Source organism: Aquarana catesbeiana, linkage group LG01 (assembly GCF_042186555.1).
Source record: "Aquarana catesbeiana isolate 2022-GZ linkage group LG01, ASM4218655v1, whole genome shotgun sequence".
NCBI lineage: Eukaryota > Metazoa > Chordata > Amphibia > Anura > Ranidae > Aquarana > Aquarana catesbeiana.
Genome location: NC_133324.1, coordinates 895538377 through 895656212, shown reverse-complemented (window position 1 = coordinate 895656212; position 117836 = coordinate 895538377). Strand labels below are relative to the sequence as shown.

The following is a 117836-nucleotide window of genomic DNA, read 5'->3' as shown; positions in this document are numbered from 1 at the left end:
CTCTTTAAATTTTCCACATTGTGTCATGTTACAACCAAAAATGTAAATGTATTTTATTGGGATTTTATGTGATAGACCAACACAAAGTGGCTCATAATTGTGAAGTGGAAGGAAAATGATAAATGGTTTTTAAATTTTTTTACAAATAAATATGTGAAAAGTATGGCTGCATTTGTATTCAGCCCCCCTGAGTCAATACTTTGTAGAACCACCTTTCCCTGCAATTACAGCTGCAAGTCTTTTTGGGGATGTCTCTACCAGCTTTAGAGTGACATTTTTGCCCATTCTACTTTGCAAAATAGCCCAAGCTCTGTCAGATTGGATGGAGAGCGTCTGTGTACAGCAATTTTCAAGTCTTGTCACAGATTCTCAATTGGATTTAGGTCTGGACTTTGACTGGGTTTCCTCCGGGTACTCCGGTTTCCTCCCACACTCCAAAGACATGCTGGTAGGTTAACTGGACCCTGTCTAAATTGGCCTTAGTATGTCTATGTATGAATGTGAGTTAGGGACCTTAGATTGTAAGCTTCTTGAGAGCAGGGACTGATGTGAAAGTACAATAAATATGTGAAGTGCAGCGTAAATTAACAGCGCTATATAAGTACCTGTAATAAATAAATAAATACAATAAATCAATGCAAAAATACTTTGAAATTAGCTTTAAATTTAATGAATGTCACGTTTACTAGTTTGCTTATGTTTGCTGGTAAAACGGCAAAAACATCCCATTTGCCCACCAGTGAAGACAAGCCCTTAGACCAGCCTTTTCCAACTAGGGTTCCTTGACTTCAAATATTATGCTATCTGCATAATTCTAGAGCCAACGCCACTTGGCAGAGCCAGCGTCACAACACCAACAATCAAATCGAACAGCCCATTTGCCTAGGCAAGGATTGTGCAAGTGGGAGTTGGTACCAATAAAATTGGTTACTCGCTCACTCCCCCCCCCCCAAAAAAAAACCCTGTAATCCAGTTTGTATTGAAGAGTGATAAATGAACTGTTCAACCCACATCCTATGTCCTCTTTTTCTAACCAAGTACAAAAATTTTAGTCTGGGATGTGAGCCAAGGAATTGGTGGAGCAGATGGTTTGATGTTCAGTCTTCTGTAAAACGTAACCTTTCTCTGTTTGCCATCTGATGGTGCGTCATGCTGAGAAATTACATAACTTGCTTTACAACATTTTCTAGTATATGAAAGTCTGCCTTCTGACTTGACTTTCTTTTTTTGTCTTTTTTTTTTTTTCAACTGCAAGTGGAACAGTAATTTTTTCAACTTTCCATCCATTAAAGTGATTGTAAACCCTCGTTTTTTTTTGTTTTTTTTTATAAAAAACATATACTTACCTCCACTGTGCAGTTTGTTTTGCAGTGTGGCCCAAAACCTAGTCTTCTGGGGTCCCCTAGCGGCGCTCGCGGCTCCTCCTCGCATCGGTAAACCCCCATTAAAAGTCTGCAGCTATACAATACCTCACAAAAGTGAATACACCCCTCACATTTTTGTAACTATTTTATTATATCTTTTCATGTGACAACTCTGAAGAAATGACATTTTGCTACAATGTAAAGTAGTGAGTGTACAGCTTGTATAACAGTGTAAATTTGCTGTCCCCTCAAAATAACTCAACACACAGACAGCCATTAACGTCTAAACTGCTAGCAACAAAAATTAGTACACCCCTAAGTGAAAATGTCCAAATTGGGCCCAAAGTGTCAATATTTTGTGTGGCTACCATAATTTTCCAGCACTGCCTTAACCCTCTTGGGCATGGAGTTCACCAGAGCTTCACAGGTTGCCACTGGAGTCCTCTTCCACTCCTCCATGATGACATCACAGAGCTGGTGGATGTTAGAGACCTTGCGCTCCTCCACCTTCGGTTTGAAGATGCCCCACAGATGCTCAATAGGGTTTAGGTCTGGAGATATGCTTGGCCAGTCCATCACCTTTACCCTCAGCTTCTTTCGCAAGGTAGTGGCCATCTTGGAGGTGTGTTTGGGGTTGTTATCATGTTGGACTACTGCCCTGCGGCCCAGTCTCCAAAGGGAGGGGATCAGGCTCTGCTTCAGTATGCCACAGTACATGTTGGCATTCATGGTTCCCTCAATGAACTGTAGCTCGCCAGTGCCGGCAGCACTCATACAGCTCCAGACCATGACACTCCCACCACCATGCTTGACTGTAGGCAAGACACATTTGTCTTTGTACTCCTCGCCTGGTTGCCGCCACACACGCTTGACACCATCTGAACCAAATACGCTTATCTTGGTCTCATCAGACCACAGGACATGGTTCCAATAATCCATATCATTCTTCTTGTCTTCAGCAAATTGTGGGCTTTCTTGTGCATCATTTTTAGAAGAGGCTTCTTTCTGGGACAACAGCCATACAGACCAATTTGATCCATTGTGCGGCATATGGTCTGAGCACTGACAGGCTGACCTCCCACCCCTTTAATCTCTGCAACAATGCTGGCACCACTCATATGTCTGTTTCCCCCAGACAACCTCTGGATATGACGCTGAGCACGTGCACTCAACTTCTTTGGTTGACCATGGCGTCTGAGTAGAACCTGTCCTGTTGAACCGCTGTATGGTCTTGGCCACCATGCTGCAGCTCAGTTTCAGGGTCTTGGCAATCCTCTTATAGCCTAGGCCATCTTTATGTAGAGCAACAATTATTTTTTTCAGATCCTCAGAGAGTTCTATGCCATGAGTTGCCATTTTGAACTTCCAGTGACCAGTATGAGAGAGTGAGAGCAATAACACCAAATTTAACACACCTGCTCCCCATTCACACCTGAGACTTTGTAACACTAACAAGTCACATGACACCGGGGAGGGACAATGGCTAATCATGCCCAATTTGGACATTTTCACTTAGGGGTGTACTCACTTTTTTTGCCAGCGGTTTAGACATTAATGGCTGTGTTGAGTTATTTTGAGGGGACAGCAAATTTACACTGCTATACAAGCTGTACACTCACTACTTTACATTGTAGCAAAGTGTCATTTCTTCAGTGTTGTCACATGAAAAGATATAATGAAATATTTACAAAAATGTGAGGGGTGTACTTACTTTTGTGAGATACTGTAAATACTGTAGCTGTTGACTTTTCATAAACAGGTACTCACCAGTCCAGGATCCCAGCGCTGGCTTCACCCAGGCCACCATCTTGGCTGTTGGAAGTTGGCTGTGACTTCCTGCTGCTTCACAACCAGCTCCCCACTGTGTATGTGGAAAATGCGCTGTGCTTGCAGGAAGTGTGACATGTCCCTGGAAGTTGTTGGCAGGGAGGTGGAGGGGACTGAACTTCTGCCCTTCTTGCCTAGGTAATACCTAAGCAGAAGATGGAGCAGGTACTGGTCATAGAGAGATAAAATAGATTCAAAGTTTCCATTAATGGCAGGGGGGAGGATGAAGGAAACTTTCTATTTAAACTTAAACTCTGCTTTAATGGGTTGAGACAAACCATTTAAGGGTGACAACCTTCCAAATTCCCCTCCCAAGGGCGGACACACATGTTCACTTGCAAACGCAAATGTAAAGCACATTTTCAAAGCATTTGTGAGCATTAATTATGTAACATCAATGGAGACAAGCTCTAAGGAGAGAACTATTTTGTTTAGAGTCTATTAGGTGCCAGCTAGACTGTTCTGCATTGCATAATACTGTTAAAGAATGCTGTAAAGTATCAAAACGAGAAAAACTAAGGCTGCCTAAGCTGACCTCCTTCTAAAAATATTAGTGGTTAGTGGTCTTGTTTCAATAGCTATGCCCTTTTCACTCGACCATTCCAATCAGGTCCGCCTGTACGTTTTTCTGGTGGACCTGATCAGACAGTACACTCACCTCTAAGGACCAGCAAGTGTAAATGGACTTGTGTCCGTTTACACCCACCTACCTCCGATCCAATTCAGTCAGCATAAAACAAAAGGGGATCCGTTCTCCTCCATGTAGGCCAGGGGTGTCCAAACTTTTTTTCAAAGAGGGCCAGATTTGATGAAGTGAACATACGTGAGGGCCGCCCATCTTGCCTGACATTCTTTGAACCATTAAAATTTGGTCTAAGTGTGTTTGTCCGAGCACTAATACACTGCCCCACAAGAATTCTCTTGCCTTTGTGGCTGTGTGTGTGGAGAAGAGATGAGCTCGGGTGTGCTATTTGGATGGCCCCAAAAAATTTGTGGCCCCAACAAATCCCAGAGCGCCGCTCAGGACTAAGGATTAGCTCAGGTGTGTTATTTGGATATACCGTATTTATCGGTGTATAACACGCACCTTCACTTTAAGAGGGAAGTTTCAGAAAAAAACTTAAAGCAGAGTTCCACCCAAAAATGGAACTTCCGCTTTAAGTGAAGGTGACCCCCCTGACATGCCACATTTGGCATATCTTACTTTTTTTTGGGGGGGGGGGCAGATACCCTCTTTTTAGAGGCATCCAGCTCCCACTTCCTCCTGAGGCTCCGCGGCGCCAGAAGGAAGTTCACCTCTCCCCCCCCTCCCTGCAATCTTCTGGGACATGTTACAGGTCCCAGAAGATTGCCTGGCCATTCACAGCGCTCAGCGCGGCTCGCGCATCAGCAGTGCGTGCCCGGCTGTGAGGCCACAGCCGGACGCCCTCTGTAAGAATGCCGGCGCCGTGGAGAGGAGGGGAAGAGGAGCAGGGCTTCATACGCCCGCATCGCTGGACTGTAGGATAGGTGAGTGCCTGTTTAAAAGTCTTTTTGTAGCTGCTGACTTTTAATTTTTTTTTTCCGGCAGAACTCTGCTATAAATTTTAAATGAAGAACTGTGAAGCAAAATAAGGGTCAGTGCCCATCTGCAGCCTCACCATTGCCATTAATGCAGCCTTACTCTTGCCATGAATGCAGCCTCTGAATGCAGCCTCACCATTGCATTTCTCCTCCAGCGGCTGTGATTTTCTATCATCGGCGGGACCGAGACACTATGCAGATTTTAATAATAATAAAAAATATTGACAACAAAAAAAGATGTGAAAATAAGATACTATGAGCAATCCATAATAATAATGAACCACCAGTGTGTAAACTTTCATCAATAAAAAACGTGCTCAAAAAGCTTAAAATATAATCCAAACAGTAATTACAAATAAATAGTGAATAAAAAATAGTCCAAAAAAATATTATAAAGGTGCAGAGTCACACTCCAATGATCCAATCAATAGTGCCGCCCACCACCGGAAAAAATGGAGGCTTACCAGAAAGCCTGCGACCGCCCTTATTCAGGGGGGTCAAAACAGGCTCAGCAGGTCACCGTTGATATCCTGTTGGAACCGGAACCGATGTCCCTCTGATCGCCTTTGATGTTAACTTCTCAGCAGCAGCAGCAAACACTCAGAGCAAACAATTGGTTCCAGGAAAACTCAAGTGGCCAGTGTTCCAGCAAGGATAAGCCATAAAAAAGAAAAAAGGGGACTCCAATAGTGCAGAGAGCCAAAACGTTTATTAAAAATTGCAAATACACTGCACAGGATTAAGTATAAAGTGCCAGTATACCATAGCAGTGAAACTGTTGCAAGACAGCAAAAAAAGATTCCACCGCCGTTTAAATTAAAAGCGTTGACCCTGGGTCACAACGTGAACTTGCATCGCGCATGCGCGCTTTTAATTTAAACGGCGGTGGAATCTTTTTTTGCTGTCTTGCAACAGTTTCACTGCTATGGTATACTGGCAATTTATACTTAATCCTGTGCAGTGTATTTGCAATTTTTAATAAACGTTTTGGCTCTCTGCACTATTGGAGTCCCCTTTTTTCTTTTTTATGGCTTATCCTTGCTGGAACACTGGCCACTCAATATTTTTTATTATTATTATGATCACTATTTGTCATTTCACTTAGATTTATGTCCAGCGCTACACTGATTATTATCTATACTATCTTTGCCTTATATCGGGGTTATAGTGTCTAGCAGCAGGACTCCTATCACAGATTTTTTTCATTATTGATGTTTCATTTTTTCACTATTTATGCACCTAGCGCAGTTCTTTATTTATTTTTACTATGCAGATTTTGCATTTGATCAGATATAAACTTAAAGAAGAACTGCAGTCTGCTCACATAATTTGTAATAGAAACATCTTTGCCATTCTGAAGCTTCCCTCCAACTACTTTGCATATTATTTTATTTATACTGTGATTCTGTACTTGCCAAATATGCTGCAGAAATCTCCCTCCACTGAGTCTGGCTGCATCCATTTTAACTGTGGGCAGCTGAAGCTGCTGCCTGTTCACTTCCTGGATTTATATAGAGGCACACCTCCAGCTCTGCAGCTCTCATTGGCCCTCTTATGACTCATTCCCTGCTCCCTTTCTGGCAAACTCTCACAAGAGTGAGTGAGAGAGCTGTGCATGATGTCGCAAGCCTAGGCTAATGACCAGACAAGAAACAGGAAGTGGGCTGTAGAAGGTATTTACTGATAGCAAAAATTGTTTTATTATCCAAAGTTAAAACAACAAGGGCAGAAGATTTAATAGATGGGAAGCTGCTTACTGGGCACCAAAACCCTCCCCCTGCCCAGACCAATTTTCAGCTTTTAGCGCTGTTACTCTTTGAACGACAACTGCGCGGTCATACAACACTGTACCCAAATTACATTTTTATCATTTTTTTCCCCCAAATAGAGCTTTCTTTTGGTGGTATTTGATCATCTCTGGGTTTTTTATCTTTTGTTAAAAAAATGTAAAAAGTCCAATTAAAAAAAAAAAAAAATACAAAACCGTTTTATATTTTGTTAACAAATTTTGCAAACAGGTAATTTTTCTCCTTCATTGATGTACGCTGATGAGGCAGCACTGATGGGCACTAATAGGCGGAACTGGTGGGCACTGATGAAGTGGCACTGATGGGCCGCACTGAAGGGCATTGATAGATGGCACTGAAGGGCACTAATAGCTGGCACTGATGGGTGGCAGTCATGGGCACTGTTCGGCACTGCTAGGTTGCACTGATTAGGCACTGATTGGCACTACTGGTGGGCATTGATAGGTGGCACTTGTGGGCACTGATTGCTGGCTCTTACTACTGTGGGCACTGATTGGTGGAACTGTGGGCACTGATTTGTGGCACTGGCAGGCGGTACTTGTGGGCACATATAAGGCAGCTTCGCCTCTTCCTCTTCGGGACCGATGTCCTTTCAAACAGAAGCCGGCGATTGGCTTTTTTTCTTCTCACGCTGTCAGCGTGAGAAGAAAAAAGAAAAACGATTACCGATCTTCTGTTTACATCACGTGATCAGCTGTCATTGGCTGACAGCTGATCATGTGGTAAGGGGCCAGGTTCGGCCCCTTACTCGGATCTGCGATCACCCGAGTCTCATTGACTCGGGTGATCACAGCGCGTGCCTTGTGCCCCCTTCAGGGGGCGTGGCCAGCTTGCAAAGGGGAGGGCGTCTATTGGCGGCCTACCGGCAAGGCAGATCCACTTTGTAGCCATCATTCGGCTATAGCGCGGATCTGAACAAGTTAAAGCGGAAGTCCGCCCACCGCTGCAAACATTAAAAGCCAGCAGCTACTGACTTTTAATAATCGGACACTTACCTGTTCTGGAGTCCAGCGATGTCAGCACCGCAGCTGATGTTTCCAGTAACTCCATCAGCTGTCAGGTGCATGCCGCCTCCATTGCGAGTAAGGGAACCCGGCAGTGAAGCCTTACGGCTTCACGCCGGGAACCCTACTGCGCATACGCGAGGCTCCGCTCCTCTCTCCTACTGGCCCGGCAGCCGGGGAAGGAGGAGGGAGCCCGGGCAGTGACGTCAATACCCACGGCTGAGGCTCCCGGAAATGGGAACAGGATACCTGTGAAAGACAGCCCTCCTCCCCCCGAAAGGTGCCAAATGTGGCACCTGAGGGGGGAAGGAGTACAACAAGCGGAAGTTCCACTTTTGGGTAGAACTCTGCTTTAATGTGAGTTATAACCTTTTTAATAAATTGCCCACTAGATGGCGCTTCCCTTTCTATACACACACACACAGGAGCTGTGAGGGAAATCACATGCGATTCGCACAGCATTCGTGTTCAAATTGCATGTGATTCTTTGCAGTGCAATTTGCTCCCATTTATTTTGTATTGACGCAAATCGCACCACAAATTGTTGTCCAGCGATCAGGCAGTAACACTCTACTGGCTATATGTTATAAAATAAATAACAGGAATAGCCCTGCAAAAAAACAACTTTTTGCTGCAATACTTGCCTTTAATATGGAGTTGTCACCTGTAGTAATCTTTTTCAGCAACTATATTTATCCAACAAGATGTGTTAGCGGCGTGTTTTGCACTCCTGTGACCTATTTTCAGCAGTGAGTGGGCTGAAGTCCGCTCTCTGCTGACGTCACAGAAGTTGGTCCAGGGCCCGCGTCATTGCGACAATGGAAGTCGTGATCCGGCAGGTCCCTGGACCGACACAGGGCTCAGCCTCTCAGCGAGCCGGAGCTGGCCGCTCTGCCCCCTCCACAGCCCAGTGCTCCAATGAATGAGGAGGGAGTAGAGCGGAGAGCCGTTGACTGACAGTCAGCAGCTCTCTGCTCTGGGAGCTGTCAGAACAGAGTGATCGGCGGTGTTTGATTGATTGGTTCTCAATGTAGAGGCGCTGGGAGACAGATGAAGCATCGGAATGTAATTTGTAATAAAAACATCATGCACAGCTCTCTCTCGGAACAATGCTGCATCCACCTAGGGAAGTATGATCCTGGAAAAAAATGGATTCCCATACTTCTCTTTTAAACTGACTTCCTCTGACACCAGGCTGTCAAGTACTCGCCTCCTATGGCAGCATCATTACACTGAGTCTAAGCTCAGAGCATTATTGTGATGAATGGCGCTCGCACATTTTTACTTGAGTGCCATTCGGTGCAGCAGTAGGGACCAAACACAGGAGAGGAGAAACCAAAAGACTCTTGAAAAATATTGATTTTCTTTTTTTTTTTTTTTCTTTTTTAAATAGATTTCCACTTCAAACTTCAGCCCCGGAAGGATTTATCCCCTTAATGACCATGTCAATTTTTGCGATACAGCACTGCGTTATTTTAACTGACAGTCGCGTGGTCATGCGACACTGTATCCAAATAAAATGTATGTCCTTTTTTTCCCACAAATAGAGCTTTCTTTTGGTGGTATTTGATCACAATATTTTTACATTTCTGATATAAAACATATCTAATAATAAAAAAAAAAAAATCAAATTTCTTCATCAATTTAGGCCAATATGTATTCTGCTACATATTTTTGCGTAAAAAAAAAAAATCCCAATAAGCGTATATTGATTGGTTTGCTCAAAAGGTATCGCGTCTACAAACTATGGGACATTTTTACGGCATTTTAATTTTTTTTACTCGTAATGCAGTTAACAGCGATTTTTAGCGGGACTGTGACATTACAGCAGACAAATCAGACACCTGACACTTTTTTGGGAACCAATGACATTATTACAGTGATCAGTGTTAAAAAATATGCACTGTTACTGTACTAATGACGCTGGTAGGGAAGGGGTTAACATCAGGGGTGATCAAAGGGTTAAGTGTGTCCCTAGGAGGTGCTTGTTAACTGTGTGGGGAATGGACTAACTGGATGAACACAGAGATCCGTGTTTCTGCTTAGTAGGAACACAAGAGCTCTATGTTCATCCCTGACCGAATGGCGATCTGCCTTGTTTACAACACCGTTCTGCCTCTCTGGGGAGCGATCGCAGGTGGCCGTCAGACATCGTGTCTACCAGGCCCGCCGATTGGCTCCCCCCCTCTGGCACTCACGCTCCCCCCGCTGGCTATTGCATGAAATGACGTACAGGTATGGCGTTACGCGCAATAGAACTGACCTGCCGCAGTATATGTACTGCGGCCAGTTGGCAAATGGTTCAAAGTAGAACTAAAGGCAAAACATTTTTTTTAAATTTTGCACAGTAAGGGAGGGTTATATCCCGTCAGATTTTTTTTTTTTGCCATCGGTGTCCCATTGCAGAGATTTCCCTTCACTTCCTGTCCCATAGCCAAACAGGACACGAGAGGAAATCCCTGCAAATTAAGGGAATCCTTGGGGATTACTTTTCTGGAGATAACCCAAAATTTGGGATTTTCTTTTACTTTCAGTGATAACGGTAAACAGGACAAATAGACAGAGTGAATCTGCCTAATGGAAACAAAGACAGCAATAACAACTGAGAAACGTTCTAATGACTCTCCACTCGATCCAAAACCAAAAAAAAAAGATTTGCCTTTAGTAATACTTAAATTTTTCTGCTTTTGTATATATATATATATATATATATATATATATATATACACACACACACACACACACAAACACACATAACCTCACAAAAGTGAGTACACCCCTCAGATTTTTGTAAATATTTTATTATATCTTTTCATGCGACAACACTGAAGAAATGACACTTTGCTACAATGTAAAGTAGTGAGTGTACAGCTTGTATAACAGTGTAAATTTGCTGTCCCCTCAAAATAACTCAACACACAGCCATTAATGTCTAAACTGCTGGCAACAAAAGTGAGTACACCCCTAAGTGAAAATGTCCAAATTGGGCCCAAAGCGTCAATATTTTGTGTGGCCACCTTTATTTTCAAGCACTGCCTTAACCATCTTGGACATGGAATTCACCAGAGCTTTACAGGTTCACTGGAGTCCTCTTTCACTCCTCCATCACGGAGCTGGTGGATGTTAGAGACCTTGCGCTCCTCCACCTTCTGTTTGAGGATGCCCCACAGATGCTCAATAGGGTTTAGGTCTGGAGACATGCTTGGCCAGCAAGGCAGTGGTCGTCTTGGAAATGTGTTTGGGGTCGTTATCATGTTGGAATACTGCCCTGAGGCCCAGTCTCCAAAGGGAGGGGATCATGCTCTGCTTCAGTATATCACAGTACATGTTGGCATTCATGGTTCCCTCAATGAACTGTAGCTCCCCAGTGCTGGCAGCACTCATGTAGCCCCAGACCATGACACTCCCACCACCATGCTTTACTGTGGGCACACTTGTCTTTGTACTCCTCACCTGGTTGCCGCCACACACGCTTGACACCATCTGAACCAAAGAAGTTTATCTTGGTCTCATCAGACCACAGGACATGGTTCCAGTAATCCATGTCCTTAGTCTGTGTGTCTTCAGCAAACTGTTTGCAGGTTTTCTTGTGCATCATCTTTAGAAGAGGCTTCCTTTTGGGAAGACAGCTGGCAGCACTCACGCTGAGCATGTGCACTCAACTTCTTTGATCGACCATTGCGAGGCCTGTTCTGAGTGGAACCTGTCCTGTTAAACCGCTGTATGGTCTTGGCCACTGTGCTGCAGCTCAGTTTCAGGGTCTTGGCAATCTTCGTATAGCCTAAGCCATCTTTATGTAGAGTAACAATTTTTTTTTTCAGATCCTCAGTGAGTTCTTTGCCACGAGGTGCCATGTTGAACTTCCAGTGACCAGTATGAGAGAGTGAGAGCGATAACACTAAATTTAACACTCCTCCAAGTGAGGCATGCGTTCCGGTCCCAGTTCCCCGGCCCGTTGACTCTGGAGGAGACACCGATAGAAAATGTATTAAAAAACCAAGAGGGCGGAAGAACACTATCTGTCGTCTATAACCTACTTGTGACTCAAGATACATCTAAAGTCTCCCAGTTATGTGAGCGATGGAGGGTGGATGTTCCGGAGTTGACGGTTGGGGACTGGGAAGAGGGAATTCAACAGTATTTACCCTTGACAATCTCAGCAAGGGACAGATTTATGCAGCTGAAATTCATACACAGGGCCTACTATTCTCCAATACGCCTGGCAAGGATATACCCTCATAGAATAGCGAGGTGCCCTAGATGTGGGTCAGGGGAAGCCGATTTCTTCCATGTGGTCTGGTCCTGCCCTGGAGTGGTGGAATTTTGGAAGAATATACTTGATGACATCAACTCTATAGGGGGACTGCAAGTCCCATATAGCCCAATACCCCTTCTACTAGGTATCTGTGACTTTCTTGAAGTCACATGGGGGAAGAAACTATTCATCTTCTACACCACACTATACGCTAGAAAAGCAATTTTACTGCAGTGGAATCAGTCCCAACCGCCCACCAAACAACTCTGGCAATCTCTGGTAAATAAGGCGCTCCCATTATATAAAATGACATATATGGGAAGGAATTGTCCAAAAAAATTCGAGAAAATTTGGGCAGCGTGGGTGAAAGCAAAACACTTAACTATTGAATGAAATGTTGGGTTCGAGCCCTTTGGGAATGGAGTTGACCTACCCACGGGATTCTCCAAACTATATAAGTATAGACTAGAATATTCTGAGATGGAAGGTGGGACCCCTTGCACTTACGCCATGTATTGTTACCCTTAACGTGTGTATTAATATTTCCTTCTGAAATAGATAACTACTGTGATAATTGAATCTCATATATACCAGATTATGAAACGGTTTTATGCATGCCATCTGTACTTTAATCTAATACGAAGTGAATTGTTTCTGTTGTGAAAATTTAAATAAACTTCTATGTTAAAAAAAAAAAAAAAAAATTTAACACACCTGCTCCCCATTCACACCTGAGACCTTGTAACACTAACGAGTCACATGACACCGGGGAGGAAAAATGTCTAATTGGGCCCAATTTGGACATTTTCACTTAGGGGTGTACTCACTTTTGTTGCCAGCAGTTTAGACATTAATGGCTGTATGTTGAGTTATTTTGAGGGGACAGCAAATTCACACTGTTATACAAGCTGTACGCTCACTACTTTACATTGTAGCAAAGTGTCATTTCTTCAGTGTAAAATATTTACAAAAATGTAAGGGGTCACTTTTGTGAGATACATATTAGAGCTGCACGATTCTGGCTAAAATGAGAATCATGATTTTTTTGCTTAGAAGATAGATCACGATTCTCGCAGAGTAACATCATCTTTCACATTAAAACAAAAAAAATTGGGCTAACGTCACTGTTTCGTTTGTTTCTTTTATTCATTGAAGTGTTTTCCCAAAAAATTGCATTTGAAAGACCGCTGGGCAAACACAGTGTAACATAAAATATTGCAGCAATTGACATTTTATTCCCTAGGGTCTCTGCTATATATATATAATGTTAGGGGGTTCCAAGTAATTTTCTAGCAAAAAATATTGATTTTAACTTAAGAAACAAGTGTCAGAAAAAGATTTAGACTTTAAGTAGTTAAACTTCATGCATTTATACGTTGTTTAAAAACTTGGCAGACTGCCTGTTTTATTTTCCACACAGAAGTTTATCCCTTTGATCTAAGAAGGAAGAGTTAGTTACAATATTTCATGTTAAAAACTTGGCAGACTTCCCAGATGTTTTCTTTTGACAGCTGAGTGAGCAGATAAGTCTCTCCACCTGTTATATGAAAGAATCGGTAAACTCTGCAATAGAGATCTTCAGGGAGGTTGAATCGAGATCATGATTTTTTAACGATTATTTTTGCAGCTCTAATATATATATATATATATATATATATATATATATATATATATACACACACACACACACACACACACACACAGAATATGGTCATTACGCAAGAAAGGCAAACACGCAATAAAAAAAAAGTGAGACAATAAAATGTATACAAATCACTTTATTACAAATATTTGCTGATTCCGGAATGAATGAAAACAATTTAAGTAATACTTATACCATATTTAAAGTGTTACTAAACCCTGGACCCTGTATTCACTATATCTGGTCTCCCACAGTACACAGAGCATGGAAATGCAATTATTTTAGTAAATATAAACTGCTAAATACCTTTACTCATCAGCAGTATATAGCAGTCTTGTGACTTCTATCAGTGTCTGGTTAAAGCTTGTAGGAGGAGTTTTTATTCTCCCTTGATTGTACTATGAGGCTGCAGGACCCCTGACTCTCTAGAGTCTAGACAGTGTTGATTGGCCCTGCGCTAAACACATGCACTCTCCAGAGAAAAAAAAAACTCTTCAACAATACACACCAAATTGAGCATGTGCAGCTTGCCCCCCAAGGCTCTGTTCCATCAGCAGATAGATTGGGGACTGTGGAAGAAGGGGGACCAAACAGCCCTTTTACACAATGCAGAAGATTAACCCCTTAGGCTGTACCGTGAATATAAAAAGCATACTTTACTGCATATACAGACTGATTTTACTGTTGTGGGTTTAGTAACACTTTAACTGTTTGTGATTTGACTTATATTATATTTATATAAATATATATTGTTTAGGCTGAGCCTAAATACTGGAAGAAATTTTTCATATTACAGCATTGGTTAGCATATGCACAGTGTAAACTGATGTGATTAAAGTGTGCACTGTAATTGCCTTATCACAGGAGTGAATACAATTCTGTGTATCAGGAGCTCCGTAGCCTGATTTAGTAGCCAGCAGGCACTTTTAAGAAGTCAAAGGACATGTTATCAATAACAGCTCCAGTAACTGGGTACAAGCAACAATGGGGACACTAGAAACCTTGAATTTGAGCAGTCCTGACGTATCCTTATACAGAAAACTAGGTAGTCTGCATGCTCATTAAAGCCCAGTTGAATTCTCTAGGGTCTCTGCTGAAAAAAAAAAAAAAAAAAAAAAAAAAAAAAATTATATATATATATATATATATATATATATATATATATATATATATATATATAATGTTTTGGGGTTCTAAGTAATTTTCAAGCAAAAAAATACTGGATTTTTAACTTGTAAACAACAAAATGTCAGAAAAAGGCTGAGTCCTTAAATGGTTAAAGCGCAGTTCCACTCGGGTTTTGCATTTATTAACCACTGGAAGATTTGGCCGCTGAATGACCAGGCCAAATTTTTTTGCGATTCGGCACTGCATCGCTTTAACTGACAATTGTGCTGTCGTTCAACGTTGCACCCAAACAAAATTGACGTCCTTTATTTCCCACAAATAGAGCTTTCTTTTGGTGGTATTTGATCGCCTCTGTGGTTTTTATTTTTTGCGATATAAACAAAAAAAGATTTTGAAAAAAAAAAAAAAAAACACAATATCTTGTACTTTTTGCTATAATAAATATCCCCATTTTTTTTTTTTTTAAAAAAAGCAATTTTTTGGTAAAAAAAAAAAAAATCGCAATAAGTGTATATGGATTGGTTTGCGCAAAAGTTATAGCGTCTACAAAATAGAGGATAGATTTATAGCATTTTTATTATTATTTTTTTTACTAGTAATGGTGGCGATCTGTGATTTTTTTAACGGGACTGCGACATTATGGAGGACACTTTTGACACATTTTTGGGACCATTGGCATTTATACAGCGATCAGTGCTATAAAAATGCACAGATTACTGTAAAAAAAAATGTCACTGGCAGGGAAGGGCACTAGGGGGCGATCAAGGGGTTAACTGTGTTCCCTGTGTGTGTTTCTAACTGTAGGGGGAGGGGACTGACCTAGAGGAAATGACAGATCATGGTTCCTAGCTAATAGGAACTCACGATCTGTCACGCCTCACAGAACAGAACAGGGATTTGTGTGTTCGCGCACGCACACACACACACACACACACACACACACACACACGTCTCTGTTCTGCCTCTCTTGCCAGCGATCGCTCGTGGCCGGCGGCCACGAGCATCGGCAGCCCCGCTATCCCGATCCCCAAGGCCGACGTATAGCTACAACGTCTCGTGGGATCGTGCCGACCTGCTGCAGCGGCTGGTCGGCAAGCGGTTAAAACTCAGCAGCTATAAAAAGTGTAGCTGCTGACTTTTAATAAACACACACTCACCTGTCCCATGTCGCTCCTCTCCCCCTCCTCTCCGTGGTGCCGTGACAGCTTGCGGCCAGGCGCGCACTCAGTAAATCGCGCTGCGCTCTGTCAGCGGCCAGGCAATCTTCTGGGACCTGTGACGTGTCCCAGAAAATTATAGGGAGGGAGGGGCTGCCTAGGGGGAGAGGAGTCGCCGCCTAGGTGGCCAGAAGTCAAAAGGAGGAATTGGGACAGGAAGTCCCACTGAAAACCAGGTACCCCCCCCCAAAAAAATGACATGCCAATTGTGGGCATGTCAGGGGGCGAGGAGTACTTAAAGCGGAAGTTTTTACCAATCAACAATGACAGATAAAATTTCAATTACTACCTGCTGCTGTCAAAGTCAGTTAGGGGAGGGGGAGAGAGAGAGAGAGAGAGAGAGAGAGAGAGAGAGAGAGAGAGAGAGAGAGAGAGAGAGAGAGAGAGAGAGAGAGAGAGAGAGAAGAGAGAGAGAGAGAGAGAGAGAGAGAGAGAGAGAGAGAGAGAGAGAGAGAGAGAGAGAGAGAGAGAGAGAGAGAGAGAGAGAGAGAGAGAGAGAGAGAGAGAGAGAGAGAGAGAGAGAGAGAGAGAGAGAGAGAGAGAGAGATGAACCGCAGCTCCGTGTCTGAATGGACACAGGGAGCTGTGACTCGGCGCGGGTGCCCCTATAGCAAGCTGCTTGCTGTCGGGGCACTCAACAGGAGTGGCAATCTGAGAAGAGGAGGATCAGGGCTGCTCTGTGCAAAACCACCGCACAGAGCAGGTAAGTATAACATGTTTGTTATTTTTATAGAAAAAAAAAAAAAACACAAGACTTTACAATCACTTTGAGGGTCCATTCCACAGTAGGTACCTGAAAAAAAAATGTTAAAACCTCTGGCAGAAAAAAAAAAAAAAAAAGCTCATAATGGCTCGTATTGCACATGCGTTTATAGGCTTTTTTCTGCCCGAAAGCTCTTCTCAGTTATGTTTTTTGTTTTAGTCTGTAAATATGCCTGTAAGCCCCTGTTCACACTGGTGCGATTTGTCATGCGATTTGACAGTTCCAAATCGCATAAGTTGCACCCCATAGTCGGCAATGGAACCATTCAAATTCACACAACTTTGAAAAAGGTTCCCGCACTACTTTTTGATGATTTTATTGCGACTTGCATAGACTTCAGTTAAACAGTCACAAGCCCCAATGAAATCGACGGTAGAAATCATACTGATGTGCGGCTTTGAAATTGCGCTGAAGTAAAAAAAAAAAAAAAAAAAAAACACGCCTGTATAAAGCAGCATTTATGTCCAGTGTGCATGAGGCCCAAACTTTACAGAATATAGTGTAGTATGGTCTTTAAAACTCAACTTGTACTGGTCTGGTTCTTTCAAGTACATGTATACCAGTCCTGAATAAGGCCAACTGTCCCCTATGTTGAGGGTGCAGGTTGTAAGCTCAGGTGGTTGACAGGCAGCAACTGTCACCAACATCCCTGCTAATGTGTCTGGCTGTGACTAACTAAAGTAATAAGAGAGAAATATAAATCTTCCCAAGTAAACCACCACAGCAATAATAATATAGGATTGAACAGTAAGTTTCCTGTATAAATCCAATAGTTACAGGTTCACTTTAAATTTAGCTCCTTCAGTATACCCAGGCAAATCAGACAAGTTTGCAGATATAAAAATCTTTCTCCTATTCCAGGGTCCTCCGAAAAAAAGAAAAAAAAAAAAAAAGGAGGATCTTTTGCCATGGCAACTATCTTTTTATTTCCTGGCAGGTTGCTGCAGATGCTCAGCTATCCAAATAGAGAATTATTCAAAGGACAGCATCCCGGACAACCCTTTGGATCAGTAATTATACTCTATATAGACCAACTTGCAATCGGCTTGAAGAATCAGCATAGAGTGAGTGTCTAAAGAAATGTTTTCCTTCATAACAGAAAATACAGTAGCCTCCCTATTATCATCCAATTCAATATTTATTTTTTTAATTAACACACTTCCAAGCGTTATACTGAAGATATACAGTACATCTGGAAACTATTCACAGCAATTCACTTTTTCCACATTTTGTTATATTACAGCCTTAAAAAAGGAAAAATCCCATGTACATAAGTATTCACAGCCTTTGCCATGACACTCAAAATTAAGCTAAGGTGCATCCTATTTCCACTGATCATCCTTGAGATGTTTCTACAACTTGGAGTCCACCTGTGGCAAATTTAGTTGATTGGACATGATTTGAAAAAGGTACATACCTGTCTATATAAGGTCTCACAGTTAACAGTGCATGTCAGAGCACAAACCAAGCCATGGAGTCCAAGGAATGGGTCTGTAGACCCCCGAGACAGGATTGCATAGCGGCACAGATCTGGGAAAGGGCACAGAATAATTTCTGCAGCATTGAAGGTCCCGATGAGCACAGTGGCCTCCATCATCCGTAACTGGAAAAAGTTTGGAACCACCAGGACTTATCCTAGAGTGGGCTGCCCTGTCAAACTGAAGTGATCGTGGGAGAAGTGCCTTAGTTAGGGAGGTGACCAAAAACCTGATGGTCACTCTGACAGAGCTCCAGCGTTTCTCTGTGGAGAGAGGGGAACCTTTCAGAAGAACAACCATCTCTGCAGCACTCCACCATTCAGGCCTGTATAGTAGAGTGGCCAGACGGAAGCCACCCGTCAGTAAAAGGCACATGACAGCCAGCCTGGAGTTTGCCAAAAGGTCAGAGAGTGTTTCAAGTGCCATGAGAAACAAAATTCTCTGGTCTGATGAAACAAAGATCGACCTCTTTGGTCTGAATGGCAAGTGTCATATCTGGAGGAAACCAGGCACTGCTCATCACCTGGCCAATACCATCCTTACAGTGAAGCATGGTGGTGGCAGCGGGGATGTTTTTCAGGGGCAGGAACTGGGAGACTAGTCAGGATCGAAGAAAAGATGAATGCAGCAATGTACAGAGACATCCTTTATGAAAACCTGCTCCAGAGTGCTGCGGACTTCAGAATGGGGTGAAGGTCCATCTTGCAACAGGACAATGGACCCTAAGCACACAGCCAAGATAACAAAAGAGTGGCTACGGGACAACTCTGAATGTCCTTGAGTGGTCCAGCCAGAGCCCAGACTTGAACCAGATTGAACATTTCTGGAGAGATCTAAAAATGGCTGTGCACCGATGCTCCTCATCCATCCTGATGGAGCTTCACAGGTCCTGCAAAGAAGAATGGGAGAAACTACCCAAAAATAGGTGTGCCAAGCTTGTAGCATCATACTCAAAAAGACTTGAGGCTGTAATTGGTGCTTCAACAAAGTATTGAGCAAAGGCTGTGAATACTTATGTACATGGGATTTGTTTTCGTTTTTAATAAATTTGCAAAGATTTAAAATCAACTTCTTTCTCGTTGTCATTATGGGGTATTATTTCTAGAGTTTTTAAGAAAATAATGAATTTAACCACTTGCCACCCAGGCCAATTCGGACATTTCTCTCCTACATGTAAAAATCATAATTGTTTTGTAGTAAATAGATACCCAACATGTCAGGCTTCAAAATGGCACACGCTCGTGGAATGGTGCCAAACGTCGGTACTTAAAAATCCTCATAGGCGACGCTTTAAATTTTTTTTACTGGTTATATGTTTTGAGTTACAGAGGAGGTCTAGGGCTAGAATTATCACTCTCGCTCTAACGTTCGCGGCGATACCTCACATGTGTGGTTTGAACACTTAAAAAAAAAAAAAAAAAAAAAAGCCGCTATGATCGTTCTTATGGTGTAGGGAATCGCCGGCTGAAAAAGCTGATATCTGTAGCTGCAGACATCATTCAGATATAACCGCACAAAGTCAAGGACGTCATATGATGGACGGCGGACGGGAAGTGGTTAATCCATTTTGGAATAAGACTGTAACATAACAAAAATGTGGAAAAAGTGAAGCGCTGTTACGAATGCACTGTAGAGATATATTATATATAGTGCTCACCATAAATGAGTACATCCCAACAGATTTGTCAGAAAACCTTTACTTTCCTTTCAGAATCAACATTTTCTATCGGACACTATACTACAAATTAATCCCACAAATGCGGGCCATTGATTGCAACCAAGATTGTTATTTGCACACGCAAAAAAGTATTTTCCTAAAAAATTCATTCAAGACCATGTTGCAAAAAATGAATACACCCCAATGAAAGTCTTAGGAGCAAAGCTAAACTTTAGACAACTAATTCCTAATTAATACTCAATTATTGTTAACTATTCATTAAACAGGTGTCCAGCAGGCAGTTGATTAAAAAAAAGGGCATTACCTAAACAAAGAATTTCACGCTGTCAGCAATGGCACCACATGGAAGAGAAATGTCACAAGGCCTGAGAAAGAAAATAATTTTTTTACACAAGAAAGGTGAAGGCTACAAGAATATCAGTACCCCTTTACTTATCAGTCAGAATACTGTAGCAAAAGTGATACAAAAATGTAACAAAGATGGAACTGCAACCATCTCACAGAGACGTCCACGGAAGTTAACACCTCGACAGGAGCATCTTCTGATGAGAAGGGTTGAAGAAAATCGCCATGCAAGTTCACTGCAGTTAGCTAAAGTAGAAAGCCAAACTGGGGTGAATGTTTCCTGTGACACGATACGGCATATACTGCAGAGGAATGGTATGCATAGGTGTCATCCACGAAGGGAGCATCTCCTAAAGTCCATGCACAAATAATTCCACCTAGAATTTGCCAGGGCCCATGCCGAAAAAGAACACTTCTGGGACTCTGTACTCTGGAGTGATGAGACCAAGATAAATGTTTTTTTGGAACCGATGGCTTCAAAACTGTAAGGTGGGGAGTACAAAGAAAATGCATGGTGCCTACAGTGAAACATGGTGGTGGCAGTGTCCTTCTGTAGGGCTGCATGAGTGCTGCTGGTGTTGGGGAGCTGCATTTCATTGAAGGTATCATGAATTCACAGATGTACTGCTCTATATTGAAAGAGAAGATGCTATCATCACTCTGTGCCCTTGGTCGTCGTGCACTTTTCAAACATGACAATGATCCAAAACATACATCTAAGGCCACTGTTGCATTTCTGAAGAAGAACTGGGTGAAAGTGATTCAGTGGCCAAGCATGTCTTCTGATCTGAACCCAATTGGGGAACACCTATGGGGAATTCTTAAGAGACAAGTTGAGCATCACTCTCCATCCAGCATCCAGGCTCTAAAAGAGGTTGTCCTTGAAGAATGGAAAAAGATGTTGCAATATGCCGCCAACTTGTTCATTCCGTGCCTAGAAGACTTGGTGCTGTCCTTACAAATCATGGAGGTCATACAAAATACTAGATGTAGTAGTTTTTGTTGTGGGGTGTATTCATTTTTGCATTAACTAAATTGAGTAAAACTGAAGATTTTGTAATCTAAGTGATATTATTAACCTTACTTTCATGTAATGATCTAAACAAATGTTCTATAGAACTCAGTTTTGTCAAAATTTAGGAAATTGTTCATTGAGATATTGTTTAAAAACTTACTTTTCAAAAGGGGTGAACTCATTTATACTGAGCACTGTGTATATTGTAATACATACACATATCCAACTTTTTACATCACCCAGGTATCAAGGGATGAGGGTCCCTCACGAAGATTTAAAAATTACTTTAATTTATTACTGCGTATTTTCTGCGACTTGACAAAGCCACAACAGATCCCAATAAAAGATCCGTGAAAAATAATGTATGAATCTATGAACAGCTATTTATACTGCAAATGGTTAATCCAATGCAGAATAGAAATGGCCGAGCCAGTAGATCATTTCCCACGTGAAACATAAAAGTCATTAATACAAATGGAAGATTTGAATGTGTTTGATATAAGTGCACTGCTCAAGGCTCAATTAGGCTTTGGCCCCGGAGCAGGACATGGAGGCTGGCTGTAGCACAATACTGCGGTGTGTGAGCACAAACTTGCCAATCAACTCTGCCTTTCTAGAGACCTGCACTCACGTAGGAGAAACTCGTTTTTACCTTCAGGGCAGACATCTCAACAACGCAATGTAGAAATTCTAATACCACATTACATTATGCAAATGTACTGGAAGATGCCCTCTAAAAAAGGGAACGTGCACCGAAAAATGAACATGAAGGCACGACTTAAGTCTTTTCAATTATTTACTGCTTTCCTATAATTCTTATGCCGCGTACACACGGTCGGACTTTTCGTCTACAAAAGTCCGACAGCCTGTCCGACAGACTTCCGGCGGACTTGCAGCAGACTTTCTAACGAACGGACTTGCCTACACACGACCACACAAAAGTCCGACGGATTCGTACGTGATGACGTACACCGGACTAAAATAAGGAAGTTCATAGCCAGTAGCCAATAGCTGCCCTAGCATGGGTTTTTGTCCGTCGGACTAGCACACAGACGAGCGGATTTCGGGGTCCGTCGTAGTTACGACGTAAAGATTTGAAGCATGTTTCAAATCTAAAGTCCGTCGGATTTGAGGCTGAAAAAGTCTGCTGAAAGTCCGGAGAAGCCCACACACGATCGGATTACCAGCCAGCTTTAGTCCGTCGGCGTCCGTTGGACTTTTGTAGACGAAAAGTCCGACCGTGTGTACGCGGCATTAAAGTCTCCAAGTTGTGAGATCCCAATGCTGGAATTTCAATTTTTGCCCCTCAGACAGCCAGTACTATGTTATTTGGTCTGCCATGTCCTGGTTGCAGAAACAGAGAGAGGCTGGGGGTCCTGTAATGAGATCCCACCACTGGAAAGAGTGTCTGAAGCCAACATCCGAGGGCTCACCCCAGAAAAAAAAAAGATGTCAGTTAGTTATAGGTTGACTTTAAACATCACTACCACCATCTTCTTTTAACAGACATGGCACCAGGCATTGCCCAGTGACTGCTGAAAAAAAAATTGGAATATCCATAATGCTGCTTTGGCCCGGTTCCATGGCATGGAATAATACAACCTCTATGTGGCCATAGATGGAGCCCCAGGACCCACCTAAACATGGCGGGTCTACTTGAGCTCTCCCAGGTTTAGGAAACTATTAGAACACTTTAACCTATAGAAAAAGTCTTCAGTCTTAATCTAGAACGATCAGCAGATTCACCGTACGATGCACACATCCACTATACAGAATTTGGCTCGGCAAGTAGGACAAGGCACTTGGCTGGACAGCCAGGTCTCCGGATGCTGCTGGTCCTGACGACTGGCAAACCATTTGCCCATACAAGTAAGGCACCACATGGGTCGGCAGTAACACTGTTGGCATTCTCCCTCATTAGGCTCATGGCAATTTTTGACAAGCTTGATGTTGGCACTGGTCTGCATGCAGCCAATACAGGGCTCCAGCTCCTGTGAAGAATAACATAAGCATGTCATTAACACATAACTAGGCACCTTTAGCTAAAATATTTGTGGAACAGGAATTAGTAGCTATAACGATCAAGCCTAAACATTATATGACAGTCTCTTGATTCACCCAATTCCGGTCACATATTTATGAGGCATTTGCAGGCAATCCTAGCCTGGCTCATCTGGGGGAAACCACAATCAGCCAGGTAAGAAAATACAATTGTATCCCCCTGATAAGCCAGTGCTGGAGGAGTCTGCAGCACATCTTTGTGGCCATGCTCAATGGGCCTGTTTAGGTCCCTGAAATCAATCATTTGACTTCTCCATCCTGTTTCTATGGTGAGTTTAAAGTGTTTATAACCCTAAAAAACAAAAAACAAAAGAGCTCCTGTTCCCTTATAGCAGATTAAAAAACACAGGACGTATGCCTGTCTAATCTGCCCCTCTTTAAACTGTAAAAAAAAAAAAAAAAAAAAAAAAAAAAAAAACTGGCTGATCCTGCCTGTTCCTGTGTCCCCCTCTCTGTACTGACCACAATAATCATGGCTGCTGAGCCCTAACTACCGTGGTCAGTTTACGTGCCTCCATCATCCACTGCTTTGCTCTGTCCCCCTCACCCCCTCTCTCCCTGCAGGTCAGCTTCATGTCTGTGTCTGTCTCCACCCCACTCACTCCTGCTGCTTTTAGTAAAAAATAAAAAACATTACAAATTGTCACTGGCAGCCCCTCTATTATATCTAGGCACAACAGACAGGGTAAGTATTTTGCTTGTAAATAGCTTTTTACAGCTATATGCAGGTCAGTCACGTGACTCCCGGCCAGTCTCCTACTCCAATCCAGAGCTACAGCGGGGGGGTGTGTGTTTGGGGGGTGGGGGCTGAGTGGCCAGGAGGGAGATCTCGGCCCCTCCTGCTGTTGCCCTGGATCAGACAGGGTAAGTGTTTTAAAACGAAGCTTGTAAATACCTTTTTACCCACTTCAAATCAAGACTAAACTCAGTGATACAACCTATGCTTCAATGGTCCAACACCCGTGAGGTCTAAAACAGGTTGCAAAATGACCCATGTGATGCGATCCCGGGGCAGCATACAAAAATAAATAAATAAATCAAAAAAAAAAAAAAATAAAGATGATGTCTGGACCTTTTCGTGCAGTGCGGTGCCAATTGAGCCTATTCCAAAAGAAAGGGCTCATATTGCACTGCAAAGGATTGCATGTGATTTGAATAGGAAAGCGGCGAGATTTCCATCGGTGACAGACCCCCGTACTCAAGATGAGTCTGACCGCCATAAATGCTTCCTTTGTCCGGAACAGCATGATCAGAGGGCCCTTAGCCCACCCAGTCATTTTGTCAAAGCATCAGTGTAGGGTAAAACAGACTCTTTATTCAAACACATGCAGAGAGGTAACACTCAGGGGACAATCCTCCCCTCTCTTTGATTCAGGGCAGGGTAAATTGTCCAATCAGAAAGGAGAGCTGTTGGAGGAATCCCCCCCCCCCCCCCAAGGCATAATGAAACAGGGCAGGTAGACTTTGCCTCCACCAATAGAATGACACAGGTGGATTCAATATCTCATCAGTAGACTGTCTTTGGGAGGGGCTGCTGGAGAAATCCCCCTCCCCTCTCACAGCTAATCCACATAGACATACATCCCATAATACTTTGCTCCCAAGGCAGACACAAACAAAAGAACAATGGGATACAGGCACTTAACACATAACAACCCCCACCCCACCTCAAAATTATCTATCTATCTATCAATGGTCTGTGAAATACTCCCACAAGATTCTTAAAGGTGAAGGCTGAGAAAACTTGGCTTCACACTGCTGTGCTGTGGTTTGGTCTCAGCATGGGTGTACCTGCAGTTCCACAGACTTTCTATTAGATTGCGTGTTTTCTGAAAGTGCACCATAGATGCAGCTCGCAGGGAGAGCGGCTAAAACCGCACACACCCGCGTGGCCAGACCTCAGTGCAGCAATGTAAAGCTGGTCTTATTAGTGCAAATGTGCCTCAGATCAGCAGATTGCATGTGTATTTTATGTGCAAATGTGTCTGCATTAATCTTTGGGTCTGATTTGCAACCAAATCAACAGTTGCAGTTTTGCATAATTGTGCAGCCAAATAGTGACTGTCCGCCTTTGTTTTCTACTGTGCTGCACCTGTGAACACTTATCTACAAATGAAATGCATCAAATAAATGTGGTGCATTGACATTGCATTCAAATGAATGTGCTTGCCTGAGCACAATTCATGTTAACGGATCAGTCAGATGTTACTAGACCCTAAGGGATAGCTAAAAGGACAACACATATCAGTAACCCTCTACAGCCTTTCAGATAGGATGGCTGTCGCTAAAACTTCAGATAGGGGAGGATTAGTCATTCCCCTTTGTGTTTAAAATTTCAGCTTGAGCTAATGAACTCTACAAATGAGCTTTTCAAGCAAAGTAGGTAGGGATAGCATGAGAAAAGGAGCCAGATCCCAAAAAGGTCCATCTGGCTAAGAGGCTAAGGCAAAGATAACAAGATAATATTATGCAATTATAAATATTTAACCGAAGAAAAAAAAAAAAAAAAAATTGAAAATGTTATTTTGATTCCTGTTAATACTTTCTGGAGCTGCTTTTAAAATAATCGAAACCCATAGCAATATACGTGATAAACAAATATTATGGCCTACAATGGCTTTCTATCATGTGTTCTGGTAACAGGATTCCTATTACTGCCTGGGGCCATGAAGGGACAAAGCAGAGGAATGCAAGCCGACATTTACAGCGTGTCGACTCATTTCCTTTCACATTAGTACACTCTAAAGCCTAGTACACAAGGGCCAAATGTCGGGTGGCATTCAATAGAAATCGGCCGACATTCGGCCCGTGTGTACAGCAGCTGGTTTCTGTCGAAGGGTCATGACCGAAAAAGTTCTGCCAACCTATGCACTTTTAACAAGTAAAAAGGCGCAATGCTCAGATACCTCAATATTACTCATATATGGTCCATAATAGTCCAAAAGGCAGGTTATCAAGGAAGAGAGATTAGGTGAGTCTGTCAGGACTGCCACCAGAGGAGACCAGAAGCAAGTTCCAGTAAAACTAGGAGAGAGAGACAAGGAGAGGGGCGCCTCTGAGAATACATCAAAAAAACACCTTATTGTAAGAAACAATATCCACTCACAAGGAAGTAAATGACATTGGGTGCATCACTGGGATGAGCAGGAGGAACTACAAGTAGTAGACAGTCCTTTTGGCTGGCAGGGAGCAACACATCGAATCCCAGTGGGGTTGAGGGCAGTGAGTAATCAGATCCTTGCAGGGAAAACACTGCTGTAGCTTCAGCCCTCTCGTCTGGTCACCGCAAAGATGGAGGACGGCTGTGCAGTGTAGGAGCCAAAACGAGGCTTGGATCGCAAGCGGTGTGGCACAGAATGATGACGTCACTATAATGTGATGCATTTCCAAGCGTACGTGTTGCGAATGACGTGGTAGTCGCGCTCCTTTGTCAAGCATGATAAAATCAAATCATGCTTGACATAAGAGCGCGGCTACCACGTCATTCGTAGCACGTACGCTTGTTTTGGCTCCTACACTGCACGGCTGTTCTCCATCTTTGCGGTGACCAGCAAGAGGGCTGAAGCTACAGCAGTGTTTTCCCTGCAAGGATCTGATGACTCACTGCCCTTAACCCCCCTGGGATTTGATGTGCTGCTCCCTGCCAGCCAAAAGGACAGTCTACTACTTGTAGTTCCTTCTGCTCATCCCAGTGATGCACCCAACGTCATTTACTTCCATGTGAGTGGATATTGTTTCTTACAATAAAGTGTTTTTTGATATATTCTCAGAGGCGCCCCTCTCCTTGTCCCCAAACCTATGCACTTGGGGGCTAAGAATATGAATGCATCATACATACTAGGGGGAGTACAACTGGGGGAATCCATAGTGGAGAAGGATCTGGGGGTTTTGGTAGATCATAAGCTTAATAATAGCATGCAATGCCAAGCTGCAGTTTCCCAAGCGAGCAAAGTCCTTTCTTGTATTAAGAGAGGTATGGACTCCAGAGAGAGAGATATCATTTTGCCCCTGTACAAATCATTAGTAAGAACTCATCTGGAATATGCAGTTCAGTTTTAGGCACCAGATCTCAAAAAATATATCGGGAAACTGGAGAAAGTGCAGAGAAGGGCAACCAAACTGATAAGAGGCATTGAGGAACTCAGCTATGAGGAAAGATTAGAGGAACTGAATTTATTCCCTCTTGAGAAGAGGAGACTAAAGCGGAGGTTCACACAAAAATTGAACCTTTTCGGAACCTTCCCCCTCTCCGGTGTCACATTTGGTGTCGCTTTTCGGAACCCTCCCTCCCTCCGGTGTCACATTTGGCACCTTTCAGGGGGGAGGGGGTGCAGATACCTATATTTGCACCCACTTCCGGGCATAGAAAGGCCTTGATTATTTCCTAAATGTACATAATATAACTGAGTACTGACATTTATAGGTAAAGTTGATCCAGTGAAAATCCGATTGCCTCTCGGGGATCAGGAAGGAACCCCCCCCCCGCTATAGCAAATTGGAGCATGCCTTGCTGGGGTTTTTTTGCCTTCCTCTGGATCAACTGTGCGTAAAGGATTGTGTATATGGGATTGTATTTTTTTCGTTGGTTGAACTAGATGGACTTGTGTCTTTTTTCATCCTGACTAACTATGTAACTGGCTAGAACTCATACTACATCTTCTGTGAATGGAACACGATCTAAGGGGTTAATAAAGTTAGAGTGCTGCCACAGGCTTTCATCAAGAGATCCTGACTATACCCACCCTTTCTGTCCAGCTCCACCATTCATAATAGAACAGGATCTATGAACGGAGTGAGCAGAGGTTTAGAGTGCTTTTTTTGAGTGACATGACTATAGCATCATTTGTGTGAGATTAACCAACCTGATTGCTGGGCAGCTGATAGAAACTGTTTGCTTCTACGAGAGATCTGAAGGTCTCCAGGAACAAGTCGCTCAGTGTTTGATGGATCACAACATTGGCCGCATTTCGGATGGGGGCGTGGAGCTTCTCCTTCAGCTCACCATATTCTGTAGAATTTAACCTGCAAGCAAAGAAGGAAAGAATTACATTCTCTGTATCTATCTCAGTATTGTTTAACCACTTGACCTCTGGAAGATTTATCCACCTTCATGACAGGCCATTTTTTGCGATACGGCACTGCGTTATTTTAACTGACAATTGCGAGATCATGTAACGCTGTACACAAATAGAGATTTCTTTTCGTGGTAGTTGATAAACCACTGCATTCTGTAATTTTTGAGCTATAAAGAAAAAAAAAAAAAAAAAAAAAGAAAAAAAAATGCTGACAATTTTGAAAATAAAACAATATTTTATACTTTCTGCCATAAAACATATGAAAAAAAAAAAAAAAAAAAAAAAAAGGAACAGAAGAAGGATAAATAACAATCTAAAAATTGCTCAAAAAATGTAAGCTAATTGTATGTATTCTGCTACATATTTTTGGTCAAAAAAATCCCAATAAGCGCATATTGATTGGTTTGCACAAAACTTATAGAGTCTACAAACTATGGGATATATACTGGAATTTAAAACTTTTTTTATACTAGTAATTGCAGCGATCAGCGACTTATAGTGGGACTGCAATATTGCGGCGGACAATCTTATACTAATCAGTGCTAAAAAAATATGAACATAAAAAGGTGCAAACTAGGGTTGTCCCGGTATCGACACCGATACCGAGCATTTGCCCCAGTACTTGTACTGGGGCAAATGCTCCCGATGCTTCCCCCGATACCTAGAGGACAGCTGTGATCGGCGCGTGGGGGAGTTACAAGATTCTCCCCCAGCGGCTTTCACCAGCTTTAGTGACATACAGCGGTGATCGCTCACAGCTGACTGTCACTGCATCCTCCTCCATGCCCCCTCTGTTCCTCTGTGCCTCTCCACTGTCCCCTGCATTCCTCTCTCCTTATCTGTCCCCCTCCGTTCCTCTCTACTTATCTGTCCCCTCCGTTCTCCCCCTCAGTTCCTCCGTCCCCCTCCTCCTTCCTTTGTGTATGGATAGAGTCAGCTGACTCTGTCCATTCACATAACTGAAACATTGTAATCTCCTGTGATTATGATGTGTCAGTTTATGAATGGAGAGGAGCCGCTGTCTTCTCTCCATTCATTCTCAGTGCAGCTGACGCTGCAGAGAAAGGGACTGGGGAATCTCTATCCTCGGTCTCTTTCTCTGTCTCAAGGGGGAGATATCAGAGGTCTGTTAAGACCCCTGATATCTCACCAAAGCCCCCCAACAGGGCTGATTAAAAAAACAAAAAAAAAAAAACAATAAAGAATAAAAAAAATATTATTGTAAAAAAAAAAAAAAAAACACACACACACACACACACACACACACACACAACGTTCACCCCCCCCCCAAAAAATAGCAAAAAAAGAAAACTGTCACGTGACATTAAAAAATAAGTATCGGTAATCGGTATCGGCGAGTACTTGAAAAAAGTATCTGTACTTGTACTCGGTACTAAAAAAGTGGTATCGGGACAACCCTAGTGCAAACTTATAATTCCAATATATGTGTAGATAAAAAAGATATAGGTGTATCAGTCTGTATAGGGGAAAGGAAATTAACCAATTGTCCATATAAGTATTAAAGAGTATTTTTAGATAAAAAAAATCCATCCACAGAGGGCAGCCTCCAGCGTAGGAACAGAAGTAGATTCCAGCAGCAGCTGAAAGTGATACAAGGAGGAGAGGAACCTCTGAGTGACAATACCATTTTATGTAAATAAAACAGTGGCAACTCACAAAGGTATGAGGGTTTCAGGCACATCAGTATGATGATCAGAGCTTGAAGAAGGAGCGCGACTGCCAGGACATTCGCAGTACGCACGCTCAGAATCGCTTTGCATTTCAGTGACGTCATCACTCTACGCTGCTCTCCACTTGCGCCCCAAGCCTCGCTTTGGAACCGTTTCCATCCTACAGCCGACTTCCTGATAGCAGGGAAATTACACATACGGCGGGAGATGGCGGACAGTGTAACGTTCACTGAGGACAGCTCATCGGCCTGAAACCCTCATACCTTTGTGAGTTGCCACTGTTTTATTTACATTAAAAGGTATGGTCACTCCTACACTTAGGAGGCGCCTCTCCTTCTTGTATCACTTTCAGTGCTAAAAATATGCACTGTCACTGTACTAATGATACTGTCTCGGAAGGGGTTAATCATCTAGAGCGATCAAAGGTTTAAATGTGTGCCTAACCAGTGTTTTTGTGTATTATGTATGCTGATTTCACTAAGGAATGCGATGGATTATCCTTCCCTGATTTCAAATCCATCAAATCTCCGCGGTCAGGACAGAGCTCTCTCCAAATTGTTTACATATGCAGATCCAGCCTCTCTGTTCGACGGTCCTCGGGTGCCAATGGACATCTATTGGCCGGCAACTGCTGATTGGCTTTTGCTGTAACTAATTACAGCAGAAGCAGCGCACATTCATGATGCCCCCTATGTGGAAGTGCAAAATCACATATATATAGGCGATTCTGCACAGAACCGCCGCCCTGCAGCAGTAAATGAAGTGGTTAAAAAGGTCTACGTCACCTCAAGCTGATGGATGTTTGTTTGTGTTAAAAAAATAAGGCACGACCTCTCTCTGTAGTGTGAGAACCGACACTTCCATCCCTCACAATCCCTGAATCTCATAGGTCTAACACTGGTGCGGGTGGGAGCCACACAGTAACTAGATCTGACACAAACACAAGCAGGCAAAGAAATTAATAGAAACATCACCATGCAGTCTTCAATTACATTAGCACTCCCATATTTGTGATACAACAGAGGAAATGGCAAGGCATGGATTTTGTCCTGGAAAAGGTTTCCTTTTAGCGAATAGGGACAAGCTAAGTGAATGAATACATGGATATAGGGGAATTTATCGGCCATGACACTACAAACTGCAGCTGCAACATGTGCAAACAAAGAGCACAGAGATTAGAACTACACTAATAGCTGGCTACAACAACAAAAACACTTGAACATGTACAATTCCTTTAAGGTAACCATTTCCTTAAAAGAACTGGAATGAAGCCAAACCAGCACCCTGAAACACAGCAAATCACCTGATATCAAAGGGCCGAACTTTGGGGTTGATGCTTGCCACCCGTATGGTAATGAACTGGATGGGGGTGTTGGAGTCCGGTGAGAGTTCATGCTGTCTTGACTCGGTCACGGTAAGATGAATATCTTGTTGCTGAGCTATGTACACCCTGTAGGTGGTCACCTTCATCACCCAGGTGTCGGTCACAATCACCCGGGCCCCAGGCACCCCTGTGGCGAACTTATCAATCCTCCGGAATTCAGTGTTGATGGAAGAGGCCACGACTCTCCAGCCGGACTGGGGCAGGGCGTGATGGGTCAGGGTCCTGGCCAGGGGGTGATTGCTCCATCTCTTCTGTGACCAGTGAAGAGCCAGGAGGCTGGTCAGGGTGGGAAGGGCAACCGCCATCAAGGCAAACGCCTTCCAGCCTTCACTGGCCATGTAGAAGTAATAGAGTTGCTTCTCCGGGGCTGCAAAACACATCCCTATGTAATAACCTGAAAAAATAAAACTCGTATGTTAATGACTTCATTCATGTTTATTCTGGCCCTCCCAACATAGAGAAAAAAATGGAGAAGAAAAGGACGCCCTCCAGAGGAGACATAAATGTGGGGGGAAGAAAAAAGTTCAAGATGGGTTAAAGGGGGGGGGGTTGGTAGGATACAAGAATACAGCAAAGTAAGAGAACCTGTCATCAACAATCTACACTAACAATAGACATTGGTAAGACAATCCAGGGCTGTGCTACTCCACTTCACCCCCCCAGAAGGTACAAAACCCCTATTATGTCATCAGAGGGGACTTCTCCACCTTCATCTGACAGCACAGCAAAGCAGCATCACCGACTAGAATAATGGTTGTCATCACTGTGTATATTATCACAGTACGAGCTGTTCAGCATTTTTTACAGGGTTCAGCGATGACAGGTTCACTTTAATATGGATTTCTATGAAGAGGCTGATCAGGGTGACAACCCAGGGGACAATTAGAGAGGACAACAAAGAAGGTGATCAGGGTGACACCAAGGCGGTGACGGACGACGATCAGGGTGACACCAGGTGGGGGGGGACAATCAGGGTGACACCACGGGGGGGGACAATCAGGGTGACACCACGGGGGGGGGGGACAATCAGGGTGACACCACGGGGGGGGGGGGACAATCAGGGTGACACCACGGGGGGGGGGGGACAATCAGGGTGACACCACGGGGGGGGGGACAATCAGGGTGACACCACGGGGGGGGGACAATCAGGGTGACACCACGGGGGGGTTGACAATGTGGATCATCAAGGTGGAGAACACGGGTGACTATCGGAGGGGACAACAGAGTGGGGGACCAACAGGGGGCTTGGGACAAGGGGAACATGGGGGGGGCATAACAACGTGGGGTAGGGGAACCACAACCCAGGGGACCATTGGGGGGGACAACATGGGGGACCACCGGGGAGAGGGGAACAACAACGCAGGGGACCATGGGGGGACCTGAGGGGAGGGACAACGCAGGGGACCATGGGGGGGATAATGGGGAGAACGACAATGCAGGGGACCATGCGACGACAACAGGTGGGACAACAACGCAGGGGACCATGGGGGGACAATGTGGGGTACCCCGGGGGGGGATGGGAACCACAACGCAGGGGACCATGGGATGTCGACAACGGGTGGGATGACAACGTAGGAAACCCGGGGGGGGGGGGGGGGTGACGACAATGCAGGGGACCATGGGGGGACCACCAGGAGTATTCTCTATGTGAGGTCAGGCAGCAGCTCACCCAATGGTAGCAGGGAGTGGACCAGCACAGTGGCCGTGGTCCTCCTGATGTGGTAATGGATGAAGGACAGGTCCTCACTCCCCAGCCAGCCGGACAGCAGGTTCTGCACGGTGATCCCGGCCGAGTGGAACTCATTGGGGGTGAAGACGAAACACACCGCGAACACAACATAGGCTAATGTGAAGGTAACTGCTGGGCTCTCCATGACAGCCGGGCACAGATCCCTACGGACACGTACTTCCTCCCTAGACGCGGAGGATGCCGGGAGATGTAGTCCCTGGTACGTGTCCTGTAGTTCAGAGCTCCCATTGGACAAGGACTCCGAGAGGCGGGGATAGGAGTTGAGGGCGCACTCTGATTGGGCATTGTGTCATCAAGAAACACATCTGCGAATGTTAATCAGGAACATAATGCAACTATCACATAGAATTATCAGTCTGGAATAAAATAACTGTCTCTGGTCGCCATATCTGACGGAACACCAGCGAGTTAAAAAACAAAAAACAAAAAAAAACAAAGCAACAAAACTATACCCTGCAACAGACATGCGCAGAACCACCTACTACAACAAACCTGCCTCAGAACAAAGCGCGTCCGTCTGCAAGCGCGTTCACGTCGCGTTCTCCTCCCCGATTGGTTCGTTCGTACAGGCCTGATCACGTTGTCAGCGGGGTTGTGCCCTGATTGGATAGATCGTTCGAACTGTCCAAATTCAAACCGCGGACTCGGAGCAGAGCGGAGCGAGGCGTCATTCACTACAGACGGAGGATTATAAATAGCGGAGAGCCTGAGCGGGCCGGAACCGAGCAGGTAAGAGGCGGCAGTAAGTGGGTGTGGGGGAGTCGGTGTGAGGGGAGGCAAGATGGGCCGGTAATGCCTCAGGGGTTATGTACTCCTTTATATATCTGTGTGTATCTATGTCCTGTGATGAGGGAGGGGTGTACATTGATGTCAGTGACGCTTCAGTTTTATATATATATATATATATATATATATATATATATATATGTATGTATTCATGTGGTGTGTCCACCCCCCCCCCCTCTCTCCTTGCACTGGGGCAGCTTCAAGTGATATTAAACACTTCAGCCCTGGAACGATTTGCCCCCTCGATGACCGGGCCATTTTTTGCGATTCGGCACTGCGTTGCTTTAACTGACAATTGCGCGGTCGTGTGCGACGTTGTACCCAAACTAAATTGATGTTGTGTGTCCCCCCCCCCCATAAATTAGAGTTTTCTTTTGGTGGTATTTGATCACCTTGGCAGTTTTTATGTTTAAAAAAAAATGCCAAGTTTGAAAACGAAAACACAATATTTTGTAGTTTTTGCTATAATATCTAATAATAATAATAATAATAACATTTCTTCCTCAGTTAATTTTTATTTGTTTCAGGTACTTATATAGCGCCATCAATTTACGCAGCGCTTTACATATACATTGTACATTCACATTAGTCCCTACCCTCAAGGAGCTTACAATCTAAGGGTCCTTTCACACTGGGGCGGGGGCTTTGTTGGCGGTAAAGCGCCGCTTTTGTAAGCACCGCTTTACCGTCGGTATGCGGCCGCTAGCGGGGCGGTTTTAACCCCCCTGCTAGCGGCCGAGAAAGGGTTAAAACCACTGCAAAGCGCCTCTGCAGAGGTGCTTTGCCGGCGGTATAGCCGCGCCGTCCCATTGATTTCAATGGGCAGGAGCGGTATACACTCCGCTCCTTCACCGCTCCGAAGATGCTGCTGGCAGGACTTTTTTTTTTTTACCGTCCTGCCAGCGCAGCGAATTAAAGCAGCGGCACTTTCGGGTTGGTTTGCAGGCGCTATTATTAGCGCAATAGCGCCTGCAAACCGCCCCAGTGTGAAAGGACCCTAACTCACATTCATACATACTAGGGATAATTTAGACAGGATCCAATCCAGCATGTCTTTGGAGTGTGGGAGGAAACCTGAGTACCCGGAGGAAACCCACGCAGGCACAGGGAGAACATGCAAACTCCAGGCAGGTAGTGTCGTGGTTGGGATTTGAACCAGCGACCTGGGAGGGGTTAACTGTGTTCCCTAGTGTGTGTTCTAACTGTAGGGGGAGGGGACTAATCAGTGTTCATACTTAGTATGAACACGATCTGTCTCCTCTCCCCTGAGAGAACTGGGATTTGTGTGTTTACACACACAGATCCCGGTTCTTGCTCTGTCACGAGCGATCGTGGTTGCCCGATGGTCATCGGGCATGTGCTCTGCCGTCATGTCTTAAAGGAGCAACTTACAGCTACGGCGATTTTTGCAGAGCCAACCTGCCACAGTAAAACTGCGGCGGCTGGTCAGCTAGTGGTTAAAGGTCTCTCCCCTCCTCCCCTTCCAGGACAGCTACTTGAGAGATGATTGGCTCCGCCCTCTAAAGGAAACACAAATCGGATACAATTTAAAAGGCCCCTCCCTTTCCTCTGACACTCAGTTGTTTCGTGTTTCCAGACCCTCCAGGAGCACCGACATGTTTTTTGTTTTGTTATGGTCTGGTAACTGTGGTTGGTGGACCCCCCCTTCTCTGGTTTCATCCAGGACTAGTTGTGGCCAAGTCCCGGATCATAGTCTGTACCAGAAGGGTTCCCTATTTCTAAGGGTTATTTGCCTATGTGAGTGATGGCAACTCCCTTCCTTTTTTCCCCAGTGCTGCTGTGTGGAACTGTGTCCTCCTAAATGCTTCATTTCGGTGTACCAAGATGGCGTCAGGAGGACTTCCGGTTCCGGCACCATCTTGCTGCGTCACCGGAAGTCACATGACGCACTTCCGGACGCCAAATTTTTTAAAGGAGCATGGCGTGGAGACACTGAGGACATGCTGCAGGGGTATGGTGTGCTAAAAACACCATTCTAAGTGCAGTTTTTCAGTACAGCAGCAGTCTTCTCTACGGCTGTTCTCCACTTGCTTCATGGAGCTTGAGGACAGGTCTGAGGATGGAGCATCCGCTCGTATTGAACCAGCGGCAGCATCCGGGTCCCATACTGCCCCCAAGGTAAGCCGTTGTCTGTGGATAGTCTACAGCAAGGGACTTTTTTGTATGGAACCTTTTTATTTATGGTCCTTGTTTCTGCTTTTTTCTAGGCCAAACCGGTGAAGAAGAAATGTGGGAACTGTAGGGCCAGGCTTTCTGATAGTTATAAAAAGCTATTTTGTGAGGATTGTATTCCACCCAGAGCTAGTTCAGAGTCTTCCTCTTTTAAGGAGTTAATGACTTCTATGAAGGAGGTAGTGAACTCCTTTCGGTCACTTAATGACAGGGTTACTAGTCTAGGCTCTTCCTCATCTAGACCCATAGCCCAAGACCCTTCTAACTCTGCCAGGTCCCTTCCCTTCTTTGTATCTGAGACTATTAGTTCACGCGATACCTCTGATCTGGAAGACTGTGAGAATCCAGTTTCTTCATCTGATGAAAAGTCTGCATCAGAGGAGGATACAGGTAGCTCATCTAAGTATCTTTTTCCAGTCGAGGATATTGATGAACTACTAAAAGCAATATATACCTCAGAGCAGATTGAGATGCCACAACAGGCCCAATCTGTACAGGATAAAATGTATAGGGGCCTACAGGGACGGAAATCAAAAACTTTTCCGGTACACCAGTCTCTTAGGGACATGATTCTGTCTGAATGGAAAGAACCTGAAAAAAGGTTGTTCCCATCCAGGGGACACAAAAGATTTCCTTTTCAGTCTGAATTTGAGGAGGTTTTCTTTAAGTGTCCTAGATTAGATGCCCCTATGTCGCAGGTGTCCAAAAGATCAGATCTTTCTTTTGAAGATTCTGGGGTCCTTAAAGATCAAATGGATAGAAAGGCTGACTCATTGCTACATAAAGCCTGGGAGGCTTCAGCTTTTTCCTTAGGCCCGGCAGTAGCATCCACCTGTGTGGCTAGAAATTTAGACGTATGGGTTCAGCGTCTGGATGATCTTCTTGCATCTGACATCCCCAAGGAAGAGATTAGGGAATCCCTCCCACTCATTGCCAAGTCAGTCGCCTTCTTGGCTGATGCAGCAGCAGATTCAGTGAAATCCGCAGCCAGAGCTTCTGCTCTCATTAATTCAGCTAGGCAAGCTATCTGGCCTAAATCTTGGGAAGGTGACCTTACTTCCAAGAATAAGCTCTGTGGCATTCCCTTCGAAGGCAAACTCTTGTTTGGTTCTTCCTTAGAAGAGGTCTTAGCTCGTTCCTCTGAGAAAAGTAAACGATTCCCCTTTTCCCAAAGGAATAAGCCCCAGAATAAGAAGCCCTTTCGTGGCTTCCAAAACAAGACTAATTTTAAAGCCAACAGGCAACAGACTAAAAAGAAATGGTCCTTTAACAAAGACAAGCAAAAAGGAGGGTCTCCCTTTGCTCCTTCAGCCTCTTCCAAAAATACCCAGCGACGTCAGGTTTGGGGCAGGGGGAAGATTGTGCCATTTCATCAAGGAATGGGCAGAAATTTCCACCAATTCCTTTATCCTTCAAACTTTGGAAAAGGGTTACAGGCTAGAGTTCAGAAGTCTTCCTCCCCAGAAGTTTTTTTACTTACCCACCTGCCGAGAGACGGCAAGCCATGTTAAATTTGATTTCTGTGTGGGAAACCGAGGGAGTTATTTCTCCTGTCCCAGAAATTCAGAAGTTCCGGGGATTTTATTCTCACGTCTTTCTGGTCAAGAAAGCTTCCGACGGCTTTCGTATGGTCATGAATTTAAGCGTCCTGAACAAATGCATACTTTATAGATGTTTCCGAATGGAGAACATTTATTCGGTAAGGAATCTGTTGTTGCCAAAGGTCTTCATGGTGACCCTGGACCTTCAGAATGCTTATCTTCATGTACCAATCTGCCAGAGCCACCGAAGGTTCCTCAGGTTTGCAGTTCTTGTGGGAAACGAGCCATCTCACTGGCAGTTCAATGCCCTTTTTGGTCTCTCGGCAGCACCGAGGATTTTTACAAAAATCATGGCTGAAGTCATGGCCTTTTTTCGGATTCAAAGTGTATCGATCGTCCCATATCTAGACGATTTTCTGATTTTTGCTCGAGACCAGGAGTTTCTTGTTCAAGACCTACAGTTGGTTTTGTGGACTTTTCAAAAATTAGGGTGGAAGGTCAACCAGCAGAAATCTTGCTTGGTACCCTCACAGAGCATACTTTTCCTGGGTTATCTAATAGACTCTGTTGCCCTAAAAATTTTTCTTCCTGAAGAGAAGATTTTGAAAATTCTTCTCTGTGCAGGCCTTCAAGCTGCTCCCTCAGACCTCCCTTTGGCGGATTATGCAGTTGCTGGGTCTGATGACTGCGGCCATTCCAGGGGTGCCTTGGGCCCAATTGCACTCCAGACTCCTTCAGGCTTTTCTTTTACTCCATTGGGATCGCAGGAAGGATTCTCTGACTCAGCTGATAAAATTACCAGAAGGGAATTTTCTCGCTCTCACCTGGTGGGAGCAGCGAGAACATCTGCAGAGGGAAGGATTGTACACAACATTCCCCGGTCTGGCGTCTGGGGTTGGGGTGCTCACTCACAGGACTGGCAAGCACAGGGAGCCTGGTTGCCAGAGGAAGCAGGTCGCTCCTCAAATTTCAGAGAACTTCTGGCTGTAGGGAAAGCACTTGTATCTCTGGAAGAGAGGGTCTATTCAAAAGACCTATTGATATTTTCAAACATTGCTACAACAGTGGCCTACCTGAACAAGCAAGGGGGCACTCGCTCAGAAACGCTTCTGTCTTTAACACAGCAGATTCTGTCCTGGGTGGAGATCTGTCACTTCAGTAAGGGCAGTCCACATCAAGGGATCAGAAAATGTGCTGGCGGACTATTTGAGCAGGGTGAGCATCAGTTCCAGCGGTTGGGAACTACATCAAGGCACTTTCCAGGAGGTGGTGCTAAGATGGGGTCTCCCCACAGTGGATCCTTTTTGCCTCCAGTCTCAACAGGAAACTGCTGGCGTTCTTCTCTCTGGGAGAGAAACATAGTCCTTGGGGACGGATGCTTTGTCCTTCCAATGGGACTTCACTCTGGCCTATGCCTTCCCTCCTTTTCCCCTCTTGCCCCTAGTGGTTCGGAAAATCATTCAGGACAGGGCAGAAGTTGTTCTGATTGCCCCCTGGTGGCCCAGGAGGAGTTGGTTCTCCTCTCTGAAGACCCTATGTATCCCTGTGTATCCTCCCTGGCCCCTACCAGTTCGGAAGGATCTGCTCCATCAGGGACCGGTGTTGCATCCAAACCCTCAGACCTTCCATTTGACGGCCTGGGGGCTGAGCGGCGCATCCTACAGTTAAAGGGGTGTTCAGAGAGGGTTATGGGAAATTTCCTGGCAAAGGAAAACGGTTTTAGATTCTTTTTCCACTCCCTGTATATTGGACTTTTTGCAAGGGGGGGGGGGTGGAAAAGGGGCTCTCTGTCAGCAGCCTTAGGGTTCAGATTGCTGCCCTATCTTTATTTACAGAGAGAAGTCTAGCAGAAGATCCCTTAGTCAGGAGGTTCCTTTTAGCCAGATCTAGACATACTCCCAGGGTCATCAACCATATTCCTCCCTGGGATCTGTCGTTAGTATTAAATGCTCTAACTAGGGCTCCTTTCGAGCCTTTGCATGAGGCTTCCCTGAAAATTTATTTCTATGAAGTTGTCCTTCCTTTTGGCTATTACGTCAGGGCGAAGGATTTCTGATCTAGAGTCTCTTTTCTGTAAAGACCCCTTCCTGAGGATTCTTGAGGACAGGGTAGTGATTAGCCCTGATCCTCTCTATTTACCCAAAGTTTCTTCCAACTTTCATAGATCCCAGGAGATAGTCCTTCCTAGTTTCTGCACCTCTCCCAAAAATACGGAAGAGTAAAGATTTGGCCTTTTAGACGTAAAGAGGTGTCTTCTGCTTTATCTAGAAAAGACCAGTGGGTTTAGGAGTGCCTCCCAACTGTTGGTTTTGTTCAGTGGCCCCAAGAAAGGGTCCAAAGCATCTAAAGGTTCTATTGCTAGGTGGATTAGGGGAGCTATCTGTGAGGCATATAAAGCGTCAGCTCGCACCCCTCCTAGAATTGGGGCCCATTCAACAAGATCCATGGCCACATCATGGGCAGAAAGAGCGGGGGCTTCATGGGAAGAAATCTCTAAAGCTGCCGTCTGGTCCTCCTCTCATTCGTTTGTCAAGCATTCTAGAGTTCAGATGCTTTCCAGCCAGGACCTTTCCTTTGGTAGGAAAGTGCTTCAGGCTGTCGTCCATCCCTAAGGTATAAAATCTTGCTTATACTCTCGTAGCTGTCCTGGAAGGTGAGGGTGGAAATTCCCTGTTAGACTTATCGGTAACGGTATTTCCAGGAACCTTCCAGGACAGCGTCTATATCCACACCCTATTCTATTTTTTCACTGGTCGACCATGTTTACCTGGTGGTGGTGTGTTTTATGGTTTCTGTTTTTTTTTCCTCTGCCGAGTGCACCTTTGGTGGAGGTTACTTGATCTTCTAAACAACTGAGGGTCAGAGGAAAGGGCGGGGCCTTTTAAATTGTATCTGATTTGTGTTTCCTGTAGAGGGCAGAGCCAATCATCTCTCAAGTAGCTGTCCTGGAAGGTTCCTGGAAATACCGTTACCAGTAAGTCTAATGGGGTTTTTTTTTTTTTTTCTTCCGTAAAAGTAACAAGCCTGTTATAGTTCCCCTCCTCTGTGCAGTTGGATTTGCACAGGACAGCCCCGATCCTCTTCTTCTCGGGTCCATCGCAGGCGCTCCCTGCCCCCACAACAAGCAGCGCTTGCTATGGGGTCACCCGAGCCAGGCTGCAGCTCCGTGTGTCCATTCAGACACACAGCTGTGGCTCTGTCCTGCCACTTCTCTCTCTCCCCATCAACTCACTGACTTTGACAGCAGGGGGAGCCAATGGCATCCAGTGCTTTGTCTCAGCCAATCGGAAGGGAGAGTCCCAGACAGCCGAAGCTCTCATGTAACATTGCTGGATCGAGATGGGGCTCAGGTAAGTATGGGGTGGGGGGCACGGCTACGCACTATTTATTTTTTCCAAAATATTTTATTTTTCAATGAGCAAGAATAACATCGTATTACAATGCAATAAAACTGAACCTGAAGAATGACTCCGTATAGTATCTGAAAACAGTCAAAAAACCAACGCAAGAGTTAAAGTACGATCTCAAATCTGTAAAGAACATTGGCAGGCTACAAAAAGGTAAACAAGGCTGACTTTCAGATAGGCAAGTCAAGCGGTGAGGCTGCCGGAAAGGAGGGGGTCCTCCCTGCTCCTGGCACCCTTAATGGGATCAATCTGTGCCGGGGGGGGGGGGGGGGTTACCCAACAGCCTAAGGTAGGAGGAGTTACCATCTGGACAGCACGAAGGCAGTCTCCCCTGCCCTCTCCAGTCTCATATCCTCAAGGGTCATGAGGTAAAACATGGGTCATCTTGAGGCGTAAAAGTATCAGAAGTGAGGTGAGAAAGGGAAAGAATAGGTTTAAAGAGGGAACAGGAGAGGGGTATGTGCCTAACCTTGAGAAGTGAAAGAATGAAGACTTGGTGGAACACCAGGGATCAGAGAAATGCCCATGAAGACAGCCTGGGGTTCCCAAATCTTTTCAAATTTCTGGGTTGTCTGCCAGGATGCTGGCTATCTTTTCTTGGGTCATTATCAATTACATTTTCTTCCTAGCTGCAATTATGGAAGTTTTTGGCTGCTTCCATGCTTTGGTGATTGTGAGCTTTGCTTCTAATAGAATAAAGTGGATTAGCATTTGTTTAGCCTTGGATCTGTGTTATGTGTGCATTTAGTAGGGCCACCGATGGGGACCGTGTATTTGGTAACCTTGTAGATCATGTTAAAAAAAAAAAAATTCCAGAATGAGCGAATTTTAAGGCACTCCCACCAAACATGCGCCATCGGTCCCAGAAGTTGGCATCCTCTGAAACATAGTGGATCTTCTGAGGGGTAAATGGATGCAAGTCTGGCAGGGGTCAGATACCATTTGGTTAGGACCTTAAGGCTGACTTCAATTAGGGAGACGTTAAGTATTCCCTTCATGGATTTAGAACATGTTGCCTTCCAGGTCCCATCTGCATTGGAGATCAGCCTGCCATGTATGAGGATTTTTCAGTCGGGTGAGTGAGTGACGAATAGATCATGGAGATGCCTCCTATTTACTCCGTGGCCTGCCCGCACCAAATTTCGTAAGCTGTGAGTTTTGGTGGAAGCGGTTTGTCCTTCCATTCCTTGTGTAGGAAATGTGATATTTGTCCAAATCTGAACCTTTTTGGAGTCGGGGAGTTCTAAATTGATAACGTGATCGGACCCCTGGAGGTGTAGAAGTGTCCTATACAGCATAGTCCCTTGTCCAACCACCACTTGACGGCTTTAATATCTAGGCCGGTGGGAGTCTGGGTTGTGAAACGAGTGGACGTCCTGTGGAGGCGAGAGCTGGTAGGTTTCAAAGGCTGTCCCATAAAGCATAAGACTGGGATGATAAGGTAGGGGCTAGGATTGAGGGTTGGTTTTTCTGCGGCCACCAAAGGAGGTAGTCTAAGGTGAAGCGAGGAACTGCCTGTCTTTCAATTTTTTACCCAATCTGGTTTTTAAAATCTGGAGTAGATTGTGGAGAGCTGGGCTTCTCGCTGCTAAATATTAGTGCAAATTAGGAAGTCCGAGGCCTCCCTTTTGTCTGTGGAGAAATGAAGTGTTTTGTGGGATTTGGTGTCCAGAGCTTCCCCAAGTGCATTTGAGTATTTTGCTCTGAATTGTTTGGTCTTTCCTGATGGGGAGGGACTGGAAAAAGTAAAGGATTCTTAGGAGTAAGGTAATTTTTTTAATAGTTTATTCTGCCTAGCCAGGAGAGTTCGTTTTTGAGGTCTGACTCCTGTTTTTGGTACCGTGGAGAGATTAAGTGTGGGCCGTCAAAGTGATTCCTAGGTATTTAATGGAAGGAACTCCCCATTCAAATTTAAATGACTGCTGTAAAAGGGATACTGTCGCGGGGGGAGGGTAGCTACACATTGAGGGCTTTTGATTTTGAGAAGTTAACTTGAAGACCCTGGTCTCTTGGACAAATCGCCCAGGACTTGGGAAAGATTGGGTAGAGAGGTGAGGGGGAAAATAAAAATAAGAGCATGTCGTCTGCAGAATGTCCGCATTTATGGGACTGGTCACCACATGATAGCCCTTTTAATGTTTTGGGTCCTGTCGAATAGCAATTGCCAGAGTTTCAATGGCAAATATAAGTGGGGAAAGTGGACAACCTTGTCTGGTGCCTCTGGCTATGTTTATTGATTTAGAGTAGTAGCCCTTTGGTCGACTATGCCTTTTGGTTGTGAGTAGAGGGCTTGTATAAGACCCATGATGCGCTGACCAAAGCCCCAGAGATTCACAAGGGAGAAAATGTAAGGCCAGGACACTGAGTCAAAGGCCTTCTGTAGGTCCAGTGCCATAAGTAGACCCTGTTTTGTCCCTCTATCCCCGTTAGATTGCAATATTGATACCATGTCTGTTGCTCTTCTTATTTGGTCTGGGCCCTGTCTGCCTGGGATGAAGCCCAATTGGTCTTTGTGTGTATGTGTATATTTTATTTATATATAGATAGATAGATAGATAGATTGATATAGATATATTGATATTGATGGAGGTGAGGCGGTTGGCCAGGATTTTGGTTAAAATTTTCAAGTTCTTAGGAGGAAAATTGGGCGGCAATTACTGACTTCTTCAGGATTTTTGTCTGGTTTGGGTATGACCGTGATGTTGGCTATCTAAGGGGTCCCCTTGGGTTTTGGCGTCTAAAGAAAAATAGTCAAGTACAGGATTGGGGTACTTGGAAAGGCCGTCAGGTCCAGGGGCTGACCCCTTTTTTGAGGCCCTTGACCTCCAGTACCTCTCCTTCTGTGAAGGCTGGAGATTCTTGTGTGTAATATTAAGGGATGGTATGGGGAGGCCATCAAGGAACTGAGAAATAGTGTCTTTGTTGAGCTGTGAGGGGGAGCTATAGAGTTCTGAGTAGAAATCCTGGAAAGCATCAAGGATTTTGTTAGGGTTGGCTGTGGGAGGCTGTCCTGCTATTCGAATCTTGGGCATATCGTGGAACCTTATTACCCCTATTCCCCCCCCCCCCCCTTATGTGGGGGGGGGGGGGATAGGGGTAATTTGGCAGCTAGCAGTGGTCCTATTTTGTCTGTGTGAATAAAATTTTTGTTTCCATTCCAACAGGTGGATTTCTCTGCCTTCATTGTCAGGGCCAGGTTGAGATCCAGTCTAGCTTTGTCTATTTGGGTTACGGTGATGTTGGAAGGGTTCTGTTTGTGTTGAGCCCGCAGGGCTACGCAGCCCTTTTCTAAGCGTTCTATGTCAGCCCTCTGTTCCTTCTTAATTTGGGTGGTGATCTGGATAATTTTGCCCCTGATAAAGGCTTTGAGCAGCCCATAGCATTTCAGCAGTGATTCCCTCTGTGACATTGATCGAGAAGTATTCCTGTAGTGCTTTATTGATCTCTTGGCTCTAATTGGATTTGAGAGCATGGATTTGTTCAATCTCTAGTGACCCCGTTTGACCACAATGGAGTGGTCTGACAGGGCTGTGTCTCTAATGTGAGAGCGGAGTGAGTACTAGGGGGAGAAGGGATGTTGGAACTAAAATATGATATATCCTGGCATACGTATTGTGGGAGTAATGGGTGAAATCTCGTTTGGAGGGGTTTAGTTCTCTCCAGGCATCTGCTAGTCCTTTGGCATGGATTAGTTTGGCAATTTTGTGGCTCTCCTTAGATAGACAGGTCATTTGAGCCTGGGGGTGGGGGGGGGGGGGGGGGGCTTGGATTGTTCTAAACCTTGGTCGAACGCTATGTTCGAGTCCCACCCCCCAAAATGATCGTGCCTTTCAGCATGGAGTGCAAGGTGTCCATGAGGAGTTTGAAAAATTTGGCTTTTCCTCTATTGGGGGAATAGTAGGATACTAGTGAGTAAAGGTGCCCCTCAATTGTGCCTTTTGACTAGAAGAAACCTGCCCTCAGGGTCTGTGAAATCAGAAATACTCTCAAAATTACAGGATGTAGTGACTGATTGCTACCCCCCTGGTTTTATTTTCTGCGCTTTGCCAAGTAGAAGTGGGGGAAGTGCAGGTGGATGAATTTGGGACTATACCATATAGGAAAGTGCGTCTCTTGGAGCATGAGAATGTCAAGCTTAAGAGATTTATAGCTGTCAAAAACTTTCCTCCATTTAATATCGTTTAGGCCCTGGACATCGAAGTGGTTTCTCTCTGGTGCTTTGCCCTGTTATCAGCGCAAGTCACTTCTGAAGACTTTTTTTTTTTTTTTTTCTCCTGACACAAGATAAATTTGTGACGGGGGCGGGAGCTCGGCACTCAGCTTGTGTATTCAGAACATGGCTCTCTATCCTTTTGCTGTGTGCAGGGGGGGGGTGCCTTTCCTCCACTTGGCTCTCACACTGTAACTGCAGCTTTCCACTCCCTCTGTGATAGTAACTGAGCAGGATTTAAACACTATCTGCCCTTTTAAAGGGATGTAGTGAAGAGAAGACTGCAGATAAACATGTAAAGCCTATGTAGGAGGATTTGTTTAATCTCTGTATCAGGCTGTTCAGTTCACTGGGTATGAGAGCGTTTACAACCACTTTAATTTTCTGTCTAAAGTTCCACTTTAGGCTGGGTTCACACTGTCTTTAGATGCAGCTCACAGCAGGGGGGTCCGGTGCATCCCTATTCTGTTTCAGGGATGAATCGGGGCCCAAACTTTTGCCTAAATTCAAACCTAAAACAAAGCCAAAGATGCACAGGACCCTTGTGCAATCCACTTTGCGGCCACCATGGAGCTGTGTGAACCAGCTCCTTTGAGATCCGGTCTAATGCCCCGTACACACGGTCGGACATTGATCGGACATTCCGACAACAAAATCCTAAGATTTTTTCCGACGGGTGTTGGCTCAAACTTGTCTTGCATACACACGGTCACACAAAGTTGTCGGAAAATCCGATCGTTCTGAACGCGGTGACGTAAAACACGTATGTCGGGACTCTAAACGGGGCAGTAGCCAATAGCTTTCATCTCTTTATTTATTCTGAGCATGCGTGGCACTTTGCGTCGGATTTGTGTACACACGATCGGAAATTCCGACAATGGATTTTGTTGTCGGAAAATTTTATAGCAAGCTCTCAAACTTTGTGTGTCGGAAAATCCGATGGAAAATGTGTGATGGAGCCTACACACGGTCGGAATTTCCGACAACAAGGTCCTATCACACATTTTCCTTCGGAAAATTCGACCGTGTGTACGGGGCATAACACTCCTGTCATCAGTATGTACCCAGCTTTAAAGTTGTTGTAAAGGGTTGGTTGTTTAAAAAAGTCATACTTGCTGCCTCTGTGCAAGGGTTTTGCAGAGCGGCCCTGATCCTCCTCTTCTGGGGTCCCTCAGCAGCGCTCCTGGATCCTTTTTCTCGAGTCCATTGACACAGCAGGACTCGGGCCCCATCCCCGGCTCCTCTGTCACTGGATTTGAAGGCAGCGGGAGCCAATGGCTCCTGCTGCTATCTATCCAATGAGGACCCGAGACAGTGGCTGGAGCTGCTGTGCTCATCCTTGTTGCTGGAACGATCGGATTCAGCTAAATAAAAGGTGGGGGGGGGGGGGGGGGGTCTGGGGGGCTGCTGCCCTATAGAAGGTTTTTCACCTTAATGCATTAAGGTAAAAAACCTTGAGAGTTTACATAGGGCTGGGAAAAAACTCAATTTAAATCTTGAATCGAGTTGAGAGGTCAAATCGATTCAAAATTTAAGCAAATCGATTTTCTTAGATTTTTTTTTTTTTTTTTTTTTTTTTTTTTTTTCACCGCGCCGGTCCCGAGGCGCTGCGGGCATGAGTTTTTAGGCGAGGCTTCGGCCTAGTCCGTGGCTGCGGCCGGACGCCACGGACTGGGCCGAAGCCGCGGCCTCGCCTAAAAACCTCATGCCCGCAGCACCTCGGGACCGGCGCTGACACCGCGCCGGGCCTGAAGAGCTGCGGGCAAGGAGTTTTTAGGTGAGGCCGAAGCTGCGGCCTCGCCTAAAAGTTCATGCCCGCAGCGCCTCAGGACCGGCGCGGTTTCCAAAAAAAACTCAATTCGACTCGTGAATCAAGTGGTTTTTTTTTTTTTTTTTTTTTTTTTTTTAAGAGAATCTCCCAGCCCTAGGTTTACAACCCCTTTGAAGTGATAGTTGTCATTTTTCCATTGGATGATTTTCCTAGAGGGACTTGCCATCCAGTAGCAGTGTTGGAAAGGACTCCCTTCCTGGGATGGGTGACGGGCACGTTCTGGTTCTCTGCCCTGCACACTCCTGCAATTAACTGTCAGTCTGATTGTTTGAGGTGTCAGTGGTCCGTTTCATCAACCCATTCTTTGGTGTGGCATGCCAGACTTGGATCTCCTGTCTTCCAAACTCTATTAGAAGATGTCCAGGGCAGGGATTCCTTTCCCCTGTAAAACGCTTTGTCCTGGTTGTTGTACAGAATAGAGCTGGAGGGCATTCAAAACATCTCTGGCTTTAATGGCATGACTGCTTTTTTAGGTGTGTGTGTGTGTGTGTGTGTGTGTTTGGGGGGGGAGGGGGTGGCATTCATTGAGTGGACCAACGGCTGGCTTTGAGTACCATTTAAGGGTCAGGCTTCTGCCTTGGCTGTTTTTACAATGTTCTCTGCCTGCTTAAAGTGGTTGTAAACCCAATCTCATCCTTTCTAAACTACTGCCATAGGGGTTATCTATAAGGATATACATGCCTCCTGCATGTATCTTTACCTGTCAAATGTCTCCCCTCTGTCTGTTATGAGACCCGAAAAACTGCATATTCTGTGGGTGGGTCTGATGTCTGAAGCTCGGTGGGTGGAGTTGTGATGTCAGTAGACTCCCCGCCCACCTCTACACTCCCCTTGTCAATATGCATGTTCTCCTGTGTATTTCTTACACTGAACTTCTGCTATGATCTCTAACATCCAGTGAAAAGACAGGAAAATAGCCACATGACTTCAGCATGCCCAATCATGCTGAGGTGTGGAACAGCCAATCCTTGCAGAGCTGCTGAAGAAAGGAGTGGGGGAGGGAATTAAAAAATGCATGTCTTGGGCTAGTGCACAAGATATGTAAATCGCCTGTCACTCACAGCAAGGGGGAGGATTTGACAAACATTTGTCAGGTTTTATCTCACTGAACAATAAGAGGATTGTTCAGAGCTGGATTAACTCTTTGTGGCAAGACTGGGCTCAAATGATAGGAAATCTTATCCTCTACATCAGGGATATGCAATTAGCAGACCTCCAGCTGTTGCAGAACTACAAGTCCCATGAGGCATTGCAAGACTCTGACAGCCACAAGCATGACACGCAGAGGCATGATGGGACTTGTAGTTTTGCAACAGCTGGAGGTCCACTAATTGCATATCCCTGCTCTACATTATGACATCAAAAAAAAAAAAAAAATTCGGGTTTACATCCACTTTAAGCCCTGTTTTTACTCTTTCCTTCAGGGTATTACTCGGATTGTTCCTCCAACTAGATCTGACATCTTGGGACCTGAATTTGATACTTTTGGCTCTGCATAAACCTCTGGGAACTCAGGAAATACTTTGCTGGATTCTTCAGGCGGTAGTCTTATTGAGAGCCATCGCTTTAGCACGCAGGTTGTCAGATGTCTGTTCTACAAGGAACCATATTTGGTCCTAAACAGGTTTAGTTAGTTTTCACCCTTGGTTATCCTTTTTGCTGAAGGCAGTGTCCGCCTTTCATTTAAATAAGGACATCATAATTTTTTTTTTTTTTTCAATGTAAGTTGTGGCCCTTTGGATGTATTTTGAGGTCTACCTAAATGCTTCTCTGGAAAAACAACTCCATTGTTGGCCCCAAGAAAAGGCAGGCTGCCTTGTTAAAGTAGGGGTCCACCCAAAAGGGAAGTTCTGTTTTTTTTTAAACAATCACCCCCTCCCCCCCATGCCACATTTGGCATGTCATACTTGGGGCCCCAGATACCTAGTTTTGACAGGTACCTGCTCCCACTTTCACTCAGGCCACTTAGGTGACTCAAGCGGAAGTTCTCTCCCCCCGAAGTCTCGGCTTTACTCCTTTTTAACAAACTTAGTGGTGTCAAACTAAACTTGTAAGAGGATTCTTGTTGCTGGCTGGTTTTGGTGCCCAAGCACAAGGCACCACACCCTCCAGCCCTGCTGGAGCACCATACCACATGCTGAGGCCGATTCTGTCCGCCATCTTGTGCCCTGCTCCGAGCCATAGGCCTCCTCACAACATTCCCGGGCATAGACCTTTTTATTCTAAAGGAGGAATGTCCACACTGTAGTTGGCTTCACTGCACTTTACTGGTGGTATTCAGGGATCGGCAAGACAGTCGCGTAATAAAGATCTCTTCTCTGCCCAGAGTCATAAGTACTCACAAGACTGTGCTCAGTAGTCGCCTCCTAGCTGGGTACACCTCTCAGGGTGTTTGGCTCCCATTACCTAATGTGTACCTCCCCCACCTAGCTTGTATAGGAGTGCTGGCCCCTGACATCACTTGTGGGAGGGCTCTACATAAAAGGGGCGTAAGACCCCATACACAAGATTACATTTTCTGCAGATTTTTGTCTTCAGATTTACCAAAACCATATGAGGTCAAACCTTAAAGCGGGGTTCCACCCAAATTTTTAACAATATCTATGTATTCTCTTCCTTGCCTAGATGCTGACATCGCCGTAATTACCTTTTTTATTTTTCTATTCTTCTTTGCACTTCCTGGTTCTCCTCCCGTGGGAGTAGGCGTGTTTCTAGCCTCTCCCAGACTCCTGGGAGCTAGTCTAAGGCTTCCCAGGATGCCACTGAGCATGTGTGGGAACGAGCGGTGAATGCTGGGAGCACAGCATTCACCACATCCAGGAAATAAATGCATGTGGGCTTCAAATGCCCACAATGAAGATGGAAACCGCCTGCAGTGAATAATATAAGTTATTCTTTCCGACGAAATCTGACACAGGCGGACATATTACACACAATATGTGAGTATGTAATGCTGAGAAGAAAAGTTTGTGAACGAACTCAAAAAAAAAAAAAAAAAGATAGGCGGACCCCCGCTTTAAGAATTTCAATTTGTATGCAATCAGGCAGGCCCTTGCACTAAATGGTTTTGGTAAATATGAAGACAAAAATCTTAGTGTTGCTATTTGCTGTGCTAGATGCTACGCTGGTACAGTGCCACCTAGTGGCAAAGTTGATAACTGTGCCTGCCTACAAACTGACCTGTGGATTGTGTTTTGGTAGATGTAGAACTGCGTATGCTAACTCTATAATCTTTCTTATTGCACATATGTTTATTTGTAATTTGCATTGTAAATGCCCATGTAAAATATGTGCAGTTTACCTTTAAAGGAGTTGTAGAGGCAGAAGGTTTTCATCTTAATGCATTAGGATAAACCTTCTGTGTGTAGCAGCCTCCCCAGCACCCCCTAATTACATACCTGAGCCTCCTCTCTCAAACGATGACCACGAGTGTCTTAGCTGTCTGGGACTCTCCTCCTGATTGGCTAAGACACAGAAGCGGCACCATTGGCTCATGCGGCTGTGAGTCAATCGGAAAAGAGGTGGCTGGCCGGGTCAGGGCTCCGTGCCTGAATGGACACATGGAGCTGTGACTCAGCTCGGGTGCCCCCCCTAGCAAGCTGCTTGCTGTGGGGGCACTTGACAGGAGGGAGGGGCCAGGAGCACTGAAGAGGGACCCGAGAAGAGGATCTGGGCTAATCCTGTGCAAAATCAACTGCCGAGGTAAGTATAACATGTTTTATTTTATTTATTTTTTATTTATTTTTTTTTGCGACTTTACCATCACTTCAAACTAAACTTCAGGCAGATACATGCAGTTTACAATTTAGAGTCTGCTGTGTCCTTGGCATAATGCCAGAGAAGGTTTATTGATATGAGCTAGAATGGGCCTAGTGGCGGGCACATTTGTAATACCATTGTACTTGGCAGATCACTTAGAAGATTGTCAGTTCTGAGATTTACTACCAGACAGCATAACCGTCAGTTAACCCAACCTGTGATTGGACAGGGAAGCAACAGAGCAGAGCTCGATTAGCCAATAAAACACTTTTAGGTGCACAAGTGATGACAGTAAAAGGTAAAGCCAGTCATAGGTTAAATCTAGGTCAATCGCCATCCATGGTCAGGCTGTGGTTTTTTTTTTTTTTATCACTCCAACGATCAACTTCAGTACAACCAGCCTGTTACATTTTCTGCTTGCGATTTTACTGCGGCAGCTAAAGTTTGTAGAAGTAATCTGTGTTCTGCCAGCTGGGTATGCTCCCTAACACGGACTGTGAAGGGGGAATTAAGGTTTTTATTTTATTTATTCCAATTGTGGTGGTAAAGAAATAATATAATCTATGGCCTGCTGAAGAGGAGATGATAGCAATGAAACTTATCAGTGTGCTGTTTCTTTGTTGTCCAATAAAGCAGGCAGGCTTCATAGGAGTTCCTGGATAATAAAAACAGCTGCAATGAAATGGTTAATGCTTGGTCGGGTAAAATTTGTTATAAGTATGTACTTTGTGTTTTCCCTGGAGTTCAGCTTTAAATGTGCAAAAATCAACTATTTTATTCATAAGTCATACACATGAGACAATATATGCACCCCCCCCCCCCCCATTTACTACATCAGTGTGTTGTAGCACTCCCTGTAGGAGCTACAGATGAAAGGGTTCCCCCACTCCTGCACAGCCAGGCACACCAAATCTACACAGTCAGAAAACCATCTCCTAGCTTTTTGTCTCCTCTGTGCAGTGGATTTTGCACAGAGCAGCCTGGATCCTCCTCTTCTTTGGTACCTCTTTGCTGCTTCTGGCCCCTCCCTCCTTTTTTGAGTGCCCCCACAGCAAGCAGCTTGCTATGGGGTCAGCCGAGCTGCAGCTCCATGTCCTTTCAGACACGGAGCTGCCATTCAGCCCCACCCCCTCGCTCTCCTGATTGGCTCCTGCGGCTGTCAGTCAGTTAGCCAACAGCGCCACTGCTGTCTGTCAATCAGGAGGGAGAGTCTCAGATGGCCAAGACATTTTGTGGACAGAAATGGGGCTCAGGTAAGTATCAGGGGGGCTGGTGATGTGATCGCGGGGAACCGCTCTGTAATACGGTAAAGGAGGCGTTATTAACATACCCGTGTTACACTTTTTTTTTTTTTATGCGGTTTGAGTCATGACCTATGAAAAACACACCATAAGCACAATAAAATCGCCGCAAAATCACGTGTTTTCGGTGCCATTATTGGCACCTTTTCCCTCTTGTCACGGAACGTCCCACACTTCGCTTGAGTGCTTCCGTCAGTATACCACTTCCTGGTAGTCTGGATACAGATATCAGATATTCCAACTGCTCACAGCACAAAACAAGGTGAGACTTGCTTAGATGCTAACATGGACTATTTTATTTAGAATCAAAATTACAAGACTTTATATGCCGTTGGAACCTCCTATAACAATACAACTGTAACCTAATTAACATGAGCTAGTTTACTAAATAATTTACCCAGACTAGGTGACTACGTCTCCTAGCTCATTACCATAAACGTAAACACAGGGTTAATTAGAACAAACAACAATGTGTGGAATACCCTTAGAACCTGTAGTAAGCCAGACTAAACTCATTTACATTAAACACATTATAGTAGAGAACAAGACGGGTAGTTGGAGTTGATGACACCAGCATCTCCTCACAGTATGTGTCCCAACAGTATGAATCGGTCTTATCAGCAGGGGGCTGCTGGTGGAATCCCCCCTCCCTCTAGAGGGACACACATCCCAAATGACCACAGCAAGGAGTCCACAACAGAATCAAACATACAATATATACACAACTGAGTCCAATTAGTACAGTTCAGACTGGATTTCTAATTCACCTCACAAAGAGTATTGTTCCCTTGAAAATCCAGGGCCCATAATCAAAAGGCAAGAGGCTTGCATTCAGTCCTCTCCAACAGCCTCTGTCCCAGCTAGGTCTGTCACACCTCTTATCGGCCAAATGCCAATAACGCCTTTTTCGGCCAAAATTTCGGTGCATCTCTAATTGCAACTCTGTCCTCTTGCTCCTGTGCCTCCCAGGCATCCTTGTGTCTTTGGCAGGATCTTTCCAGCACCAAAGCAGTCTCTCCCCCCCCCCCCCCCCTTAGACTAGGGGGTACACCTCGGGGACACCAACAGCCTCAACACTGCATTTCCATCTTTCACCTGACTGCCCTGCTGGCATGGCCCATGTCCATTTATGAGGTTGCCTCAGTCCCCTGCCAGCCTACTACTGGGGATAGGCTGAGGCCTCATAAATATGCATGGCTGCTCCTCCTAACCCCTGCCCTCTAATTCTAGAAGATTCTCCAGCCAGACCAGGGGGTGGAACCAGAGGACTGCCAGGATGAGTCACCCAGCCATGACTTCTAATAAACCCAGAGTCAGCATGGTTTGCTTATTCTAAATCTAGCACACCAGAGGCTGCTACAAGTGGAATGGTTTGGCTTTTTTTTTTTTTTGGCATTTCATCTGGAGGCTCTAGCGCTGTTAACCACTTCAATACAGGGCACTTATACACCTTCCTTCCCAGACCAACTTTCAGCGCTGTCGCACTTTGAATGGCAATTGCGTGGTCAGGCAACACTGTACCCAAACTAAATTTTTATAATTTTATTCCCACAAATAGATTTCTTTTGGTGGTATTTGATCACCTTTTGGGATTTTTATTTTCTGCAAAACAAATAAAAAAAAAAAAACCAAAAATTTTGAAAGGGGGGTGTGTTTTTTGTAACACAAAAAAAAAAAAAAAAAAAACTTTGTCAAGAAGTAAGTTTTCTCCTTCACTGATGGGGCTGCACTGACATACACATGTGGCACGGATGGGCACTGATAGGTGGCACTGATGTACACCAATGGATGCCAATCAATAATGCCTGGCAATCAGTGATGCACTGATTGGCATACCTGGTGGTGACATTCCTGGTGGCGTCCCTGGTGGTCCAGTGTGGGCTTCCTTGGGGCTGCGCTGATAATCAGCACAGACACCCCCCCCCCCCCGTCAGGAGCAGCCGAACCGCGAGTGAGGAAAAGCCGATCAACAGCTCTTCCTGTTTACATCGTGATCAGCCGTGATTGGACGCAGCTGATCACGTGGTGAAGAGAGTCTGTTGGAGACTCTTTACCTAGATCAGAGTTACGGTGTACAACGATCGCCGCAATGCGATCATATGACGTCCGGTCAGGATATCGTAACCGCCTTGCTGCCGTCATTTTGCTATTTGGCGGGCGGCAAGTGGTTAAAGGATAAGTTCACCTTTTCAGACAGAAAATCACTTTTCATAATAAATGGAAATGTTTTTGCAATGCCATTTCTGGCCCAGCCAGGTTTAACCCCTGGGAGTCAGTGCCTCCAAGCTGTTTAGGGAGTGGGGTGGGGTTAATCCATGTGATTGTAGTGATTGGCCCTCAAAGCATTCACATGATCAGAAAGCTTCTGATTGCAAGTAGCAATCTGTAGCTTTCCGTTAGCCGCTGGAAGTGTGCAGGGCAAGGCTTACAGGTAAGCCTATATTAAGGCTTACCTGTCAGACAGGGCACCTAATTCAAAAAATACTTTTTTGAATTAAACAATAAGACAACAGTAAAGTTAGTCCAATTTTTTTTTTTAAATTTATTTTTGTTTTATGTTGTGAAGGATAATGTTACGCCAAGTAAATTGATACCCAACATGTCACGCTTCAAAATTGCGCTCGCTTGTGGAATGGCAACAAACTTTTACCCTTAAAAAAATTTCCATAGGCGACATTTAAAAAATTCTACAGGTTGCATGTTTTGCGTTACAAAGGAGGTCTAGGGCTAGAATTATTGCTGTTGTTCTACCGATCAGTGATAACTCACATGTGTGGTTTGAACAGTTTTCATATGCGGGTGCTACTCACGTTTGCGTGCGCTTCTGGATGCAAACTTGACGGGGCCTGTTTTTAAAAAAAAAAAAAAAAAAAAAAAAAAAATTTTTCTTTTACTTTTTTATTTTTACACTTTTTTTTAAAAAAAGTGTCCCTTTTATTCCTATTACAAGGAATGTAAACATTCCTTGTAATAGAAAAAAAAAATGACAGGACCTCTTAAATATGAGATCTGGGGTCAAAAAATCGCTGATCTCATACTTAAACTAAAATGCAATTTAAAAAAAAAAAGGCCCTTTAAGAGCTATGGGTGGAAATGTTTTGATGGCGCTTCCGCCCTGCAGTGTCTTGGAGACAGGTGGGGGCCATCTTCCCCCTCACTCGTCTCCATGCACAGCCATGGGAGGAGGGCCCTCTCCCGCCGCCGATGAAAGTGATCTCGCGGCGACTCCGCCACAGAGACCACTTTTATCTTAAACTGGACCGCCGGCTGAACACGGTGATACCAGGGTTATGGCAGCTAGCTGCTGCCATAGCAACGATATCCGTCCTCAGTGCGGGGCGTGCGGCGGTCCGGAAGTGGTAAGCTGGCCATAGATTAATAGGGTTGCTTTTTGACCAGCTGGCTGGTCAGAGAAAGAACAGATTTCTTCCATCCACACAATCGGTGGATGAGGGAAGTATAATACTTCACATGCACTCTCTGTAGTATCCCTGAGCTGAGCTCACTCCTGTGATAGTGAAGATGAACTAATAACTAGGTCTTGCTTGGCCACGTCCTGGGACTTTTTCAGGTCAGGCTTCATGTGGTACGTAAATGGCCTATAGCAAGGGCATTATTCATGTTAAGTCAAGCTGCATTTTTTTTTTTTTTTTAACCTATAGACCTCATTTATCTGCATAGGCAGTTTTCTGGTAAAGGTGAACTTGCTCTTTAGGCTGGGTTCACACAGGTCTGGCTGTGGTTTGCAGTCCGGAGTTTGGTGCATTTGTGTTTATTGATTCAGGTGCAAATTTTTGCCTGAATTCACACCTGAACCGGATCCTAAACTGGACAGGACCCTTTTCAAAACCGCACTGCGACCTTCCCGGACATGTGTGAACTGGCTCCATTGAGAGCTGGTCACATTCACATGTTATGTGAATTGGATGCAGCTCCCCTGGGCGCCTTGGCCGGGGTTTGTGTTGCTGTAGAAACAGCTGAGGGTGGAGGGGCGGGGTCAACTGGACTGCAAGTCCCAGCATGGCTGCCCTGACCATGTCTGATGGGGATAAGATTACCCGCTGGGATGTCAGCAGAACCAATGAGGTGCCAATCACAGTACAGGCCAGGGGACAGGGTTCAACCCAGAGCCCCCCCAAGTATAAACCACAGCCCCTCCCAATGTAAACCAGAGCCCCCCTCCCAAGTGTACAGAGCCCTCCACAAAAAAAAAAAAAAAAATTGGATGCAGTTAAAGCATTCAATGCACATATATGTGAACCAAGCCTATGGGTGGTAAACTCCATTTTCATCGTGGTTCGCATCAGCATTATGGTTGCCCTCCAAAGGATGGGTTGTTATCTGTAAGAATATATAAATTTATCCAGTGTAGATTTCCTCAAGGAATAGGTGCAGGAACTCGACCACGCTCCCTGCCCCCCCCCCAGCCACATCAAGCTGTGGGTGTGGCCACATTACAATAAGAGTATCTTAAAGGGGAGATAAATACGAGGAGTGCATTTTGTTCAGGGGGTGCTTTGTGCAGGGTTCGGGGGGGGGGGGGGGGGTTTGCTGTGTACAGAGTAGGGCTGCGATAATCGATAATGAAAATCGTTGACAACTATTTTATCGATTTAGTTGGTCTAACGTCCCATTTCTCCCTGCCAGTCCTGCATCTGTCCCAGTGAATCCTGTTCCTGTGTACATGGTGGCGGCGGTGCCATATTCTCAGAGAGGGGGGGACAGACCCATCTGGATCCCCCCCAAGCCCCATGCAGCACCTGAGCGCATCCCTTTTCCCTGCACTGAGCTTTCAGGCTGGTGAAGTTGGGGCTTGGTAAGTATGTGTTTACCAAGCCCCCCCCCCCCGTAGTAGAGTGGGTGCATCACTACTGATCGCTCCTATATGCCCACTGACAGCTGATCCTAGTTAACAAGGACTGTTACTATGTATCAGACTGTCATTTTATGAATGAATTAGGCATCTCTATACAGATTCCTTATTTCACAATTTCTCAAAAAGGCGCAGTTTAAAATTTTACAAATATTTTGGTATTAACTTGTTACAGGTTAAGCTTTTTATATTTAGTAGGAATTTTGCAAAATTTGCTGTTTGTATCTGCGCATAATGATTTTGGTGTGTGTTTTTTTTTTTTTTTGTGAAAATATTGCTTTTGGTAAATATTTGCGCAAATATCGAGGGCCTTAAAAATCAGTAGCACCTTTTTATTCTACTGGTCCTATGCTTTCAGAAAATATATGGCTTGAGGTGTCTTAAACAAATTCTGACTTCTGTAAGGGGAAAAATAAAAACCTTCAGATTTTTAGAGAAATTTGACCATTTTGCAAAAAGGCGCAATGTAAAAATTACAAATTTATGTATTAACTCCATACAGGTTAAGCTTTTATATTTAGTAGGAATCTTGTAAAATTAGCTGTGTTTTTTTTTATCTGCTAATAATGGTTTTAATGTATTTTTTGCAAATCGATTGGTTTGATATACTTTTGCGCAAATACCACGGGGTCTAAATATAAAAAAAAAAAAAAAAAAAATTGCTAGCATTTTTTTTTAATCTAGAGGTCCTATGCTTTCATTCAGAAAATATATGGTTTTTGGGGGTCTTTCACAAATACTGAAAGCTGTAAGGGAAAATAAAAAAAAAAAAAAAAGATATATATTTTTGTCTTTTATTTTGAGCCATTTGGATATTTACACTTTTCGTCTGTTTAATTTTCACCATTTCGCAAAAAGGCACGATTTTGTTATTTACTCAATACAGGTTGCTTTTTTTATTTAGTATGAATTTTAATAAATTTGCCTTGTGTATATATCTGTGAATAATTTGTGTACTTTTAGTGACAATATTGTTGCGATAAACATTTGCGCAAATATTGTGGGACCTTAGAAATCAGTAGCACCTTCTTTATAATCTACTGGTAATGTACTTTCAGAAAATAGATGGTTTGAGGGGTCTTTTACAAACTTTGACAGCTATAAGTGAAAAATAAAAAAGCAGAGGAAAAATTGCACAAATGGTCTGGCCACCTGAGTGTACTAAATGGAGCACAGGGCCTGGCAGTAAAAGGGTTAAAAATGTGGAGCATTTAATTCTACTGGGACACCCAATTGAAGTATCAGCCTGACCTTTACTCTGAAGATGGACTTGTGCTTTAAATTTTGCTTTACCTTTTATGTGACGTCTGGAATCGGCTTATTTATAGTGTAACACCCCCAGTTTGTTCTTATTTATCACACCTCTACCCTGTAATGTGCACACAGGTTTGTGGGGTGGTCAGTCTTTGTAAAGGCGATCCTTGCTGTGTAATGACCCTCCCCTCTGCCTTTGTTTGGTCACTGCTTTTGTGCTTTTATAGCTGGTTTCCACCACCCAGCATAATGCTGGTTTGTCATTCTTTTCCTCTCTAGAATGAATCTGCAAGCTGTAAATGATGAAAATCTCCCAAACGACATAATAGCTGAGTCGTGTGACTTCCTGTTTACCCCTCCTCAGCCTACCGGCAGACCCTCCATCCTGCGCCCTTCACAGAAAGAGAATATTCCTCCCAAAAGCGTCAGCAAAAGCATGAAGGTATGTTCTGTATGTGAAGTCTGTTCTCTGACACGCCATCATCTCAGGGCTGTAGGCGTGTAGCACAAACTTTTCTTGAAGTGTATGAAGTTTTCTGAGCTGGGAGAGGTCGGCTCTCTGCCCAGGAAACCGTTAGTCACACATGTGCTGCTTGAAGTCAATGCATCATTCTGCCTTCCAGGTCACTTTCCAGACTCCAATGCGGGACCCTCAGACTCACAGGCTTGTGATCCCCACTTCAGACTCCAAACCCGAGAATCTCCTCTCACTGGATGACTGTACACAGGCGCTGGAGCAGCTCCATCTGTCTGCAGCTGATACTTCCAGGTAAACATCTGTAATAGTTCTGAGCTGCTTTCATCACAAGTACTTCCTTTTTTTTAGAGTATTACTCAGTCTCTATTAAGGTTGAATCGGCCATAGGCAACCAGATTTTTAGTTTTATGCTTCTACTAACTAATCTGACAGTTACTGGGACTTCATAGTCCTTCAGTCATAGGCAACCAGAAGATTACTGCTATTGTATCATCCCCCACAGTTATTACCTTTTTGTTTCCACTTCTAGATTGTAAGCTCTAACGAGCAGGGCCCTCTGATCCCTCCTGTATTGATTTGTATTGTAAGTGTACTGTCTGCCCTCATGTTGTAAAGTGCTGCACAAACTGTTGGCGCCTTATAAAACCTTTATAATAATGACCTGCATGCTTTAGCCAATCCCAGCGCCCTCAGCTAAGAGCCATAATTGGCCAAAGGCAGGGTGCCTTTTGCCAATCATGGCTCAGGGGGACTAAGTCCACGCCCCACACTATATATAAGGCTGCCTGCACATCGGCCCCATGTAGTGTGTTGGCGTGGACGGAGAGAGAGTGTCATTTAGATTGGGCAGGCAGGTTACTCAGTTAGCTTCAGTGATTAGATATATATAGATATAGATATATAGATATGTATATATTCTCTCACACAACGCTGCGCAAACTGTTGGCGCTATATAAATCCTGATTATTATTTATTATTCCGACAGCTAAAGTACAGAGACTTGTAGTTTTACAGCAGCTGCAGACCTGCAGGTTGTCACTACGTGTGTGGTATATAGATTTGGATTTTCTCATGCACTTGACTTGTTACAAGTTTGTTTTTCACCAGTCTTAAACGTTTTATATTTTGTTCTAACAAATTATGTGGGTGGGCTTAAAGTGGACTGGTCAGACATCTTCACTACTTCGCCAACATCCTTTTTATTTTTCAGTTTTTGCAAACATGTTGAAAGGCACATTTTAGACCTGAAGAGCAGTTAAAGGATAAGTTCACCTTTTTGTAACATGTTACACCCTGGATATCGGTGTAACATGTTAGAAGTGTACTGGCCCCCAATCCCTCATTTTGACATCAAGCCCCCCCCCCCCCACACTCGCTGGCACAATATAAAGAAAATGTGGCTGTGCGAGGCTTCATCTGCCCAGCGGCGTCGTTCATTCAGTGTTCTGTACATGAATGGGCAACTACTACCAACAGACTCTGCGACTGTTGACTTGTAGTGCTCAGTGAACTACCATGGTGCTGTTGAGCTCTGTGGTAGGTTGCTGATTCTTTCTGCCAGTGTGAAACTGCCTACCAGTACAAGACCTGCATGACCTCATCCATCTGCTGGTCACTGGTGCAATGCTTTCCAGGCTCAGTATATACGTGGGGGGTTTTTTTTGTTTGTTTTTTGTGTTTTTTTTTTTTTTTTTTTTTTTTTTTTTTTTTAGGCAGAGACCCTGGAGAATAAAATTGGTGTAGTTGCATTCTGTCACATTGACTCACTTATTTATCAAATGTAAATACAATAAAATTTTTAAGTGTTCACACGACATACTTTTTTAGAACTGAAGTTGATGACTAGTTAAATACCCAGCATGTCAAGCAATAAAATAAACAGTCATGTAAAAATTTGCATCTTTTTGCTTGAAATTACTTAGAGGTGTGTGTGTGTGTGTGTGTCTGTCTTTTGGCAGAGCTCCTAGAGAATAAAGTAGTAGGTGTTGCAATTTTTTGTTACACAGCAGTTTTTCAAACATTTTTTGGGTAAAAAATACACTTCAAAGTGGAGTTCCACCGGAATTTTTAATTTTTTTTAACACGTCCTCACTGGGGGATCTATGCCCGGAAGTGGGAGCAAATACCTGGATTATACAGCTATCTGCAATTCAGTCCTTTCTGAAGGTACCAAATGTGACACCCGAGGGGGGTAGGAATTGGATCAGCGGAAGTTCCGTTTTTTTGGGTGGAACTCAGCTTTAATAAATTTTAATGTACGCCATATTACACTTTTAAGGGAAAAAAAAAAAAATATATATTAAAGATGTTAGCTAAGTTAATGGCTACAAACCATGTCACTCTTTAACCACCAATACAGGGCACTTGTACCCCCTTCCTACCCAGGCTGGTTTTCATCTTTCAGCGCTGTCACACTTTGACAATTGCATGTATACTGTAACAATTTGAAATTGTTATCATTTTCTTCACACAAATAGAGCTTTCTTTTGGTGGTCTTTTTAATTACTCCTGGGTTTATTTTTTCCTAAAAAAAAAAAAAAAAAAAAAAAAAAAAAAAAATTTGAAGAGGAGAAAAGTTTTCCTAGTTTCTATCAGTAATTTTTCTCCTTCACTGATAGGCTGCACTGATGAGGAGGCACGAATGTCGCACTTATGGGCAATGATAGGCAGTATTGATGGGTGGCATTGGTAGCCAGCACTGATTGCTGGCACTTGTGGGCACTGACGATCAGTGCCCTGATTGCATACTTAGCTGTCCCCTGTGAGGAAATGCCACTGATTGGCTCTCCCCACCCTGTCAGTGTGAGGCAAGGAGCACCGATTACCGGTTTCTCTGTGTTTACATGTGTCCAATCACAGCCAGTCACATGGTTAAAGAGCCATGCCCGTGGCTCTTTACACAGATCGGGGTCGCGCCCTGTCCTAGCAACACTGCACGGCCGCCACGCTGCGAGAGCGTCGTTCTGGGTGGACGTCATATGACTGCCTCCAGGAACGACAGCCGCACCGCCCAGCTGTCATTTGACGGTGGGCAGCAAGAGGTTAAAATTGCACATGCCCATGGAACGGTGATAAACTACAGCATATTAAGTTATTCATAGGGGCCGCTTTGAAAGCTTTCACAGGTTATCAGTGTAGCATTACACAGGAGGTCTGACTCTGGAATTATTGCTCTCACTCTGACATTCGCCGTGACGTGTGGTGCAATCTCTGTACATATGTGGCTACCCAGCATGCACCTGCCAATCTCGTGCATGTGCGGTGCAATTTTGCCTTGCCAAGCTGACCAAAATTTTCCTTAGACGCCAATGTTAAATGTTACTAGAGCCATGCAATGCCAAGCTGGCCAAGATCTCCCAGGAGTTAATGCAAAACCGGAAATGACGCGACCCCCTAGAGAAGGAAGTGAAATTGGATTTAGGCATAAATCGTGTAAGTGAACAGGGGGAAAAAAAAAAAAAAAAAAAAATTGACAATTCATTTTAAGAAACACATTAGTGCTGCATGGTGTGGAGTGAATGTGGGTGGAACTCCGCTTTTAAGGTTTCTGACATCAGAGTGGGAGGAGCAGTATCGGTTCCTCTCGCTATCTGGGGAAGCTGATGCCACCAGTAGTAGAATCTCTTCCTTTACCAGTGTCCCTTGATCGGATGGGAGAGCCTGGAAAAAATGGAGGTGGGAGATGTGTGCAACCTCCTTCTGCCCAGTGTTAATTTTGACATCAAATTTCGATTTAGTTTAGTCTTTCGCCTAAAATGCTTTTTTAGTTTTGGTCAGATTTTAATCCATCTAAATTTATTTTAGTTGACTAAAATCTCCAGTACATTTTTAGTAATCTAATGGTTTTAGTTACATTTTAATGTGTTTATTTAAACACTTTTTTTTTTTTTTTTTTAATTTGTTAACATGTTTTTTTGCTAGAAAATTATTTAGAACCCCCAATAACACCCTAGAGCTGTGGTCATCAACCCTGTCCTCAGGGCCCACTAACAGGCCAGATTTGCAAAATAACTGAAAAACAACACAGGTGATCTCATTTGCTGCTCAGTGATTTGCAGTATTCTAGTCTGCATCTCCCCAAGGTAATACATAAAATCTGGCCTGTTAGTGGGCCCTGAGGACAGGGTTGATGACCACTGCCCTAGAGAATAAAATGGCGGTTGTTGCAGTACTTTCTGTCACACCATATTTGCGCATATTACAAGCTCACTTTTTTGGAAAAAATACTTTTTTGAATTACAAGACAACCGTAAAGTTAGCCCAATTTTTTTCTATAATGTGAAAGATAATGTTACACTGAGTAAATTGATACCCAACATGTCATGCTTCATAATTGCGCCCACTCATGGAATGGCGGCAAACTTTTACCCTTAAATCTCCATAGGCGACGTTTAAAAAATTCTACAGGTTGCATGTTTTGAGTGAGAGTAGGTCTAGGGCTAGAAAGATTGCTCTCCCTCTACTGATGGCAGTGATACCTCACGTGTGGTTTGATCACCGTTCTCATATGCAGGTGCTTCTGCACGCGAGCTCGGCGGGATGGAGCACTTTTTTTTTTTTTTTTTTTTTTTTTTTTTTTTTTTGCACTGTTTTAAAAAAAAAAGTGTCACTTTTTTATTCCTATTACAAGGAATGTAAAAATCCCTTGTAAGAGAAAAAAAGCATGACCGGACCTCTTAAATATGAGCTCAGAGGTCAAAAAGACCTTGGATGTCATATTTACACTAGAATGCAATAAAAAAAAAATTGTCATTTAAAAAAAAAAAAAAATTGCCCTTTTAAGAGCTGTGGGTGGAAGTGACGTTTTGATGTCGCTTCTAACCTGCAATGTCATGGAGACGGGTGGGGGGCATCTTCCCCTCACTCGTGTCCATGCCCAGCCAGAGAGGACCCAATCGCTGCCGACGGCTCCGGTAAGCGGTGGAGGGCACTGGAGCACGGTGGGGGGAGCCCTCTCACGCCATCGATGAAAGTGATCTTGCGGCGAACACTGTGCGGAGACCACTTTTATCTTGAAGCTGGCTGAACAAGAGGATACCGGGGTTATGGCAGCTAGCTGCTGCCATAACAATATCCCCCTTCAAAGTAAGGACGTATATCAGCGTGCGGCGGTCTGGAAGTGGTTAAAGTGGATGTAAGCCCTCGTATATACCTAGTGAAGTGAACAGCCCCAGATGATACACGGAGATGAAAATAATCCTCCTACATAAGTTCTACATGTATATCTGCTGTCTTCAGCTTTATATACTGTTTAGAAAGTGCAGATCCTGTTGGGAGATTTTTTCTTCCTGTTTACATGGAGTGTGAAGTCTGGGCATACAGCTGATTGGAGGAAAGGTGCGTGCACACCCCCCTCTCCTCATAGGCAAAGATTCTCAGAGGTGTTCTGTGACACGGCAAGCTGTCTGCTAATCTATTTATAGCTCCCTCCCCAACACAACTCCAGCTGCTTTTATCTCGTGTCAGAATTTGGCAGGATCGGGCTAAAGTAAAGGATAAAAACAGTATCGCGTGGTGTCAGAAATTCTGACACCACGCGATACTGTTTTTTTATCCTTTTACTTTTTGTGATCACTCTCTGTACCCACCCGACTAGGTGCATTGTACTGTTAAGCTTTCGCTGTTTTATTTTTGGATTTACGCACTGTGGAGGCCCTTCTCTTCTTTCCTTTTTATGGTTTGACATGACACCATTTGGAGTTCGTACATCCTATTAAGTGTGACCATCGGATGGGAGTCCAAGTCCGTTAGCCGGGCTATTTTCATTTTACTGAAGAATCTCCTCCTATATTTATTCATTTATTTTTTTGCTGTCTTACATGGACATTTTCACGTACCTGTGACAAACTTTCCTGATTTGTTTGTACTTTTGTTGTATATTGTTCACGTTGATATCCGACCTACAAGTTACTATCAGCTTTATATTTGCACGTGAGGTGATACTTCACTTTCGCACTTTGTTACACACTAGCGCTGCATTTTTTATCTTTTCACTTGTTTGTGCAGTTTACTATACTGTTTATGCTAGCTGCTTTTACTATTTTTTTTACCTACTTCTAAGTTTTATCACTAGTAGCGTGACCTTGTTTCATACTTAAGGCTCTTGGTAACAGTGAGTGTTTCTGGCTGACAAATGTCATGAATACCTTAGTGCCTGTGGTTTTGTAGGGACTTTACAGAGGTAAAAGTAGTTGATCAATTCACATGAACAGTAAATAAGATTCTCTTCCTTGCCTGCAGTTTTGCTCTCGACGCTTATGAGTAGGCTATGGCTGTTTAACATTAGGTAATGGTTATTCCAGATCCCATTTTTGCCTGACATAATGTTGACACGTCATCACCATTGGTAAACTTGTGCTTTTTTTTCTCTTTCGCGAACTGGAAAAAGTGGCTAAATACTGTATTGAAAAATAACCTCCTGCAGGAACAGTGTTTAGTCAAGGCCACCCCTCTCTTCCTCACCCTCGCCTTTTTGATAAGACAGTGGAGGAGCAATAGGTTTGCTGTGTGTAAGTTGGTGTGGTGGTGGTTTTTTTTTTTTTTTTTTTTTTTTTCTGGGGTAGCAGTCTTTTGTTGGTGTGGAATGTCTTGTAATTCCAAGAATTACAAAACTTGTAATTCCAGCTGCAGAATGCTCGGTTCAGTTACCACTGTTCATCACTTGCCTCACATTCATAAAACACCTTGCCTTCTTTTTAAAGGGTACAAGGTGCTGTGTATTTAGGAGAAGGTATATTGTGGAGTTAATTCATACTTCTCCCAATTGCGTAGCGCCTTGCGTTAATTAAAACTGTTATCCATGCACTGAGTATACTGCAGCCGGAGCTACAAGTGTCTGTGCAGGAGGTTCAGTGCTGATAGACTGCTGAGTAAAGACAACCAAATATGTGGTGTTTTTTTGTTTTTGTTTTTTGTTATTTAATTTTCCCTGCAATCAGTCAGTGTTGATGGGCAAGATTCAAACCATCTATGGCTGGCTTAAAGCGGAGTTCCACCCAGAAATGGAACTTTCACTGATCCGGATCCCCCCCTCTGATGTCACATTTGGCACCTTTCAGGGGGGAGCAGATGCCTGTCTAATCCAGGTATTTGCTCCCACTTCTGGCAAATCCACGGCTAACTGCTCTGTCTGGCCCCCCTACACCCCCCATGATGTCATCTGGGAGACGCATAGGTCCACAGGTATATGAGGGTTTACATCCACTTTATGTACCAAAGGAAGGTTGACACATGGTATCACAGCATAAGGGTTAAACAATGGGTGGGTCATAAAAACTTATAGTAATTGACGTTTCTGCAGTTGAAGTAGACCTTGTTGGTGAAGTCAAATTATAGGTTTAGAAAGTATAAAATAGATGAGACATCTGGTGTGGAGGCTATTGTGGGCTCGGCAATTGCAGACTATTCAATTCCATAAAGAACAACACTGCAAGGGGAAAAAAGCTACCTTTTTGTTACAATGGAGTCTAATTTAAAATCCAGATTAAGCAATAAGTTTTTTTTTTTTTTTTTTTTGGAGAGTGCAAAACAAAAAATGTGTGTGTCTATATCTCTAATATATATTGTATGTGTATCTCTATCTCTTTGCCAAATGCAGTTTCTATGACGTCTACATATATGTATTTTATACCATTTTATCAACATTAGTTACTTATGTGCTGCCGAACTGACGTATATGTATTTGATTATGTATATGTATTCATTATGTTCATGCTGTATGTATGTGGAATGTACTTTTTTACTTGTTTCGTAGTATTGTCACGAATATATGTTTACCAACCACTCTACCTCCACAAGTCAATCACCTCATTAAAAGTCCCACATTCCTTTCTTGTTTACCTGAATTGGTGATGGAGGTACATTCATTGTGCCTCATTTTAAAGTCCCAAAACTTCCCCTTTCATTTAAATCCTTACAGGTACCCAGTGCAAGGACTATCCGCAGGTGATAGAGATTTAAACCAATCCTCCTACATACGTTTTATACTGGTTTATGTGCAGTCTTCTCCTCTTAACATCTGTTTAAAGACCAGAATTTATAGAGCTTATCAGAGTTCAAAAAAAGGGGAGGAGAGCTTAAGTACACTTCAGAGCTCAGTGAGGAGAATTGAGCTGATTGGATGTTAAGTGACTACCCCCAGCAAACAGGGACAGAGCTGAGGCTGTCAATCAGCTGGAGCTCTCTCCCCTGTCACATATATTTTCTCTTGGTGTCAGGAAAACTTTGCAGAAATTATTCATGCTGATAGCAGAGGAACGAAGCAGCAGACAGAAATTGCACTTGGTGCTCCTGATTGTGACAAGTTCACGCTATAGAGGGATATGCGTTGTTTGTTTTTCATGTCTGCGTTTTACAACCACTTTAAGTCCTGTTTTTAAACCTGCTTTGCCTTACTGTGAAGACCACTTGTATTTTAGTTATTTTAAGTGTTGGCTTTTTTTTTTTTTTTTTTTCCTCGTTTTTAACAGTGTAATTCCAGAAGCCACAACTGTCACAAAAGATCCCCCAACCCAGACTGAAGATGAAACCCCAATGAGAAGCATTGGTGGCTATAACATTGACTTTGATCAACTGGATGTGATGAATCCATTCAAAAGCACGAAGATGATGCAGAATTCTCCTGTGAAACTGGATTCTGGCCCAACAAATATCCCGGATCCTCTGGCTGATGTAGAGGTTAAAAGCTTGTCTGAGGCCACCGATGGTGCCAATATTGCCCCTGAAAATGTATCCGCTTTGAGAGCCAGTCCAGATATAACAGATTCTCCAGTCATTGTACAGTTCCCTCCAGGAGATAATGGTTTAAATACTTCTGGTAAATCAGTATTGGATGACACCGTTCCTCTGACAGCCAGCACTGATGTCCAGGAGAGTTTGTCATCAAATCCAACAAGTCTTGATCAAGACAAGAATATGGTTCCAGCCGAGACAGAAGATGGTAGAGCAGATGCTATAGCTGATATAATACCAGCTGCTGTCACTGAGGGTGCAGATTCATCACAAGCTGATATTCCCAACTCTCCACCAGTTCCAAAAGGGTCTTACAAATTTGATCTTGATCAGATTGATTCCATAGATCCATTTAAAACTGGAGGTTCAAAGCTACAGAACTCTCCAAAAAAACCCGTCCCAGAAGAAGGTAAAGGTGATAAAGTGGAGCCATTGAAGCTAGAATTTGATTTTGGTGGTGATGCTCCTCGTAAGCCGCCACCTAAAAAACTAGGAAAGAGACTACCTGTAAAAACTGCAGCAAAGAAGCCACCTGTGGTCAAGGAAACAGTACCTGAGAAGCCAAAGGTGCAGGATCCTCCAAAACCAACTGAAGAGGACGTTATTGTTCCTAAAGCTGCTTACAACTTTGACTGGGATAAGTTTGATGATCCCAATTTTAACCCATTTGGGTGTGGGGGACCAAAAATAATTGCTTCACCTAAAGTCCCCAAAACTGAAAATGAAGCTCCAGTTGTGGAGAAAGAGGACATTCCAACAGAAACAGCAAGTGTAGTAGAAAAGACGGACACTAATAAATCCACATTATCTGAACCAGCTGAGCAGTAAGTACTATCTTATAGCATGGGGACTCTGGTATTTGATTTGTTTTCCACTTGAGCAATTTGCCTGAATCGGAAAGAAAACAAAAGGTGGGGAGACAGGATTCTCCAGGGAAGACCAAGCTTTTCCTTGCGGTCGGGCTGCCTCTGCACTGATGGTTAAATGTTCCATTTATGTCTAGGGTACCAGAAAAAGCGTTTTTACTTTACCTGTTTACAGCTCCCCCAGTGGTTGGAGCTCTCCTTTCCTCCTACGTTCTTGCTTGAGGACCTCTCGGAGTCCTCATGTTCAATGCAGCCTACGGGCCAGGCATTGTAACTGATATCAGAGGACATGTGACTGCTGGAGCATACGGAATAAAACTGCAGGTGTGGGGATCAGATAAGAGTGTATTTTCTGTTGCCCTAGATGTGTAAATGGAAATTTAATCCTTGCAGTGTTCAAGCAGCCCCACTACAAGCTAGAATTTGTCTTCCTGAGCATTCAGCTTTAAAGGATAAGTTCCCCCATCCTGGAAAAAAATGCTTACTACTTCTCCCCCCTGCAGCCTGCGGGTGCAACCTTGGGCTCCTACAGACTCCCCGCTTAGCTGTTTGCCCTCATACAGGCAGGCAGATCAATGATACCAGAGCACTTGCTGTTCATTGAAAAGTACATGTCCTCAACTGCAACAGCTGACAGTACCTGTAGGCATTAATTCCCGGGAAACTATATGAATGATTCACCCATATGGGTGGGGCCCTAAACAGCCGTGCTATTTTCAAATGGTGGCTGTGGGTACGGGAAGAAGATCCCTTTCCTGCTGTTAATCGGGGGGGGGGGGGGGGTTTGCGGGAGAGAGGCTGCAACCCCTTTAACAACCAGGTGCTATCCCTATATGATAGCATAGGTAGTGGGAAGGAATTGGGCGAATGGAAGGCCTTATCAGGGAAGGGAGTACTTGTATCTCTTTGGGATACACAGTACCTGTAATACTTGGCAGGCATGTGCTTAAAAGCAGATCGAGCATCGGGTATACAAATTTTTTATTTTCCTATATTAAGTTGTCCACTTTTCTTTATCCTTGGTATTTGTGGCACACAACTTGTAATGTCATCTCAGTCAGCATTTTGAAAAATTGGCCCAATGTACCAATATTGCCAAATCTAGTGCCTAGCTGCTCCTGGATAGGTAAGCGTACACTGAGGCTAGTAATTTTCTAGTATATTCTGCTTGAATGTTACAGGCTTCCCCAAGACTGCCCTATGACAGAGGACAATCCTGTGAGTGTAAGCGGTGATAATACGTCTCAGGAACACAAGGTAAGACTGTATCACCTCTCATTACTGGATGACTTTGTGTACAATTCTACTTACTGCTTACCTCTTCTGTTTTAGGATGAGAGCACTGATTTAATGGGGGTTAAGGAGGACACAACCCCACACGTTGATGAAAATCCTTCACAGATTAACACTGTGTTGCCAGATCAGCAGACTGCCTCAGATGACGCCCTGGTTATGGAACATGGCGCCCTGGTTATGGATTTCAGTGCTGCCTTAGAACCAGACTTCAAACCAGCTGAGGAGATGGACTTTAAGCCAGCTACTGAATGTGAGTCACACTCAATTTCTCTAGGTGGTTGTTGGCTGTCAATGCAGACCCTGACAGATTTCTAAGACCAATGCTGAGAGATCAAGCTTATTGAAGACTTCTACATTCAGCTTTTTGTAAACTTTAATACTGTTTTTTTTTTTTTTTTTTCTTTGTTTTTCCAAAACGTCAAACCTACATACTAGCCTCTACGATGCAGTATCAGTCTGATGCTGCAGCTTTTCTCTGGTTTCTCTAAGAAAAATAACTGAGCGATCACAGGCCCCCAGATCACTCAGTTCTTGGTCTTCTCTACTATGCTCACTGCACTAGGTTGGTGCGGGCGCAGCTGGTTTCAGCAGTGTCACTCAATTACAGCCAGTTGTTAGGGCAGATGGGTGAATTCCAACAATATTGTTACTGGTTAACCGCCTTAAGTGGTTAACCCACTTTTACTAAATCCTATAATCCCCTCTGTACCATAAGTGTCCCTGTGCCTGTTATGTAAAAAAATTTGCCGGATTGTACCTATATGAACGCGGCTCCAGGCACTCAGCTGACTGTCGGCTCTCTTCTCTCTCCGGCTCAGAGCTCTAGTGGGCGGGCCGAACCCTCCTGCTGACATCAGCCAGGGAGGAGAGAGAGAGAGAGACACGACAGTCAGCCGAGCGCCATGGAGCTGCGCTCATATAGGTACAATCCGACTGATTTTTTTTTTTTTTTTTTTTACATAACACAGGGACACTTTTGGTACAGTGGGGATTACAGAATTTAGTAGAGGATATGATAGCGGGGGGGGGGGGGGGGGGCGGGACACGCGCGCGCGCGCACACACGACCGCTACATATTAAAGTCAATTGGAATAGTTTTGTGTCTTCACACAAATGCAGGTGTGATGTCCCTTGTGGAGTGGTGCAGGATTATGCAGCATGTCTGCATTTTTCCTCACTGCTCTGCACTGGAAGGGACAGAACGGACAGCCCCACTCTACATGATCTCATGTGCCTGGAAGTGGGAGAGGAAGCAGAGCGGTCCTGTCTATACTGCCCACCTAATTTACCTCATATCAGATCCTGGCTGGGGGTACGTAAAGGTGGGCACTGATGAGATGGACACAATTGGGGGGGCACAAGATGTGGTGTCAGTCTGTGCATGAACTCGCTGACCTAAATTTGGCTCTGCAAGTGAAATCTCTGCAGGTTTTTCCATCAGTTTTTGTGCATGTATGGTGTGAGGTGTGAATGAGGTCAAAGATGTCATAAGCCATGGTATTCAACCCCAAATCAAACTTTTTATTTTTTTATATTGCAGCTTACAAATTCTTAGATGTGATGTCTGCAATCGTTTTTTCTTTTTAGGTTTGCTTTCTTCTATTTTCCTCTGGTGATCCTGACAGTCTTCTTTGAAAAGAAAAAAAAAAAAAGCTCTTATCTGGATGTATCAGTTTTTACAGGAATGAGACAGACCATGTACCACTGGCAGGGGTGCTTACAATGATCAGCCTTTATGGAAAACTTTTTATCCCAAAAATAAAACTTGTTTTCTTTAACTGATAATGGTGTTGACTGGCGTCTGGCTTTAATGTTAGTGTATCTAAATCTGCTAGGACATTTAACAAGTGAAAGGGTTTGTTAACCCATATAACTCAAACTCTGCCAGACTCTCTATTATAGCCTGGCGGAGCACACTACCTTTTTTTTTTTTTTTTTTTTTAAGAAAAACGAGCGCTGTAAGTACCTATTTAGAGCTGTCTTCAGGCCGGTCACATGACTCGCAGCCGCTGTACAGCTCGGATGGATACTGCAGGAGGGGTCGTGATCTCCCTCTGACCTTAACCCGGGGAGAACACATGGACGCTCGGCCTCTCCTGCAGTAGCCATGGAAACCGGCTGAGAGTCACGTGACCAGCCTTAAAACAGTGCTAAAACGGTATTTACAGCCCTCGTTTTTCTAAGGCCGCTTTCACACCACTGGGGCGGTTTGCAGGCGTTATTGCGCTAAAAATAGCGCCTGCAAACCGCCCCTAAACAGCCTCCGCTGTTTGTTCAGTGTGAAAGCCCGAGGGCTTTCACACTGAAGCGGTGCGCTGGCAGGAGAAAAAAAAATCTCCTGTCAGCCGCATCTTTGGAGCGGTTAAGGAGCGGTGTATTCACCGCTCCTAAACTGCTCCTGCCCATTGAAATCAATGGGACAGCGCGGCTATACCGCGGCTATAGCCGAGCTATACGAGGGGTTTTAACCCTTTTTCGGCTGCCAGCAGGGGGTTAAAACCGCACCGCTAGCGGCCGAATACCGCGGTAAAACAGCGCTAAAAATAGCGCTGTTTTACCGCCGACGCCCCCTTACCGCCCCAGTGTGAAAGGGGCCTAAAAGAAAGGTAAAGTTGCAGTCAGTGAGGAAAAACTATTTTTCATTTTACTAGAAGTGGCGGGGGGCAGAGACAGACACGAGCTGACATGCAGGAAGGGGGGGGAGAGGAGACAGCAGGGCCGCAATTGCACCACGTTGATCAGGGCGGAGCTGCCCTGATTTTCGTGGTCTGTTTAGAGAGGAGATACAGGAAGTGCCACCAGATTCAGTTGGTTTTTTTTTGTTTGTTTTTTTTTTTTTTTTTTTGTTTTTTTTTTGTTTGTTTTTTTTTACAGGAGGGGAGAGTTTATATTCATTATCTATAGATTATTCTGCTTTAAGGTACCAGAAAATCAATTTTTTGTTTTTTGGGTTAACAAACTCTTTAACAGACGTGTACCATTCTGCCTCCCTTTTACATTGCTTTGGTATTTTTCAGATGTGTTAACACTGAATTAATTTGCCACCTATTCTTTATATTTTTGCAGTTGGATTTGACTATCTTGAGAACTTTGGAACCTCTTTAGTAAGTGTTAATTCTTACATGTCCCACCTGTTCCAGGCATTCTTCCATACATAATTTACATCTTCCCGGTCTATTGTAAATGCGTTTCGCCATGTGTCTCGATATTATCTCAAGTGGCTTTTGTTTTCTTGTCTTAAGTTCAAAGATTCTGCTCTGAGGAAGCAGTCCCTGTATCTGAAATTTGATCCTCTGCTGCGAGAGTCTCCTAAGAAGTCTGCGTCTTCAGACAGCGACCTGATGTGCAACTTACCTCTGCGCAACAAGTAGGTGTCACACCGTCTGTTCACTTTCTTGAGATACCAAATGCTTTTATTAAAATGTCTCTACCAATTGCAGCTTGGCGCTCTTTGGAGCCTTACCTAAACCAACTTATCCCTCCACCCTGGAAATTGAAGAGAAGCCTAAAGGCCTTGACCTCTTGGGGACGTTTACGGTTACTGTAAGTACTGTGCTGACTCCGGTTTCACAATGCCTGCAGCTGTGTGTGTTAGACAATTGCTATAGTTCGATTGATAAAATCACAAACTGGTTATACAAGCAATTCTAGTGTGTGGGTGTTTAGATGCTGCTTTTTTTTTTTTTCTGTGGCTTTCCTGGGCACTCTGGAACTGGAGGTGGCACTGTGCCGCTAAGTTTAAAGCCCACGTTATTACTATGTGATAGGCTGTGCAGAGTTTGGTGTGTGTATTCCCTCATCCCCCCCCCAAACCCCTAATGTAATACTACTTTGTTAAAGTAGAACTTTAATCAGAAAATGAGGTCCTACTAGATCCCTTCAGGCTGGCCCCTTTTGCAGGTATCGCTATGTAAAACATAAAATAATAGTGCCTATACAGTTTAAAATCCAGTAATACACTGTCTCATCCTGCTCTGCACATGCTCAGTTGCTCTCCATTTTTAGGCACTGCTGATTCTTCTCTTCCTCTTCCTTCTTACGGTAGAGCTGCGCAATTAATAGTTAAAGAATCAAGATTGCGATTCTACCCCTCACAATCTTAACACAGCATTTTCCCTATTCAGTGCAGAGAGTTCTCTGCTCACTGCTGACAGCTATCCGAAAAAAAAAAAATACAGGCAGCCTGCCAAGTTTATCACAACATTGCTTAGGCAGAGATAAAGAAACATTGTAACACTTCATTCCTTTGATCTAAAATAGCTAACTTAGGTCTCTACATGAGGTCAGTTTAATCACTTAAAGCGGACCTTCAGTGTTTTTTTTTTTTTTTTTTTTTTTTTTTTTTCCAACCTTACATCTTCTGCCCTTCTTGTTTTAACTTTAAATAGTAAAACATTTTTTTTCTGCCAGTAGATGCTTTATACAGCACACTTTCTGTTTGTCTGGTTCTTAGCCTAGGCTTATGACATCATGCACAGCTCTATTGCTCTAGTTGAGTTTGCCAGGAAGGGAGGGTGGATGAGTCATAAGGGGGCCAATGAAAGCTGCAGAGCTGGAGGTGTGCCTCTGTAAATCCTGGAAGTGAACAGGCAGCAGCTTCAGCTGCCTACAGTTAAAATGGATGCTGCCAGACTCAGTGGAGGGAGATTTCTGCAGCATATTTGGTAAGTACAGAATCACGGTGTACCGTATATACTCGAGTATAAGTCGATGCCCCTAATTTACCGCAAAAAACTGGGAAAAACTTATTGACCCGAGTATAAGGCGAGGGTGAGAAATGCAGAGGGTTAACAATGCCCATCTGCAGCTGTATGTGTCCTGTCCTGTGCATGTGTTCTGTGCAGCCTACCTGTGGCGATCTCCATCCTCCGATCAGCGTGTGATAATACACTTCGGCGGCCATTCCACTGTTCGAAAGCCGCGCCTCCTCCTCGTCTGTGATAGGCTGACTGCTGAGTGTTCTGCCTATCGCGGACATTCTCTTTCTCATACCATGGAAGAGGATGAGAGAATGTCCGTGATAGGCTGTACACTGACAGCTGTTCAGCCTATCGCAGACTAGCGGGAGGCGCGGCTTTTGAAAGCTGGAATTACCTCGAACGAATTATCACACGCCGGCCGCCTGCATGACACGCTGATCATGCAGACAGACGGCGGTGACTCAAGTATAAGTCGAGGGGGGCACTTTCAGCCCAAAAAAAAGGCTGAAAAATTTGACTAATACTTGAGTATATACGGTATATATAAAATAATATGCAAAGTGGTTGGAGGGAAGCTTCAGAATGGCAAAGATGTTTTGGCAAGATGTCTTTAAAGACTAAGCCTTTTTTTCTGACACTTGTCGCTTATAAAAAATTTTTTTAGCAGAGACCCTAGAGAATAAACGTAACCTTCCATTGCTAACTTTATAATGAGGCTTACCTATAGGTAGTGTAAATATCTCCTAAACCAACACTGTTTAGGAGATAATTACTGTAGATGTAGCCAGTGACATCACCGGTGCATGCTCTCTGACGGAAGGGCCACCCGTGCCGTCCTTTAGAGCCCTGTGCTGTAAACGGCAGCTCCCATGCTTATGCGAGGGAGTGGCGGCTTTGGCCAGTCAGAGCCGGAGTCCAGACCCGGAAGCAAGACTAGTTAAGATCGGAGCGCCTGCAGCTCTGACATCTTGGCGCTGGAAGAACTTTTGTTTTAAAGCGGGGGTCCACCTATCTATCGTTTTTTTTTTTTTTTTTTTTTGAATTCATTCACAAACTTTTCTTCTCAGCATTACATACTGACATATTGTGTGTAATATGTCCGCCTGTGTCAGATTTCGTCGGAAAGAATAACTTATATTATTCACTGCAGGCGGTTTCCATCTTCATTGTGGGCATTTGAAGCCCACAAGCATTTATTTCCTGGATGTGGTGAATGCTGTGCTCCCAGCATTCACCGCTTGTTCCCGCACATGCTCAGTGGCATCCTGGGAAGCCTGAGACTAGCTCCCAGGAGTCTGGGAGAGGCTAGAAACACACCTACTCCCACGGGAGGAGAACCAGGAAGTGCAAAGAAGAATAGAAAAATAAAAGGTAATTACGGCGATTTAAATTTTTTTAAACAGCATGTCAGCAACTAGGCAAGGAAGAGAATACATACAGATATTGTTCAAAATTTGGGTGGAACCCCGCTTTAAGGTAAGTTTTTAATGTGCTAGTATGCAATGCATACTAGCACATTAAAAAAAAAAATGAATCGCCTGTCGGTGTTCAGAACTCTGTTTTACAACACAGAGCTCCCTTCCCTAAATGATGGCACTGATTAGTGGGTGCCAGCGATCCATCAATGGCCTGCACCCGCTGATCCACTTGTGCTGCAACAAATCGCAGCACAGATGCAGTGAGCACGCCCCCTACCCGGATACATGATCCAGTGCAGAGCAGCCACCCTGCCACAGTATATCTTTATGGAGCGGGTTTTTGTTTTTGTTAGAGGGATTAGAATTGTCAACTTTTATGGCGGTCTTTGTCTTCATTAGGGTGATTAACCCTCTCCGTTTGTCTTGTTTACCATTATGGCCCCCCCCCCCCCCCCCCCAAAAGAAAAAACATACGCACTGCTTTTTTGGGATCTGTTTTGGGGTGTCAGTAAGAACGTTGTCACCTGCAGAAGATCACATGGATGCCGTGCGTTTGCGATGTAGGAAATGCACAGGATTTGCTGCGTATCCTATAAGTGTGAACCGGGGCTCAATCCAGGTGGCATCACTTAAAGCGGGGTTCCACTCAAATTTTTAACTTAATCTTACCCCCTTCAGTTAATTGCATAGATGTTCAAATGCCGCACGAAAAAAAAATGTTATCGCTGTAATTGCCTTTTATATTGTACTTTATTGTGGCACTTCCTGTCTCTCCTCCCATGGGAGTAGGCGTGTTTGCCTTTCCCGGCGCCGCACTGTCTCCTGGGAGCTTAGTGTCAGGCTTCCCAAGATTTAATGCGGAAACAATGATCATGCGTGTGAACAAGCTGTGAATGAACAGCATTCACCGCATCCCGGAAATCAATGCTTGTGGGCTTCACATGCCCACAAGCAAGATGGAAACAGCCAGCATCACATTTTTTAAGTTATTCTTCAGTACGAAAACAGACAGAGGTGGAAATATTACACCCAAACTGTGAGTATTATTTTGGGGTTAGCAAAGTGTCTCAATGACCCAAAAAAAAAATTGGTCGCTGGACTCCCGCTTTAAGTTTTTAGATCTATTGGGGATATCTTTAAACTGATGCTAGCCTTTTGTTGCAAGAGTCATTGGTGTAGTTGGTATTATCCACAGCTTAGGTCTCCAAGAACCCAGAATGAACATTTTAAATCTATTAAGCAAAAGAAGAAAAAGGTATGCAAATGGAAAACTGATAATGGGTTTAAAATATTCTTCCATATGATGCAAGCGGTGGCAGACACCCTCTAACCAAGCAATCTTGTCTGTACTAAAGCAAGTATGTCAAGTTAAAGGGGCTGGTTGTGTTTGTATTTATAGCAGAAATGTGTGTAGCTTTCTCACGTGGCTTTTTTAAAATTTTTATTTTCTGCTAGTAGATCAGCCAAAGTTTTGTAGTGACAGAATTAGACCCGGCTGATAGCTACTGTTACTCTTCACCTTTCTCCTCTGTGTAATGGCTTTCCTTGTTGCTGTAGTAACGGTTGGTTGTTTGAACAGCAGCTACTCCGGTGAGGTGTTCAGTTACTCGTGCTGCAGACCTGTCTGAATAGACTTTTCCATCTTCCCCAGGACACGGCACCTTTAATTCCAGAAAGTGCTGATTTACTGTCTGCTCCTGACTCCTTCCTCCTACCACCTGATGTGGGGGCAATTGTTGAAGTTCTCAAGTTCAGTCAGAAGGACATGGATGCCGCTATAGAGAAAGTTCGGCAAGAGGTGAGTGGCTTGCTAAGATGGATCAAATAGATATTCATAGCAATCCTGACAAAAAAGGTTTTCAATGAAGGCGGGGGGGGGGGGGGGGGGCTGTTCAGTGTCTTACTGTTACTTAGGCAACTTTGCTCTGTTAGCATTACTTAGCAGACCTATTACAATGTTATAGAACAGGCAATCGCTTACACTTATCTGTGCGTGCGGCAGATTCATAATCCTGAATGCCGCTATTGATAACCATACTATGACCATTGCCAATATTTACTCCCCCATTACCAAGCTCTGTTTTAGTAGAGCCTCCCTATTTAAAACCAATTACTCAAAATCTAGTATTCTAGCTGTAGGCCTTGACCAACACACCAAAAACATTGCTTATACATCTTTCTCATGGACCTCTATTTCTATTCTTCCATATCTGGGTATTCAACTGATCACTCCCTCTTCCTGACTTGTCTTTTAACTTCAATAATCTTATATCTAAACTCCAGAAGACCACACAGGATCTTCAGTGCACTCAAACGTCATGGGTAGGTAAAATTGTCCTAGGCAAAATGTACATACTCCCACATGTCCTGTATACGTTCCGGACTATTTCAATTCCCTTTCTTCAAAACCAACTGCTGAAAATACAGTCCATCGGAACTTCCTTTATCTGGGGTGGAAAGCACCCCGTCTCAAACGTAACATTTTATGCATACCTGCCTCATCTCATCTGGAGGGATGGGTGCCCAGACGTCTCAGCATGCTACAAAGCTACGATACTGGATCAAAGGTGTGGTGGAACCGCACACAACAAACCACCTGGTTCCAAATAGAAAAAGCGGCTATACCCTATCAACCCAAACAGATCCTCGGTGCTCTCCTACTACAGCACCAAGGGACCCGCACGTGCCTTGATACTGTCAGTGCCATCAAGGTATCCCACATCGATTGCTCACAACAATACCTCTAGCGACACTTCCAATTATCACACCTGACTTCACCTTTTCTGATTGGTCTACTGCTGGTATCTTGACTATCGGAAACCTCTTTAGAGGCACCACACTTATGTCCTTCTAGCAATTGCAGGATAGCTGGCATGTCTCGTCTAAAGAATTCAAGTACCTCCAGAATATGCTCAGCTCTTTTGAAGGTCAAACAAACTTCTCACTGATAACTCAGACCGAAACAATGCTACAATGGGGAAAAAATTACTACATTGTTCCTACACCCCTCAACAGTGGCAACACTTGCTCCAAGCACCATTGAAACTCACGGTGCATAACACTCTGGGAAGCTTAAGAAAATACATCATAACTGGTATCTTACCCCAACCAAACTTGCCCGCATCTAGTCTTCCTCCACCAATCTATGTTGCAGAAAATGTGGTAACCAGGGGAACACACTGCACATCTGGTGGAACTGTCCAACCCTTACTAACCTTTGGACTATGCTTTCCAAGCTGCTTTTCTCCATCTTACCAATCCATATACCCCTCTTGCCTCAGATGGTACTATTGGACATGGCTACTTGGCCCTGGTCCTCGCACAGTCATCTCCCACATATGCATAGCTACCCTCCCTCTAACTCAGAATTAATATCCATTCTGAACAACCATTGCCTAATGGAATATATGTACGCCAAAGCCCATCTACAAATTTCTACTTTTGAAAAGCACTGGGACCTTTGGCTCAGACACCCCAAATGCATACCGTTCTCATGATCGCTTTACCTCCCCTCTGAAAGCCTAACATTCTGCTCATATTCAACCTTCCACCCACTTTGTTAGCATTCTAACTTCTCACTATATATCGATTTGTGAATGTTTATAGCTAGTAGGCATACTCTAGAAACATCTAAACTCATCCGAACGAGCTCTGTATACCCTTCATTGATACGTTATTCTTTACTGTAATTGGTTACTTGACGATCGACAGTTCAGCTTTCTTCTTTGTAACTTGTAAAACTTTTATAATAAAATTAAGTTAAAGAATAGGACCACTGTTTTAGAATAAGGACCACTGTTTTTAGGATAAGATTTCTTGCCACTATTACTGGGAGGGTCTGTATGTAAAAGGAAAGCTTTTGATATCACACTATTCATTTTTGAAAGGTTTTAATACAGCTGATCATGCATTGCTATATCTATGAATAATTTCCTTTTTGATATTTGAAATCATCTGATCAGCAAACACTAAAACTGGATGTATTGGGATGGTCGTCTTTAAAGTGGATGTAAACCCAATGTCATCCTTTCTAAACTGCCATAGGGGTTATCTATAAGGATATACATGCCTCCTGCATGTATCTTTACCTGTCAAATGTCTCCCCTCTGTCTGTTATTAGACCCGAAAAACTGCAGATTCTGTGGGTGTGTCTGATGTCTGGAGCTTGGTGGGTGGAGTCGTGATGTCAGTAGACTCCCCGCCCACCTCTACACTCCCCTTGTCAATATGCATTTTCTCCTGTGTATTTCTTACACTGAACTTCTGCTATGATCTCTAACATCCAGTGAAAAGACAGGAAAGTAACCACATGACTTCAGCATGCCAAATCATGGTGAGGTGTGGAACAGCCAATCCTTGCAGAGCTGCTGAAGGAGTTTAAAAATACTGCATGTCTCTTAGGCTAATGCATGAGATGTAAATCACCTGTCACTCACAGCAAGGGGGAGGATTTGACAAAGTTTTTCTCAGTTTGTCAAGAATTGTCTCACTGAACAATAAGAGGATTGCTCAGAGATGGATTAACTGTGTGGCAAGACTGGGCTCAAATGATAGCAAATCTTATACTCTACAGTATGATATAAAAAAAAAAAAAAAATTTGGGTTTACATCCACTTTAAGGTAATTGCTGGTTTTGGGGGCACAATCATTGTGTGGTGAGCTTTTAATAAATAAATAAATATATATATATATATATATATATATATATATATACACACACACACACACACACACACACACACACACACACACACACACACACACACACACACACACACACACACACACACACACACACACACACACACACACACACATACACATACATACATACATTTTTTTTTTTAATTTTTATTTATTTTAGGTTCAGGAAAAAGAATTGGAAATTTTCGAATGGAAAAATAAGCATGAAAAACTTTATCTTGAATATGTGGAGATGGGGTAAGCCTTTTTTTCATCCACTATCGTGTTGGGAGGGGTGGTTTATCCTCCCTCTTTAGGTGAGGGCTATCGTCCAGTGCATTTGATATCTATAAAAGCAAGATTATTATGCTATTGCTTTTATTACTACTCACAAGTCGGTAAAAAACCTGTGGCACATAGATCTAAAACACCAAATTAAAGATCAAGTTCACCTTTACAGAAAATCTGTAAGGCGAACTTTAATCTGGACCCCTCCCCATCCCGCTGTACCGAAGTCCTGCAAACCCCTGCTGTCAGGCACTGGGACATCGCTTTACTGGTCCGGGGATTTGAAATTCTGGCTGCAAGAAGAAAACAGCTACCCCTGAGGCTGCACATGTAATGTAGAGTACCCTGAAGCCTTGTGGGATTCATGATGTGGGTATTCCTGGAAGCTGCAGGCATTGAACAAGTTATTCTTGCTTACATGGGATTCCAGCATGTGGAGGGGAAGAAATAAAAAAACAAATTAAATTCAGGGTGAATTGGGGGGGGGGGGTTAGGAGGAGAGAGAATGTTGGCATGACAAGTAGATGGGGAGGGTTACAAACTGAAAAAATGTGTTACAATGATGCAGCACATGCCCTTAATTGTCAGGGGCTTTTGTGGATGCACAAATGCAGTAAGTTCTTGTGTACATTCAGCTCGATATCAGCTTGAGTCAACTGAGACCCACCTGATTTTGAGTGCTATCTGAGCTGGCCTGCAGGTTCAATTCTTTTGGCTGCTCATGCAAACCCTTTGAGTTGTATGGGTAGAAACCATCATGTTATGAATGAATTCTTACGTTTTGTAGGAACTAAAGTTTACAGAGAGCACCTTACTTTCTGGGGTGATAAAATAGCTACAGCTTAGTAGCTTATAGAAGGGGGCTGACATTTAAAATAGAAGCTAGATTCATGTGCAGCTCTAGTCTGTTTAGTTACTGATTGTTCTCTTCTAACATTGCAGGAAAATTATTGCTGAATTTGAAAGCACAATTGCTCAAATACTAGGTAATGTATAAACTACGGTCTTGGGTGTTTTCATGTGACCAAATATCTAAGGAGGATTTCTTTTGTACTTGACATAATTAAAGCTGAACTATAGGCGGATATAACCCAAATTAAAGTAGAACTATAGGCAAATTACTTTTATTTATTTTTTTTCTGCCCCATTTTGGATAGAGTAATGGAGGTTTAAAGCACCTGTTACAGATGAGATTTCCCTTCACTTCCTGTCCCATAGTCCAAACCGGAAGTGATGAAATTGCAGATAATTAAAGCAGTTCCTTGGGGACCCCCAGGTTACCAGAACTAGTGTCCCCTTCGGAAGATTTCCTCTCTGATACTTTCCTGGGGAAAAGCTAAAACTTGAGGGGGGGTGTGGTGTTTTTTTTTTTTTTTTTTTTAATAAAAAAAAAAAAAAAAAAACTTTCAATGATGGTAAACAAGATAAATGGAGAGGATGAATCTCCCTAATGAGGACACAGATCACAGTAAAAATTGACAGGTGTTCTAATCCCTCTGCCTTCTATCCAGATCTGCACTGAGTCATGTATCTGATACGTGATCAGCGCATCTGGGTAGGGAGTGTACCCGCTGCCTCCGCTGTACTGTGATTTGTTGCAGCACAAGCTGATCAGTGGGTGACAACCAATGATGGATTTCCAGCACCTGCTGATCGACTGTCATTTAGGGAAGGGAGCTCTGTGTTGTACACAGAGCTCCGCAACATTGACAGGGAATGTTGCTACTTTTTTTTTTTTTTTTTTTTTTTATATTCCCTGCAAAGCATAGTAAAAGCAGCACGCAACACTCAGTAAACATTGTTAGGCACACATTTAACTCCTTGATTGCCCCAGTTGTGAACCCCTTACCAGCCAGTGTCATTAGTACAGTGACCGTGTATAGTATTGGCACTGATCACTGTATTGGTGTCAGTCAGCATCAGCTAGTGTCTGGTCGCCACACTATCAGTCCCACTAGAAGTCACTGATCACCGCCATTACTGGTGTATAAAAAAATTCCATTTTCCATATGCCATAACGTTCATGCTGTCCAAATCATATACACCTATTTGTTTTTGTTCTTTTAACCAAAGACATGTAGCAGAATACATTTTGGCCTAAATTCGTGAATCTGTTTTTGAGATTTTTTTTTTTCTGTTTCCTATCGCAAAAATAAACCCAGTGGTGATCAAATGCCACCAAAAGAAATAAATTTTTTCACACAAAATCGAACTTGGGTGCAATGTTGCATGACCATGCAATTGGCAGTTAAAGAGGCAGTAAACCCTGATGGGTTTTACTAAAATTTTTTTTTTTTTTTTTCCCCCTCCTGCAAAGTAAAAGCATAACGGGCTAGTATGCATCCCATACTAGCCCATTATGTTGCTCTTACCTGCAAATGAAGCCCACGATGTCCCTGCTGGTGGCCACATCTATATTCACCCCTATTCTTTCCGGGGCTGTGGCTCCGGCTCTGTGACTGTCCGAAGTCGTGTGATGTCACTCCTGCGCATGCACAGGGGAGCCGCCGATCATGGCACGGGCTTTTCAGAAACTGCATGTCTATGCTCTTTCTTCAGTGCGCATGCGCTGATGACGGCGCAAGCGTATATGGTAAATATCTCCTAAGCCTTGCAGGTTTAGGAGATATTTACAGTACCTACAGGTAAGCCTTAATATAGGCTTACCTGTAGGTAAAAGTGGTGCAACTAGGTTTAAAACCACGTTAAAGTAGCAGTGCTGAATAGCAAAAATGCCCTGGTTCATGAAGAGGGGTAAAATCTTCTGGTGGTCTAGTGGGTAATCTCAATGTATTTTATAAATGCAACCAATGTAAGTGCCGTAACTTGGTAACCTCTTGCTATCCCCCTATAACAAGCAAGACTAGACTGGAAGTGGGAGGAGCAGGCCTGGGAGCCAATGGAAATGTACTGCTAGGGAGTGGTATGTGTGAAATGGGTGTTTGGTGAAGAACATTGAAGTAGCAGTTATTGCAAGCCTTCTCTAATGTTTTCCTGCTCCATATAATTTTTTTTTTTTTTTTTTTTACTTTTACAGATGACTCTCAAAGACAAAAGGAAATGGCAAAGCTAGAGCTAAATAAAGCGGTGGAGGAAAGGCTGCAAGTTCAGGCAGATTTGAACAATATGGAAAAATCATTTTCTGATCTATTCAAAAGATTTGAAAAGCAGAAGGAGATTTTGGAAGGATATCGCAAGGTAATGGTCATTCTCCTAAACTGGACCTATAGTGCATGGACCCATTTCTGACCATGTCTTGATGTAAAACAAGAGTGGTTAAGAAACTGCTATCTGCACCACATCCCGAAATAACAGGACTTTTTCAAGGTGTGACGCCCCTCCTCTCACCTTGCCCAGCATGTCAACCACTCGCATAATGTATTTATTGAAAGGATAAAAAAATTCTAGTATAATTAAAAACGTGAAAAAGGTACTAATACTGCAATATGTATTACATCCCTAAAGAAGCTGCACCTAGAACCAGTATATAAACTTCACCATAATGATGTATAAAGGACCATGATCCAAAGTACAAAATACTCCTACTACTGCTCATTCTATGCATTAAGGTAAAAAACCTTCTGTGCTGCAAAATACCCCACTCCCCTTTCTTACCTGAGCTCGATCCAATTCGGTGTTGTGCACCAGATAATCGTCTCTCACCGCTGTCTTCCTTCTCCCTAGGCAGATTGATAGCAGCAGGAGACACTGGCTCCCGCTGCTGTCATTTAAATGCTGTGTCAAACGCAGACAGGGCGGCCCAGCGATAAGCATGCATGGGTGCCCCGATGGGAAGTGGCTTTTCATGGGGGCACTTGCTTGGCGTGCCGAAGGGGGACCCCAGAAGAGGATTGGTGGCTTCAAAACTATTGCACAGAGCAGGTAAGTATACTATGTTTTAACAAAAAAAGCGTTAATGTTGATTTTGTGAATTCAGCCTCACTCAACGTGTATCTCACAAAATGCTTCCTTATTACAAGCCTATCTATAAATGTGGCAAACTCTCATTGCAGAGCACAGATTTTTAAGAAACACTGCAACTCTCATGAAGAAGATGTTTAACTGGTTGCCGCCCGCCCACTGTCAAATGACAGCGGGGCGACTCTTGTTCTGGGACGCCGTCATATGATGGCGTCCCAGAACGGCCGCTCTCGCGGGGGGCGTGCAGCGAGCTGATCGCAGCTGCGCCGTGTTGCTAGGAACACGGCACAACCCTGATCTGTGGAAAGAGCCGCGGCTCTTTAAACATGTGATTGGCTGTGTCCAATCACAGCCGGTCACATGTAAACAAGGTAGCGCCGGTAATCGGCGCTTCTCGCCTCACACTGACAGAGCCGATCAGCAGCTCCTCCACGCAGGGGGACATTTTAGGAAAGTAATCAGGGCACCGAGCATCAGTGCCTGATTACAATAGTGAAAAATAGTGTCACCATACAGTGCCCACCAATGCCAGCGATTAGCGATGCCAGTCAGTGCTGCCAATCAATGCCCACCTCATCAATGCCCACCAGTGCCGCCTATCAGTGCCCGCCTCATCAGTGCACATCAGTGAAGCCAAAAAATTACTTAGTTACAAAATTTACTGACAGAGTGGAAAACCTGATTAAATACCACCAAAGGAAAGCTCTATTTGTGTGAAGAAAATGATAAAATTTGAGCACAGTGTAGCATGACCGCGCAATTCAAAGTGTGACAGCGCTGAAAGCTGAAAAATGGCTTGGGCAGGAAGGGGGTGTTAGTGCCTGGTAGGCAAGTGGTTAAAGTTTAAGTAAATGATTTGGAACTCCAGATATCTCTATCCAGCATTGGGATTCCTAAGAACCCTGAGGCATTAGAGGGGAGACATGGGCAGTGCACCCAGAGGGGGCAAAAACGCAATACCAATACACACTCTGTATGGTGCTATTCAAAAGTGTGTGTGTGTGTTACCAAAATTTGTACATGTATACCTATATTGGGTATAAAAGATGCCAAAAGAAGAAACCAACCCCAGTACCTACCATGAATCTAGATAATTGAGCATCCAGAGCCAGGTAGCCATGGCATCTAAAGGCAACAGGAACTTCTGTTCTCACACCATTCAAGAAGGGGTGTTGCCGGAAGGTTACAGCCTAAAGGATAATAGTCATAATATAAAAATAAATTTTAAAGCCACAATGATGGAAGTACCGTATTATCCAAAGGATAATAGTCATAATATAAAAATAAATTTTAAAGCCACAATGATGGAAGTACGGCATTATCCAAATGTGCTCCATACCACCTGTGGATGCTGATGCTCAAATCACCTCATTGGCCTGTTAAAAATGGTGCCGTCTGACAACCACTCTGCCCACCACGACCCCCCCCCCCCCCTGAAAACTGCTCCAGGACATATGCACAGCGGGGATATGCCACTAGGTATGCACTGCTTCTCCACACAAGATGGTGGCTGGCGCGCATGCCCAGTGTGATGGGGCACGAGGACCTCCAGCAGTGCTGGTGCCACACCCATGGAAAATGCAGTGTGGGAACACAGCAGAGCTATCAGGACACCAAGACCGCACATGCATACAGAGGAGAGAAGGCACAACAGCAGCCCTCCAAACCAAGGTGGGCAGGCAAGGCACCATCTTGACCCACGGGAAATATTGTAGTAAAACCTTCCGCTCCCCAATGAGTCAACACAAAGTGCCAACCCAGGAGCACCCATTGACAATGGGGTCCACCACATAATATGGGGCAAAACACTCCCTGGTGGCCAGAATAGATTCCTTCACTATATAGCTAAAATACTGTATAAAGTCACACACTGGTACTAAATGCCATGCTCAATCACAAATATGGCAAAGTGCCACACTCGTCCCAAACTGCTCATAGACCTATGTATACAGTTTATGTAACATAAACTACATCCAATCAAATGGTGAAGGACAAAACATTGACCATAACATAAAAAATGCATTTCTTCCAAGATGCTCCTCTGATCTAAGGCTGGGTTGCTGCAGGCAGGAGGAAGCCTTTTCTCACACTCCTGCTTCTGTGATCATTCGGGCTATAACATTGTAAATTGCAATGGGAATGGTAGGGGGGGGGGTTATCTGAGAAGTCCATTTTAAATCTGTAGTACACCACTAAATACATTTACAGGAGCTGTTTTACCTGCCTAGTGTAGTCTGTTGTGATGCTAATCTTGTGTTTGTGTGCTTGGAAAGTCTTGTGTTTTTTATTTATTTATTTTTTTGTTTTTTAACCATTGACTGTCTTTCTAGAATGAAGAGGCCCTCAAGAAATGTGTTGAGGATTACATGGCCAGAATTAAGAAGGAAGAGCAAAGATATCAGGCACTGAAAGCACATGCAGAAGAGAAATTGAACCGGTACATAAAATGAATTGGGTGTACAGATTGTGCATTGTCTAGGTAAAAGCGGTGTGTAAACTTAAGAGGTTGTAAACCTCCATGTGTAAGTTGTACCCATAGTTAAGGCTTGCCTAATAGGTACTGTAAATACTGCCTAAACGTGCGCCGGAGTGACGTCACACAGCTGGAGTCTGCGGCCTTGGAAGGAAGACGGGCGAACATGGATGCGCCCTGCAGCAGGGACGATGCGCGCTTCATTTGCATGTGTTACAAAACGGGCTATTATGCAATGCATACTAGCCCATTATGCCTTTACGTTGCAGGGAAGAAGAGGGGGAGAACAACCCACCGGGGTTTACGTCCTCTTTAATGTCACTAAGCCCAAAACCGTAAAATCTGTCTGAGCAGAAAAGCATGCTTGTTATACTTGCTGTGGAACTTAACCACTTAAAGACCGAGCCTCTTTTTCAGACTCTGTGTTTACAAGTTAAAAACAATTTGGGTCACTTTTATTCCTACTACAAGGAATGTAAACATCCCTTGTAATAGAAAAAAAAGCATGACAGGCCCTCTTAAATATGAGATCTGGGGTCAAAAAGACCTCAGATCTCATTTTTAGACTTAAATGCAATAAAAGAGAAAAAAAAATTGTCATTTGAAAAAATGAAAACAGAAAATGGCCCTTTAAGACGTATGGGTGTACGTGACATTTTGACGTCGCTTCCGCCCTGCTATGGTATGGAGACGGGTGGGGGCCATCTTCCCCCTCACTCTTCTCCATACCCAGCCACAGACAGGTCCCGATCGCTACGTCGCTGCCAACGGCTCCGGTAAGCGGCGCAGATAATGGTGATTTTGCGGTGAATACCTCGGTTATGGCAGCAGCTGCTGCTGTTACTGAGATCCATCTTTAAAGTGCCGACGTATATGTACAGGAGCCGGTCAGCAAGTGGTTAAGGTGTTAATCCTCTGTATTGTGTAAAAAGGCTTTTTGATCCTGTATGGACAGATCCTCCCCCCTCCTGTAGGGTCTCTTCTGGCAAAGACAGTTAAGACACAATGAGGTTAGGACTGCTTCACATGCTCAGTTTTGGTCTCTTGCTGGAGAGAACAGTTCCTTGTTGAGCTGAGCTTTTCAGGTCACATTATATTGACATCACACATTTGGGTGTGTATACAGATCCTTAATGACAGACCAGTCTCTCCCTCCTCCATGCCCAGTAACTAAAAGAACACTTTGGGTGGGATGTCACATCTTGATGGCTGGTCCGCCTCCCTTTACAGCATGAGGACACAGGCTATAGTGGAAATCTCCTCCTACCTGAACACTCAGCAATCAAGCAGACCCTGCAGTTTATCATGTGACCTTGGTATGCAGATCAGCCAAAAAGGTATATAGTGACAGTTTTTTAATGTAAAAAAGCTTTATAAGCTTGGGTGGGGGGGTAAACCATTTTCATATTACTAGGTTTAGTAACCCTTTAAGTGAAATTTGAGCTTGAAGGATGGCAACTAGACAGTTTGTAAACTGACCACATAACCCATATATCCCCTGAGGGTAGCTTTTAAAAAGAAAAAGGACCCCATAAACTAATTCAGGGAGCAGACCTTTACGTTGAGGCCTAATGCATGTGTTGCTGTGCCAGACCTGCATTGGGCCGTTGGGAAGACATTTACTTTAAAAGGCCCCCCAAAGCATCTACTATAATGAACTACTGTGTTGCTTTCCCTAAAGAGGGTTCAGTGGATTGGCGGCCTTTTCAAAAATGAACTTCCTTAATGCTTCGCTAAGGGGTGACCCCAGCCTAAAGCACACATCTGAAGACTTGTATCGCTAAAGGCGACACTTTTAGTTTTGGATATGGTGAAGGGGGATTAGAACATGTTCCTGTTGGAGAGTTAAGGCCTGTACGAAAAATCAGAAAATCATACAAAAAATAATGCTTTCGGAACGATCGTATGATAATCTGATCGTTGGTACACAGCTTTCGTCTGAAATTATCCAAAGGGACAAACACGAAAAATGTTCTCGTACATTACCATATCATCCGATTTTTTTGTTTAATTGGTACAGTTTTCGTCTGAAATTAGCATGCAAAAAAGAATGGGCAATCATTTGATAATATCATCGTGTGTACCAGGCTTTACCCTCTGTTTTGTACAGATTACTGTTCAGGGTTCCAAATGAAGACATTTCTGGTGACAGGTGTACTTGACTGACTTGCCCGCTTTAGCAGCTCATAAAGACTGCAGACCTGTAAAGGTTACTCCACCAAAAGTGATATTGTATTTTATAGGCAAAGTCTGGCTAGTCTTAGTTGAACTTTCTCATCTCTTGCTGAAAACAGCAGTCAGGTCTCTGTACTAAAAATCGAATGACACAAAGCCGCAACTAAAGAATGTGAGACACCCACACTAAGATATATACAAAAAACAAAAGTAGCTGTGCTGTAAACTTTAAATAATGAATGAAAATGAAGCAATTCAATCACCTCTCAATGTGTGTGTTATACACCCATAATATAGTGACAAGCAGTGAGAAAAATTATTTAAATCACATCAAACAAAAATAAAACATGGAAAAATGAGTAAATTCAGTCCGTTCCAAAAGTATGAAGGGAAAGAAAAAAAAAAAATTCACTGGCAGAACACTCCTTCAAATGTAGGTGAGACAAGCATCCATGCTATGCAAGTCATGCGACCATAACACCCAGAATAACATGGTGACAGAAGGGTTCCTCCACCAATAAAAATACTGCCCCTTACCAGCTCCTATGATCTCTTGTTACGGAGATCATACAGGCATATGATCTCGCGCAAAGGCAAACGCAAGCATCGGTCTGGCGTCAAATGTAAACAGCAATTGCACCATGCATGTGAGGTATCGCCGCGAAGGTCAGATCGAGGGCAGTAATTTTAGCAGTAGACCTCCTCTGTAAAACTCCTGCTAAAATTAAAAGCCAGCAGCTACACATACTGCAGCTGCTGACTTTTAATAATGTGACACTTGGCTGTCCAGGAGTCCAGCGATGTCGGCACCACAGCTGATGTTTCCATCAGCTGTCGGATGCTGCCGCCATTGCCGGTAAGGGAACCCGGTAGTAAAGCGTTACTACTGCGCCTGCACGAGGCACTGCTGCGCTCTCCTACTGGCCCGGAGGGAGCCAAGCTGCTGACGTAATTCACCGCAGCCTGGTCTCCCGGAAGTGGGCCCAGGATACCAAATGTGTCACTGGAAGGGTGGAGGAGACAAATGAGCGGAAGTTCCACTTTTGGGTGAAACTCTGCTTTAAGCATCTGAATACCCACTCTGCTGCAAATAACAATCGGGTATACAATTTAAACAAGGTTGCATTGTGTTGTCCCAAAGGGGGGTATGAGGGGATCAGCTCAGAAGTATGACCTTTTAAACAATTGTCCACTCTTAGTACCATTATCAGTTTTGTGTTATAGCTGAAGAGAATATAGGTAATCTATACACCAAAGATTGAGAGGATCCAACTATAAAAATAGCAGGGCAGAGTGGAATCCCGATCAGATCATCTAAAGACATACATGATTTTCTTGGTGCGTCCCACCACTGAGTCTCAGTTAAACTCTGTACCTGGAGTTGAAAAATCGGTGACACTGAGTTCCAATAAGAACTTTAAGTATCTTGGTATGCACATGTCCCTGGACCTTACATTGTTTAACCCATTTTAAAGGGGGTTTAGGTGTCACTTGAGCTGCAAGTTTGTCTATTGGGGGGGGGGGCGGGCCTGGACCAATATACTCTAAAGGAATAATATCCAAAATCATTAAAGGTCTGCAGGGTGGTGACCAAAGAGGACTGAGAATCACTCAGGTAAAGCAATGCATCAGCATGTAGTGATAACTTAACTTATCTTCCAGTGCCCCTACCCACAGACCATAAATGCCTTGGTTAGCACAAATCGGTTGCCAGGGGTTCCATTGTCAAAGCAGAGTCCTGTAGAGAGGGAAGCCCTGTCTTGTGTCCCAAAGTAAAGGGGGTAGACAGAACATTATTGGTTAATACCCTGGTCTTACAGGGCGAATCGAGTAAGTTGACCCATTGTATAAATTTATGTGCAACAGCAAATTTTAACCAGATATGGCCATTCGACAAACTTTTTCTCTGCCTCGGGGAGATAACTCTGGTATGTGACCGTTTTTAAGTCTCAGTACCTACCAGAAACTCACTGGCATCTGCTTGTGTCTTGATACAGAGCTAATGAGGAAATTGCTCAAGTAAGAACAAAGTTCAAGTCTGAAGCAACAGCACTCCAGGCAACACTACGCAAAGAACAGATGAAGGTCCAGTCCCTGGAGCGCACTTTAGAACAAAAGGTAAGCCCCCTTGTGTTTTAAGGGTCACCAAGGTCTTTAACCTTTTAAGTTAACTGCTGCCTACTGGATGGGACACTAGCAAACAACTGTGCCAACCCAGGGTAACCCTCCTTTCTACCAGCATGCCACAATTTGTTTTTTCTTTTTCTCATGTCCTAGGTGGATGAACTTGTATTCAGCTTTGCTATGTGAACACTGACATCTGTTGCTAGCTTGCACCACCTGTGAAGAACGCGGGTTTCAGATCCCTGCCCTCCTCGCTAACTTGCGCCGAAGGACCGGCCAACCTTACACCACTCTGTCACTTGCTTAACAAATGCCATTCTCAGCTGCGCCCAGCACAAAGATTTTCCAGCTTGCGGGACCACAATATAGGTGCTAACAGCCTGAGAGCGAGTGTCACTGGGCTAATTACGCAATTAACCCTTTAACTGCCACCACCCCCGTTTTTTAAAGACTGAGCCAGGGGAGACACGTAATTTTAGCAATACCAATTATGATTTTAGAATAAGTGTCTGCAACACACACTGCCACCACAGACAGGTCTGCTCAGAGGCCTTACTACACAACTGTAGTGCAGGTTTGTTTATAGCTTGCATTAAGAGCTTTAGAGACAAAGTTAACACTTTTCAACATAAGGGTTTGTTATGAAAAGGCCAAAGTTGTGCAAATAATATATTTACGGAAAAAAGATGTTTCAAAAAGATAAAGACAATATACAGCCACCAAGAAATGAGGTAGAATTGGGGAGGAAGAATACTTGCAATTACACCACCCTTTTGGCATTTTGCATCCAGTGCCTGCTGGACTGAATGTTGCAGGGATATCTGAAGTGACTTCAGGCACTGGGTTCCGTGTGTGGAAATTTCCAGACTCTCTTCTGGTAAAAGCAAGCTGCGGAGCACTTTCCAGGTCTAGAGCCACTGGCACTGCCTCAGCCCTTGCCTGCCTCTGAAGGCTCAAGGTAGGCCACCTCTTTGCATATGTCACTGGGTCCTTTTTTCCCTGTCCCTGGGGGTTTTTGCCTCGAGGGGGCTACCACTGTTTGACTGAGCACTGACATCTTCTGGGGGGGAATGTTATGCATTTTCTGAGCACTCCTCTGGTGTTGATGTCTCTCCACTGCTCTGGCTTTCAGAGTAATGTGGAACTTTCAATCTTTGAGAGTCCTACCTTGCCCCCAGCACTCTCTAGTGGCTCTATTGTTTCTTCCAGCATGCTTACTGACAGTGCTGAGGATCCCTTATATAGGAGTCCTCTATAGCCAATTTGGGTGTAGCTGCCGCCTCTGCACTTTTGGCTGAGGTTTTTACAATCTGTTGTGCTTAACGATGTGGCCCAAATAACCCAGTTATATGTGTACTCTGGTCAGAGGCAACAAATGTGCTCCGATGCCCTCTGTAGATTCTGTATCTGATTTGCCAGTGGTCCGGAGCCACAGAGACGTTCTGTCTGATTCAGCGTTGCTTCATTCTTTGACTGGGGTTACCCTTGAAGTCGCAGTCTACTACTTTTACGCCTAAATTGCAGAAGATTTCAATTAACATAGCAGCTATTGGCAGAAGAGTCTTCCAATTAATAAGTAATGTCCCTTTTTATGCAAGGTTTTTTTTTTTTTTTTTTTGAGGTCTGTTTTACCACCTGCCACAAGTGTCAGCAAAGCCTTTGGGTGCACTAGCTTCTCGCTCCACTATCTCTAGGTGGCTTAGACTATCCACGCTTATGGTCCAAAGGATCTGGTTCCACCCTTTCCTGTCGACAAGCACTCTGCTAAATCTGTGAATGCCTCTTGGGCTTTTTTGGCATCAAGCAATGGTTTTGTAGGGTGGATGTTCAGGCTTCATCTGATTCCACTTTCAAGCGTAAGGTCCCTTTTTAGTCAGCTCTTTGAGGGACACAAAGGTTTTTTTTTGCCTTCATGCGTTTTTAAGCATGAAGCTAAAAAACCTGTGTGCAGCAGCCGCCAGCCTCCCAATTACTTACCTGAGCCCCATCGTGGTCCAGCAATGTGCATGAAAGCCTTGCTCTCCGGGGACTGTTCCTCATTGGCTAAGACAGCGGGGAGAACCATTGGCTCCTGCTGCTGTTAATTGCAGCCAGTGAGCCAATGAGAAGAGGGGTGGGACCAAGCCGCAGCTCTGTTTCTGAATGGATGTGCAGAGCAGCGGCTTGGGAGTGCGCCTGCTCAGGTGCCCCCACAGCTACTGTTTGCTTTGCCGGTAGGAAGGAGGGGCCAGAAGCTGCGTCAAGGGACCCGCAAAGAGGATTGGGGTTGCTCTGTGCAAAACCATTGCACAGAGCAGATAAGTTAAAGGTTGTTTTTTTTTTTTTTTTTTATCACTTCAACATCCTGGAACTGGCAGCAAAGATTGTCTGCAATATTGGACCTTCCTTCCTGCTGCAAGGTCACCCAGTTAGGGTACAGTTGGACAGTGCCAGAGCAGTGGCCTACACATACTATCAAGGGGGGCCACAGAAGCCAGGCTGCAAGTCTAATGCACTCTTTGGTGGAAGCATTTCAGCTTTCTGCCATTTACTTCCCTGGAGTGCACAATGGTCTGGTGGGATTCTTAAGAGTGTGTAAACCCAACACTTCAAATTCCTGGCATGTTCTTGCTGTACCATGTACTTGTATGAAAGTATCTTGTTTTTTTTGTATTGCTTCCTTTATGTGAAATCCCTGGTGTTCCTGCCACTCCCTTTGCTTTTTCTATTAAAAGCTGACCACGCTAGGCATAGTAGTACAGTGTAGTCAGTTCTTTAGCTATGCTGGGAACTTGGTGTGCGCTCTTCCAATGATCACTCATCTTGACACATCACCACAACAGCCTTTCACTGGGAAGTTTAGTCTGCTGCTGTTTCTATTCCCCCCCACCCCCATTCTTATGCACCTGATAACAGAGGGAATGTGATCGCTTATAAAAAAGAAGAAATGGTTTATACATTTTTAAAACTATACACAAATGTTTTGCCTTTAATTTCTATTTAACTGAATGGGTTGTTTTTACAAGGTGAGGGTTTACATACACTTTAAGCTGCCATCACCTAGATTTGGGAGTGGGCTCTGCACCCAGACAGCTTTAAAATCTGTCAAAGATTGGGAAAACCAGAGTCGACATTCTGGCCCCCAATTTCAACAAGCTGAATAACTTTGTAGTAAAGACCAGGGACCATCTAGGCTTTGCAGTAGATCTAGTAATTCCTCAATTCAAGTTGGTTTATGCCTTTCCTTTGATAAAGATCCTCCTTTTGACGGTTACACAAGATGGAAGAAAGGGTTCTGATTCTTTTCGCACCTATTTGGTACAGAAAAATGTTCTTTTTAGGTCTACTTCTGGCGAACAAGCCTTGGTTTCTTAAAGACAGACCAGATCTACTGGTTTAAGGGTCTCGTTCAGCATTTGTTCAGAGTACAAGGGACAGGTTTCTGTTTTTACTCATTTTATTCCAGAAACCTCTTGCTTCATAATCAATCCTTCATCATGACTTTTCTGAAGAGTATTAATTCCCCAATTTGACCTCCTGTGTTGCCTTGAGATCTCAACCTCTGGTGCTCTGTGCATCAATGACCTCCCTTTCATAGTTTGACTTTTTTTTTTCAACCAGACTATCTAGTTCAACCAATGAATTTACAATCCTATATACACAGTCTTCTACCCACAGTTGATCCAGAGGAAGACCAAAAAAGCAAGTAATTCTTTCAACCAAGAGATTCCACTGGAAGACCTTGCTTTTAAAAGTTGCCATTCTGTTATAGCCTTTACAGCTGTTATTACAAGGAAGCGTTGCCAACTCAGAAACATGTTTTGTTTTGCACAAGGACACAGTGGTTTTGAGCCAAAACCTTCCTCCCGAAGGTGATCTTTCCAGGAGGACATTGTTTTTCATTTCCCTTTGTCCTGGCACAAAACATGACAAGAAATTTGCCCTACATTGCCTAGATATGGTCAGGGGTGTTTGGGGTCTAACCTTTATAGCCATAGCTTATATTTGCAAGACTGAGTCCTTGTCCTCCCCTTGAGTCTTCGTAGCCAGGTGGGTCAGTCAACACTTGTAGAATGTGTGCTCTAATAGGGAAAGGAGGAACCCCTTTTTTATCTTCCCAGGGCTCATGCCCCTAGGAACAGTGTCTCTTGGGATTTTCAGCATCTGCTTCCTAGATTTGCAAGGCCACTGTAAGGAGATTCCATAATACATTGCATTATGATTGATTATTGATTTTACCCTGAGGATATATGTTCAGGTTTTGCTTATTTGCTTAATGATTAGAGAAATATCTTGGTATATGATTAGAGAAATATCTTGGTATATTTTAGTGAATATGACAGACTGAATCTTATGACAAGTATTACTTAATGACTGAATTATCTCATTGCAATATCACCCTGTCTGTCTATTCCTGTCTGATGCTTTCATCTTAGGAAACATCTGTCTGTGGTTTTTATCTCTGTACACTGTTGCTGGGTATGAGAAGGCCAACAGCAGCTAAAATTAGTTTTTTTAGGAAGTTGTGGTTGGCCATCTCATGGTCAAAAGACGATGACAGAAAGTAAGGAATCAATGACCTATTAACTTGAACTAAAGGGGTCAACATTTTAATATTTAAGATCACAAGATGAAGACATTACCAAAATCACAAGATTAAGAAATTACCGAATAATATGCTAATGAACATTTATGTGTATCATTTTGATTGGCCCCCAAATTGGGGCAGAGTCTTGTAAAGACAGCATAAAACAGCGAATCCTGTAATAAAGAATTGTAATCATTTCAGCATACCTAGTGTGTGTATGTGTAATTGATTAACCGCCGGCGAGGACCTCCACTGAGCCATCTCCAAGAGCCTAGGCCACAAGGAGAAGACGAGCAACCTAACAGCCACCGCCTGGTCCTCTGTTCAGATTTTCAAAGATCTACCAGGATTTCCAGACCTTGTCCACAAGGTTCCTGCTGTCTAAAATTTTTCTTTTTTTTTGGGGGGGGGGGGGGGTGTTCTGCACCTTGTTTTTCTGGTGGATCCATTGGCAGTTCTGTTAGCCATTTTGCCCAACCCTCAGTTTATTCCTTGGGGAAATCCCATAGTCTAGGGCAGCCCTAGAAAGTTGTGTCCTGTAATCCCAAGATGAGTAATTGACATGGAAGTCAAAATTACTATTTTTAGAGGTCTACCTAAAACGCCCTTTCTGTTGTGCAGCTCGCCTTCCTTGATCTGTTCAATTACTGATCCCTACAGCTGTAATTGCCACTCAGAATATTGTGAAAATGCTCCCGAAACCAATACTTTGCAGTGCTAATTGCGTCAATAAAAAATGAATGGGCACAAATTGCCCTGCAAAGAATCACTTGCATTTTTCACCCACCGCTTCTGTGTGTATATACAAAGGGAAGTGCCATCTAGTGGGCAGTTTATCAACAATGTTATTACTCACATTAAATACTGTATTGGCGTATAACACGCACTTTTTCACCCTGAAAATCAGGTGCAAATAGTGTGTGCGTGTTATACGCCGATACTGCAATTTGGGCTGCCTAGGAGGGAACGGGGAGGGGGGGCGGGATGAGTGCCGTCGGATTACATACAGCGACAATCTCCTGTTTACTCAGCGGCCTCTGTAATAGGAAGTCCCGTCTCCTGGGCCGGCATTGGACCAGTGTTCTGTCTATCATAGAACTTTGTATTAAAGAGGCCGCTGTGTAAACAGGAGATTCTCACTGTATGTAATCTGACAGGGCTTGTCCCGGCCCCCTCCCTGTCTCCTCCGAGGCAGCAATAATCTGAGGTGAGGCTGCAGATGGGCACTGATCAGGCTGCAGATGGGCACTTACCCTTATTTTGCTTCAAAGTTCTTTATTTAAAATTACCTTTTTTTTTTCCTGAAACTTCCCTCCTAAAATGAAGGTGTGTGTGTTATACACTTGTGCGTGTTATATGCCGATAAATGCGGTACATATCTGGTCAAATGCAAAATCTGCTTGGTGTTCCGATCCCGCCGATGATAGAAAAGAATGGCCGCTTGAGGAGTAGTCCCAGGACACCTCTCTGTATAGGGCAGAAGTTGTCAGCTTGTGGGCAGACTGCCTCCACATCTCCTCCAGCAGCCATGATTTTCTGTAATAGGTGGGATTGGGATTTTTCATTTGACCAGATGTACTTAATGTGCGCTATAACATTTTTAATAAACACCACACACAGATGCTGTGTGAGTTTGCGCCTATTTTGTGTTAAAGCAAAGTATCGGTACTTGTACTCACAGATTTAAAAAAAACGCTTTCGGTGCAACCCTGGTTATATCCATTTTGTGTGGCGTGACAGTTCGGTTGGTTTCCCTTTTTATCCTTTTTATGTTTTCTGCTGTCTGGGAACCTGCTTGAGGTATTCTTCCCTGCCATCCTTTGCTGCCTCTTATGTGCCACCATCACCAACTATCTCATCCTTTGCTATGGAGCCAACAGTAGAGGGAGCAGTAGTCCCCTATTGATTCACTGTTTAAAAAAGAATTCTACTCCTGGTTGTGATCCTGTGAGGTCAAACATGTGATCTTGGTTTTTAGAAGGTGCTGCTTATGAATAAAAATATTTAAAACTATAGTCGTACCTTTTTTTTTTTTTTTTTTTTTTTTTTTTTTTAACTGTTGTCACCAAATCCTTTTTTTCTCTTCCCCCTCATTTCAGGCAAAAGAAAATGATGAACTGACAAAAATCTGTGATGACTTGATCATGAAGATGGAAAAAAGCTGAGAAGTTGTCCCAGCACTTTTGTACATTATTGTATGCGTTGTTGCGTTGTAGCACTGTTTTGTCTCTTTATATGTTAAGAACTAATAAATAGAATTTTTAACTTAACTTGCGCTGTTGCCTCTGTTCTTCTGTAACCCTGTAAACGTGTATGAGAGGAACCCAGGGGGCTGGCAATACTGACCTGCCACTGCTAGCTGTCTTGTCACACTGACTCACTTGCTATAAAATATGTAATCATTTGCAACAGTATTCCAATGAGACCCAACATTCTGATCACGTCATACTTCTAAGAATCAGCATAATGCTAAAACTAGCTTTTTCAGAATGAGGGCATCAGTGGCAGCCAATGTGTGTACTGTTAGGATGATTATTCTGGTGCCAACTCCTTCCTTTTTTCTTACCTTTTTATTTAGGTTTACACTATATTCTATACAGTCTTGCTAATCTTTGTACTAACAAAGATCAGTGTGTGTGTGTAAGTATTCTGACTTGATTGTTGTAACAGCAGCATGTCCCACAATCATATGCAATTGTCTATTGCCACTAGAGGGCACCCTATTGCAAAACAAAATGCTCTAGAACCCTTTGGGAATGAAGACTTTTTGATTGGATCAACAAATAGTCACACAAATGGCATCCATACAGAAATTTGGATTCTTCTTTCACAATAGTTATATTGAATTTACTTGAAAGAGAACAAGGTACAGAGTATATAACATAGTGCAGCATACAGTGAAACAAATACATTTCAGGTAGAACAAGAGGATAGTTTATATTGAAACATGATTTTAATAGGAGTAAAGTAGACTTGCTGATATAGTCAGACTCGAACCGAAGGCAGACAAATGTTGGGATGTGGTCTTTTTTTTTGTTTTTTTTTTGTTTTTTTTTCCTGTATTCAACTAGTTTGTTGAACTAAAGACCTGATTTTCCCCCATCCACATATTTGAAGTGGATGAAGGGGAATCACTACCGCTGAGCTTACAGTGGTAGTCAAACTGTTAAGTAGGAAGAGAGGCATTGGGGACCCAGCCAGAAAAACCTCCCCCTCCATAGGACCCAGGAGCTCCTTTAAAGTAAGAGAATGGTTGAGATTAAGGTGTGTGTGTGTGTGTGTGTGTGTGTGTTCCATCCTGTAGGAATCATTATTTCAGGTATTTGGCGTGAGTGAGGAGTGTGTGTGGTGGTTTTTTTTTTTTTTTTTTAAATCTAACTGAGTCATACAAAAAAAAAATCTCCAGCCTCAACTTTGAAGATCACGGTGAGGAAAAAAAACATAATGGCATACTATGTGTAAAGCCTTACCTGTTTAAATATGAGCAGGAAAACACTATGAAAGAAAAAACGATCCCGTGTTCACGCCAAAAAAGATGCATATAAGTTGACATAGAAGTTCTCACCTGGTTCTCTACCAATTGGGTGCAACGACTTCAAGGGCCCTGACTCAAGGGTTTTGGTCTCCCTGGACAAGCCGCTTAAATGCCACTGTGGCAGAATCGGAAATATAGGTTCTCCAGGCCGCCCAAGAAGAATCACATCTTACTTGGGAGCCCTTACAGGTAGCCAACCATTCCTCTGCCTCCATAATCTCCTCCAACTTCTCAACCCATTCAGGCTCGCTCTTCCAGTGGACTGGTATGAGACATTTTGCAGCATTGAGAAGGTGAGCAATAGAAATGGGGGGGGGGGGGGGGGGTACATGAAGCAGGAGGTGTTTTTTGGTGAATCGGGAAGATCACTACCTAGACCAGTGATGGCGAACCTTGGCACCCCAGATGTTTTGGAACTACATTTCCCATGATGCTCATTCACTCTGCAGTGTAGTTGAGCATCATGGGAAATGTAGTTTCAAAACATCTGGGGTGCCAAGGTTCACCATCACTGACCGCTTTTTTTTTTTTTTTTGTTAAATTCTTGCAAATAAGTCATTTTTCTCCTTCACTGATGTGGCCGCACTGATGGGCAGCAGGGCTACACTGTTATGCTGCTGCACTGATAATCAGGGCACAGATGGGTCGGTCCCCTGTCAGTATTGTGGGTTATCGCCTCTCCCTATGCTGTGACAGCGCGTGAGGAAAGGAGAGCCGATAATGGGCAAGTCTATTTACATTGTAATCCGCTTTGGACACAGCTGATCATATGGTAAAGGGTCGCTGTGATTGGCCCTTTACAATGATATGTGATCTACTGTATCCAGATGCATGCCCCTGAGGTGTGGTTCCGTGGACACCCAGGACAACAGCCTTGCAGCTATAGTAGAGTAAGAAAGTTAATTTATTACTACTCACCTAATCAGTTATAGGTAAAAATACAGCAATCCAGTAACTATGTGGTTAATATTTGTAATGATAAACTATCTAATTCTGCTGTAGGTAGGTGTAGGAATTTATGATTTCTTGGCCATTTTTCAGAGATTATGAATTATAACACACTTTTCTTTCACTCGTGGTTAGTGTTTGGCTGAAGCCATTTATTATCCGTCAACCGTGTTTACTCTCTTTAAATCATAATCACAACAGAAACTACCCAGATGACCCTGATCAAAAGTTTACATACCCCCGTTCTTAATACCGTGTTTTGCCCCCTTTAACATCAATGACAGCTTGAAGTAACATACTGCATTCATCTTGCCATCATTTTGACCAAATGTCCTGTGCCTTTGTAGCTCACACATCCCCAAAACATCAGCGATCCACCTCTGTGTTTCACAGTAGGAATAGGTTACCTTTCATCATAGGCATTGTTGACTCCTCTCCAAATGTAGTGTTTATGGTTGTTGCCAAAAAGCTCAATTTTGGTCTCCTCACTCCAAATTACTTTGTGCCAGAAGGTTTGAGGCTTGTCTCTGTGCTGTTTGGCATTATTTAAGTGGGATACTTTGTGGCATTTGCGTAGTAATGGCTTTCTTCTGGCAACTCAACCATGCAGCCCATCTTTCTTCAAGTGCCTCTTTATTGTTCTTATTGATTTGAAACAGCCACACCACATGTTTTCAGAGTCCTGTATTGCACCTGAAGTTATTTGTGTGTTTTTTTTCTTTGCATCCTGAACAATTTTCCTGGCAGTTGTGGCTGAAATTTTAGTTGGTCTACCTGACCGTGGTTTGGTTTCAACAGAACCCCTCCTTTTCCACTTCTTGATTAGAGTTTTAACACTGCTGATTGGCATTTTCAATTCCTTGGTTATCTTTTTATATCCCTTTCCTGTTTTATACAGTTCAACTACCTTTTCCCACAGACCGTTTGACAATTCTTTTGCTTTCCCCATTATTCAGAATCCAGAAATGTCAGTGCAGCACTGGATGAAAGATGCAAGGGTCTGTCAGGAGGTGAGGATGGTTACCTTTTTAATAGCCATTCAAACGCCTTTTTGTCAACTTGTGTGCATGTTATCAGGCCAAAATCCCCAGGGTATGTAAACTTTTGATCAGGGTCATTTGGTTAGTTTCTGTTATTATGATTTAAAAAGAGTAAACACAGTTGATTGATAATAAAAGGCTTCAGCCAAACGCTAACCATGAGTGAAAAAAGTTTTTGTGTTATCATTCATATTCTCTGTAAAATGGCCAAGAAATCATAAATTCTGCCAAGGTATGTAAACTTATGAGCACAACTGTTTATACGTGTGTGTGGTGCAGATATAGATATATATAGCCGGGGGGTGTTGATATATATACAGGTGTGTGGGGGGAGCGCTGACATATACTGTGTGTGTGTGTTGCTGACATATATACTGTGTGTGTGTGTGTGTTGCTGACATATATACTGTGTGTGTGTGTGTGTGTTGCTGACATATATACAGGTGGGGGCGCTGACATATATACAGGTGTGTGTGTGGGGGGGGGGGCGCTGACATATATACAGGTGTGTGTGTGTGTGTGTGGCACTGACATATATACAGGTGTGTGTGTGTGTGTGTGTGTGTGTGTGTGTGTGTGTGTGTGTGTGTGTGTGTGTGGCAGCGCTGACATATATACAGGTGTGGGGGGGTGCTGACATATATACAGGTGTGGGGGGGGGGCGCTGACATATTTTATATATATATATATAATTATACACAGGGGTGAGGGGGGCTGAGTGCGTACAGGTGAGGTGTGCGGATGTGGTAGAATGGCCCACAGGCAAGCCCTGGGGATTGTTAGTGATCAGGCCGGGGGCGGGCAGGTCTAAAGCTGTGTAAGGGGCACAAAAATTTCTGATGTCAGTCACCAGGTGTTCCTTGGCAGGCTAAAGGTGCCTAGCAGGATTGTTGCATATAGGGGCTTGGTGAGCCCTATTGAAGGGTCTCCCTTTTGAGGTGTGTTAATACTACACCCAGGTACTCTTTTTGTGGATAGTAAATGTCTTCAAAAAAGAGGAGCAGGACTAACACTACAGGGAAAGGCACACCTGTATGGTCAGTAGTTCCTGATTAACCTAGTCGTATCCCTAAGGTTGTATCCCCTGAAAGATCAGAGGCTTCCGGGCAATCTGAGCTGCTGCGCCTATCTGGTATTGTGCCTACAGTCAACGCTGCTGCTTCACCCTTTATCACCAAGGATGAACTGTCCTCGGCCCTAGCCGGGTTAGAGCACAGGATTGCTGGCATGATTGCCTCCATCCCACAGGGTGGCAAGAAGCGTGACAGATCACCCTCCCCGGAACCTCTTATGCCGCGTACACGCGGTCAGACTTTCTGGGAAGCTAGGTCCGACGTACTTGCCGCCAGACTTCCGGCGGACTACCGCCGGACTTTCTGAACGGACGGACTTTCCGGAATCCGGTCTTCCCGACGGACTTCCGCCGGACTTTCAGAATGAATGGACTTTCCCACACACGGACAAGTCCGTTTATTTTGAACGTGACTCGGGTACGACGGGACTAGAAAAGGAATTCAATCTCGCCGCTTTTATCGGCGAGATTGAAACCTTGCGAGCCCCGTCGCAGGCATCCCAGGCCTTTAGGTCTGGTATGGAACTTAAAGGGGAACCCCCTATGCCGAAAAACCGGCGTGGGGATCCCCCCAAAATCCATGCCAGACCCCGATCCGAGCACGCAGGTCGGTCAGGAAAGGGGTGGGGACGAGCGAGCGCCCCTCCTGAACCGTACCAGGCCGCATGCCCTCAACATGGGGGGGTGCTTTGGGGGAGGGGGGCGCCCTGCGGGGCCCCTCCACCACAAAGCACCTTGTCCCCATGTTGATGAGGACAAGGACCTCTTCCCGACAACCCTGGCCGTTGGTTGTCGGGGTCTGCGGGCGGGGGGCTTATCGGAATCCGGGAGCCCCCTATAATAATCACCAAGTTGACCATGCCCCCTAAAACGTCAGTCCCAGCATGCCCAGGGACTGTGACATCATAAGGGGGCGGGGTCTCCGCCTTTTTAAGTCACAACGGAGCCCTCAGAAACCAGTCCAGCCGGAGAGAGCGTTGTGTCAACATCTGGAGAAGAGAAGACAAGAAGCCTAGAAGTCCGGACCTCCGCTGGCAAGAGAGCTACCTGAAGACAGCGGAGGAGCCGGCCGAAGAACTGTAACACCGGGAGAAGAGGCCGGAGAGAGCGGAGAAGATGAACCGGAGGGACCCCCGAAGCCGGAGGAAGATCCCCCCCCCCCCCCCGGAGCTGTTGAATAAATTATTTTAAAAACCTGTGTAGTGGGTTTTATTATTGACACTTTTTCCCTAGGTGAATGGGTAGGGGTACCCCATACTCATTCACATAGGGTGGGGGGGGCCGGGATCTGGGGGCCCTCTTATTATAGGGGGCTCCCGGATTCCGATAAGCCACCCGCCCGCAGACCCCAACGGCCAGGGTTGTCGGGAAGAGGCCCTTGTCCTCATCAACATGGTTGAGGGCATGCGGCCTGGTACGGTTCAGGAGGGGGGGGGCGCTCGCTTGTCCCCACCCCCTTTCCTGACCGGCCGGGCTGCGTGCTCGGATCGGGGTCTGGTATGGATTTTGGGGGGGATCCCCACGCCGGTTTTTCGGCGTAGGGGGTTCCCCTTTAAGTTCCATACCAGACCTAAGGGCGTCCGTCTGACTTTTGTAGGTGAAAAGTCTGACTGTGTGTACGCGGCATTAGTTTGGAGCAGGAATGGGTTGAGGATGGGGGAAGAGCTAAAAGCTCAGGATTCTGTGGAGGGCCCGGCAGATGAGTCTGCTTCCGAGCAATCTGGACAAGATATCAAGTTGATGTCTGCCTAAGTTGCAGAGGCTTTTGATCCTGACTCTTACTGAAATGGTTTGTTCTGCCTTTTTAAGTTGCCTCTTGCAGAGGTTACTGAGCCCCCGTGGTCCTCTTTGGGGTCCCTGAGGCCTATACAGGCTGCACAGGCTTTGCCCTTACACCCTCTGTTGGAACAGGTGGTGTATACTGATTGGGAACATCCTGGCAGGATTTTTGTTCCTCAAGAGGTTTTCCCTTTTATATCCCATGGATGAAAAGTTTGTTAGGTGGAGCATGCCAGCCATAGTCTCTTTCTTTAAACAAGAACTTAACTTGTCCTGTAGATAAGGCACAGGGCTTGCAAGACCTTGTTGACAAGAAATTGGAGTTGTCATTAAAGGCTTCCTTTTCCTTGGCCAGTTCAGCTATTCAGCCAGCTTTTGCAGCAAATGGTATCTGCCAGTCCGTAAGGATCAGGTCAGATGGCCTGACAGGCCTAACCAGGAGGATTATCTGGCTGAAAATAGGACAGATATTTCTCGAGCGCTGTGTTTTGCTGTTGACGCCTTAAAGGATTCAATACAGCAGGTTTCTCGTTTAGCTCTCTTGTCTGTACATATGCGGAGACTTTTGTGGCTTAAGAACTAGTCAGCCGAGCTTCCTTGTAAAAAGTTATTGGCAGGTTTCCCCTTTCATGGGGAACATTTATTTGGTGTTCATTTGGACAAATATATCCAAAAGATTTCTGGAGGGAAAAGTTCCTGTGGAAAAAAGCACCAGGCGTCCCTTGTTTAAAACCTCAGGGACTTCTTCCTCAAGTGCCTTAGCACCAAGGCAGTTCCGTTGCCAACAGGGCGCTAGAGCCACGGGCAAGCCGTAAGGCCAGGGCCTTAAAAAGCCCTGGGTTCAAAACTCTTCTAAACCCAGCACCAAGCCCTCTGGTGGGGGGAAGGCTGCTGCACTTTGGGAACATTTGGAGAACAATAGTTCAGGACGAGTGGGTCACCAACTATATCCCGCGGTTACAAGCTGGGGTTGCGGGGGGTTCCCCCTCAGAGGTTTCTAAGATCCAGCGTTCCCTCAGATCCTCCAAAAAGACCTATTATTTCAGACACTACATCATTAGTGCATCAAGGAGTGATTGCACAGGTTCCTGTATCCGAAAGAGCGAACCCGTTTACGGTTCAAAAACCAAACTGGGACACAAGGTCCATTTTGGACCTAAGATCCCTGAACCACTATCTACTAATCCAGTCCTTTTGGATGGAGTCTGTCTGCTCAGTTGTAGCCTCACTTCAGATGGAAGACTTTCTAGCCTCCATCGATATAAGACGTGCATTTACACGTACCTATCTTTCAGCCTCATCAGAGGTTCCTACAATTTGCAGTAGAGGAACGTCATTTTCAGTTTGTGGCTCTACCCTTTGGGCTTGCTAAAGCTCCCCGGGTGTTCACAAAGGTTCTAGCTCCAGTACAGGGTCTTTTAAGGGCCCAAGGGTTCTTGGTGCTCAGGTATCTGGACGACCTTGAAAAGCTTAGGCTGAATCATAAATACAGAAAAGTCAACCTTGGGACCAGCTCAGTCTAAAAGTATTTAGGTCTGATCCTAGATACGGTCAGGGTGTTAAAGGAAGATGGCCTTAAAGGACTGTGGCATCTCTGGACCAGTGGTGTCTTCCCTAGTAAATGCTAGAAAAGCTGTCACTAGAAAGATCTATCATAAGGTCTGGAAGACTTGTATCGCTTGGTGTGAAGCCAGAAAATGGCATCCTCGGAAATATGTGATTGAGAGAATTCTCTTTTCTACAGTCAGCTGTGGAAATCAGATTGTCTTTGAGTACAATCAGAGGTCAGATTTTGGCACTGTCAGTATTCTTCCAAAGGCCTTTAGCCTCCCATTCGCTGGTCCGAACCTTTATGCAGGGGGCAACTCGTTTGCTTCCCCCATTAAATCACCTATGTGGCCTTGGGACTTAAACTTGGTGCTGTCTGTGTTACAGAAACAACCATTTGAGCCTATCAAGGACATTCCATTAGACTTGCTGTCACTCAAGCTAGCCTTCCTGATAGCCATCACCTCGGCTAGAAGGGTGTCGGAGTTGGGGGCCCTTTCGTGCAGGGAACCATACTTGACCCGGTCGTGTTACGACATGTTCCTTTTTGCCAAAAGTGGTGTCGGCCTTTCATGTAAATCAGGACATGATTTTGCCTTTTTTCTCTCAGCCTCGTTCGGCGGAAAAGAGACAACTGCATTCTTTGGATGTTGTCCAGGCAGTCAAGGTTTATTTGTCTAGATCTGCAGAGATCTGAGGATCAGACTCCTTTTTTTGTTTTACCAAAAGGACCCAAGAAGGGGCAGGCAGCTTCCTTTGCCAATTGGGTCCATCAGTTGGTCATTCAGGCCTATGGTCTGAAACGTAAAGCTCCTCCCTTTAGGGTGAGAGCTCATTCTACCAGGGGTGTAGGAACCTCCTGGGCTTTTCGCTATCAGGTATCTGTGAGGCTGCTCCCTGGTCTTCAGTGCATACATTCACAAAATTTTATCAAGTGGATATTCGAGCAGCAGAGGATTTGGCTTTCGGCCGCAGTGTCCTTTGGGCTGCTGCTCTCTCCCCTCAAGGCTATTGCTCTGAGACATCCCAGCAGGTGAATATTAGCCTAACTCTGTGTCCCATGATGTATGAAAAAGAAAATAGGATTTTTTTCATCATACTTACCTGTAAAATCCTTTTCTTTGAGTACATCATGGGACACAGGTCCCTCCCCTCTTTTTGAGGATTCAGTGCTTGCTACAAAACTGAAGTACTTCCTGTATGGGAGGGGTTATATAGGGGATCACTTCCTGTCTAAAGGCCTTTGGTCTACCAGTGTCCATTCACCTGGAGATGAAGTATAACCCAGCAGGTAATGAATAACTGTGTCCCATGATGTACTCAAAATGATTTTACAGGTAAGTATGATGAAAAAATCCTATTTTTACACAATGCATAGGAATAATAGGATTAACCTCTTAGGCTCCACAGTGAGTATAGCAAGCATGGCTTACAGACAGATTTTACTGTTGTGGGTTTAGTAACACTTTAAGGAGAATTTGCTGTGCCCTGCATGGGGGCAAAGCACAGATTCAGTTTAAACGCTGTCACCAAATGTAGCCATTGTTTTCTGGAACATGTCAATTACTTAAAACCAATCATAGCCAGCTGATGGAACATTTGCAGTTTATAATGAGGGATGTTGGTGAGGCCTGAACTTTTCGCAGTAAAATAAACCCAATGTTCATTGAACAGCAGCAAGTGATCTGGCTTACAAAATGTGCCTAATGCACCAAATGTTGTGGCACATGTATTACAGCAAGAATGCAGTGATAGATCTCTGATGCGATCATTAAATATAAATATACCATGTTTGTTTTTTCGTAAGAAAATTAAAATAAAACTTTACAATCAGTTTAAAGTCTGATTGAAATTCAGTGTAAATTAACAAAATACATTGCAGGTACATCAAAACAAAAGATGTGCAAAGTCTTTAACCACTTCAGCCCCGGAAGATTTGGCTGTTGAATGACCGGGCCATTTTTTGCGATTCGGCACTGCGTCGCTTTAACTGACAATTGCACCGTCATGTGACGCTGTACCCAAACAAAATTGACGTCCTTTTTTTCCCACAAATAGAGCTTTCTTTTGGTGGTATTTCGTCGCCTCTGCGGTTTTTATTTTTTGCGCTACAAACAAAAAAAAAAATGCGTCAATTTTGAAAAAAACACTATTTTGTACTTTTTGCTGTAATATCCCCTTTTTTTTTTTTTTTTTTTTTTTTTTTTAAAAAGCAAATTTTAAAAGCAAATTTTTTCTCAGTTTAGGCCGATATGTATTTTTGGTAAAAAAAAAATTGCAATAAGCTTATATTGGTTTGTGCAAAACTTATAGCGTCTACAAAATAGGGGATAGATTTATAGCTTTTTTATTATTTTTTTTTTACTAGTAATGGCGGCGATCTGCGATTTTTATCGTGACTGAGACGACAGGGCGGACACATCTGAGAATTTTGACACATTTTTGGAATCATTGGCATTTATACAGCGATCCGTGGTATAAAAATGCATTGATTACTGTAAAAATGTCACTGGCAGTGAAGGGGTTAACACTAGGGGGCGATCAAGGGGTTAACTGTGTTCCCTGGGAGGTGATTCTAACTGAAGGGGGGGGCTGACCTAGAGCAAGTGACAGATCGTGGTTATTAGCTAATGGGAACACACGATCTGTCATTCCTCTCAGAGCAGAACACATACACCACACTTCTGTGTTTTGTCCCTCGCGATCGCTCGTGTTCGACGGTCATCGCAACCATCAGCAGCGACCATAGGCACCCCTGCTGTGCAGCGCGCGCGATATCCCGAAGCCCCGCAAGCCGACATATAGCTGCGACGATCGTGCCGACCTGCCGCAGTATAATGACGGCTGGTCGGCAAGCGGTTAACCACATCAATACAGGGCATTTTTACCCCCTTCCTGCCCAGGCCAATTTTCAGTTTTCAGCACTATAACATTTTGAATGACAATTGTGCAGCCATGCAACACTATACCCATATGAAATTTTTATAATTTTTTTCCAATAATAGAGCTCTCTTTTTGGTGTTATTTGATCATCTCTGCGGTTTTTATTTTTTGCGCTATAAACAAAAGAAGAGCAACAAGTTTGAAAAAAACACAATGGGGGATATCATCCAATCATGTGCAAGCTAAAATGCTGTTTTTTATTTTCCTTGCATGTCCCCCTTGGATCTACAGCGACTTTCCTTCCAAGTGCACTTGCAGTGCAAAGTGGATTTGCCTTTTGTAAAAAAAACACCCAATATTTGTTACTTTTTGCTATAATAAATATCCCAATTAAAAAAAAAACAAATAACAAAATAACATTTTCTCAGTTTAGGCCGATATGTATTCTTATGTTTTGTTTCTGGTCTTGCCCAGTCTTTTTTGTATTTGATTTTTCTCGTGATACTGTACAAAAAAAAGGGACAAACCAATATGAACAACAATGCCAGAGGCAAAATCCTGAATGTCAGAGATAGGCTTTTCTAATTGGTTTCTGACTGCTGTAGTAGGAAAACAAACTAAGACATTAAACACTTTTTTTTTTTTTTTTTTTTGATGTACCTGTATGATTATTGATGATAAAAACTCAAGGTTAAATTTTGCTTTAACTGAGCTTCAAAATCTAACATGCGTTTTCAACTTTACCACCAGGTGGCAGTGCAACACCATCTATGATGTTTAGAATTGTGTAAAGACAAAGCTGCAACATTGCAAAGTATGACTCTGCCAACTGAAAGAATATGTATGTTAGGTGTACAGGAACAGGATAGATTATTCAAAACACAGATGTGGGATTATTTAAACTGGAGCTCTCTAGCTAAATCTTTTGTATAACTGTCAAGTGACCTTTCTTTACCCTTTACTCTTTACATTGCCTATTTAGAGTGCTTTTACTTTTTAAAGGAAAACTATAGTCTTTTTTTTTTTTTTTTTTTTTTATAATGTGATCAGCTTCTAGTGGACCTTCACTGTAAAATACCTTTCTGATATAATGTATAAATATAACAGTATACCATACCTCCCAACTTTTTGAGATGGGAATGAGGGACACCTATCAGCAAAAGTATGCAGGCATAGGACACACCCCTTGCCACACCCCCTTAAAGAATTGTATAAAAAAACAAGATTGGTTAAACCCACAAGTGCTTGTTTTACCACTACTATTCCTTTATATTGGCTTTTGGAATTTACAAATGCAACAATTTAGAAATCAAGTGTAAGGTTTAGCGCTGGAAAACACTTTTTGATAGATAAAAAGTGCATTTTATATACCTCTATATAGATCAGACCAAAATGAGGGACAAATGAGGAGGAATGAGGGACATTGCTCCAAATCAGGGACCATTGGGAGCTATGTACTTTTGCAAAAAGTTGCACCTTCCAGCATTAAAAACAATCTTTCCGCTCCAGTCCAGCGACTTTATCTAGTCTGAGATTATTGCATCAGTCTGCTGTGGGCAAGTGGGTCTCCTCTCCCCCAGAGAGCCAGTTTCTCAGTCTAGGAAGTAGATGCTGACCATGGATGATGCCTGAACAACAATGGTTCCCTCCTTCTGGAGAGAAAAAAAAAGCTGATGAAGCCATTGTCGAGAAGAGAATTGTGATTGCTAATACACATCTGTATATGGTTCAGGTGCACCTAACCAGGAAAATTTGGTGCTAGATCTGATTTTAATGTAAATGATGATTATGCTGTGCAAGGGTTGGGCTTTGCTGTTGAGATAAAACAACATTCCCTAAAAGGTGATCTATTTACTGGGCCTTTATTAAACTTTATTAAATATTGGTACCTTTTCTCAATTGCAAAATAATAGAATGTTTGTCTTACCACAACCCTACTCTAATTGCTAGAAACGCATAAATTGCAAGCACCCGGAGGGGGAAAAGAATAGGTGGTACTGGGAGCCAATCTGGATCTGTTACTAGCACCTATGGTGACAGAAGGAGAGGGCAGAGGTGATGACTTCTCCTTCATTGTCCAATGGGCAAGCTGCAGGGTGGGGCAGATGACAGAATTATCTATTAGTCCTCTTTCACACTGTAAAGCGCCTCCCATCCTGATTTTAATGTGGGCTTTCATACTTGGGCTGTGCACTTGTGGGGCGGTAGAAAAAAAGTCCTGCAAGCAGCATCTTAGGAGCGTTTTTGGAACGCTGTAAAAAGCACTCCCAAACCACCCCTGCCCATTGAAATGGATGGGCAGCGCTTCCAAAGCACCTTTAAAGCACTTCAAAAGTGCCACAAAACAGGTTTTTTTTTTTGTTTTTTTTAAAGGTCACGTGACCTTAAAAAAAGCACCCCACTAGTGCCTGAAAAACCTTGCAAAAACAACCGGTGCTTTAGTGGCTGTTTTAGCAGCGCTTTAGTGTAAAAGGGGTCTAATAGTCTAACCTCCAGCTGTTATTTAGTTTTGGATATAGCCTCTCAGCTTTTTATTCCTGTCGGGCCCAGTTTAGCTTTAAACTACATGTTACCCCAACATTTTATATTCCTGGTATGTGCCTGCTGTACCATGTACTTGTATTAAAACGTCTCCTGTTCTCTTTGTATTGTTTCCTTTGTGTGAAATACCTGGTGATCCTGCCAATCCCTCTGCTTTCCTATTTCACACTGACCACACTAGGCATGGGAGCACATTAATCTCAAGGTAGTCAGTTTTCTTCTTTGCATTGTACTTGGGAGCACAGCCTGCCTGTGCTCCAAATGGTCAGTCTTGTGCTGACACGCAGTCATGATAGATAGCTTATACACACACTATTGAAACAGAAAAAATTTATTTTATACAGTAGGTGATCACGTGTCCTCTGTTCTCAGCTGCATAAGGAGCTTGGAGAGTTGTAAATAGAGAATGAAAGGGGGTGAGTCAGCAGAGGGCAGAGAAACAGCAGTACACTGATCTTTTCAGTGATTAGCTAATCACTGAAAAGATCAGTGTACTGCTGTTTCTCTGCCCTCTGCTGACACACCCCCTTTCAGTCTCTATTTACAACTCTCCAAGCTCCTTATGCAGCTGAGAACAGAGGACACGTGATCACCTACTGTATAAAATAATTTTTTTCTGTTTCAATAGTGTGTGTATAAGCTATCTATTTTATATATATATATACACACAGAAACACTATATTGTCAAAAGTATTTTTACACGCACATAAACTTTAATGGCATCCCAGTCTTAGTCCGTAGGGTTCAATATTGAGTTGGCCCACCCTTTGCAGCTATAACAGCTTCAATTCTTCTGGGAAGGCTGTCCACAAAGTTTAGGAGTGCGTCTATTGGAATGTTTGACCATTCTTCCAGAAGCGCATTTGTGAGGTCAGGCTCTGATGTTTGACGAGAAGGCCTGGCTCTGCTCTAATTCATCCCATAGGTGTTCTATCGGGTTGAGGTCAGGACACTGTTCAGGCCAGTCAAGTTCCTCCACCCCAAACTCGCTCATCCATGTCTTTATGGACCTTGCTGAAGCTTCATACAGTGGGAGCCTCCCATGGAGGCGGATCGGTGGTGGGTTTTTTTTCTCTTATTTTTCAGTCCACCGGCGGAGCGATAGAAGAAGATGAATGGACTTCGTGGGACATTTTTATTTTTTAATAAAGGACTTGTCCCAAGCTGTGTCTTGTTTTTTTTTAACATTTTGACACTTTTTTGTGAAATGGTACAGGTACAATGTACCCATTACCATTTCACACAGGGGATCCGTTTCCAGATTACGATAAGCCCCCTCGCCCGCAGACCCCCACAACCATCGGGGGGCAAGGGTTGTGGGGATGAGGCCCTTGTCCCCATCAACATGGGGACAAGGTGCTTTGGGGGGCTACCCCAAAGCACTCTCCCCATGTTGAGGGCATGTGGCCTGGTACGGTTCAGGAAGGGGGGTGGCCGCTCTCTCGTCCCCCCTTCTTTTCCTCCGGCCTGCCAGGTTGCGTGCTTGGATAAGGTTCTGGTATGGATTTTGGGGGGGACCCCTACGCCATTTAAAAAAAAAATGACGCAGGGTTCCCCTTAATTTTCTTATCAGAACCGAAGGGCCTGGTATGGTTTTTAAGGGGGACCCAACGCAATGTATTTTATTTATTAAATTTTTGTTTGGGGTTCCCCTTAATATTCATACCAGACCCAAAGGACCTGGTAATGGACTGGGGGGGATCCCATGCTCTTTTTTAAATGAGTTTTATCCATATTGCTGAGACCCGACAATTCATTACAGCCGCAAGCAGTTTTAAATGGCAATTTCAACTTTAGAAATGTCATTTTGCTGCGGTACTGTTCTAAACATGGGAAAACTGCGCCACTTTACAGGCGTACTATAGACAGCCCCCAGGCAGGATATTTAACCACTTGGCGTCCGCGCTATAGCCGAACGACGGCCACAGCGCGGACCTGAATTTCCATCATATGACGGCCTCCCGTTTGCATGCAGAGGTGATCAAATACCACCAAAAGAAAGCTCTATTTGTGGGGAAAAAATTATAAAAATTTCATTTGGGTACAGTGTTGTATGACCGCGCAATTGTCATTCAAAGAGCATCAGTGCTGAAAGCTGAAAATTGGTCTGGACAGGAAGGGGGTTTAAGCGCCCAGTAAGCAAGTGGTTAAAGGAATATTTCATTTTTATTGTTTCACTTTAAGCATTAAAAAAAAATCACTGCTCCCGAAAAAACATCTGTTTTGAATTTTTTTTTTGCATTGATACATGTCCCCTGGGGCAGGACCCGGGTCCCCAAACACTTTTTATGACAATAACTTGCATATAAGCCTTTAAAATGAGCACTTTTGATTATTAATGTTCTTGTCCCATAGACTTTAATGGTGTTCGTGTGTTCTGCCAAATTTTTTGCCTGTTCGGTATGTTCTGGTGTGAACCGAACCGGGGAGTGTTCGGCCCATCCCTAGTGCTCAGACCCTACGCCGCACACTGCATCAAATTGGTCTGCATGGCTGTCGTCCCAGAAGGAAGCCTCTTCTAAAGATGATGCACAAGAAAGCCTGCAAACAGTTTGTTGAAGACAAGCAGACTAAGGACATCAATTACTGGAACCATGTAGGTCTGATGAGACCAAGATAAACTTATTTGGTTAAGATGGTGCCAAGCGTGTGTGGAGGCAACCAGATGAGGAGTACAAAGACAAGTGTGTGTTGCCTACAGTCAAGCATGGTGGTGGGAGTGTCATGGTCCGGGGCTGCATGAGTGCTGCCGGCACTGGGGAGCTACAGTTCATTGAGGGAACCATGTATACCAACATGTACTGTGACATACTGAAGCAGAGCATGATCCTCTCCCTTCAGAGAGTGGGCCACAGAGCAGTATTCCAACATTATAACGCACCTCCAAGACAACCACTGCCTTGCTAAAGAAGCTGAGGGTAAAGGTGTTGGACTGGCCAAGAATGACTCCAGATCTAAACCCTATTGAGCATCTGTGGGGCATCCTCAAACGGAAGGTGGAGGAGTGCAAGGTCTCTAACATCCACCAGCTATATGATGTTGGAGGAGTGGAAGAGGACTCCAGTGGCAACCTGTGAAGCTCTGGTGAACTCCATGCCCAAGAGGTGGCCACACAAAATATTGACACTTTGGGCCCAATTTGGACATTTTCACTTAGGGGTGAACTCACTTTTGTTGCCAGCGGTTTAGACATTAATGGCTGTGTGTTGAGTTATTTTGAGGGGACAGCAAATTTACACTGTTATACAAGCTGTACACTCACTACTTTACATTGTAGCAAAGTGTCATTTCTTCAGCGTTGTCACATGAAAAGATATAATAAAATATTTACAAAGATGTGAGGTGTGTACTCACTATTGTGACATTATATATATATATATATATATATATATATATATATATATACTGAATTTTTATTTTAAACTTACTGGGTTGTTTTACAAGGTAAGGGTTCACATATACTTTAAATCAATGACAAAGGGAGAAACTACCCAATACCCCTCTGTATTTTTTTTATTGTAAACTGTACTAAGTGGAGAGATTTTTGAGACTTATGTTAAAATACAATCCATCGACATGGGCCATTCATACTAGAGTTACCTGTGTGCTTATCTGTTTAATTCATCTGTGTTGGCAATGCTTTTGGCTCCTGAGGAAGTCCTATTAGATGAAACGTGTAGGCAGGAGCTTGAGCACTGTCAATTAGAAGCAGGTGACATTGACTTGTGTAATGTAAGTTACCCTTTTTTTTATTGCAGCTGTAGTAGGGCCAAACTACAATTGAGGCAGCAGGTCTCATGGAGGCACAGTGGGGAGGGGGGGCAGCACTGAGGCCACAATGTCCCTACAGTGCATGTTCAGCACCCAACCCACATATCATCAGTGGTTGTTATGGTGCAGGCAGCTGCTTGCACCATAGCAACTAATGGTGGTGCGGGAACCAGACGCTTGTTTTCTAGCCAAGGACACTGCACAGTCTGACTGCCAGCATCCTAGCAATACTATCGGGAGCTTCAAAATGCTGTTGAGAGTTGACCTAGGTATTCCCTTTATTGCATGCGCATACTGACCTCTGAACGTTTGTCATTCCTGGCTATTTAAGCTTGAGGTTGAGACACAGCTCAGTTGGCTCTGTAAAAGAGGTGATACCTCGAAACACTTCAGCTAGTTTTACTGTGGGATGTTTTATCTGTAATGTGATACCATGGATGAAAAGCTGCTATTAATTGGATTTGCTGTATTCAAACGTATGTGAGTATCATTCATTATTTTTATACAATAAAGTAACTTTAAATTGAGGATAATGCACTAGCCCTTTGTGCCCTCTGTTTATTTCAGTGCATCTAGACATCCCCAGTCTTATGAGGGCAGCTAAGTTGCATTTATCCAGATTTGCCAGGACAAGAGCCTAGAGTAACACCACTGTTGAGCCCACCTTTGAGCGCAGGAAATATGTTATTTATGTTGAATTATCCTAGCAATACTATCAGGAGCATCAAAATTATGTTGGGAGTTGACCTGGATAGTCCCTTTATTACATGTGCATACTGACCTCTGAAAGTTTAGTCCCCTGACCATTTGTTGAGTTACCACTTTAACTCCATGGCCATGTTTGCACCACAAAGTCATGATGGTGATATCTGGTGGTCTCACTTCAAGTGCTGCAATATCTTGAATGAGCTCTTATACAGCACTGTCCATATATATATATATATATATATATATATATATATAAAAACACTGTTCTTCTTTTGTCTTCTATATCAATTTACACAGAAAAAAAGGCTGCATACATAAATGCTGTCAATGTACATAACGGTAGGAAATGTATTGCTTTGTTTTTTTCTGTAGTGATCCTCTAACTTTCATCAATGTGCTTTCAACCCCCCCCCCCCCCCCCACTAACTTGTACTGCGTGTAAAATGCTGCAGAATGAGGTTGACCCGTCAGCTCAAGCATGACCCCTATAATTGCAGATCGCCACAGGACGCCATTATACAGAAGACGTGACCTTACTGTAACATTCTGTCCTCGTTCACCAACATCTGCTCAGCAGGGGGCAGGAGCCACATAGAGAGAATTATGAATATTATTATCTGTACACCATGAAATCACCATTCTACTGACACCAGCAGAAAGGATGGTTCGTCCCTGGATACATAGAGACCGATTAATACAATTCTGCAATTCTCTTATTTTAAAATTGACTTCTGTTGGCTCCTTGAGAGAGACTATTAAAAGTCGTATAATTGCTGAGGTTGGTGAATATACAGTATCCCACAAAAGTGAGTACACCCCTCACATTTTTGTAAATATTTTATTATATCTTTTCATGTGACAACACTGAAGAAATGACACTTTTCTACAATGTAAAGTAGTGAATGTACAGCTTGTATAACAGTGTAAATTTGCTGTCCCCTCAAAATAACTCAACACACAGCCATTAATGTCTAAACCGCTGGCAACAAAAGTGAGTACACCCCTAAGTGAAAATGTCCAAATTGGGCCCAATTAGCCATTTTCCCTCCCCGGTGTCATGTGACTCGTTAGTGTTACAAGGTCTCAGGTGTGAATGGGGAGCAGGTGTGTTACATTTGGTGTTATCGCTCTCACTCTCTCATACTGGTCGCTAGAAGTTCAACATGGCACCCCATGGCAAAGAACTCCTGAGGATCTGAAAAAAAATATTGTTTCTCTACATAAAGGTGGCCTAGGGCCTAGGCTATAAGAAGGTTACCAAGACCCTAAAACTGAGCTGCAGCACGGTGGCCAAGACCATACAGTGGTTTAACAGGACAGGTTCCACTCAGAACAGGTCTCACCATGGTCGACCAAAGAAGTTGAGTGCAAGTGCTCAGGGTCATATCCAGAGGTTGTCTTTGGAAAATAGACGCATGAGTGCTGCCAGCATTGCTGCAGAGGTTGAAGGGGTGGGGAGGTCAGCCTGCCAGTGCTCAGACCATATACCGCACACTGTATCAAATTGGTCTGCATGGCTGTCGTCCCAGAAGGAAGCCTCTTTTAAAGATGATGCACAAGAAAGCCCGCAAACAGTTTGCTGAAGACAAGCAGACTAAGGACATGGATTACTGGAACCATGTCCTGTGGTCTGATGAGACCTAGATAAACTTATTTGGTTCAGATGGTGTCAAGCGTGTGTGGCGGAAACCAGGTGAGGAGTACAAAGACAAGTGTGTCTTGCCTACAGTCAAGCACAGTGGTGGTGGGAGTGTCATGGTCTGGGGCTGCATGAATGCTGCCAGCACTGGGGAGCTACAGTTCACTGAGGGAACCATAAATGCCAACATGTACTGTGACATACTGAAGCGGGGCATGATGCCCTCCTTTCAGAGACTGGGCCACAGGGCAGTATTCCAACATGATAAAGACCCCAAACACACCTCCAAGATGACCACTGCCTTGCTAGAGAAGATGAGGGTAAAGATGATGGACTGTCCAAACATGTCTCCAGACCTAAACCCTATTGAGCATCTGTGGGGCATCCTCAAACAAGAGGTGGAAGAGCGCAAAGTCTCTAACATCCACAAGCTCCATGATGTCGTCGTGG

The 117836-nt window shown here is 43.9% G+C and overlaps 2 protein-coding genes across 2 annotated transcripts; one reads left to right on the top strand and one right to left on the bottom strand.

Annotated features, from left to right (window-relative positions):
* Positions 1 to 18240: 18240 nt before the first annotated feature.
* On the bottom strand, positions 18241 to 33233 carry TMEM129 (transmembrane protein 129, E3 ubiquitin ligase). The gene is made up of 4 exons (XM_073610933.1): positions 32968 to 33233; positions 31218 to 31692; positions 28011 to 28170; positions 18241 to 23078 (listed from the first exon to the last, which is right to left on the bottom strand). The coding sequence occupies exons 1-4, from the start codon at positions 33170 to 33172 to the stop codon at positions 22830 to 22832; spliced, it is 1089 nt and encodes a 362-aa protein (XP_073467034.1). The 5' UTR covers positions 33173 to 33233; the 3' UTR covers positions 18241 to 22829.
* A 9-nt stretch (positions 33234 to 33242) lies between these two features.
* On the top strand, positions 33243 to 98192 carry TACC3 (transforming acidic coiled-coil containing protein 3). Its single transcript, XM_073610932.1, has 16 exons — positions 33243 to 33777; positions 58483 to 58645; positions 58827 to 58972; positions 67150 to 68235; positions 69459 to 69534; positions 69610 to 69823; positions 72640 to 72677; positions 72816 to 72940; positions 73014 to 73116; positions 77343 to 77489; positions 80556 to 80632; positions 81605 to 81648; positions 83700 to 83860; positions 86914 to 87020; positions 91229 to 91349; positions 98022 to 98192. Exons 2-16 carry the CDS (start codon positions 58484 to 58486, stop codon positions 98085 to 98087), a joined length of 2673 nt encoding a protein of 890 aa, XP_073467033.1. The 5' UTR covers positions 33243 to 33777; position 58483; the 3' UTR covers positions 98088 to 98192.
* The last annotated feature ends 19644 nt before the right edge of the window (positions 98193 to 117836 follow it).

What these genes read in the sequence shown, in the direction of transcription:
- TMEM129 (XM_073610933.1), bottom strand. Translation starts at nt 33,172, where the DNA reads ATGGAGAGCCCAGCAGTTACCTTCACATTAGCCTATGTTGTGTTCGCG. An exon ending in CCACTCCCTGCTACCATTGG is followed by an intron (nt 31,693 to 32,967) that starts GTGAGCTGCTGC and finishes TTATTTTTTCAG; the next exon opens with GTTATTACATAGGGATGTGT. An exon ending in GTTCGGCCCTTTGATATCAG is followed by an intron (nt 28,171 to 31,217) that starts GTGATTTGCTGT and finishes CTTTGCTTGCAG; the next exon opens with GTTAAATTCTACAGAATATG.
- TACC3 (XM_073610932.1), top strand. Translation starts at nt 58,484, where the DNA reads ATGAATCTGCAAGCTGTAAATGATGAAAATCTCCCAAACGACATAATA. An exon ending in GCGTCAGCAAAAGCATGAAG is followed by an intron (nt 58,646 to 58,826) that starts GTATGTTCTGTA and finishes TCTGCCTTCCAG; the next exon opens with GTCACTTTCCAGACTCCAAT. An exon ending in TCTGCAGCTGATACTTCCAG is followed by an intron (nt 58,973 to 67,149) that starts GTAAACATCTGT and finishes CGTTTTTAACAG; the next exon opens with TGTAATTCCAGAAGCCACAA.